At 47.9% G+C, this 121896-nt stretch overlaps 1 protein-coding gene across 7 annotated transcripts; it reads left to right on the top strand.

Moving 5' to 3' along the window:
* Nucleotides 1-678: 678 nt before the first annotated feature.
* Nucleotides 679-114290, top strand: MARCHF8 (membrane associated ring-CH-type finger 8). 7 transcript variants are annotated; one of them, XM_062214385.1, is made up of 8 exons: nucleotides 679-780; nucleotides 47685-47861; nucleotides 91666-91716; nucleotides 106443-106525; nucleotides 106751-107581; nucleotides 108943-109123; nucleotides 110713-110860; nucleotides 110962-114290. In XM_062214385.1, the coding sequence occupies exons 2-8, from the start codon at nucleotides 47763-47765 to the stop codon at nucleotides 111264-111266; spliced, it is 1698 nt and encodes a 565-aa protein (XP_062070369.1). In that variant the 5' UTR covers nucleotides 679-780; nucleotides 47685-47762; the 3' UTR covers nucleotides 111267-114290. The 7 variants fall into 7 exon arrangements, with proteins under 7 accessions (XP_062070369.1, XP_062070375.1, XP_062070373.1 ...); XM_062214391.1 differs by having other exon boundaries at nucleotides 110713-110880; nucleotides 110962-111198; XM_062214386.1 differs by lacking the exon at nucleotides 679-780 and adding an exon at nucleotides 949-1054.
* The last annotated feature ends 7606 nt before the right edge of the window (nucleotides 114291-121896 follow it).

The following is a 121896-nucleotide window of genomic DNA, read 5'->3' as shown; positions in this document are numbered from 1 at the left end:
GTGGCAGGGGTCCAAGCACCTGGGCCATGTTCTTCTGCTTTCCCAGGTACATTAGCAGGGAGATGGCACAGTCAGGACTCCACCCAGCGCCCCTATGGGATGTCTGCATCGCAGGCAGTGGCTTAATTCCTTAGGCCACGACACTGCCAGCACCCCCCACCTCTTTTTAATGATGCATATCATACAGAGAAAATTGGCCGTGGCTGAAACTTCGCAGAAAAGTTAAAACATAATTGAAAGCTGGAAGTCCCATCATCCTTCCTCAAGCCCTTCTCTGGCAGGCGCTGGGCAGCCCCCTTTCACTGTGGATTAAAAAAAAAAAGCGAAAGCAAAAAAACGGTTACGACTGACTTACTCTTCCCTTGACTAGCTTTGCCTAAGGAAGCATTCTCCATTTTCTCTCCTTTGAGCCGCATACCCTAATGCCGGGCCCAACACTCTTCCTGTTTCCAGACCACTGACAGGCGCGCACCCTGTCACCCAGGACGCCAGGCCTAGCACCCTCCTCGCCCCATGGGCTCTGCCCAGAGCACCCCCAAGCGGCGACCGCGCCGCCGCCGTCGCCGTCGCCAGGGCAACCCCTCCGCCCAACCCCGGGCGGGCACGTGACGCCGGCGTCACGTGACGGGCAGTCGGCGCTCCCCCACTCCTGCCCCCGCCCCCGCGGAGGGGCGTAAACAGGCGCCGCGCTGGCCGACGGGCGGCCTTGCTGCGTCCGCGTCTACGGCATGTCCGAGGCGGGCCGGGCCGGCCGTGTGGAGAGCTCGGCGCCTACCTGAGGTAGCTCCGGCCGCCGACGGGGCCTCGGCCTCCGCGCCGCGCGCAGCCGCCGTCGCTGGCCGCGGCCGGGGGCGGGGCGGGGCGGGCCGAGCCGGGGGCCGGCGCGGCCTGGGGCAGGGCCAGGGTGGGGGGTGTGGCTGCCGCTCGCGGGGTCCGCGGCAGGTGGGCCCCGGCCGTGCGCTGCCACCAGGCTGCCGGGACACCGGCCTGACCCTAACGTCCGGGTGTGTGCGGCCGCCGGCGGGGGCCCGCGGGATCGCTCGGGGGTCTGCAGGTGAGGTCCGGGCTCGGACGGGCTGGTCAGCCCCGGCTGTGACATGCGAGTCTGGGCTGGCTCCGTGGGAGCACCTCCCATGTCCGCCGTGCGGTGTCTGCAGACCGGCGCGCGGCGCAGCCGCCGTCTCCTCCCGGCTCGCTCTGCCTTGGGTTTGCGTTCTGTCCGCCGGAATTTCTTAGTCCGAAACTTCGGGAGCCGGCGTCATGGTGGACGTTGCCGTTGGCGTGCTGCTTGCTTCAGACCTTATTCGGAAGCCCGATTAGTAAAACGTGAAAATGAAACCTTTTATGAGGGGGAGGGGGCTCCCTGCCTCCCACCCCACCCTCGCCTGGCTTGGTGGTGATGGGGGGCGGGGGGCGGTTTGCCTCCTCGTGGAGCCGAGGCCGCGTGTGTGTGTGTGTGTGTGTGTTGTCGGTTTGCTGGGGTCCGGAGCAGCCTTCTGTCGTTGATCTCTGCCGCAGGGTGGAGAAAGACCCCGTGCTTTGTGATGGAGACCCCTCCCTGGCTTGCCGTCCCCGGGGACGGAGAAGCCGGCGTTAGGTCTGCAGCCCCGGGACCGCCTGCCCCGTTGCCGGGCCGGTTTAGGTGCTCAGGTGCCAGCCGGCCGTGGGAAGGCTTTAGGCGAGGCTGTGTGGGTGGCTTAGGACGCACCCTTTGAAAGCCGCGGACACTGAAAGCGCCCACGGACCCAGATCGTTAGAGGCACGGAGTCCTGTGAGCGTGCTCATTTGCGAAGTCCCGGAACCCTATCGCAAGAGAATTTTGGTTTTGGAGAGCTTTGGGTTTGTGGGAAAAGGATGTTCTGTTTGATTTACCCAGACTGTGAGGTGGTGCTTTGTAAGGAGGAAGAAAAAGCAAAACAACTTATATCAGGACTTTACTTTTAGAAGTTAAAAGCAATGCGGTTTCCTGTTGGTTTTGTTGGAGACTGGAGTTGTTAAGAGATTCACTGAGATGTGGAGTTTGATGTTGGGAAAACCATCCCACTTTCCAGCTAATCCACTCGTGCCTCTCTGAGAAGTCCAAGAACGGGAGGAGGAATGGACAGAGTGCACCTGGTGCAATGCGTTTACTCTGTTCAAAGCAAGCGCACTTCCTTCGTCTTTGGTTTTAGCTTCGGCAAGCCACTTCCTTTCTCTGGCTTTTTGTTTCTGCTACGAAGTAGGGAAATTGGGTTGATTACTGCTCTGTCGTTTGGCTGTAAATGGGGCTTCTAGGTAACGTCTGAATATGAATTTCAGATAAATAATGAGTCCATTTTCAATGTAAGTATTACACGGAGCATACGTACGCTGTAATCAGTCGTCTGAAGCTCACGTTCAGCTCAGCTCACTGTATTTTTATTCTGTAAACTCACTACCACGTGTTTTGTCTTTGTAGTATTAGAAATTCACCCAAGCGTAGATGATAATAAAGTAATTAAGCCAGTTAAGAAACCCTCTTGTTCCTAGCAGTAGTGTCTAGTTCCTGAGAGAGATTACTCTTTCTCTGTGGTCTCATTTCCTCACCGTATACGTTTGATTTCTTTGGCCAAGGTGTTTGGTGCAGGGGTTAAGATCTAAGATGCCACTTCTAGGGGTGCCTGGGTTCGGTTCCTGACTCCACTCCTGATTGCAGCTTCCTGCTGATGTGCACTCAGGAGACACCAGGTGATGGCCCAAATGCTTGGTCCCTGCCACCCACGTGGGAGCCCTGGATTAGGTTCCAGGCTCTGGGCTTCAGCCTGGTCCAGCTCCAACTGCTATGGGAGCGCACCAGCAGATGGAAGGTCAGTGTTCCTTCTCTCTGTCTTGCAAATAAAAAAAAAAAGAGAGAGAGAGAGAAGTTATATTTTTGCCATAATTACATAACATTTAGGTGGTAAATATTTTTACAGTATCTGAAAGCAAATAAAATATTTCCAAAATTTCTAAAAGGGCTCTGAATTTGAGTCTTGAAATGGCATATGCTTTTTTTTTTTTTTTTCCTGTTTACAGCCCTGTCTGTTCTCCAGGTATGTGATTGGCTCTCTAAAGCAGTGCACTACTCTGATGATACTGAACTTGTCAGGAAGCTGTCCTGCTGGTCCTGTCCCCCGTGAGCATGGGAAATGATCAGTGCATGCATATTAGCATTTATATCTTAGCCAGTTTGTTAGGCTTTGCTATGTTGAAGAGTTTCACTGTTGACGTTATATGTCAAGGAGTAAAATTTTTGAAGGAAATTCCTGGTTTTTATTTTAAAAGAAGTTTTATTTCATTTTATCTGAAAGGCAGAGAGAGAGATATATATCTTCAGTCTGCCAGTTTACTCCCCAAATGCCCACAGCAGCAGCCAGGGGCTGTGCCAAGCTGAAGCCAGGAGACTTCAACTGCATCTAGCTCTCCCACATGGGTGGCAGGGGCCCAGTACTTGAATCTTTCGTCTGCTGTCTCTGAGGGCGCATTAGCAGGAAGAGAGATTGAACACCATCCAGGCACTCTTCTATGGTATGTGGGCATCCCAAAGCTTAATCTTCACTCTGCCAGTACCCACCCTAGGAATATAATTTTTGATTTTTCTTTTTGAGAGGCAGAGACAGATGGATAGGAAAAAACTCCTTTCTGCTGGTTTACTCCCCGAATGCCTGTTAACTGGGAGCCGAAACTGAAGCCCAGTCTCCTGTGTTGGGGCCAGGGAACCCCACTGGCTCCTGAGGTGCGCATCAACAGGAAGCTGGAATCAGAAGCAGAGCCAGAACCTGACCCCAGGAGGTCATCTTTTTTTTTTTTTTTTGACAGTTAGACAGTGAGAGAGAGAGAGAAAGAGGTCTTCCTTCCGTAGTTTCATCCCCTAAATAGCTGCTATGGCCAGAGTGCTGCGCCGATCCAAAGCCAAGAGCCAGGTGCTTCTTTCTGGTCTCCCACACGGGTGCAGGAGCCCAAGCACTTGGGCCATCCTCCACTGCCTTCCCGGCCCACAGCAGAGAGCTGGACTGGAAGAGGAGCAACCGGGACTAAAACCCGGCACCAATATGGGATGCCAGTGCTGCAGGTGGAGGATTAGCCAAGTGAGCCACAGCACCGGCCCCGGGAGGTCATCTTAACCACCAGGCCAGGCACCCTGCTGCAGAGTTTTGTTTTGATCTTTATACCAGGCCAGGTCCATTTCTTGGCCCACCTCACTGTGAAATGCCTGATTTTTCAAATTCATTTGTTCATTCAGTAATCAACAGAACATTTCAGTGCTGTGAGCCAGGCTGCTGTGGAGACCCAGGTTCTGGTCCTGCAGGTGCTTATCTCTGATAGAAGAGGGCTATATGAGGAGGGCCATGGTGATACAGAAGCTGTAGGAATTGAGAGGAGGATGAGAGACTGAATGACAGCTCCATGGTGGAGGTGGTATTTACTCCTGGCCACGGAGGTGGGGTGAGTCAGGAAGATGGGCAGGCAGAAAGGTGAGAAGGGCAGGGAATCTGTCTTCTCCGGTCTACAAAGTATGCTCCATGTTGGCTTTGGTGGGCTAGGCAGGGAGCAGGGTAGTGAACAGAGGAGCTGGGAGACTGCTAGCAGCCTTTGTCCTGGAGCCCTTCACCACAAACCAAACAAAACCAATTAAGCTGCAGGCTTAGCACACCCACTTCCCACGATGCACCTGAGCCTCTCTTCTCATGCAGCAGATACCATAATGACTACGTGTATGTTGAGCTCCGCATGGAGATGCCGTAAAGCCTTCCTAGAGGTCACTGTGTGCCCTAAGGCCCACCCAAACTCTGGCCCATTTGTGTATTCTGTTAGGGCACCACCCCCTGCCCGTGAAGGGGCAGCCAGAACCTCACTGGGCACAGCAGCAGAGTCCCTGTGCTCATGGAGAAGAGAAGCCCTCCTGCTGCCCGAGTTCGCTTCTGAGTAATCTCTTAAATAAATCACGCTCACTCTCACCCTTCATCGGTGTCTCTGCTTTGAATTCTTCTCTCACACTGAGAAAAGAACTTGAACTACATCTAGCCAGGAAACCCCCATTTCCCACAGTGGCTTGAGAATAATTGGTGATAGGGTTTGCGTGTGGTTTTCAGGTTGCTGTGATGTTCTCACCATGTAAACGTATTTGGAGATCTACTTACCTGTCTTTGCATGTCACACGTAAATCTGTGCTTACAAAATGGAATATTACCCATCCCATCGAAATCTCCCGTGTACCCTTCCTTCCTCTCACACGTAACCACCATCTAGAACTCTGTGTCTCATTTCTTCATAATACTAATTTACATCGTATAGTCCCCCAACATGTTGCTTGCTTTTGCATGTTTTTGAACTGTATGTAAATAGCACCATGCTATGTGGATTTTTTCTTTTGGTGACTGTTTTTCGCTGATGGGTTGCTAAGGTGATGCTGTTTTCCCCAAGTGGCAGAATCTCACTGGGGTTTGCATCTGGGATTGGAGCTGTTGCATATAAGGTGTGCACATCAGTGACTTAAGTATTACCAGGTTGCTTCCTCGTGTGGCTGTACTGCAGTATTCTCTCCCAGCAGTGTATGAAACCCCCTGTTGTCATTCTGTCTATGTGCTTACCTGTGTTCAGTGTGAGAAAAATCATAGAGCTAATAAAAGTCCATTATTCAGAGTATTACAAAGAGCTCTTGCACCTCAACAGTAACCAGAGGAAGAACTTAATTAGAAAATGGACAAAGGATTTGGGTAGATACTTCTTCCGACAAGACCTATAAGTGGCCATAAGCACACAGAAGGATGCTAACCCAACCTGGGAGGTAGCTGGTGCAGTGGCTCAACTAGCTGAGTCTTTACCACCCATGGTGGAGACCTGGGTTGAGTTCCTAGCTCCTGGCCAAAGCCCAGCTCTGCCTGTTGCAGGCATTTGGAGAGAGACTCTTGCACATTAACCGTCAGGGAAATGGATATCAAAACCATACTGGCCGGCGCCACGGCTCACTAGGCTAATCCTCCGCCTTGCAGCACCGGCACACCGGGTTCTAGTCCCGGTCGGGGCACCGATCCTGTCCCGGTTGCCCCTCTTCCAGGCCAGCTCTCTGTTGTGGCCAGGAGTGCAGTGGAGGAAGGCCCCAAGTGCTTGGGCCCTGCACCCCATGGGATACCAGGATAAGCACCTGGCTCCTGCCATCGGATCAGCGTGGTGCGCCGGCCGCAGCGCGCCTACCGCGGCGGCCATTGGAGGGGGAACCAACGGCAAAAGGAAGACCTTTCTCTCTGTCTCTCTCTCACTGTCCACTCTGCCTGTCAAAAATAAAAAATAAAAAAAAAACCACCATACTAAAATGCCATATTACACCAGTGAAGATGGCCATAATATAATCAGAGAAAAACAGGGAATTACAGGTGTTGGTGAGAATTTGTAGAAATTGGAATCTTTGGGGCTGGTGTTGAGGTGTAGCAGGTAAAGCATTCACCCACAATGCTGCCATCTCATATGGGTGCTGGTTCATGTCCCAATGGCTTCACTTCCAGTCTAGCTCCTTGCTGAAGCTGAAAGCTTGGTAAAAGCAGTGGAAAATGTCCCAAGTGCTTGAGTCCCTGCCATCCATGTGGGAAACCCGGATGAAGCTCCTGGCTTCGGTCTGGCCCAGTGCTGGTCATGGTGGGCATTTGTGGAGTGAACCAGGTGATGGAGGATCTCTTCCTCTAACTTTCAAAATAAATAAATTAATCTTTTAAAAACATTGGAATCTTCATGTATTGTTGGTAGGAATATCAAGTGGGACCGCTGCTTTGAGAAAGAGTCTGACACTTCCTCAAATGGCTAAATATGATATTACCACATGAGACAGCTGCTCCATTCCCAGGTACCCAAGAGAAATGAAGCCATATGCTCATATCAGAACTTGTATGAATGTTCACAGTAGCACTCTGCACAGTAGCCACAAAGTAGACACAACATAAATGGATAGCAGCTAATGAAAGATGAAATAAATATAGTTCACCCACACAGTGGAACATTATTTAAGCATGAAAAGGGTGGCAGTACTGACACATGCCGTGACTTGGATGGGCCTTGACGTCATACCAAGTGGAAAAGACAGGCACTCAGCCACGTAGTATGTGATTAAAGCTATGATTGGATTGTTACACATTATTTGAATTATTGTTCACAAATGCTTATATCTCAGTAAAAAAAAATTCCTGGTTTTGGTCACATTTAAGTTTGTTGATCTTAGATGTATCCCTCTTTCAAATATTGAGTAGGCATTACAATATTTATAATACATGGATAGAATGTAAATAGTGTTACCCCTTAATCACCAGTAAGGAGCAACCTTACATTACCTTTGATGCCCTGGGTACCCCATTCTGATCCCAACCCCTTATCTCCCCACGGATGTAACTGCTACCCTAAATTTTGTGTTCATTGTTTTCTTTTTTTTAAAGACTTCTTTATTTATTTTGAAAGAGTTAGAGAGAGAGAGGGAGACAGGAAAAGATGTCTTCCATCCACGGGATCACTCCCCAGATGACTGCAACAGCCAGCACTGGGCCAGGCTGAAGCCAAGAGTTTCATCTGGGTCTCCCACATGGGTGGCAGGGCCCAAGCCCTTGGGCCATCTGCTGCTGCTTATCCCAGGCCATTAGCAGGGAGCTGGATTGGAAGCTGAGGAGCCAAGACATGAACAGGGGTGCCCATACGAGCTGCCGGCCTTAGAGGTGGCAGCAATGCTGGCCCCTGTGTTCCTTGTTTTCTTGGTGTTTATAGTTTTACTATATTTATATCTCTAAGCTGTGTTTTTTATTTTTGATAATGATTTGTTTATTTGAAAGGCAGAGTGGCAGAGAGAGATCTTCCATCTGCTGGTTCACTCCCCAAATGGCTACAACAGCAAGGCTGGGCCAGGCCAGGCCAAAGCCAGGAACACCATCTGGATCTCCCTTGTGGGTGGCAGGAGCTGAAGGATTTGGGAATCTTCTACTGCCTTCTGCGTGTTAGTAGGGAGCTGGGTTGGAACGGGTGTTCCAGTATGGGATCCTGGCGTCGTAAATGAAGGCTTAGCCTGCTGCTCCCAAATGCTGGCCCTGAGCTATGCTGTTTTGATTGATATGCTACTCAACTTTATAACTCCATGAGACTTAAGACTCAGCCGTGCAGTTCCTTGCTGTTTCGTTTTTGTGTTGTGTCACACTGTGTGACTATTCCAGTTTGTCCTTTGTATTCCTGATGAACGGCTGGGCTGGCAACTTTTTTTTTCTTTTTTTTTTCCTATTTCGAGCAGTGGTGATGTGAACATTCTTGTGCCTGCATTCTGGGTCAGGCAGGCAAGAGTTTCTTTGGGCGTGGTCGGGTGTGGAGCTGCTGTGTTGTAGGGTAATGCATTTCTTCATCTTTTTCTAGTAATGTTAGTTTTCTACTGCTGTGTTCAAGTGATCACGTAACATCACATGCATTTTATTATCTGTAGGTCAGAAGTGTGCTGTGCCTGGCCTGCTTACCTGCGCTGGGTCTCAGGCAGCTGAAATCAGGCTGTCGTTAGGACGGCATTCTTCTCTGGAGGTTCTGAAGATGAGACCCACGCCTTAGCTCATTTAGGTTCTTGGCAGATTCAGTTCTGTGTTGTAGGAACGAGGACTGTGTTTCCTTGCCGGATGTCAGTCAGTGCCCATTCTCAGTGTCTGGTGGCTGCTCAACATTGCTTGCCTTATGGCAATTAATAAAGAATAATTTTATTTATTTTCATTTTATTTGAAAGATAGAGAAAGATAAAGAGAATCTCGCATTTGTTGGTCCAGTGCTGGAGCAGGTGGAAGTCAGGAGCCGAGAACCCAGTTTGAGTTTACAGGTGGGTGACGGAACGCAAGTACGCGAGTTATCAGCTGCTGCACAGGAGGAGGAAGCTGATTGGAATGAGAGCAGAGGAGCCGGGACTTGAAGCAGGCGCTCTGATGTGGGATGTGGGTGTCCCAAGCGGAAACTACCACCGCACCAGACATCTACCTGTCTCATCTTTAAAGCCACCAGCAGGCATTGAGTCCCTCTCAAGCTTTGGGTGTCTCTGCTCTCTCTTTCTGCCTTATCTCTTCCCCCTCATCTTTAGCTGCAGACAGTTCTCTGCTTTTGGGGGCTCATCTGCTTAGATTAGGCCCGCCTGGGTAACCTAGGCTGCTCAGTATTTTTCATAGTCACTTTACACTTGGGCCCAGATGAATGTGTGATTCAATAAAGAGGGTCAGGAATCTTGGAGGAGTATCTTTAGAGTTCCGTCTGCCACACTCTGTAATGTAAATTGTTTTCCCTAGTGGTTGTGCCAGTGTGAATTTACCAGAGTAACATGTAAGAGTTCTTGTTCTATGTTACTTAATATGGTAACAGTTAAGTTTTCTGTTAGTTGGTAATTGGAAATCGGTATCTCATGGTGTTTTTAATCTGCATTTATGGGCTCATACTTATCCAAAAATAATAGGTAGCTTTATTTTGTTGCCTTTTTTAAAATAAAAGATTTATTTATTTATTTGAAAGTCAGAGTTAGAGGGAGAGACAGAGAGGGAGAATTTCATCTGCAGGTTCACTCCCCAGTGGCTGCAGTGGCCAGGGCTCAGCCAGGCTGGAGCCAGTAGCTTCTTTTGGGTCTTCCACATGGGTGCAGGGGCCCAAGCACTTGGGCCATCTTCCACTGCTTTCCCAGGCACATTAGCAGGGAGCTGGATGAGAACTGGAGCAGCTGGGACATGAACTGGCACCCATATGGGATGCTGGTGTCGCAGGTGACAGCTCCACCCACTATGCTACAACACTGACCCCTATTTGTTGCTTTTAAAAACATTTTTACATGAATAATTTTGTATGTATGTGTTCTCTAACAAGTGAGGTTTTCCCTCAGAATTGTGCTTTGGGGTTTATCTTTGGAGTTTTTGTAATGACTGGTATTTTGTTGTGGGAGTGTACAGATTGAGCATTCATAATCCAAAAATCTGAAGTCTAAAATGTTTTGAAATCTGAAATGGCTCAAAATCTGAAACTTTTCGAGCCCCACAGTATGCTCCAAAGTTTTAGATTTTGCAGCATTTTCAGATTTAAGATTCTTGGATTAAAGATGCCTCAGCCAGTAAAGTCTGTACAAATATAACTTAATTTAAAAAACTCGATTTTCTTTAATTGAAAGGTAGGGTGAGAAGGAGAGAGAGGGAGAGACAGAACTTCCATCTGTTGGCTGCATACCCCAAATGGCTGGCCCAGACTGAAGCTATGAACCAGGAGCTTATTCTGGGTCTCCCACATGCATGCAGGTGCCCAAGCACTTGGGCCATCTTCTGCTGCTTTCCCAGGTCACTAGCAGGGAGCTAGATCAGAAGTAGAGCAGCTGGTACATGAACTGGTGTGCATATGGGATGCCGGTGTCACCTTTGGCAGCTTTACCTGCCGGTCCTGAAATTTAGATTTTTAAAAAAGATCGATTAATTTATTTGAAAGGCAGACTGACAGCGAAGGGGACACAGGGAGAGCTCTTCCATCTGCTCGTTCATTCCCAGATGCCTGCAGCAGCTGGGGCTGGGCCAGGCCAAGCCAGGTGTCCCATGTGAGTGGCAGGAACCCAAGTCCTTAGGCCATCATGCGCTGCCTCCCTGGGGTATTAGCAGGAAGCTGGCTAGACCAGGCTGAAACTGGGAGTGAGGAATTCAATCAAGTCTCCCTTTATGGGTGGCAGAGACCCAGAGACTTGAGACCTACTTGCTGCCTCGCAGGGTGCACATTAGCAGGAACCTGGAATGGAGAACCAAGGTAGAACTTGAAGCCAGGCACTTTGCTATGGGATACAGGTGTCCCAGTTGGCGGCTTAAGCACTGCACTAAATGTCCACCTGTAACAGGACGCACAGCTAACAGGCCGCTGTCCGATACTAAACAATGGTGTCCCTGCCTTTGAAAGGACAAAGGTCCAGGCCAGACAGGCAAGTAAGTGATGCTTCAGAGATGGGTCCAAGTTATGTAAGCGTCAGCCAGGGATGGTGCCTGCTGACTTGTTGGACTTTTGCTCTCTCAGAGGAGGAAGTCACAGCTCAATGAAATTGTTAATATAGTCAGCGAAGACCCATCATGGTGTGTCTTAGTGGTGATGGCTTTAACCCAGTTGCACTAATGATGATCCACACCCTAAGTTCTTTTTAATCTGCATTTTTTGTTGTTGTTTAAGTGCATGCTAAGTATGGTTTGTTTTCAGCTTTGAAAATGCTGCTTTTGTATGTCCTGTGAAGTTTTCGATGATTTGTCTGGGAAAAGAGCGTTATTTTCTTTGGGTGATCTTTGAGTGCTTGCTCTTTTCTCTTTAAGTGGAGTTGTGAGCTGTAAGTTTGTGTTCCTGGCTTCTGCCGAGACTCAGAGCTGAGTTTGTCATTGACTGTGGGTGTGTGGCCAGCTTCCCTGGCGGTGTTTACGGGAATGGGCCATTTTGATAGGATTATCTTCTTGCAGTTTCTGCTGCAAAGCCGTCTTTGCAGACGTGGAAGATATGAAGGGTGGAGCGCGCCTTGGGGAGAAAGGCATTTTTACTGCTTTTATTGAGTTGGGATGCTCCTGTTCCCAATTGCTGAGGTCAAATTTTGGTCAGCAGAGGAGCGGTTCTCGCCCTGCCCCAGTATCTGATCGAGGAGGTGTGTTTAGCGTCCTTTCCTGGAGTCCCTCAGCCTCCTTTACCCACCTGGTTCTGGTCCTGCTAGCGGGGGGTTGGGGCTCTGTTGTCTTCAGGGATACATCGATTTGTGGTAGGGTTTCTTACCCTTAGTGGGGTTGCATAATTCCTTAGTTTTGATTTAAAGATTTATTTATTTACTTGAAAGGCAGAGTTGGGGAGCGAGGGAGGGAGGGAGAGAGGTCTTCCATCCGCTGGTTCACTCCCCAGATGTCTGCAATGACCCGGGCTGGGCTGGGCCGGGCCGGGCCGGGCCAAGCCAAGCCAAGCCAAGCCAAATCCAGGAGCCTGGAATTTCTTCCAGGACTCCCACGTGTGTGCAGAGGCCCAAGCAGTTGGTCCATCTTCCTCTGCTTTCCCAGGCGCATTAGCAGGGAGTTGGATGGGAAGAGGGGTCTTGAACTGGCGTCCATGTGGGATGCTGGCACTGCAGGCGGTGGCTTTACCCGCTACACCACAGTGCCAGCCCCTGGATAATTCTTTGCTGTGGGGAGCCGTTGTGTGCATTGCAGGATGCCTAGCAGTGCCCTTGGCTTCTTCCTACTCAATGCCAGCAAAACACACACACACACGCACACGCACACGCACGCACACGGCCAGAAATATCTCTAAGGCACTGCCACAAGTCCCCTGGGTGCAGATTCACAGCTGTTGAGAGCCGTTGTTCTCTTGACACCTCTCACCTGTTCCATTGCCTGATTAGAGTGAGCTCACTCCATCTGCTTTGTCTGTGCGCTCAGCCTCGCTCACAACCCCCTGCTCAGCCTTGTGCTCCTCTCAGCCAATGAGGCAGAGTTGCCAAGTGCAAGGTGGAATCAGCAGGGCCTAGGGCGGGGCTGGAGGCAGGTGTGGCCCAGGGTAGTGGCTGAGCTCGGCAGCACAGATGGTTGTGTTTTTCCCAGCAGCTCTTGATTAGGCTGCCAGCTGCTGCTCCTGGACGGGAAAGTCAGCTGACAGCACTAGCGGTGGTCTCAGCAGCACCATGCCAGTCAGGTATGTGGGGTCGTCGTACCGGCTCAGGGCTGCCAGGGAGACTGTTCTGGCCTTTATTTGAAAGAGGAAAAGAAAAGTGAGATTGCTTCTTGATGAACTTCCATATTTAACTTAAGGTTTCAATTTCGAAGTGACTTGAGTAGGGAGGGTGCATTTTTTACATGCATGAGAAGAAGTGGGAGAGAGCTTGTCAATTAGGAAGCAGCCAGTGTTTCCTGGACACAGCGGGGGTGTGCCATTCCCTCAAAGAGCTGGGCGTGCAGAGGGAGCAGACAGCTGTGGGAATGACACCAGCAGGAAGGACAGGTAGCTGTGTGTTAGGTGGGGACAGGTGGTGAGGGGTGGGCAGGTGGGTAGCTTGTGGCTAGCCTGGAGGCTGGGCCAGGCGTCACTTGTCACTTCCTTGTTTATATTGTCAGACACTCACTGTTCTTAGCACTTCTGTTCTGGGCTTTGTGAATTCTTTTTTTCCTTCTTTTACTTACTTAAGATCATCCTAAAGGCCCACTTTTGAAAATTTAATTTCCTTAATTTGTATTACATCACATTTCCCATTTAATAGCTTTTAATGACTGCGTATTGCATTTTGTGGTTTACTTAACCGTGTCTCTTTTGTTTGTGGTGGATTATTTAAAATAGTTTTGCTACTTTATTCCTTGCTGATTATCTTTGGGGATAGATTTTTTTTTTTTTTCTTTTTAAAGATTTATTTCTTTGAAAGAGTTACAGAGTCGGGGAGAGAGAGCGAGTGAGCCCACTCCCCAGGTGGCTGCAACTGCTAGCACTGGACCAGACCAAAGCCAGAGTCAGAATTCGTCCTGGCCTCCCACGCGGGTGCAGGGACCCAAACACTTGGGTCATCCTCCACTGCCTTTCCCAGGCCACTAGCAGGGAGCTGGATTGGAAGTGGAACAGCCGGGACACGAGCAGAGATAGTTTTAACCCATAGTTCAGGTTTCTTTCACATGGTGTCATAAACCAGAATGGTGTGAATTTATTTAAAGCTTCTGATTCGTGTCTAAACTGCTTTCCTGAAAGGTTACGGCCAACACTCCTACCAGTGAGGTGTTGAGTGGCCACTTTAGGACATCCTGGCCAATGCTGATGTGTTTTAAAAAACGAAATTAGAGGCCGGCGCCGCGGCTCACTGGGCTAATCCTCCGCCTAGCGGTGCCGGCACACCGGGTTCTAGTCCCGGTCGGGGCGCCGGATTCTGTCCCGGTTGCCCCTCTTCCAGGCCAGCGCTCTGCTGTGGTCTGGGAGTTCAGTGGGGGATGGCCCAAGTGCTTGGGTCCTGCACCCCATGGGAGACCAGGAGAAGCACCTGGCTCCTGCCATCGGATCAGCGCGGTGCGCTGGCCGCGGCGCGCCAGCCGCGGCGGCCATTGGAGGGTGAACCAACGGCAAAGGAAGACCTTTCTCTCTGTCTCTCTCTCACTGTCTACTCTGCCTGTCAAAAACAAAACAAACAAATAAAAAAAAAAAAACAAAAAAAACCAAAACGAAATTAGAGCTTTAACAGGTGGAAAACATCTCATTGTTTTTACCTGTTTTAGCTCGTCAATAAAGTTGTCTTGGTGTTCTTTAAATGTTCATAAGCTTCTGTGATTTGGCAGTATGTGTTCTTTTCCTGTTAATCTTTGGGCCTGTTAATTGCCTTTTTTTTTTTTTTTTTGACAGGCAGAGTGGACAGTGAGAGAGAGAGAGACAGAGAGAAAGGTCTTCCTTTTTGCCGTTTGTTCACCCTCCAATGGCCACTGCGGCCAGCGCGCTGTGGCCAGCGCACCACGCTGATCCGAAGCCAGGAGCCAGGTGCTTCTGGTCTCCCATGGGGTGCAGGGCCCAAGCACTTGGACCATCCTCCACTGCACTCCCGGGCCACAGCAGAGAGCTGGCCTAGAAGAGGGGCAACCTGGACAGAATCCGGTGTCCCGACCGGGACTAGAACCCGGTGTGCCGGCGCCGCAAGGTGGAGGATTAGCCTATTGAGCTGCGGCGCCGGCCAGTTTTTTTTTTTTTTTTAAGGTTTATTTATTTTATTTGAAAGGCAGAGTTACAGAGAGGCAGAGGGAGAGAGGTCTTCCATCCACTGGTTTACTCCCCAATTGGCCGTAATGGCTGTCATTCTTTTTCTTGTGCATATAAGAGATGGCCTTTTTTCCTTGATTGATTTGAATCCAAGTTGGATATGTCCTGGGAACACTTTAGTGTGTGTTTCCTGAGATCCAGAGCCTTTGCTGACAAAACCATGGGAGAATTACCGGCGGGGAAGTTGATGGTGGCACAGTGTTATCTTGTCCACAGTGCGTGCTGCAGCTGCGGTCGTGGCCTCTACTGCCCGTGCTGCCCTGTTCCCTCGATCACCCTAAGCTGAGCTGTGTTTCTGCAGTATCCATCCGTGTGGAATGGTTCCTTAACCTCTCTGTCACATTTACCGTTTTCAGGAGCCCACACCAGTTTTTCTCTAGAATGACCTTCACTGTGCTTGTCTGACATTTCCATGGGGTTTGGTTCGGGTTGGACACTTCAGGCAGGGATTTTAAAACAGATGATTTTCATTCTTCTGCTAATAACAAATTGGGAGCCACCTGATGTCAGTTGGGTCCAGTATTAAGGATGATATTGGCCCCTTGGTTCTGTTGGTACCTGCCAGATTTCTCTGTTGCCAAAATACAGTTTTCCTCTTGGAAGTGAGTACTTACTGACACCATGTAAATATCCTGTTCTCTTCTGACTGTCGCCCATTAATTTTAGCCCCTAGGGATGATTTCCTGACCCCTCTGTATGGGCATTCTATTATAAGGAAGAGCTTTCTCTCCTGGACCTGCTACGTATTTATTCAGTTATTAATTAGAATGGTTCATAATACATTCTTATTTAGTGGCCTTAGAATTTATCACTTTAATTGTTTTTACTCAGGCTGGCCCCAGTTGGGTCCTTACGGCTTCTGCCTCCTGTGTCCTTTCTATGTCCCTGGATTCCTTGAGTGCTCACTTAATGTGTGGTGTGAGCAGATGCCCAGTCTGGTTTTGTGTGCCCAGCCCTCAGATGAGCTCCCTCCTAGGAGACCTGCTGTCCTTGGTGAGGCACGGCGTTTGGAAAACACGATGTGGGTACGTGATGTACCTGATGCAGCCGGTGTGTGTCAGTCGTTACTTCTAGGCCTTCTCAGTGGACGGCGGAGCCAGGTTACGTCTGTTAGTGTATAGCTCCACAACCCCCTAGAGTTTGAATTTATGCATTGGTGCTGCTGTGGCAAAGTGTCTGAAACTGCGTAATTATAAAACAACAAAAATGTGGTTTTTACTGTTCTGGATGCTGGGAAATCCAAGCTCAAGGTGCCTGATGAGGGCCTTCCTGCTGCGTCCATCCTCACATGGGGGAAGCGTGCAAGGCAGAAGGGCCACAGGGCATAGCTTGTTCCCCCCAGCCCTTTTCTCTAGGGCCCCAAATCCCGTTCCTGCTGGTCTGTCCTCCTAAAGTCTCTGCTTCTAATACCATCATATTGGTGGTTAATTTCCAACATACAAATTTTTGAGGCCCTAATCAGACCATAGCAACATCTGTGTAAACATGCACATATATATTATAAACTAATTGCGTGTTGATACTGCCAGCATCAACCAGGCACCATGGAGGGGGTACTTCCAGTGTCCCCCTTTGTTGAGTGTTGTCAAATGCATTCCTTGCCTCTTGCTCACACTTGAGTGTGAAGATACTCTTTGTTTTCTCAAATTTCTATAGCCTTGACTTTGTAGGTTTCGATCTCAGATGATTTTTTATTTGTGGTGTGAGATAGACGTTGAAGTTCATAATTTTTTTTCTATACAGACGTCCAGTTGTCCCAACACCGTTTGTTGAGACGGCTTTCCATTCTCCATTTGATTGTTTTGGTGCCTCTTTTGAGAGGCAGAAGTATGAATCTGTTTTGGGTTTACCCTTAACTAATACAACATTTTCTTGATTATCGTAGCTTTGTAAGAAGTCTTGAAGTCAGATAAAGCCTGCCCTTCAGCTTTGCTCTGTTTTCAGCATTTAGTTGTTCTAGGCTTATTGTATATCCATAGAAACCATTGTCCAATTTCTTTTTTTTTAAAGATTTATTTATTTGAAAGTCAAAGTTACACAGAGGAGAGGCAGAGAGACAGAGAGAGACAGAGAGAGACAGAGACAGAGAGAGACAGAGACAGAGAGAGACAGAGACAGAGAGAGACAGAGAGAGACAGAGACACAGAGAGACAGAGACAGAGACAGAGAGAGACAGAGAGACAGAGAGAGCGAGAGACAGAGAGAGCGAGAGACAGAGAGAGTGAGAGAGTGAGAGACAGAGAGAGTGAGAGAGTGAGAGACAGAGAGAGTGAGAGAGCGAGAGACAGAGAGCGAGAGACAGAGAGAGCGAGAGACAGAGAGAGCGAGAGACAGAGAGAGCGAGAGACAGAGAGAGAGAGACAGACAGAGAGAGAGAAAGTCTTCCAACCGCTGGTTCACTCCCTAATTGGCCGCAATGGCTGGAGCTGCACTGATCTGAAGCCAGGAGCTTCTTCCAGGTCTCCCACGCAGGTGCAGGGGCCCAAGCACCTGGGCCATCTTCCGCTGCTTTCCCAGGCCATAGCAGAGAGCTGGATCGGAAGTGGAGCAGCTGGGTCTCGAACCAGCGCCCATATGGGATGCCAGTGCTTCAGGCCAGGGCGTTAATCCTCTGTGCTTCAGTGCCAGCCCCCCAGTTTCTATAAAAGCTCATTTTCTGTTGGTCTGTTGGTACCAGTCCACTGATTCTGTCATCTCCAGTATACTATTTTTTTTTAAAGATTTATTTATTTATTTGAAGGTCTGAGTTACACAGAGAGACAAGGAGAGGCGGGGGGTGGGGGGAGTCTTCCATCCACTGGTTCACTCCCCAACTGGCTGCAATGGCCAGAGCTGCGCGGATCCGAAGCCAGGAGCCAGGAGCTTCCTCCAGGTCTCCCATGCAGGTGTAGGGGCCCAAGGACTTGGGCCATCCTCTATTGCTTTCCCAGGCCACAGCAGAGAGCTGGATTGGAAGAGGAGCAGCTGGGACTAGAACCAGTGACTGTATGGATGCCAGCACTTCAGGCCAGGGCTTTAACCCACTGTGCCACAGCGCCAGCCCCTCATCTTCATTTTTAAAGGGCGGTTTTGCTAAATACACAATGGTCATTAACAGTTATATTTTCTTGATGCTTTGAATAAAGATGCTACTGCCTGATTTTAATTGTGGCTGGTGAGAATCTGTAGTCAAAACTAATTGCAATAATCTGTTCTTCCTCTCTGTTTTAAAGTGTTTGCTTAGGCTTTATGGTGCAGTCGAGTGTAGTGTGTCTGGGTGGAGAGGCCTTTACTTGTGCTGCTTGGTATAGGATTGTGCTTCTTAAATCTGGATTTGTCTTTTGTCTCCCTCTGAAAAGTCTCAGCTCCTGTATTTCAGTACTGCCTCTGTCCTAGTCTCTGTATTCACCTAGCAGGACTCAGATTAGTCACATGAGTCCTTGTCAGTCTGTTCTTCATGTCCTCCATGTCTCAAACTCTGAGTTTCATTTTCTTTAAGGGTTTTTTTTAAACAAATACTAATTTTTTAGGAATTTATCAGCACAGAGTTTTACAAAATTACGTTTCTTTCTTTTTTTTTTATTTTTTGTCTTTTTAAATTTTAGCTCCCACATATATGGGAGAACATGCAATATTTGTCTTTCTGTGTCCAGCTTATTTTGCTCACTATGATGTTCTCCAGTTGCATCCATTTTGATAAAAATGGTAGAATTTCATTCTTTTTTATAGCTGAATAACATTTCATGCTATATGTATATTTTCTTTATCCAGTCATCTGGTGATGGGGACCTTGGTTGATTCCTTATTTTGGCTATTGGTGAACAGTGTAATTTTCTTTTCTTAATGCTGAGTATTTTCTTTATTCAATTTTTCTTTATTTAAAAACAGTATTGGTTTTTAAAAATTTTAATTATTTTTTGAAATGCAGAGAGACAAACTGAGGAGTGGGGAAGAGGGAGAAAGAGACAGAAAAAAATTCCCTATCAGCTCGTTTACTCCTTAAATGCATACGACAGCTGGGACTGGGCCAGGCTGAAGCCAGGAGCTGGGTCTTCCACATGGGCGGCAGTGACCCAAGTGCTTAAACCATCCTCTCCCAGGGTGCACTTCAACAGGAAGCTGGGATTGCCAGTGCAGTTGAGACTTGAACCCGGGCACTGTGATGTGGGATGCAGGCATCTTAATCACTCTTTCAAATTCTCCACCCACCCCCACCATTTAAGTACTTTCTATGTAGTTTTTAACTATTCTTCATTTGATAATTACATTGTGAAGTAAGGGTCATCACAGAAGTGTTTGTTCTTACCATTGACTCGTTCATAGAGTTATCTCTCTGTATATGATAATTTCTTTATTGTGAGTTTATATATATATATATATATTTAAAGATTTACTTATTTGAAAGGCAGAGTTCGAGGGAGTAAGGAAGAGAGGGAGGAGGGAAGGAGGGGGAGAGAAAGAGAGAGAAGGAGATAGAAATATTCTATTTGCTGGTTCACTCCCCAAATACCTGCAACAGTCAGGGCAGGGCTGGGCTGAAGCCAGGAGCTTGGAACTCCATCTTTTTAAAAAAAATTTATTTTTGGAATATTTATTTATTTGAAGGGCAGAATTACAGAAAGAGAGGGAGGCACACAAAGATCTTCCATCCGCTGGTTCCCTTTCCAAATGACCATAATGGCCAGGACTGGGTCAGGCCAAAGCCAGGAGCCTGGAACTCCATTTGGGTTTCCCATGTGGGTGGCAGGGGTCCAAGCAGTTGGGCCATCACCTGCTGTTTTCTGGGGCACATTAGCCAGAGCTGGATCAGAAGTGGAGCAACTAGATGCTGAAGTTGCAGGTGGCTGGCCCCATGTTTTTTTATGTTTTCGTTTTCATATATAATCTGTAACACCCCAAAGGAACTCGGTTAGAGAGACTTTGCTCCAGAGACTGGATACGGGTTCTGCTGGGGAGTAGGAGCACGTGTGTCCCAGCCAACATCAACCGTGTCACAGACATTCAGGGCTGAGCACGGGCGTTTTGTATGTGACTAAGGAGATCCAGACACTTGTTGATGAACAGACAGTCATATTCCTGATTCCTGGTTGCTTTAACACCCCGCAGCTCTGAGACATCTGCAGGAGTTCTGCCATGTGAGTTCACTGCCTTCTGGCTTCCCCTCTGCCAGCGTACAAGTTATCACTGTGGGGTGTGATAAGCGAGTCGGCATTCACCACCCTGCTCCTCACTGCCCAGCTTTCTCACAGTGTGACTGCTTGTGTTTTCTCTCTCCTTTTCTGTGGGGTTTCATCTGTTTTAAAACATCCCTTACTGCGGCACCAAACTTTTCTGCCTCTTAAGTGGTGCTTTTTAAGAACAGTTCACTTTAGGATTATTGAAGAAAACTTTATTTTCAGGACACAGAGAAACTGTCACTGAATGGCTGTCAAGTGCTGACCCAATTCTAGGGAGCAGCTGTACGTGCTGCTGAAAGCTGTGTCTCTGCAGTTTCTCTTCGCATCTGTTCCAGTTTTCTCTGGAGGCCAGAGCCTTCCTCATCCTCATGTTGTCTCCTCTCTATTTCACACTGTCCGTTCCGGCTCTCCTCTCACCTCCCTCTGACCTTGTCCTTGCCTGTGTGTCTCTGAAGATCCTCCTTTGAGCTTCACGTCCCTTTGAATGCTTGATTCCCAGGGTGGATCCTGGCCCAGCATGTCTCCGTCCCACCCGACTGACGGCTACCTAACCTGTCTCTCCCTGGTCAGCGATTGGCTGTCCTCAGGCAGGTGCCTGTCTGTGTGTTGTGGGAAGGAGGGAGCCTGTGGTCAGACCTGACTGCAGAGGCCCCTCCCTTGGCTGGGTGCCAGGGCGACAGGCACGGCACATATGCATCTAAGCTGTTCAAAACTTCTTTCTGGAGACAGGAAGGATCTAGAAGTAAAGCTTTCTAACTTTGACAACTAAAGACCTTATTGCAGGAATAAGTTGGGTGAATTAAAAATTTCTACACTGCTTATTCTTGAAAGCCATATGAGTCTAATGTACACTAGATTTTTTTTTTTTTTTTTTTTTTTTTGCTGTTTCTGGGATTCTAGCCAAGAAGGAAATGCATGTGTACCATCATATTTATGGAGGCTTCAGTCTCAGAGAGTTAATGTTCAAGTTTATTGAAATGTCGATGTCCATAAGAAAACCGTAGGAGTCAGTAATAGAAGAAATGCCTTTCAGGACCATTTTGTTTCCTCCAAGTTCATTACATTGTGTTCCATAATGTACAGTAAATGCAAAAATCTTAGCATGTTTGTAAATGGTAGATGTCAATCATCTGTTTACCATCATAGAGTTTGCAAAGGCACTTTTCACCGTTTGTTTTGGCCTTTCTTCTTTTTGAAGATTTAATTGAAAGGAGAGTTACAGAGAGAAAGAGGGAGAGACAGAGAGAGGTCTTCCATCCGCAGGTTCACTACCCAAATGGAGCCAGGGGCTTTTTCCAGGTCTCTCATGTGGGTACAGGGCCCTAAGTACTGGGGCCATCTTCCACTGCTTCCTCAGGTCCATTACTGGGGCGCTGGATCACAACTGGAGCTGTCAGGACTCAAACTGGCGCCCATATGGGATGCCGGCGCTGGAGGTGGTGGCTTAACCTGCTATGCCTCAGTGCCGGCCCTCTCCCTTCTTTTTTAGAGCTCTTAGTTGAAAGAAACTAAGATCTGCATGAGGAAACTAAGGCCCAAGTGAGCCTATACAGTTTGTGGTTTGGAGCACAGGTTCTGGGGTGGGCTTCCGCTGGCCATCTGGTCTGACCCTCACCAGCTGCAGAACCCTGAGCGTGCCAGAGTTGCCCCAGGGATAAGCTGGCTGCGTCCTGTGGTGGTGAGGGCTGATTTAGTTACGTGTATGTATAAGGTGCATGGAGCTAGCCTGTGGCACGGCGAGAGCTCTGCCTGTTCCTGGGCATGCTCACTGGTGGTGGAGTGGTGGAGGTGAACCCAGCCCTCAGACCCCGTCCCCTGCCCTGCGCTGCCTCCCATGGCCTGTGGAGCTTATACTGTGTTCACCATCTGCTGGTTGCCAGATGGTTGGGACCAGGATAAAACTATTCATTCCTTTCTTAAAATCTCTATCTCTATTTTTTCTATTTTTAAATTATTAATTGTTTGTGAGGCAGACACACACACACACACACACACCTCATGCACCGATTCCCTCCCCAAATGCCTGCAGCGGCCGCCAGGACTGCGCTCTGGCCAGAGCCAGAAACTAGCAGCTCAGTCCAGGTCTTTCATGTGAGTGGGAGGGACCCTCTTACTGGGGCCATTGCTGCTGCTTCCCAGGACATGTGTCAGCAGGAAACTGCAGCTGAGAGTGAACCCTGGCACTCTGATGTGGAGTGTGGGCGAGTTAAGACTGCCGGGCTACATGCTGGCTCCCTAAAATTTATGTTCTTCTTGAGTAATTGAAATTGCCACAAAATGGTTATATTTGAAACCCCACCTTTTCTAAGATACATTTGCATATAATATTTAATTTAAAAAGGCAAGTATTACCAATGCACAAATAGGGATTTACTGTAAATTCAATATTACATTTCACTGATTTTATTACATATTTCTTCCCTTCACGCATTGCTGTGTTTTACTTTAAAACAGAAGTTTTGTTTGTGATACCATGTAATTGCAGAAAAAGAAAATCAGGGCTGGGTATTTACCACAGCGCTTAAGATGCCTTTTGGATGCCTATGTTCCATATTTGAGTCCCTTTGTTCCCATCCTTGCTGTGCTTACAAGTCTAGCTTCCTGCTGGTGTGCACCCTGTGAGGCAGCAGATGTGGCCCACATGGGAGACCAGACTGAGTTCCTGGCTCCTGGCTTTGGTCTGGTCCAGTCCTGGCTGTTGGAGGCATCTGAGGAGCAAATCACTGAATTGAAGATCACTGTGTGTCTCTTGCTTTGTCTGTCTGCCTTTCAAATAAATTTTTAAAAAGCATTAAAAAAGAAACTAGTAATAAAAAAGTCATTTACCATAGAAAAAGTGAAAGTTCTCTTGTGATGTACCTGCATGTTCTCTGAGTGTTCTCCAGCTGCACTGTTAATAGTCGAATGTGCTGTAAACATTGGGACCTGCGTGTGTTTGCACACAGCAGAGCCTAGAATGGCCATTGCTGTGCTCAGCTCCGGCAGTGGAGCCACTGTGGTCAGTGCAAACGTCTGTGTGTCCACAGGGTGCTGGCATGGCCTTGGCCCCCAGGAGGGTCACTGGCTGGCGTGCTGCTCTCCGTCCGGAGGCTGAAAGCCGCCGTTCTCTGTACTGCTGATTCCTTCAGAATTTTCCTTGTTTTACTGTGCCTTTCTGAGAAGTGTCTTTTTAACTCATTTTACAGCTCCCTTGCTTTAGGCAGAGTAGTGGGGCAGGTGAAGTTATGGACATGATGTCCTCCAGACCAGTACTTTGATCTCCTGCTCTGTGGCTTTTTTTGAATTAAACCTGGACTCTGGCTTCTCCAACCCTTCCCCTTCCCTTCCTGTGCCAATATCCTGAGTTCCACGCAAAACCTCCATCTCTGCTGGAGTGGTCCTAGTGCAGGCCCAGGCAGGGAGTTGTACTTTCCAACAGTGGAGCTGTATGAAAGTGGTTTTGAAAAAGGAATGATTGGCTCAGGGTTCCTTTGATACCAGAGTTAATTGGAGTTAGAGTAGTGAGCAGAAAAGTGGCAGTGAAGGGCTGGCATTGTGGTGCAGCATTAGGTTCAGCTGCCATGTGCAGCTCTTGCATCCCATATAAGTGGCAGTTTGAGTCCTGCTGCTGCACTTCTCATTCAGCTCCCTACCAGCCTGGGAAAGCAGTGGAAGATGGCCCAAGTGCTGGAGCTGTGGTGCAGTGGGTTAATGCCCTGGCCTAAAGCGTCGGCATCCCACATGGGTGGCGGTTCGAGACTGGCTGTTCCACTTCTGATCCAGTTCTCTGCTATGGCCTGGGAAAGCAGCAGAAGATGGCCCAAGTGCTTGGGCCCCTGCCACCTGTGTGGGAGACCTTGGTGGAGCTCCTAGCTTCAATCTGGCCCAGCCTGGGCTGTTGTAGCCATTTGGGGAGTGAACCAGTGGGTGGAAGACTTCTTTGTCTTTCCCTCTCCCTCTGTAACTCTTCAGGTAAATAAATAAATCTATCTTTTAAAAAAAAGACAGGTTTTTTTTTTAACATTATGCTAGGCTATGACAGCATAGGTTATAAACAATTTATAGCTAAGTCTTACTTTTTGCAGGACTGCATAGGCATATTTGCTACAAGTCTGTTGACTGAGGCCTGGCACAGTGCTCCCTTGGGTATGGTCTCAGGTTGTGGGGGCCCTGAGGAATGCAGCCAGGAAGGGACTGCTTCTGTAGGGTGCTGCAGGCTGCATTCCTGCCCCAGCCCCCCACACCCATTTAGAGTGACCCTGAAGCCACATTCCAGCCTTTGTTCAGTGAGGAAGTCCTTTGCCCACTGCAGGTGGTGGCTTTACCTGGTACACCACAGCACCAGCCCCATGTTAGGTGTTTTTTACCTCAAGAAAAAAATAAGAATCTTCTGTGGAATATCGATTTAAAAGTTAATGTGTAGAGTGTGTGTGTGTTTAAACTGTGTTTGTTCTTGGTTCCATTTACCTATGCTTCATTACCAACTGGATCAGCATGTTAGGTCTTTGGAGGGCTTTGCAAAGCAGAGAGGATGAAGTACCTCAAGTTTTGTCACTTAGGCTGAAAGAACCATCCAAACCCTTTTATCAGAACGCAGAAAATCCTGGAAAATCGTGTATACCGTGGATATGTTGTTACTAACTTTAAGCAGACGGATGGGCATTCATCACATTTTCAACATTCATCAAGGAGAATTTCAAACATCCATGAAAGTGAACTGCTGTGTGCTATGCTAGCTGCATCCACGCATAGCCTGCTGCTTCCCTGCGTCTCTCCCACGGCATTTTTGCAACACATTCTTGCTACATCGATTCCTCTAAGTTCTTCAGTATTTTCACCGAAAGACAAAGGCTGTTTTCTTAGAACTAACCATGGTACTGCTGCCACCCCGGAGTTACTTCATACTTTTTGGTGTGGTTGATTTGCTCCAATCAACATCTAAGGTTCACACATTCCATTCTGTAGAGAGGCTTTCTTTAGTATCTTCTAACCTGTGGACTCATCTTTTCGCTCATTTTCCCTGTTAATAAAATATACTCCTGGAGGAAATCGCATCACAGAGCTTGTGTGGTTGTGTGCTGTCACTGTTGGGGATCCTATCCAGTGGTGTCGTCTCAAAGGTGTTCCTTTGTCCCCGTATGTGGAATTTTAGACTTGGAGGTTGGAACTGCCTTAGGTTCATTTTTGTTAGCATATTTCATGGAGCATAGTCTGTGTATCTAACAGCACATAATGTGTGATTGTTTATTCTGTGTGGTGGTTGTTAACCACTTAGAATTAGCCTAGATCGGTTGGTGAATCCAGTTGTTTCTATAGTGCTATCATCCTAAATTTAATTATTCCTTCTTCACATACTAGCTGGAATCCTTCTGTAGAGAAGTTTCTTCTGACAAATTATCTGGTTACTCAGAAATTTATTGGTAACTCTTGGCGAGTCCTTCACATCTCCAAAGATGGTCAGTGATGGGGCTGGCGCCGTGGCACGGTAGGTTTGTCCTCCCATATGGGTGCCGGTTCTAGTCCCAGCTGTTCCTCTTCCAATCCAGCTCTCTGCTGTGGCCTGGGAAAGCAGTAGAAGATGGCCCAAGTCCTTGGGCCCCTGCACCCGTGTGGGAGACTAGGAGGAAGCTCCTGGCTCCTGGCTTCAGATTGGCGCAGCTCCGGCCATTGTGGCCATTTGGGGAATGAACCAGCAGATGGAAGACCTTTCTCTCTGTCTCTCCCTCTCACTGTAACTGTACTTCTCAAATAAATAGATAAAATCTTTAAAAAAAAAACAAACAGATGATAGGTTAAAAAAAAAAAAAAAAGATGGCCAGTGATTTTCTCTTTATTTAAAAAAATATATTGTGAACACATGACCTTGTAATGTATTTGGTGATTTCTTAAGTCCATGTTGCAGGTATTCTCACTGAAGATCAAATTATCCCTTTGGCCACTGGCAGCATCTTCAGTTTTTTTTTTTTTCTAAAGATTTATTTATTTGAAAGAGTTACACAGAGAGAGGAAAGGCAGAGAGAGAGAAAGAGGTCCTCCATCCAATGGTTCACTCCCCAACTGGCTGCAATGGCCAGAGCTGCGCGGATCTGAAGCCAGGAGCTTCCTCCAGGTCTCCCACACAGGTGCAGGGGCCCAAGGACTTGGGCCATCCTCCACTGCTTTCTCAGGCCACAAAAGAGAGCTGGATTGGAAGTGGAGCAGCTGGGACTAGAACCAGCGCCCATATGGGATGCCAGCGCTGCAGGTGGTAGCTTTATTTACCCTCTGCGCCACAGCGCCGGCCCCTTCCAATCTTTTTAAAATGAATGTCCCAGATAGTGTCTTATTCTCCGGTCCCTTGAGATTTCCAACCTTTGCTCTGTAAGCGCCGCTTTCTCCCAGCAGCCCTGGCTCCTGTTGGTGGGAAATTGTATTCAGAGAGCCCAGTCTCAGACCATGGTCTGGGAACTGTAGGATGGCTGTGCTAAAAGGCTGTTTCAGCAGGCAGAGCCAGGGAATGCGTTGTTGTTGGTATTTTTAAGAGAAAATCCTGGGGCAGGTGTTTGGCCCAATGAGTAAGAGATGCCATTTGGTATGCCCATGTCACATGCGAGAGTGCCTGGGTTTGAGTCCCTGGGAGGCAGCAGGTGATGGCTTGAGTACCTGGATCCCTGCCACCGCCGGGTTGAATTTTGGCCTCCTAGTTTGGCCTGGCCTAGCCCCACGGGGCATTTGGAGAGCAAACCAACAAATGGAAGATCTCTTTTTGCCTTTCAAGTATAATGAAAATAAATAAAAATTAAGAGAGAAAAAGAAAATGTCATGAGTTTCATACTGATTTTTCCAGTACACATTTAGGAATGAAGCATTATATTGAATTCTGTGAGTTTATGTTTGTATTGCATGCTGAAAATCTGATTCCTAATTTTTTTATTAAAAGCATTCTCCCAGTTCTTTTTAATGTTGGGATAGAGTCTTCCAGGGATATTTGGTAAAATTGTTTTAATCATTCCTTTGAAATAATTATCTTTTTGTGGTTACATCACCAATTCGATGCATATTTAGCATTTTAAGATTTATTTATTTATTTGAAAGGCAGAGTTGGGGGTGGGGGGAGAAGAGACAGAGTTCTTCCAGCTGCAGGTTCACTCCCCAGATGGCCGCAATGGCCAGGGTTGGGCTGAAGCCAGGAACCAGGAGCTTTCACCTGAGTCTTCCACGTGGGGTCATGGGCCCAAGCATTTAAGCCATCTTTGCTGCTTTCCCAGGCCATTAGCAGGGAGCTAGATCAGAAGTAAAGCAGCCAGGATACAACCAGTGCCCTTTGGGATGCCGCTGTTGAAGTTGGCTTAACCCACTACACGGCAGTGCCAGTCCTGAGATTTTATTCATTTTGCTTTTGAATTTTAGAAGTTAAAATTTTGTTTTTAAAAGGATTTTAAATTTTTGAAATGTTTATATTTATTTGAAAGGCAGAGACAGAGTGTGTGCATGATTCCGTCTGCTGGTTCTCTCCCCGCATGCCTGCAACAGCTGGGGATGGTCTAGGAAAATGTCAGAAGCCTGGAACTCCCTCTGGGTCTCACCCGTGGCTGACAGGGATGCCAGGTACTTGGGCCATCATCTGCTGCCTTCTATGATGCTCATTAGCAAGAAGCTGGATCCGAAGCAGAGCTAGGATTTGAACTCAGGCACTCCAGTATGGGATTTCCGCATCCTCATTAGTGTCTTAATCACTGCATCAAACACCTTCCCCTTGATTGAAAAAAGGAAAACATGTGCTTGGTTCTAGGGCCAACTGTTCAGCAAGACGGAATCAGAAAAGTCAAGCTTTGAGCCCTACCTCTTCTTCTCTGTTCCTCTCCCCTTGTTGCATTTAGAATACAAGTAAGTGTGCATGCATGGGCATGTACATGTCTAGTTTTGTTTGTGCCTCCCAACTCTATCTTAGGTGAATGGTAGCCGTCCAGGTACATTTTCTTTAAAAAAACAAACAAAAAAAAACTAATGTTTTTAAACATCGATTTATTTATTTGAGAGGGGAGACGGGGCAGAAGGAACAGAGAAAAAGGGAGAGATTTTTCATCTGCAGATTCAGTCTCCAAATGGCTACAGCAGCCTGGGCAGGGCCAGGTTGGAGCCAAGAACTCCCTCTGGGTATCTTACATGGGTGCCGGGGCTCAGTCACTTGGACCATCATCTGCTGCTTTCCCAAGCACGTTAGCAGGGAGCTGGATTAGATGGGGATCAGCTGGAACTTGTTAGACCAGTATGGGATACAGGTGGTCCCAAGTGGCTTCGTAACCCACTGAATCATAACCTTGTTTTGCTGTGCTCTCTGTCTTAAGATTTATTTTACATGCTGAGAGAGCAAGAGAGAGACTGGCTGCAGTAGCTTGGGCTGGGTGAGAACAAAACCAGGAACCAGAAACTCCATCCTGGTCTCTCACAGTTGGTCCCAGGGCTTTCCCAGGTGTATTAGCAGGCAGCTGGGTCAGAAACAGCACCCAGAGCTGGCGCTGCGGTGCACTTGGCTAATCCTCCACCTGCAGGGCCGGCATTTCATATGGGCGCTGGATTCTGTCCCGCTTGCTCCTCTTCCAGTCCATCTCTCTGCTGTGGCCTGGGAAGGCAGTGGAGGATGGCCCAAGTGCTTGGGCCTGCACCCACATGGGAGACCAGCAAGAAGTGGCTGGCTCCTGGCTTCAGATTGGTGCAGTGCACCAGCCTTAGCAGCCATTTTGGGGGTGAACCAACGGAAGGAATACCTTTCTCTCTGTCTCTTTCTCTCTCACTGTCTAACTGCCTGCCAAAAAAAAAAAAAAAAAAAAAAAGAAAAGAAAGAAACAGCACCCAGGCACCCAGGACTGCAGTTAGCATTCTTACGTGAGATGCTGGCGTCACAACCGTTGGCTTAACCTGCTATGCTGCAATGGCAGCTGTGGTACATGTATTTGCTTATTACTTTTTTGTCTTCCTATTGTTTCCTGATGATCACTCTTCTAAGTATGTAAAATCTTCGTGCCTTTTTTTTTTCCAGCTATATCCCTTGTGTGAGTAGTTTATTCAACCAGTCTTTAAAATTTATATTTGAATTGTCTTTTTAGTCTCTGGCCATTACAAATAATGCTGCAGTGACTGTGTTGCACACACACATTTAATTTTTGCTACTCTACAGGAGGATTTCAGTTTCAAATAGAACATCTTAAGGAAGCATTCAGGTGTGTGGTTATCTCCACTAATGGATTGTTTCATGAGTAGTGGCAGATGCAGGAGGACAGTCTTTTGACCCACGGTAGGAATCTCTTCTTTGAGCACGGATCCACCAGCTGGAATTCTGTGATTTTTTTTTTTTTATTCTTATACGGGAACTTGTATGTTTTCCAGTTTGTTTCTTTAAAGTGGGTTGGCTCATGTGATTGTACAGGCTCGCAAATCCCAGATTTGCAGAGCAGGCTGGCAGGCCTGAGGGCCAGGGAAGAGTTGATTCTGGAGTTCAAGACCAAAGGCAGACTCATCTCAGGATTCCCTCTTCTTCCGGTGAAATTCGGTTTTAAATTAAGGCCTTCAACTGGCCAGATGAGGCCACGCACATTATGTAAGGTAATCAGCTTTACTCTGTGTCTACCTCTTCCAGTGTTTCTCACAGCCTGGCCTTCACCTGCACCCCTGCTCTCTCCTGGCCAAGCACCTGCATCTGGATAGGAGTTGCAGCATTAGGCTCTATCCAGTGTCCTTAGGGACCAGTTATGTGACCTTCCCCTGGCCAGCTATGGTGAGCATGCCTGACATCCACTGTGCCCCTCTTCTTTGAGCTCGCCCCTCGCACAGTCTACTGGGGTAGTTTAAAAGGATGAAAGAATGTAGGCTATGAGCCCTTAAAGGCCCCCCCTTTAGAAGTTCATTTAATTATTTGAAAGGTGGGGGGAGCGCTCGCATCTGCTGGCCCACTCCTCAAATGCCTGCAACAGTTGGGATGGAGCCGGGCCGAAGCTGGGAGTCAGGAACTCAGGAACACGATTGCATGAGCCATCACTACTGCCTCCCAGGATCTGCATTAGCAAGAAGCCAGAGTCGGGAGCTGAAACCGGTTAGTGAACCCTGTTACTCTGATGAGGCATGCAGATGTCCCAACCAGGTGTAACCGGCTGAGCTAAAAAGCACCCCTGAATACCACCCCTGGGCTGTTGCTTTAAAATAAGATGATTCCTTTCTGTGGCTTGTGATACAGATTTGCATGTGAACTCAAAGCGTTAAATATATTTTCTGTATCCATGGTGATTATGATACCTGCCAACAAAGCCAGCACCCTCACACATTTTATCTTTGTCCTTTGTGTAGCAGTGCCACAGTGAGATAAAAACATAAGCCAAAGTCAAATGCTACATATTTTAGGTGTAAGCTGCCGGATGCTGCTATGTTTATGTATTGTATTATTACTTCTTACAGTATTCTGTTTGTACATTTGTTCACATTTTGGCATCTCTGGGATAGCAGCAACAGATTTCTTGAATAGAGGTATGAAACTGGGGGCAAGTTGAGTCAGTTCTCTAAGCCATGTGTGAAGTGGGGTAAAAGTTTAACTTCTTGCTCTGTGACTGCCAAATGAGATTTGCTATGAAGTAATTACGGTTGTGGTGCTTTTTTCTTGTTTTTCCCTTGAGCACTGTTATTCAGAGGTGGCATTTCTTAGGTTTTTTAGTTCTCTTTATCATCTGTCAGACCATTTATGCTTTGGATTTCATTTTGTACCCATCTTCATTGCCTGTTTTATTACCTTATTTGATATTGACGTTACCCCTTATTATCTTTTGTAATGCTCTTATTCTAGAAGATTTAAGAACTAATATACTCTAGTCTTTCTTCTGAGTAAGCTTTAGTCTTTGGGATATTCTTGTGTGTTTTATGATGTCTTTACTTTTGGTAATAGTGTCTATATTTTCTGGTAGTTACTGCATCATTTTTGCATTAAATTTTTAAATTCATTTTGCTATCTTTAAATAACTTACCACTTTTAAAGTTAAGACAGAGCAAGCCTAAATAAGAAAGCTTTGTTTCAGATTTTTTTGGTGGGTAGCGTTTGGAGACTTTTGAGTTAGCCTGTCATCTTCCCTTAGATTTCTCAGAACTTTTGGTCTTTGTTGCCATGGCGGGCAGGAACAGGGCAATCTTCACACCTTATGGTTTATGCTTCGTAAACCAGTGCTCTGGTGGCCCAGCTGGTAGGTTCTTGTGAAGTAGCCTGGCTGAGTGAGTAGAGGGCATAGGAATAAGGCTTTGAGATGATATGGACGTGCATAGAACGCTGTACACTTGTTTGACCTTGTGGATGTGATATTGGTGGCTTGCTGCCTATCTTGCAGTGAGTTGTTTTACTCAAAGGTTGAAATTTCTCATTTGTAACTTAGGAGATGTAGGTTTTTCTGTCTCAAATGAGCTTTTATTAGTAATTCTTAACAGCTTACAATTGTGGCCTTTCAGAATTATTTTTAGAGATACTTAAATCATATTTCACTGTATTTAAATTCCATTACAATTCTAAACTAGGTCTGATGTGGTCAGTCTGCCCCAGGTATTTAAAGATCAATGATTTCTTCATGAACTGATTTTTTCTGGATGTTTTTGAAAGGATAGTTGATCGGTGTTTGAGACAGTGAGCAGTGTTTATGAATAGTTTTGAGTTACAAATTAAATTCCTGGTCAGTTCTGACTGCTGACCCAAAGTGGTGGCTCTAGCTAGCCTTCATTGAATGGGTCTTTTGTGATAGGCATTGGGCTAGCTAGAGAACGCTCCAGAGGTGAGCAGAACGAGATATGATCTCTGCCTGTGGGTATCTTCCAGCCCACTGGGGAGAAAGTCATTAATTAAAGAATCCAGTAAATAAGATTCCAGTAGTTACTGAAGAAGAACAATTCTGGTAGTTAATGAAGTAGAAGTTCTTCCTTGATGCTGTAGAGCTCTGTAATGTGGAACTTCCTTCCAGGAGATGCTCAGGTGTTTGCACGAGTTAATCACATCATTGGGGGAGGGAAGAGCATTACAGGTATGGAACAGTGTCTATGAGTGCTCTTCAAAAAGTCTATGGAGCCTGCCCTTTATGAAAAAGTACACACAATTACAAAATATGTTTTGCACCCAAATGAATTATTACTAACCTGTAATACTAACACATCTGCGCACAATCTGGTTTGAGACACTAAGGATGAAACCTCAGTCTGACAAGAGCTTCTATCAGAGCAACGTGAATTCTGCTGAAATTGAAGCTAGAACAAAAACCAGTGTGAAGTATAGAAGAATGGTGAAATCATTGATGCATTAGGAAAAGTTCCTGGGGACAATGCTCCAAAGAAATCAGCAGTTTTGTGGGGCCAGCATTATGGTGCTGCAGGTTAAGATGCCACCTGTATGGCACAGTGGGTTAAGCCATCGTCTGCAGTGCTGGCATCCTGTGTGGGCACTAGTTTGAGTCCTTGGTGCTCCACTTCTAACCAAGCTACCTGCTGATGGCCTGGGAAAGCAGCAGAAGATGGCCTAAGTCCTGGGGCCCCTGCCCCCACGAGGAAGACCTGGAAGAAGCTCATGGCTCCTGGCTTTACCCTGGCCCAGCCCCAGCCATTGCAGTCATTTGGGGAGTGAACCAGCCAATGGAACATCTCTTTCTCTCTGTCTTTCCTTCTCTCCCTGTAACTAAATAAATAATATCTGCATCGCTGGCATCCCATATGGGTGCTAGTTTGTGCCCTGGCACAAACAGGGCTCCACTTCTGATCCAGCTCCCTGCTAATATGCCTGGGAAAGCAGCAAAAGATGGGCCAAGTGTTTGGGCCCTTGTACCCGGATGGGATACCCAGAAGGAGTTCCAGGCTTCTAGCTTTGGCCTGGCCCACCATGGCTGTTGAGTGAACCAATTTGGGGAGTGAACCAATGGATGGAAAATCTGTATCTGTCTCTGTCTCTCTGTAACTCTGTCTTTCAAGTAAATACATAAATGCTAAAAAAAAAAAATCCTGCCTATTATGAAAGCATTTTGAGAAATTTAGCCAAAGTTTGAGCAGAAAAACACCTGGGAAAGCTTACCAGCGAGTCCTTCTCCATTGTAAAAAAAATTCCTGTTCATTCTTGTCGTCAAACAAGGGCAAATCATTAGGTAGTCACCTTACAGTTCTGAGTTGGCTCCCTCTGACTTCTTTTTGTTAATCTACAAAATCTTTAACAGGCACTCATTTTCTTCAGTGAACAGTAATAATCCCATTATTGAATAACCCTGTTGACACTTGGGGTAGCGTGCCCCGATCCAACACATTACTGTTTCTGCATTGCAGTGTAATATTTACCCTGAAATAGCACAGGTGGAGTCTGTGATTAGCTTCCTGTCACTTCAGGTCACATTTTGGTCCCAAAAGTTCATGGATGAGCAGGCCTTTTTTTTTTTTTAAATATTTAATTGTTTACTTGAGAGGCAGAGCAACAGAGAGCTCTTCCATCTACTGGTTTGTTCCCTAAATTGCTACCACAGCCAGGGCTGGGCCTGGCTAAAGCCAGGAACCAGGAGCTTCATCCCGATCTTTCACATTGGTGGCAGGGGCCCAAGCAGTTGGACTCTCTTCCTCTGCCTTCCCAGGCACATTAGCAGGGAGCTGGATGGGAAGTAGAGCAGCTGGGACTCAAACCACACCTCCCATATGGGATGCTGGTGTCTCATGTGGTGGCTTAGCCCCCTGTGCCACAATGTGGACCTCAAGTTTAAGTCTTATTGTTAAATAAGTAAGGAGGGGTGGGGTGGTTGTTTTATGCTTTCTGAGTTTTGAAACTGTGGTCAGGAGATTGTAGCACTGGAGATCCTGAAGTACAAAACAGTCTTCTTTGCTCCTCCCTTGTCCCTGTCCTGTTGTTCAGCAGCAGCTGCCAGTAACCCCCAGCTGTTTGTTCTGATGGCTGCTTCCGTGTTCTCCAGTGATAAGCTTGTACCCGATCTTTTATGGTTACAGTGCTGCTTATATCATATGCTGTTCACAGTGCTATCAGGCTTGAAATGTGGATATTTCAGAGGCAAATGATGACTTTTCCCCCTCTTTTATAATTTGTTGTTAATAATTGCTTCGTATTTTTATTTTTCATACCCTTAGTTCTTCTTGGTATCCATGACATTATATGTCACTGTCTTCTCTGTTGGGACTTGTAACCTGGAGACCTGCTCCTGGAAGTATCCCATGTGCCTGTTCCGTTTGGGGCTGATACCCTCTGGGTCTTTCTGAAGTTGGGATGACTGGTCTTGGTTTTTTCTCTTTTTCTCTTTATTGACTTACATTCTATGCCAAAATAAGAAACTATCTACCAGGTGTTTCCTTTAAACAGGAATTAAGGAAAGTAAATAAGGAAAGGTTCAGTTGTTGTTGGTAATGTATTAAAGTATATTTGCTGACTCTCATGCCCCAATGTACTTTATTATTCTCTGTTCTCCTTTGATAGTTTAGCTGGGTGTAGAATTCCATGTTGAAATATTCTTTAAGAATTTTGAAAAACTTTGGATCCAGTGGGTGCTGTTAAGAGGCCTAATATCATTTGGGATTTATTTTTCTTTGCAATATAGCACCATCTGTCCTCCCTCAGCTGGGAAAAATGTTTTTAAAGGATTTTCTTAATTTTTAGTGTCTTAAGATTTTTGTAATAATGTGTATACAAGAGAACTTCAAAGAGTTAGCGGAAAGTGGAGTTAAAAGATAAGCTCAGAGAAATAAGTAAAATTGGCGCGGCAAGATGGCGGAATAGGAAGGGAGCGCACTGATAGTCTGGGGAGACTCAGTTTAATAAAAGTGGAGATACTGCAGGTTCAAGGAAGAATAGGGGAAGAAACAGCAGAGGAAACTCTTCCGGAACTAGTGATTCACAGTGGACCTGCATGGAGAGCGTGGGAGCCCAGGTTCGGGACACCAGCGGCAGAATCAACACACAAGTGCTGGCACGCGAGATGAGCCTAACCTCAATAGCCAGAGACACCAGTGGGCAAGCGGAAAGAGGAGACTAGAGGGAACGAAGCTTGAAACCCTGTGGGGAAAAGTTCACCAGGCTAACTAGAAGAGAGAGAGGAAAAAAAAAAAAAGTGACCGATACGACACCAGTTTCTCTCTCTCCACTCACCTCTCAAAGGTGAGCAAGACAAAGAGCAGGCGCCATTTTGGACATACGTCATAAGCAGGGAGACCTCAGGACTGCACCGGCCCTGAGCCTAGCAGAAAAACCTGGCTCTGGGGTGTGTGTGTGTGTGTGTGTGTGAAATAACAGGAGATTAGGATCTAATGAATGTGTGGTGCTGATGAACTAAGACTGAGAAAAAAGAGAGGGTGGGGGAGAGAACTCACGGAATTCATGTGAGTACTCTCCAGAGACGCTACAATTCGGTAACTTTGGCAACCCAGTGGGAGACTGCAGGAGAATTGGAGCCCACACTGAGGGCAGCAGAGATTCCCAGTGTAGTCCCTGGGAAAGAGCTTCCGATCTCTGGCTCCTGTGGGTATATTATTTGCCTGCTAACTACCTCCAATTCCATTCAGCTGCACGGAATTACTTCCCTTTTGAATAATAAAAAAAAAATTTACCATGGCTAACCTGGGAGTGTCACCTTTGGCACACCCTCAACCCTGAGGAACCAAACAGAGCTCTCAGGCCACACCTATCTCAAGCCTCTAAGGCTCCATTGAAAGCAGACAGTCCACTTAATCTAGACTCATAGTATAACAAGAAAAAACACCACAGTGAAGAAATCAAAGAATATCTCAAATATGCCAAACAACAAATGCAAAAACCGAGGTAACAAGAATAAGGAAGACACTATGATGCCCCCAAATGAAAAAGACACCCCAATCCAAGATTATGAAGGTGATGAGATAGAAGAAATGCAAGAAGTGGATCTCAAAAAATTGATAAGAACATTAAGAAGTTCTCAAAAACAAATTCTTGAACTACAGAAATCCTTAATGGACAAGATAGAAAATCTCTCTCGTGAAAATGAAATATTAAGGAGGAATCAAAATGAAATGAAACAACTAGTAGAACAAGAAACTGTGATAGTGACGAGAAATCATAATGAAATGAAGAATTCAATAGATCAAATGACAAACACATTAGAGAGCCTTAAAAACAGAATGGGTGAAGCAGAAGAGAGAATATCAGACTTATAAGAGAGCACAGGAAAAGAAACAGTGAAACCAAAGAAAAGAAGAGGAAATTAGAAATCTAAATATTGTTGAGAATCTACAGGATACTATTAAAAACCCAACATTCGGGTTCTAGGAGTTCCTGAAGGCATGGAGAGAGAGAAAGGATTAGAAGGCCTTTTTAGTGAGATGCTTGCAGAGAACTTCCCGGGTCTGGAGAAGGACAGAGACATCCTAGTAAACATGACCAAAAGAGATCTTCACCACGACATGTTGTAATCAAACTCACTACAGTGAAACATAAAGAAAAGATTCTAAAATGTGCAAGAGAGTAACGTCAGATTACTCTCAGAGGATCTCCAATTAGACTCACAGCAGACTTCTCATCAGAAACCCTACAAGCTAGAAGGGAATGGCGAGACATAGCTCAGGTACTAAGAGAGAAAAACTGCCAGCCCAGAATATTATATCCTGCAAAGCTCTCATTTGTGAATGAAGGTGAAATAAAGACTTTTCATAGCAAACAGAAACTGAAAGAATTTGTTGCCACTCATCCTGCCCTGCAAAAGATGCTTAAAGATGTGTTACACACAGAAACACAGAAACATGGTCATCAGTAAGAAAGAAGTTAAAGGAAGGTACCTCACAGCAAAAGATCACAGGAAGCTCCATTTCTCTTTGACATAGAATTAAAATCCGATTCTCTGTTAAAGCAATGTGTTAAAGTAATCTATTATGTTCTCTTGATGTCTGTTAAATTCTAATTGTTCAAAAACAGCTGAATTTTTATTAAGAGCTATGGGTTATTTAAATATGTGCTTATTTTCAAAGATTTGAATAATCACCTTGTAACAATGATCAGATTTGGTCTATATTATGTCATGATTTTAAGGAATCTTATTTCAACCAGATATTTTGGATTTTGAGCCTTCTTGGCATTCTTGACAGGCATTCAAAAAATCAAAGTTTCAAACAATCTGGACTCTAAAATTTCCAGTAAATCTTGGACTTTGGTTTTTCCAGTTTGGGACCAAATGAAAAAATCGAAGGACCTATGTCTCTCATCTTATGGAGACACCAGCTAATCGGGCTATTTGGATTATATTAGAAGTACTGTCAAGATGTGACGTGGTACTAAATTTTAAATTTCTATAATGGAAAATGCTATTAATACAAATGTTTGAGAATTAAAAAGTCTAATGATCTTGTGTTACTAGATATGATAGTTATCTTAATGAGAAAGCCCCAGAGGCCTAAAGGGTTAAATACTTGTACAATCCTACAGGTGCTTTCAAAAATACTGTGAAGTAAGCAAGTGCCTCTTGTTGGTTGATGAGTTTATAATTTTAAACATGGCGACTTAAAGTCTTTTGTCATCCACAGTTATATATGATTTGCTGCTCATAAAACTAAAGCGTTGTTGGTTCTGTGTTTAGCTGTCCTCCTAATAGGTTCCTATGGACTTTTTCCAGCCACTTCTATTGTATTCAGTACTTTGGGATGGCTCTTTAAACAGATGAAGCCAATAATGTATTAACAGTACCAACTGAGAGAAAGTATGGTTAACTGAGGTTACTAAAAACAAAAAGCAATTCAAATCAATTGGCAATCTACAAAAAGAGTTAAAGATTTTAAAAGCTATTATTCAAATTGCTATATTGGTCTATTATGTTATGTTATATATGTGTGTACATATTGAATATCCACATGGGAAAATTTTATTAAGTATTTTATTTTAATTGGCTTATAGATAAGATTGTCCATAAATTTAAGCTGCTAAAATCAATCAAAGATACATTTTAATTCGTGTGACCTGAATCTCTGTATCATATGTTTTATACTTGTTGGTAGAAAGAAACTAAAAACATTTTATATGGTTGTGCTTAAGTTTACTGGTTCAACAAACTACACCATGTTAGATGTTTAATAGGTGTTTCCAAATACATGATTCTTAAAATTTATAGAAGGCATTGGACCTTCTGGTAAATGTTTTCTTAAGTTGTTATCTAATGGTTGAAACTGTTTGCTAAGTATTCATGTGATATTGCTATTGTCAGCAAGCGATCTAGGACTTGCTCCCTCATTTCTCTATTCTAAGCCCAACTTGTTCTTTCATTTCTCTATTCTCCTCAAGGTAGGAAACTAATTCTATTATGAAGGAATCTGCAGGACGCACAATTTAATCTTTAGACCTTATAAAAGAGATGGCTAACGTTTTTCTATAATAACATAGCCAAAATAAGAACTTGAATAATAATCTCATAGCTAGATTTACTTCGCCATCAGCAAAGTAAACAGTAAGTAGAAAAAAACCTCCCTTTCAGACCAAAGGGAAAGAAAGTTTTAAAGTGAGAATACAATTTTCCTCATGGGCATTGTCTTGCTTAGAAAAGCTGCTACAGAACATGCCTGTGACTGTAGACTTGTAGTTCAGGCCACCGAAGATTAGAGATGGGACTTGGGCACTCCCTTGACTTGCATCCTCTGGTCTGCTTTAACACAAACCAGGAGGAAAAGAAAGCTTGGCATCAGAAGCAATGGGTGGCAGGCCTATTACTGGCTGATCTGTACAGTGATCTGCCCTCAAGGAGACCCAACAGGCCAGTCCACTGCAGTGGCTTTCAATGTGGTAAGCCTGGGCTTCAGCAGAAGTCAGCTTGTGAAGAGCCCTGGCAGCTCTGCCAAGAGTTGGATCACTGGAAATGGACCTGCCCTGGAGTCGAAGGATGCCCAGGTCAGAGCCACAGATCTTATTGGCTCTAAGCTGAAAAGCCCTTCACTCAGCCCAACTTCCAAAATGACCACTGCAGCTGAGGGATGGTCAAGCAGGGTCAGCAACATTGCAGGCAGAACTGCAAATTTCTTGTTAGAGATGCCACCTGCCTTTACCTGGCCAGCTCTCCTCCCAGGCCAGCCAAGTAATGAAAGTCAACAGAGTGCCTTCCCCTAGGAGGTTCACACCTCCCTTAGGATGTACCCCATGTGAAGAGATAGATAGGTCTGGGCCTCTTAACTTACAAGGCCTAAAGCCCAGCAGATTATTATCAAGCCCCTTCTGTCAGGTTCTATTTGCCTCTCAATCAGAAAACTTAATTGTAGCTTAGACAGCAGCTTTCTTAGCTCCTCTAATAATGACTCTGTCCTTTGTTCTAGACCTTGTCTAGCGCACTTGGGCCTCATTCCTTTGTAATCATGACCTCTACTCTACCACCAATGGCTCTACTCCCAACCTGTGTGTACTGATGGTCCTCTTCCCCACTTCATGCTGTATAATTGTTCAGACCTGGTTAATGCCACTCTTAGGATCATTGGTTACTATCCTCAGCCTGTCTTTTATGACCTTGTCTAAATATGATCAGAGTCGGCGAACTTGGAAGGCTTCCATAGCCTTGGCAACTCATGACCAGAGCCTAGGGTGGTTACTGGCGCCATAAACTAGAGTGTCAATTTGTTGGGTCAACAACAGGAGTCACTGTGCACTTGCTCCTCATGTGGGATCTCTGTCCTTAATGTGCTGTACATTGTGATTTAATGCTATAACTAGTACTCAAACAGTATGTTTCACTTTGTGTTTCTATGTGGGTGCAAACTGTTGAAATCTTAATATATACTAAATTGATCTTCTGTATATAGAGAGAATTGAAAATGAATCTTGATGTGAACGGAAGAGGAGAGGGAGCGGGAGAGGGGAGGATTGTGGGTGGGAGGGAAGTTATGGGAGCGGGAAGCCATTGTAATCCATAAGCTGTACATTGGAAACTTATATTCATTAAATTAAAAAAAAATAATTAAATCTTTAAAAAGCAAAAAAAAAAAAAGATAAGCTTATTTTGGTGTAAAACATTTTGAAATCCATGCATGTGAGGGGTTTTCCATTGGTTTTTGGAAAGTATGTATTATGAAGAATGATGCATAGATTTCAACGTATTTTTTGCACCAGAATGTGCTTACCATTTAATTCCATTTTTCTGTAAAGTTTTAAAAATATCCTGTATGTGGAGCTTAGTGGGCCATTCATCTGTGTGAGAATGTGTCCTCCTACTTTATTTCAGTGGAGAGATTAGGCTTGCCTCCTGCAAGGTGGTCAGAAATGGCTTCCTCACAGAACATGAGCCATTCCATGGGGGCTTCGATTCACTGATGACATAAAACTGACTGTGGCTGATCTTTGTGGCATGACTTCAGCGCTTTATACTGTGAAACTATAAAACTGATATAGCATTACTAAAGATTTGGAAAAAAGAGAAAGGAAAAAAATCATTTCTGTTGCCACATCATTAAAATGCTGTTAGCAGTATTGTGACTTCACTTCTGTATTTACTCACATGGCTGTCACTGCGTGAGTGTCATTTTATCATTGCTTTTATCTTGCCATGGTGTCTGTTGCTTGTAATGCTCACATAATACTGCCTTGATTCAATTAATACCACAGTTCACCCAGCCTAACATTGCCAGAAAGATCTAACTATACATTAAAAATAGTAGTGCTAGAGATTGGTGTTTGGCACAGCAGTTGAGACCCTGCTTTGGACACCCACAGCCCTTATAAGAGTACCTGGTTTTGAGTCCTGGCTATACTTCCAATTTTAGCTTGCTGCTAATGTGCCCCCTGGGAGATTGCAGGTGATGGCTCACATGGTTGGGTCTCTGCTACTTACATTGGAGACCTGGATTGAGTTCTTGGTTCATGGGCATTTGGGGAATGATCCAGTGATGGTATCTCTTTCTGTCTCTCAAGTAAAAATAAATGAATCGATAGATAGTGCTTATTTTGCTTCTTAGTTTGGTTAGAGTGCCCCTAAAGAGTTATGGCAATATTTTTTTTTTTTTTTAATTTTTGACAGGCACAGTGGACAGTAGAGGGAGACAGAAAGGTCTTCCTTTTGCCGTTGGTTCACCCTCCAATGGCCGCCGTGGTAGGCGCGCTGCGGCCGGCACACCACGCTGTTCCGATGGCAGGAGCCAGGGGCTTCTCCTGGTCTCCCATGGGGTGCAGGGCCCAAGCACTTGGGCCATCCTCCACTGCACTCCCTGGCTACAGCAGAGAGCTGGCCTGGAAGAGGGACAACCGGGACAGGATCGGTGCCCCAACCGGGAGTAGAACCCGGTGTGCTGGCGCCGCAAGGCAGAGGATTAGCCTACTGAGCCACAGCGCTGGCCGGCAATATTTCTATGTTAAATTTTGGTTTGAGATTTTTCTTTTCTCATTTTAGGGATTCTTCATTGCTACTTTCTAAAAGGTTTTAATTTTTTTTTAAACTTTTATTTAGTAAATATAAATTTCCAAAGTACAGTTTATGGATTACAATGGCTCCCCCCCCCCCCCATAATTTCCCTCCCACTTGCATCCCTCCCATCTCCCACTCCCTCTCCCATTCCATTCACATCAAGATTCATTTTCAATTATTTTTATATACGGAAGATCAATTTAGTATATATTAAGTAAGGATTTCATCAGTTTGCACCCACACAGAAACACAAAGTGTAAAATACTGTTTCAGTACTAGTTATAGCATTACTTCACATTGGACAATACATTAAGGACAGATCCCACATGAGGAGTAAGTACACAATGACTCCTGTTGTTGACTTAACAAATTGACACTCTTGGTTATGGCGTCAGTAATCTCCCTAGGCTCTAGTCATGAGTTGCCAAGGCTATGGAAGCCTTTTGAGTTTGCCGACTTTGATCTTATTCTGACAGGGTCATAGTCAAAGTGGAAGTTCTCTCCTCCCTTCAGAGAAAGGTACCTCCTTTTTTTTTTTAAATTTTTTTTTATTTTTATTTTTGATAGGCAGAGTGGACAGTGAGAGAGAGACAGAGAGAAAGGTCTTCCTTGGCCGTTGGTTCACCCTCCAATGGCCGCCGCAGTAGGCGCGCTGCGGCCGGCGCACCGCGCCGATCCGATGGTGGGAGCCAAGGGCTTCTCCTGGCCTCCCATGGGGTGCAGGGCCCAAAGACTTGGGCCATCCTCCACTGCACTCCCTGGCCACAGCAGAGAGCTGGCCTGGAAGAGGGGCAACTGGGACTAGAACCCGGTGTGCCAGCGCCGCAGGTGGAGGATTAGCCTAGTGAGCCGCGGCGCCGACTAGGTACCTCCTTCTTTGATGGTCCCATTCTTTCCACTGGGATCTCACTCGCAGAGATCTTTTATTTAGGTCCTTTTTTTCCCAGAGTGTCTTGACTTTCCATGCCTAAAATACTCTCATGGGCTCTTCAGCCAGATCCGAGTGCCTTAAGGGCTGATTCTGAGGCCAGAGTGCTATTTAGGACATCTGCCATTCTATGAGTCTGCTGTGTATCCCGCTTCCCATGTTGCATTGTTCTCTCCCTTTTTGATTCTATCAGTTAGTATTAGCAGACACTAGTCTTGTTTGTGTGATCCCTTTGACTCTTAGATCTATCAGTGTGATCAATTGTGAACTGAAATTGATCACTTGGACTAGTGAGATGGCATTGGTATATGCCACCTTGATGGGATTGTATTGGAATCCCCTGGCACGTTTCTAACTCCACCATTTGAGGCAAGTCCAATTGAGCATGTCCCAAATTGTACATCTCCTCCCCCTCTTATTCCCACTCTTATATTTAACAGGGATCACTTTTCAGTTAAAATTTAAACACCTAAGAAACTAAAGGTTTTAAAATTTTGTACTGATGTTGGATTTTTTCATTTGTTCATAGCACCTAGTGACATAAATGCCTGATTCTACAATTCTCCTTGGAGAACAAGTTCCATTCTCCTATGATCAGGTGTCATGATGTGCTGGTGACTCCCTAGGTGCCGTAGGAACTGGCCATGGCTTTTTACAGGGATGTGCAGCTCGTTGTGTCTTTCCCCTGCTGCTCTTCTCTATATCCCTGTCTTGTGAATATACAGCCAGAAACCAGGGGCCGGCTTAGACCCCTCACTAGGTTATGTAAGTCCCTCTCCCCAAGTGGTCTGTCTGCCCCCTCCACACGCACTGGGTCAAGTGTGGCCTTGATTGTTCACTGCTGGGATTCGCAGAGCTTGGTCCTCTTACTGCCTTTTCTGTTTCTGTTTTTGTTAGCTGCTGTGCACAGGCTTTGCACTTGTTCTGTGACTTCAAGTTGTTTTTTCTGACAGTGCCAGTCAGGACATTAAGATTCAACAATGCACAATGTGGAGGGCAGCAGGTGCAGCTGGAGCCTGCCACCCTGTAAACTGTGGTGCGGGGGGCAGTCGGACCCCTCCCGGGAGGCTGAGACTGGCATCTTTGTCCTCTCCTGCCTCCCACTTTGTTATATGTGCTTGTCCACACCATTGTTGCTGGGATGGGCAGAATCCTTGGTTTGTCTCAACCATCTGGAAAGCGCACAGAAGAGTTTAATTGCTAAATCAGGCAGTTGTCTTCAGGATTGGGCCTTCCCTCCACTCCTCATATAGGGACAGCGTTGTCTGTCTCGCCTCCCCCCACAGTCACACTGCCTGGAGGTCCTAAATAGACGCAGCGTTTGAGGTCTCCCTCCTGTGAATCTTGTGTTAGGCACAGAGGGTCAGAAAGACAAAGTAAAGAACGGGCTGTTGTGGTGCAGAGAGAAGAATTGCTTCGAAGGCCTGGAAAACCCCTTGGCAGATGTGCTGGCGGGGCGAGCCGGAGGCTCCAGGCTCGCCTGTGAACTAGGAAGAGATGCTTGCCCTTCTCCTTACACACAAGGGTTTAGGAAGCAAGAGCTTGGAAATTCACCAGTTTGCCCAACATCAGTTAAAAGGGCACTTGAACCTTAGCCTCTGATTGCTGGTTTTGTACTCTTTGGTTACCTTTCTCAAAACTGGAGGAGTGAGATGGGTGACGGCAGTCTTCTCCGTGCCATCTGGGTAAATCACATGAAGGACAGCACAGAGGAAAAACAAAATGTTTTTTTCTATTATAGTTCACTTCACTTTTATTTTTTTTAAAGATTTATTTTTTGAAAGAGTTACAGAAAGGCAGAGGCAGAGGCAGAGAGAGAGAGACTTCAGTCCACTGGTTTACTCCCAAGGCCGCAACAGTTGGAGCTAGACTGTTCTGAAGCCAGGAACCAGGAGCTCCTTCCAGGTCTCCCATGCTGGCACAGGGGCCCAAGCCCTTGGGCCATTTTCCACTGTTGTCCCAGGCAATAGCAGAGAGCTAGATGGGAAGTGTAGCAGCTGGGACTCAAACGGGTGCCCAAATGGGATGCCAGCACTGCAGGTGGCAGGTTTACCCACTATGCCACAGCACCAGCCCCTATTTTTGTATGTTTTTTAAAAATCGCTTTATTGAAAGACACTTGTAGTTTATGTCCATTATAAATCACTGGTTTAAAGTGTATAATACTATAACTTTTCATGTATTTAAGAGTTGCACAACCATTACCATTATCAATTTCAGAACATTTTTGTTACCCTAGAAACCCTCTCATCATCAGCTCCTCCCTTTACTCCTCCCCCCACCCATTCCTTGGCAACCACTGATCTACCTGCTGTCTCTGCATATTTACCTACTCTGTACATTCCATACAATTGCAATCCTGTATGATCTTTTGTGACTGACTTCTTTGTGTAACATAATGTTTTCCAAGGTTCATCTGTATAGTAGCTTCTATCAGTGCTTCATTTCTTTTTATTGCTGAATATTATTCCATTGAATGGATATACGAAGTTTCATTTTTCAGTTAATTGGCATTTGGGTTGTTTCCATTTTTTGGATATTATGAATAATGTGATATAAACACTCTTGTGCAAGATTTTGTGCGAGCAGATGTTTTCATTCCTGTTGTGTGTGTCTACCCTTAGGCATGAAATTGCTGAGTCATGTGGTTGGCATCTTTAACAGTTTGAGGAAAAGTCAAATTTGTTTTCCAAATTAACTGCATACCTCCCTACCAGTAGTGCGTGAGGGCAGTCAGTTTCACTGCATGCTTGCCAATACTTTATTAAAATTTAATTTATTTTTATTTATTTGAAAGGCAAAGTCTCATATACACCTGGACACACAGAGAGGGGGGACAGAGAGAGAGGGAGAGAAAGAGAGATCTTTCATCTATTGGTTCACTTCTTCCCCAAATGCCTGCAACACTGCAGTAGCCAGGGCTAGGCCAGGCCCAAATCCAGGAGCCCGGAATCCACCAAGTCTTTTGCATAGGTGGTAGGGAACCAAGTACTCGAGCTTCCCTCCCAGGGTGCACATTAGCAGGAAGCAGTATTGGAAGTGGAGGAAGACTTTGAACCCAGGCAGTCTGATATGGGATGCAGTCCTCCCAATTGACAGCTCAATACAACACTTGTCCCTTATTTGTGCTTAATTGTGGATATAATTAAAGTGATATCTCATGGTTTTGGTTTTAGCTCATGATATCGACTAACCCATTTTTCATTGGGTTATTTCTTTTTACTGATTTGTAAGAGTTTTGGCTCATGATATTGAATAACCCATTTTTCATTGGGTTATTTCTTTTTATTGATTTGTAAGAGTTCTTTACATATTCCTTTTTTTTTTTTTTGCATTAAGTGGGGAAGAGGACCATCAGTACACTCAGGTTGGGAGTAGAGCCATTAGTGGTAGAGTAGAGGTTATGATTACAAAGGAATGAGGCCCAAGTGCGCTAGACAGGGTCTAGAACAAAGGACAGAGTCATTATTAGAGGAGCTAAGAAAGGTGCTGTCTAAGCTACAATTAAGTTTTCTGATTGAGAGGCAAATAGAACCTGACAGAAGGGGCTTGATAATAATCTGCTGGGCTTTAGGCCTTGTAAGTTAAGAGGCCCAGACCTATCTATCTCTTCACATGGGGTACATCCTAAGGGAGGTGTGAACCTCCTAGGGGAAGGCACTCTGTTGACTTTCATTACTTAGCTGGGCTGGGAGGAGAGCTGGCCAGGTAAAGGCAGGTGGCATCTCTAACAAGAAATTTACAGTTCTGCCTGCAATGTTGCTGACCCTGCTTGGCCGCCCCTCAGCTGCTGTGGCCTGGGAGTGCAGTGGAGGATGGCCCAAGTGCTTGGGCCCTGCACCCCATGGGAGACCAGGATAAGCACCTGGCTCCTGCCTTCGGATCAGTGTGGTGCGCCGGCCGCGGTGGCCACTGGAGGGTGAACCAATGGCAAAGGAAGACCTTTGTGTGTATCTCTCTCTCTCTCACTGTCCACTCTGCCTATCAAAAAAAAAAAAAAAAAACTCAAAAAGAAAAACCCACTTACTACTATTGTGATCTCCCAAAGAGTGTAAGGTAGCCGAGCAGAGAGCACACACCTCTTGTCTCCTGTGATGTGCTGAACAGACGTTCAGAATGTTTGTAGGGCACAGCGCCCATGCTTGTGCCAGGCTCACCAAAGGCCGGAACTGGAGTAGGTGATGTGTAGTATCTAGATGCTAACATCACCGACTCTGTTTTAAAAACAACATTCTTCTAGCTCACTTTCTTACCCTGTGTGTGTTGATCTTCCAGCTTCTTGTTCCTTGCCCTTGCTTATTGATTCAAGAGCTGTGTGAATGAATCCATTCTGTGAATCCTGGTGCTTTTCTGCTTGGTTAGTGGCACTGTCAGAGGTGGGCCCAGCCTCGTACACACCGGCCTTTGGTCCAGAGAGGAGTTTTGCCTGTCACATGCGACCTTAGGGCGGCCAGACCCTGTTGTTGTTCTCTCCCTGTTGCTTCACCCCCAAGTTTGTGGTTAATAAATGGAAATCCCCACATTAGGGATTCATTCTTTAGAAATAAAAAGCTTCTAGCTACTGTGAAAATCTAAGCAGCATGAAACATTGCTGCATTAAACCATACAGATGATCTGTGTTTAATTGGATTTCTGTCCTGAGTTTGAGAGACTTCAGTGGGGGCAGCCAGGAGAGAGAAAGGGAATGCGCACACGTACACTCAGTTACTAGGTACTTTGGGGGAACATGGGAAAAAGCCAGAAAAAGGGCAGGGCTGGCAGAAATCACTGAAGGCAGCTTATACGAACATGGTTCTTTTCCTTTTTCATGGTTCTCAGGAGAGTCCACGATGACCCGCGTCTTTCCAGCAAAACCCTTTAGAGCGTGTGTGGCAAGCTGCTGGTCTGTGCGTCACATCTAGCCTGCCACCTGCTTTTGTAAATAAAAAGTGTTTTTGAAACGTAACCACTCTCATTCATTCATGTGTTATCATGGCTGCTTTTGTGCTATGACGGCAGAGCTGAATAGCTGGAACAGATTTGCCCATGGTATTTGAAATACGTCTCGCACTTCGCAGAAAAAGTTTACCAACAGACTTTTTGGAAGGTTAAGTATGGATCATAGAGACCTTGAATTTGTTTTAGACTACTTAACCTCTTATCTTACCATTATGTGCACTCAAGGACTGATGGTACTTGATGATGAAAAACTATTTAAGAAACATTCTTAGAATAAATGGTGACGCTGCTGTGTTGAACCCAAGCAACCAGTGGAAAATTGAGCTCTGATTATACATATAGCTGGTCACCAGCCTCTTTCAGGTGTTCCCATCTTGCTGTAAGAGAGAAACGTAGCAATTTTTTTCTCTAGGTGTTTGTTTTCTATCATTTTTTTTTTTTTTTTTGGAGATCGGGCATTAATGTCTTTGTAAATCATTGAAATATCAAATGAGTGTCATGTAAAATACTAGCCTTGCAATCTTGGAAGTTTCAAGGGTGTCTTAGCTTAGTTCTGTCTCCTTCCCATCACTCTTGCAGCTTGAAGTCCATGGCCCAAAATGACGCTGCCAGTGGAGACTCTCTTCTTTGAAGAAGACCACCAGCTCGGAGGCTGGGATGAGCATGCCACTGCGCCCGTTCTCGGCCGTCCCCCAAGATGTTGCCTCTGCTCGCATCTGCAGAAGTAAGGCCAAAGACAAGGAGAGGGATGAACCGGTAAGGGGGAATACCATCTTCAGTTTATTTGTTACTGTGTTTGCATTGGGTATGGTCTAGAATGACACCGGAGTTTCTGCTGATAATGTTCTTGTAAGTGCACAAACAGTTGTGCTCAGAAGGAATTGTGTTCTTGTAGGTTTCTGTGTTTATAGATACCATGTAAACTTAGACCACTTCTAAGTGGTTCCTTGTTGATTAGCCTGGCCTGATTACTTCTGGTAAATCACTGAGAAAATTCTTTGGATTCTCAGAACATGATACAAAAGATAAATTTATTTGAACAAAAATGTAGGAGTGCTTTGCTTGATGTGAGAGCTTCCATAATTAATACCACAAAGCCTGTCTCTGCCCCTGTGTGGCTCACAGTCTGCCTTGACAGTTTAATACACGTGAAAAGTCTAATACGACCAGTGATGGAGGAAGTTCAGGACCACCTGTTTCCACCCCGGTGGGTCAGGAGAGTCTTTCTGGAGAAAATGGCATTTGTGTGGAGGACTGGAATCGTGACCAGAAATAGTGTCTCAGGTGGGAGAAGTAGTACATGCTGAAGACCCAGAGGGTTGAGCAAGGTGTACTTGAAGAGATTAAGAGAGAAAAACTCCAACATAAGTTCCCACTGGGAAGTGGCATCAGAGGAAGTGGGACAGTTGGCAGGAAGGTATCTTAAGGAATTTAGATTGTTGTTTTTGCACAACAGTGAATGGTCAGATCTTTGTCTTTTTTTTTTTACATTTATCTTTTTTTTTTTTTTTTGACAGGCAGAGTGGACAGTGAGAGAGAGAGACAGAGAGAAAGGTCTTCCTTTTTTCTGTTGGTTTACCCCGCAATGGCTGCTACGGCCGGCACACCGTGCTGATCTGAAGGCAGGAGCCAGGTGCTTCTCCTGGTCTCCCATGCAGGTTCAGGGCCCAAGCACTTGGGCCATCCTCCACTGCACTCCCGGGCCACAGCAGAGAGCTGGCTTGGAAGAGGAGCAACCGGGATAGAATCTGGCGCCCTGACCGGGACTAGAACCGGGTGTGCTGGCGCCGCAGGTGGAGGATTAGCCTATTGAGCCGCGCACCGGCCGACATGTTATTTATCTTTTTGAAAGGCATATAGGGAAAAAGAGAGATCTTTCATCCTCTGATTCGCTCCCCAAGTTATAGCCTGGGTTTGGCCAGGCTGAAGCCAAGAGCCAGGGAGGTGCCATTGGGTCTCCCACATGGATGCAGAGACCCAAGCCACTTGGACCATCTTCTGCATTCCCAGGTGCATTAGCAGGAAGCTGGATTGGAAGTGGAACAGCCAGGATTTGAACCAGGGCCCACATGGGATGCCGGCGCTGCAGGTGGCTTCTTAACCTGTTGACCACAGTGCCAGCCCCATGTTTTTGTTCTCAAGACAGCCGCTGAGGCTGCCATCTGGTAACAGAATTAAATGAATGCTGGGGAAACTAGTTAGACTTGATAGATTACTCAGTCCAGGTTGGGCAAACTTTTTCTGTAGAGGGACAGATAATAAAAAAGATTTGGGACTTTTTGGGCCAGTCACTGCTCTTCAGCTGTGCTGTTGTTGTGTGATACCCCAAAAGACAATGTATCATCTCTAACATAACTGTGTTCCTTTAAAATTCCACTTACAAAAGCAGGTGACTGGCTAGATTTGGCCCAGAGGCCAACCCCTGTATGTCCTTGGTTGGGGAAAAGGTGATGGTGACCTTGTCTAGGATAGGACTAATGAGGACAGAGAGGTGCTTGGCTTATCAACCCACTGGCCGGGATGGCTGCAGGTGGAGAGCAACAAGGAGGAGTCAGGGGCTGCCTGCCGGCTGTCTGCTTTACCTGTCCAGAGTAAAACATTTGCTCAGAGCAAATATTTGCTCGTGAGCTGTTACAACATTTCTGCCTTATGTTTAAACTTAATATTTGCCCAAGACTGTAAGGAATCCTTGCTAAATCTAAAATTGAGTCTTGTTTGAAATTGAAACATCATTCCTTCCATTATTCCATATAAAATTTTTAAAAAAATATTTATTTGTTTTATTTGAAAGGCAGAGTTGCAGAGAGAAGGAGAGACAGAGAGAGGTCCTCCATCTGCTGGTTCACTCTCCAAATGGCTGCTAAGGCTGGAGCTGGGCTGGGCTGAAGCCAGGAGCTAGGAGCTCCTTCTGGGTCTACAAGCTTCTGGCAGGGCCCAAGCACCTGGGCCTTCTTATGCTGCTTTCCCAGGCCATTAGCTGGGAGCTAGTTTGGAAGTGGAGCAGCCAGGACTCAACCCTGCGCCCATATGGGATCCTGGTGCTGAAGTTGGCAACTTAACCCGCTATGCCACAGTGCTGGGCATTCCATAGAGAATTTTTAAAAACGAATTCTTTTATGTCATACCTTATAAAGTACATGGATTACCAAGAGTGAGGCATCTCATATAAATTAAAAGTGGTCTCTAAATCATTGCTTTTCTTTTTTTATTGTGAAACTAGTATGTTTTTTGTTTTGCTGAGTTTTGGGAGGGTTGTGGTCAGCATTAATAGAAATGCCAACTGAGAGTGGGGGTGGGGTGGATGGCTTATGGTTGTAGTATTTTCAGTATTTGAGTTTTCAACTTGAGAGAATAGGAGAATACTGTAAAACATGTATCTTTTCTGTATCCTATTGATGAAAGATTCACTTAAATTTGCTTATTTGAAAGTCAAAGTTACAGAGAGAGGAGAGAGAGAGATCTTCTCTCACTGATTCACTCTCCCAATGGCCATAATGGCCAGGGCTTGTAATAAGGCCAAAGGCAGGAGCCATGCGCTTTATCCGGGTCTCTCACATGGGTAGGCAGAGACTCAAGCACGTGGTCATCTGCTGCTGCTTTTCCCAGGCCATTAGCAGGGAGATGGATTGGAAGTAGAGCAGCTGGGACAGGAACCAGTGCCCATATGGGATGCCAGCGTCACAGGTGGTGTTACCCACTGCACCACAGTGCCGGCCCCAGAGGTCTTTTCTTGCAATCTTTCGTAGTCTCGATGGATTGTCAAATATAAGAAAGTAGCAGCTCAGTCTAAGGAGTTTTCTTGTAGCAAGTGGAGGCTGCCAGTCACCTGTTCATTGTGGTGTGGAATTTGGAAACTGGACGGTCAGAATTTCCTGGTATGTGCAGTAGTCCGCTTTGGCTGCTGTAATGGAATAGCACAGACCAGGTGGCTTAAGCAACACACGTTTGCTTTTCGCAATTCTGGAGGCTGGAAGTCCTGTTCGGGTGCCAGCGGGGTTGCATTCTGGTGAGCTCTGGTTTCCTGACTTGTAAACAGCTGCCTTCTTGTCATGTCCTCCCCTGATGAAGGCAAGAGAGGAAGCAGGCTTTTTGTCCTCACGTGAGAGCACTGACCCCATCAGGAGGGCCCCGCCTTCAGGACCCTGTTACCTGCCCAAGGCCTTGTCTTCAGATACCACCACACTGGGGATTAGAGCCAAGAGCTACAGGGTCTGGGGCGGGGTTAGGGGGATGGGGGAGCAGACATTCAGTCTGTAAACTGTGTATGAGGAAGCTATGCAGACTTGTTGGAGTAAAGAAAGGGACAATTTAGGTTAAGAAAGGGCATTGTTTTTGAGACAGCCTGCTGTAAATTCGTTGTGAGTAGGTATCAATGAATGCTTACTGAATTGATCTCTTTGATGGGGCATTAGAATCCCATAGAATTGGGATTCTGATTTGGTATATCGGGGAGAGAGGGGAGCAGTTGAGCCGGCAGAGGCGGCTGACTGTCCTGGGAATCCAGGTACCAAGAGGATGCAGCAGGCGGTACAGCGGCAGCCAGGCCAGGGAGTGCCCCGGTCCATGAGGGCAGCAGCAGCAGCTGGTGCTATGCTGAAAGTGGTGGTTGTACATTTCCAGGGTTTCAGGCCTGGTATCTGGATGGGTTTGGAAAGTCTGTTTTGTCCCCTGGAACTTATTTGTCCTCATCTACTTTCTCTGCCACAAGTTCAACTCAAAATCATTGGTATGATTTCTGATTCTCCTGTGCTCTGGAGCAGGGAGCAGGGAGGAGGAGAAGCCTTGCAGTGGCGGCCCTTCCTTCCATGCTGAGCGTTACTTCAGGAACAACACTGTTCAAGCCTGTGAGACAAGGGACCGTGGCCTTTTACCCACAACCAGACAGTGCACCTGTTAGCTCTGTCACTGTTTCACCTGCGCTTATCGAACGCACACCTGTCTTTAGCACCCATTGCAGGACCCCGCACCTACAGTTCTGGGAGAGCTGGTGACTGCTTGCACAGCACTTAGTGCGCTTGAGGAGTGAAGGAATGAATGCAGGTCAGTGGTGTGGGGACGTCTGTGGAGATGAGAGGAGTGTTCTGTGACCCGTGAATGGACTTCTGTTCCTGTTGCTTGTGAGCTGGGTGAAGGTTTGTTGAAGAATTTTTTCTTGTTGTTGTTGTTCTCTTAGAGTCTTATAAATATTGATCTATTGCCATCTGGCTCTAGTCTGTATTAAGAAACCTGATTTGGTGGTTATTTACATCATTTAAAAGGAAATACATTCTTTAATTCTAGTTTTCTTGGGGGAATTGCCCCCCTTCCTTACAGTTTAAGGAGTAATTGATATTTTTGCTGCTCTTGGTGGTTTTCTTTGGTTCTCATGGGGGGATTTTTGAGCCCTTCAGGTTTTCTTTCAGTTCTGAAGCCCTTTCTAATACCTTTAATGCTGAGCTCTGCTCTGGTTCTCTGGGCCATTGCTGTTAGAGGTTCAATTTCCATATTGTTTTGGCTGTTGTATTTCCTCAAATTCGTTTCCTTTGTTCTGAAACTGGGTCCTTTTCTAACTTGTCCTGTTTTGCTCGCTCTGCACTGCTGACTTTCACTTCTTCCTACGTGTTAAGGAGGTTCATAATTTATTGGTTGCCATCCTGATTGCTTTTAGATTAATGTCTCACCTGGACTTGCTCTTGGTCCTGTGGTTCTATAGCTCCCTTGACATTTTTTGAGATTGGTTTTTGTTTGGTATTTAAACAGCTTTCTTGAACGTACATTGAAAGTGTACAGTTGAATGACTTCAGATATGTATACATGCATGAAACCATCTCCACATCAAGATCACGAATGTATCCATCACTCCCCCAAATTCCCTCACACTCCTCTGTAATCCTTCTCTTCTGCCCTCGCCATTCCCTTTCTCAGACAACCACTGAGCTGCTTTCTTTCCCTGTAGACTGACTTGCATTTTCTAGAGTTACATGTATATGGACTGGTATATTGTGTACTCCTTTTTTGGTCTGCCTTCTTTCATACAACTTAATTCTGTCTAGATTCATCCAAGGCATTGTATCCGTAGTTGGCCTATTTGCTTGCTGAGCATTTTCGTTGTTCAGAAATACCACAGTTATCAGTTTTCCTACTGATGGAGACTAGAAAAGTGTCAGTTTTTGGCTTTTACAAATACAGCCGCTGTGAACATTCATGTAGTCTCATGTATTCCCGTTCTCTTTGGGAAATAAGTGGGAGTATGATTTTATGAAAGATACATAGGTATATATAAAGTAACATTGTATATACACATGTATAAATATTTTTAAATGTTGATTTTCACCTATTTGGGAGGCAGAGTGTACTAGAGAGAGAGAGGGAGATATCATCCACTTGCTGGTTCACTCCCCAGATATTCATAACAGCCAGGACTGGACCAGGCTGAAACAAGGAGCCTGGAGCTCAGTTTGCATCTCCCAAGTGGGTGATGGGGACCCAAGTACGTGAGTCATTAGCTGCTACCTCCCAGGGTGCACACTAGGATGAAACTAGATGAGAAGTGAAGAAGCTGGCACTCTCACCAGACACTCCAACATGGCGTGTGTGTGTGCGCATGCGTGTGTGTTTCAGGTGACGTCCTTTTTTTTTTTTTTTAAAGATTTTATTTATTTGAGAGGTAGAGTTACAAGCAGTGACAGGGAGAGACAGAGAGAAAGGTCTTCTGTCCTTTGGCTCACTCCCTAGATGGCCGCGACGGCTGGAGCTGCGCTGATCCAAAGCCAGGAGCTTCTTCTGGTCTCCCACAGGGGTATAGGGGCCCAAGGACTTGGGCCATCTTCTGCTGCTTTCCCAGGCCATGGCAGAGAGCTGGATCGGAGGAGGAGCAGCTGGGACTAGAATTAGCGCCTGTATGGGATGCCGGCGCCGCAGGTGGCAGATTAACTGTGCCACTGTGCCGGCCCCTCAGGTGGCGTCTTAACTGCTATGCCAACTCTCAACTCCTGTCCTCTTATTTATTAAAATTTTATTTATTTTCATTTTATTTGAAAGGCAAAGAGAGACAAAGAATGTGATATTCCTGTATATGAATATCCACTTGTCCCTGCAACAGTTGAATAAACTGTCTTTTCTCCAGTGTCTTACTTGAAATCAGTTGTACATGTTATTGTGTGTTTCTGGGCTCTCTTTGTTCTTGGTTCATCTGTTTGCCTCCGGACACCAGTACCACTCTGTTGTGACTATTCGAGCTTTATAATACATATTTGAAAATCAGATAATGTTTTTCTTCAAACTGACTTTGCCCATTTTTTCCCCATTTCCATATTTAAGAATCAGATTGTCAGTTTCTGCAAAGAAGAAAAAAACACTACTGGGTTTTATATTGGTGTTATTGAATGTCTGTCTCCATTTGGAAGAGAGTTGGCATTTAGCACTGTTGAGTCTTGACCCATGAGCAAGGTGTGGTCTCCTCTTTATGTTGTCATTTTTCTCAGCAATGTTTGTAGATGTCACGTTTTGTCAGTTATTCCTAAGAGAGCACACACAGAGGTCTCCCATCCACTGATTGGCTTGCCAAATGCCTACAGTGGCCCGGACTGGGCTGAGCGGAAGCTGGGGGCCAGGAACTCAATTAAGGTCTCCCACGTGGATGACAGGAACCCAGTTACTTGGGTGGTCCTCTCTGCCTCCTGGGCTCTGCATTAGTAGGAAGGTGGAATCAACACCTAAGCTGGAGGTGAGATTTAAACCCAGGCACTCTTGTAGAATCTGCACTGCTAGGCAAAATGCCCATTCCCTTGTTTTTAAATTTTAATTTTTTGTCATTTGTTGCTAATACATAAAGATAACATTGATTTTTGTGTACTGATATTGTGCCTTGAAGTTTTGGCAGACTCACTTATGAATTGTGGTGGTCCTCTGGTAGACTACGAGATGACTACATCGGTGAACCTGGCATATGCAAATGAAGCTAAGTGTGCACTTCTCCTAGCTGGACGCCCCCGCCCCCCTCCTCTTCCCTCCCTCCTTGCTGCTTCTGTTGTTACATTGAAGGGGAGTGGTGAGAACAGACATCCTTGATGCTCCTGATTTGGGTGGGAGGCATTCGCCCTTCCAGCTTTCAGTGTGAGGCTAGCTGGGTGCTGTTTGTAAATGCCCTTCATCCGTTTTAGGGCATTTCCATTCTATTACTTGTCTGCAGAGAGTTTTGATCAGGAATGGATGGTTTTTCCTTGCTTTTCTGTGTCTTGTCAAAGATAAACTGTACACTAGTTAAAGTGGACACACACTGTTCAGGAGTAATGGCAGTCAAGTGTGTGTAGAGGTGACTGGAGATTTGAAAGGCAGAATGAAGAAGGAGGAAGGAATAAGGGACCTGTAGGTAGCAGGCAGAGGGTTGGGTGGTGTGGTCAGGCCATTGGGTTTGCTTACTGGAGCAGTATTCTCAGTAGCCAGGGTATGGAAACGGGTTTAAAAGCAGAATACTCTTCAGCCTTCGGAAGAATCTGGAAGTTCTGTTACTTGTGACAGTGGGATGAACCTAGAGGACATTAGTATGTTAAGTGAAACAAGGTAGGCACAGAGAAAATTTACATAAAATCTGATGTCTGCATGGAATCTTAAAAAGCTGAACTCATAAACATGCGTTAGTGGGGTGGTCATTAGCAGAGTGGTCCATAGAAGCAACGTTTCAGTTAGACAGGAGGAGTAAGTTTGATTGCATAGCACATGATTTTAGTTAAGAACTAACAGTGTCTATTTTCAAAGAGCCAATAGATAGAAGTCTCTCTTCTCTGTGCCCCTCTGCCTTTCAAATAAATAGGAAAAAAGGAAGATATTAAACAGTATAAAAGGAAAATGACTAAAAAATAAAGAGAACTTTAAATGTCCCCGTGGGGAAATAATAACTGGTTGAGAGCGATGGTGTGTCATTAGTCTGCTTTGTCATTCCTGGTGTATGCATGGGTCCGTGGAGAGTGCACACACCAATCGGACTGGCCTCTGAGTGTTGGTTCAGTGAGAATTTTCTAGATGAGAGGCCACAGAACCGAGGTGCAACCAAGACTCTAGTAAATGGAGCATCTGCATTGGTTGTATGTGTTGTGTATAAAATGAGTGAAGGCAGTGTTGCTGCAGGACTTGAGGACTGGATCTGGTGTTTGGTGCACTGGTTAATGACCAACGAGGATGTGCATCCTCTATCGGAGTGTTTCCATTGGACACTGGAGTCCTTGCTTCACTTTGGATTCTGACTTCCTGCTAATGTGTGCCTGGGAGGCAGCAGGTTGTGGCCCAAGTACTTGGGTCTCTGCCACCCATGTGGGAGATCCACAGTGAGGTCCAGGGTCCTGGTTTTGGCTTGGCCCATCCTTGACTATTGCAGTAACAACAGGGAATGAACCAGCAGATGGACGAGCTCTCTTTCTGCCTTTTAAATATATGAAAATAAAAAATAGACTGGATGATTATAATTTGCTAGCTGTCACTACTCTTTTATAACTGTCATATGTGAGCTAAACAACTGGGTGGCTATCAGTAACTGTTGAAAATAAGAAAATAAGGGCCGGCACCGTGGCTCAACAGGCTAATCCTCCGCCTTGCGGCGCTGGCACACCGGGTTCTAGTCCCGGTCGGGGCACTGGATTCTGTCCCGGTTGCCCCTGTTCCAGGCCAGTTCTCTGCTATGGCCCAGGAGTGCAGTGGAGGATGGCCCAAGTGCTTGGGCCCTGCACCCCATGGGAGACCAGGAGAAGCACCTGGCTCCTGCCTTCGGATCAGCGCGGTGCACCGGCCGCAGAGCACCGGCCGCGGTGGCCATTGGAGGGTGAACCAACGGCAAAGGAAGACCTTTCTCTCTGTCTCTCTCTCTCTCACTGTCCACTCTGCCTGTCAAAAATAAAAAAAAAAAATTAAAAAAAAGTTTCTCTCTGCCTCTCCGCTCTTTGTGTGACTCTGACTTTAAAATAAATAAATAAATCTTTAAAAAAAAAAAAGAAAAAGAAAATAACAAGACAAATTTGCTTTTTAATGTAGAATGTTCAATAAATAATGTTAAAGATAATTATAGCATCCTATAATAGGTGTTAGTGCCTTTTAGGATCTTATTATCAAGGTGGTACTTTAATTTTCCACAAGAATAAGTCAGTGGAGGGAGAAGTGCCTCCTCCGTGGTCACCTGACTTCCCGTGATGTTTTCCCATATTGCCGCGTTCAGATCAATGTGCCACGCACGCTTGTCTTCACTCATCGAAGCACTAAGCAGACACTAACAGCGGGGTAGGCCTTGAGGAGCCTGTAGTCCAACACAGAGACCAGACCTTGAGGCAAGAGCCACCGTGCACGCTATGACAGCAGCCTCCCGCACTGCTGGGAAGTCTCGGCCACTGTTTCCCCAGACATGGCCTCTCCCTCATTCCCCTTTCTCCCGTTCTGTGTGCTGTGCCCTGAGTGATTTCGCCTTCATTTTCTTTAGGGTCTCGTTCTGCGGCTGAGATTTTTATTTTAGTGTCTACATAATTTTCTATTTTTTGGTTTTTTTTAAAGATTTATTCATTTATTTGAGAGGCCGAGTTACAGAGAGAGAGACAGAGAAAAAGGTCTTCCACCTGTTGGTTCACTCCCCAAATGGCCACAATAGCTGGATCCAGGCTGATCTGAAGCCAAGAGCCCGGGGCTTCTTCCGTCTTCCACTGCTTTCCCAGGCCATAAGCAGGGGGCTGGATCACAAGAGGAGCAGCTGGGACAGGAACCTGTGCTCATATGGAATGCCAGTGCCGCAGGCAGAGGCTTAAGCTATGCCACAGCGCTGGTCCTGTTTTTATTTCTCAACTTTTTTTTTTTTCATTTCCTGTCCTTAAATTATATTTTCTGTTTTATTTTCTCTGTAAACATATAGTTAAAATCTCTATTTAGTGATAACCTCTTGTTTAATTCTTTAGCTTAAAATTTTTTTCTAGCTCTTAGCACCTAGGAGTTCTCTTGCTTGCTTTTGAGCTTGGGTGTATATTAAAAATGATTCTATTATGTTTCATCCAGGATCTCTGTGTTGTTTGGAGATGGGCTTGGGGTATTGTATCTCCTGGATCAACTCTGAAGTTCCGGTTTCCCTGATGCACTATGAATTGTGTGTGTATTTTGTAAAACCCTAGGCATGGATGTTGTTGACATTTGCAACACACACACTTGGCCTCTCTCTGCAGTCAGTGGAGATGTGCATTCTGTCCGATAGTTGAGTGCCTGTTTGTGTAGCATCTCAGGGGAAGCCTGCTGCTGAGGACTTCTCTCCTTCGCACACCTCTGTGAGCCCTGTGCGGGCCCCTGTTCTTCTGTGGGGCTTCACAGCCTGAGCCCACGTAGGTCATTCACGTCTCACGAGGGCTGTGCGGTGCATACCGTCTGTCTTCTTAGGGTGAGGCAGAGAGAGAGGGAGTTGCTGGGCCTCTGGTTTGCTGATAGCTGGCTCAGCATGCAGACTGAACCTCCAGACCCATGCTCCTCACTGACTTGCTGGGTGTAGGGGAGCCAAGGCCACCACTGGGCTGTATCTTTGTCAGCCAGCTGTGCCTCCTTGGTGGCCTCACCCATCCCCACTCCCTCTGCCTGTGTCTGCACTCCAGCAGGACTGAAGTCTGTCCTGAGCTCCAGTGTCCTGTTTGTCTCCCTGAGTATTAATGCATTAATTCATCCTTTCTTTGAACCAGTATTTATGAAGCACCTATTCCATAGCACACGCTGTGCTGGGGGAGGAGCATAAATGTGGTGTAATGCAGAGACACACTCCATGCAGCCTGATTCTCTTCCCGGGCCATGTGCTCTGTGTCAGTCCCATTGCTGCCACTCTAGCCCAGACATTGTCTCCTGTACTATAGCAGCTGTTTTTTTTTTTTTTTAAGATTTATTTATTTATCTGAAAGGCAGAGTTACAGAGAGAGAGGGAGAGAGAGAGAGAGAGATCTTCCATGTGCTGGTTCACTCCCCCAGATGGCCACAATGGCCAGAGCTGAGCTGATGCAAAGGCAGGAGCCAGGGGCATTTTTTCTCTGTCTCCCACATGGGTGCAGGGGCCCAAGCACTTTGGTCATCTTCCACTCCTTTTCCAGCCCATTAGCAGGGAGCTGGATAGGAAATGGAGCAGATAGGACTTGAACCAGCACCCATATGGGATGCTGGGGCCATAGGTGGTGGCTATACCTGCTACGCCATAGAACTGGGCCCAGTATAGCAGCCTTTGTGTTGATCTGCTCGGCTCAGCCTCCTTTCTCCTGCTTTCCAGCTGACAGGGGAGGTTGACCAAGAGCTGTGTGTGGCAGATGCGATGGTCCAGGGAAGAGCCCTTGCCCCAGTCTGGTGACCACAGGGAAAGTTTTCTGGAGGAAGAGATCGCAAAGCTGAGTCTTTGAGAAGCAGGAGTGAAGGGAAGCTAGAGGGGCTAGTGTTCAGGACAGGGGGACGAGCATAGTGCAGAAACTCTTAGGAAGGACAGGTGCACGTGCTGGTGTCTTTGAGGGATTAACAAAAGCTCATCATGTCTGGCATCTAAGCGTGCAGGTAGGGTGCAGTGGGAAGAAGTCCACGGTGGTGGAATGGGGAGTCACTCAGTTGGAACTCTCTTTCTGTGAGGTCACCATGTGATTAGAAAATCAGTTTGGAGAGAGCAGTTTGGAACGAGACCACTTAAAAAGCGATTGTGCCAGTTGGGTGACAATGACCTGAACCAAGGAAGTGGTGTTGGGGATGAGGGAAGGCAGCAGATGGCAAGGAGAAAGCCAGGAAGCAGGGTGGACGCTGCCAGTGGCTGATGTTTCGTGGGGGTCTGGGTAGGTAAGCTCTGCAGAGCCTGTGCAGCTTGGTCACATTCACAGGGATAAAGGGGGCACGATGGGTGCGTGGGACAGATGGGAAGTCTGGTGGGGTACAGGCATGTCTGAGGTCCTTGTGGCCAAGTGGTTGTATTTGTTGGCAAGGTACTTGTGGAGCAAAGAAAGTTCTAACTCTCATGGCTCTGGAGGTTCCAAGTGAAGACGGAGTGTGGCACAGGTTTCTGGGAGGTGGCCCTGGCAGACGGTGGCATATATACAGACAAAGGATCACGTGGCCCACTAGGAAGCAGAGAGAGACTGGGGGGGACCAAGTTAACGCTTTCATAACAGCTGTCTCGGGGGAAGCACCTGCCCCAGGGGACCTAAGGACGGTCCACGCAGCCTACCTGCTAAAAGTTCCTACTTCCCAGCAGTGTCTTCCTGGGGCCCAGGCCTCTGGGGGCATTCAGCAGCCAGACCATAGTGGTGGGCCAGCTAGAGGTATCCAGGATTCAGTTGTATCTGAAGATCTAGACAGAGACTAAGCTGGAGATGGACAGACAGGCACTGAACCCCTTAGGAGTGGGTGAAGGTGTCATTCAGAGGGAGTGATCTGAGAAGAAAGCCACAAACCCAGCATTCGTGTGATTGGATGACAGGGGTGATATTTCGTTCCCTAGGCAAAAACGATGTGGAAAAAAGAAGACTTTTCAAAACGCAGCAAACACCGGCAGTGCTCAGCGGCAGAGCTCCCTGTCGTAAGAAGGGTGTCTGTGAGACGGTGACTCGGGATGGGACAACAGTCCTTGGTTTCCTGCCACACATGTGGCTTTCTTCTCAGATCACTCCCTCTGAATGACACCACACTCCATGAGCCTCCCCGCCCCATCCATCCTCACAGCTGGGCAGGGAAGTACTTCCCTGGACTCGCAGACGCATTCCCAGAGACGGGGCGGATGCCCAGCGAAGCACGGTGGGAAGCCATGGTGAGGTCTCCACACACAGCAGAACACACAGAAAGGCCTAGAGCGTGTGGGAGAAGGGAGCAGGCTCTTCTGCAAGAAATAAATTCTCTCTAATCAGGCTGGAGAATTACTGAGTATTGCGGAATTACTTAAGAAGAACTTGTGTTTTATAAAGCATGTGCTCAGAAGCAGTGCAATAAAGTGATAGAGTGAGGTGAAAAGGGAATATACAGGGTCGGGGGACACATGGTAAACCGGTTTGCAGAACTGGCCGGGAAATGCAAAACAGCTGGGAACAGAATACTCGTGGCTGAAAAATGAAGTCACAGACAGTGTTCCAGACCCCCTGCCCAAGCCTGCATCTGCTCACTGGACACACAGCATCTCCATAGCTGACACTGGGGTGCTAGAAGAAGGGAAGTGCAGAGCAAGGAGCTGGGCAGCTGTCGCCTAATTCCCAGCTGCCTCCAGGGGTGTGGATAGAGGTTGGATGTAATACCCACCCTAGGGTTTTTGACTCCCTTGCAGTGGAACTTGAGAACAGGCTGACTTGCAACCCAGATGAGGTTTACTGGGGACTTAACGCCAGAACACACGGGAGATAGCACAGTGGGAAGAGGTTCTACTGCCCAGCTCCATGAAGGGAACCAGGCAGGGGTTATCTGGTGGGGAGGCATGGTGGTGCCACTTGTCACATGGTGTTCTGTGTAGGTGCTGTTGCTTTTCTTGCACACTACACACTCAGAATGGTGGCGCTCTCACTGCTGCCACCCTCACGATGGTCACATACCTGCTGCATTGGACTACTCTGGGCATCAGCTTATGTGCAGCCCCAGAAGGACACTGGTCAGGTTGGAAAAAGGTTGATTTTGTGAGTCTTGTCTCTGTCTTGTCTCACAGATTGGGGTTGAGAGGCACGTATTCCGTTTGTGTGCAGGTCCCTGGTTGGGCTGCAGTACTCGTGGTCCTCCACTGATTTGTCAGTGACACTGTGCTCTTTTGGGAATTTTGGTGATGGCAAAGTGGGCTTCAGTCAGTGACTTCTTGTTGCGAGCCTGGGATTCCTGGAAAAACCTTCAAGACAAGGCCAAAAACCAAGATGGTATCTACAGCGGAGATCAATGACCTCAGAAGTCTTGTGATCGAGGACCCTGTGGGGCTGGCTGCACCCCTTCCTCAGTTGCATGAGTTACTTTTAATAGAGGCAGGGCCAGGAAACAGCTTGGGGAGCGAGGCTGGAGACCAGAATCTGATAGGATCGAGCATCAGCATCAGAGCGCTGCACAGCACCTTGGTTTCAACAGTAGGAAACAGTGGCGATGCCAGCCATGGATGCAGCCGCATGAGGAAGGAACGCAGCGCCTAGGTCACACAGCCTGCTGAACCTCTCAGAGGTGTAGCTGGCACGGGGTGGGGGGGGGCGGGGGGACCTGTGCCCCCTCTTGGGGGTCCAGTTCCTCGGGGAGTTTATGGTTTGACTTGCACAAAGTAGACTGCTTCAGAATTCACTCCTTTGGAAATGTGTAAGCCTTGAAAAATTTGGGGAAATGAATGTTCATGTGCCTCCTAGAAGAATACCAATGAGATGAAAGATTTATTTATAGCCGGAGACCAAGAAAATTCCCCCTTTGAAGCACTCTATTTCCTGGCACTGATACTCAGCTCCCCTCCCCCAGCCTGTGGTGATTTTCTTTGGTTTGCAAGCGCTCATCTTCTGCTGAGTGTAAACACTGCCTCGCTTATTGCAGAGCGAGCACTTTGCCGCTGTTCCTGCAGTCAGAGCCCACTACGGAAGGGAGGCTTTATAGAGAAATTTACCTTCTCCGCATTAAAAAATAAAAGCTCTGAAGTGTGGGTGATCGGGTCTCATGCAGGAGGAGCGTACAGAGCCAGCAGCATTTACTGTTGTTCCCTGGCTGCCAGTAGGCGGGGCTTAGAATCTGTGCTTGCGTTTGGCTTCGGGGTGACCAGAGGGCAGAAGGGAGATTGCTTGCTGGAATGGACTTGTCATGAATTATTCATTTAGGGCTGCATGCCTTGGAGATCAGCTGGAGGAAGGAGTCTGTCCAGTGCGAGCACAGCAGGGTTACTCTGAGGACTGCAGCAAGTCCTGGCAAGTCCAGCGGCCACCATGTGGTGCTGCTGCCGGCTGCAGGGCGGCAGCTGCTGGGCAGACCCAGCACGAGCTGTGTGGCCTGGGCCGGTGGCACTGAGGATTCGCTGATGTGTCCCTGTGGGAAAATGAAGCTTCAGGTAGGAGGAGGGCTCTGTCAGCTGGGCATGGGGTTCTCACATGGTGTAGGTGTAGGAGTACGTTCTGGCTGGGGGAACCCAGGGGAGCTCAAGGGGGCCACACAGTTGGGGTTCCTGACCAGAGAAGCTTTGCCATTTCATCCCGTTTTCAAGAATGTACTTTGTTTCTGACAGAACTATTCCTTGACATTTCGAAGGTACTTTTAAGCTTTTGCATATATAAATCCTAGAGTTTTAAAATGTCATTTTACTCTTGATATAGAAAATGTCTTTTTTATGGATCCACATTGCCCATTGCATTTTAATTGATGGAGTTCCCTGGCTTTGCCTGCGGAGATGACTCAGGTCATGATCTGAGCACAGCTGTGCTTGGTCCTCTTGCTCTTTTTCTGATGGAAGTATTGTTTTCAGAAGCCACCTCAGTTCTTCCTGCTGGAGCACTCATTCTGGAATGGTCTTTTGCTTCTCCAAGGACTGAAAAATGCATAGAAGGTGGAACAATGGGTCTTTGTTCTGTTTGTCAGTCTTGTTTGCTGTGTGTGTGTGTAAGCGTGTACGCCAGCCGTGCAGTTTCTTTTGGCAGGGCAATTCTGATGTTGCCACGTCTTTGTCTGATTTTTGTATGGATGCTGTCTCTGTTTACTTAGGTGCTCGTGAGCTGTGGAGACACACACAGACAGAGCACCCAGGGATCTGGGCAAGATGGGATGTACAGTTCCACCAGTAACCATCAGGTGCAGTTTTGAGACTCTGAGACTGATCCCTGAACACACAGACCCTGAGCTCTGAGATAGCCAGAGAAGAGCAGCTGTCCCTGAATCTGTTTCCTTAAGCGCCACGGGAGCAGGGATGTTTTTCATGTTCACTCATTGTTCCCGAGGGTATAAAACAACATCTGACGCATAGTAGGTGGTCAGCAGTGTGTTCCTGAATGAGTACATGTTGCAGTGAAGAACTCTGGTAGCCCTTGGAGAAAGGTCACTTGCTCAGGTAGCACTGTGGGAAGTCAATAGTGTTGTAATCCTGTAACCTGAATTGCTAACAGATTCTGAGTTATATTGATATAGATTATCTCAACTCTAAGGCATACTTACTGGATACATGTTTTTTAAATGGTAGAAATGCATATGTTCATTTTACTATTTGTATAATTAAGATAAAAAAAATCAATACAAAAAAATTTTTTCAGGGAAAACTTATTTCATATTAAGAGCCTGAAAAGAGCAGAAATACATTTGAAAAATATTGTATTCTTCCATGCATTACTAGGAAGATGAAGGTTCTTACGACACCACGTTGTGGATGTTTTAAGAAGGACCGTCTGTGTGAGAAGGGTGCTGGGGACGGTAGGCGTGTCCATTCCTAACTCGGGGGTAAAGTGTCAGCTGCAGCCTGCGTAGCACTGCGTGGCACTAGGCATGGCTGCCACTGCCAGTGTTCTTACCACATCGGCAAGTCGGGGATCTCGGTGTCCTCTCTGCTCGCCTCCCCTCCCCGCTTCCACACACACCCATTTGATGGAGAAGCTGAAGTCCAGAGACAGTGGAGGAATGGCCTCCCAGACAGTGGTTAGCAGTTAGGGTCCTGGGCCGCATTGTTGCTGGTATTATGTAGCTGCTTGTTGCTTCCTTATTGCCACGATAAAGCTAATAAGAAGCAGTAGGTAATAATATTACTGTACACTTGAAGTTTTGATCCGCTTTTGCATTACTTTAAATAAATTCCCTTAGGCTGTTTTGTCACATTAACAGTTTTATAAATTGTAGACCCGGCCTTAACTTTTGTGATATAATTGTTTGTCCCTGAGTTAAAATTAGAATGATTAAATTCACCCTGAATTTTATTTCACATTTTAGCTTTTTTTATAAAATAGCATTTTGTGCCATTTTGTTACTCCTTTACACCAGCTGGGTTTTTCCTTTTATTTTTGAGATAGATGCAGATGAGGTCATAATTCTTCTGAATCCTTTTCACTGACTGTGTTAGTCTGCATGAGCAGATATACCATGGACTGTGTGGCCTAAACAAGTTAGGCTTGTTTTCCCACAGTCCTGGAGACTGGACAGGCCAAAGCCAAGGTCCGGCAGAGTCCAGCTTCCAGCAGAGGCCTCTTCCGGCTGGCTGTATCCGCCTTCCCTCTGTGTGCATATCCTCGGTCATTTATCTTCTGCGAGGATGCCAGTCCTGTTGGGTTAAGGTACCCCCACCCTCGTGACCTCATTCTACCGTTCACTGATTCCTGTATCTAAATACAGTCACTTGAAACTTGGGACTTCATGTCCACTGTTTCTTCTTTTTCAACACGATAACGTTTTAAATAATATGACAGTGAAGATCCAGGCTACACAGAGCATTTGTAAGCTGAGTAAATCTAGTTTCCAGCCTCCCCAGATCAGGTCACAGGAGGTGTGCATCTGTGGCTGTAGGTTGGGTTCGATTAGAACAGTGCCAAACTCCATCATTTGGTGTCTGGGCATTGCAGGATATTCCTAAATTTCTGAGTCTAGTTTTATCCACTTTATAAATGAAGGTTGGAGTTTTCTGTGGGAGATCAGCTGGTCTGTTCTCTGATGTCCATATGTTGGAAGAGACTTTTCCTGGCCAAACAGCAAGTGAAAAGATGGTCAGCACCAGCAGCCTTTAGGGCAGGGCAGGGAGCCTTTTTTCTGCCAGGGGCCATTGGATATTTATAACATCATCCGAAGGCCATACAAAGATATCCGCTGAAAAATTAGCCTGCTGTAGATGTATGGAATTCACGTCTGGCCTGTGGTTGCCTGGGCAGGGCCAGACTATATGATTGTGCTGGGCTCATACAGCCCACAGCTAGACGTTCCCCACTCCTCCTTCTGGGAATGAAAACCACAGAGTGTGGTTCATAACCACGAAGGTGGCTATTTTGGAGAGGATGTGGAGAAATCGGGACCCTCATGCTTGCTGGTGGGGACGTAAAACTGTGTAGCTGCTGTGGTGGTACCTCAGAAGTTAAGCAGAGTTACCCACCAGAATGACCCAGCACTCCCACTCCCAGGTGTATATCTCAAGATTTCATAGCAGCATTATTCGAAATGACTGCGAAGTGGAAGCCATCCACATGTCCATTAACTGGTGAGTGGATGAACAGGATATGATAAATCTATGCACTAGAGTATCGTGTAGGCATACAGAGGAATGGAGTATTGAATGCTAGAACACAGTGATGGACCTGGAAAACACTGTGTCAGTCACAAAAGATCACGTACTGGGTGATTCCATTTACATGAACTATCCAGAGTAGGCAGATATGGGGCAGGCTGGGGAGAAGGGAGTGGAAGTGACTGCTAATGGCTGTTGGGTTTCGCTTTAGGCTGATGGAAATGTTCTGGAACTACGTTGTAATTAATAATGGTTGCTCAGCATTATATGTGTGCTAAATGCCACTGACCTTTAGGATGGTAGATATGTCACATGTGTCCACCACGTGCATATATACAAAAAGATGAGTTTACAACAATGTTTAATTCAGGAAATGTTAAAATCGTGATTCTCATGAGCATATATTGAAGAATTATTTTTACTCATGATATGAGAAAACCAGGAACATGTTTTGCCAATTCAGAGGAAAAGTAAGAATAGCACCAGTTTCTGTGGAGTAAAGGAATACTTAGATGAATGACAATGGAGACAAAACTCATTCTTCCATATGGGAGAGAAGTTGGTCAAAATCATTCTCAGACATCATTTATATCAGGTAGCTACAGTATACAGAGTTGCAAATAGTTTTCCATTGAAACACATTTTTTTTATTAAGGTCTCCTTTTTTGAATAAAAATAAATTTACAGGAAAGTCATTTTTTTAAGATTTATTTTCTTTGAAAGGTAGAGTTACAGAGAGAGAGAAACGGGAGACTGAGAGGTCTTCCATTCACTGGTTCCCTCCCTAGATGGCTGCAGCAGCTGGGGCTGGGCCAGGCCGAAGCCAGAAACCAAGAGCTTCTTCCTGGTCTCCCATGTCAGTAGCAAGGGCCCAAGGACTTGGGCCATCCTATGCTGCCTTCCCAGGACATTCTAACAATATCAACAATATTCCAGACAAAAGTTGGAGTCATGCCTCATAAATTCATTCCACCTTATCCAATTACTATTTATTCCACTCAATCTGGGGGTAGCAGTTTCATGAACCCATCTGCTTGCTTGCTTGATTCATTTATTTATTTTTGAAAGGCAGAGTTACAGAGAGAGGGAGAGACAGAGATTTTCAGATCATCTGCTGATTCATTTCCAGAAGGCTGCAACAGCCAGGATTTTGCTAGCCTGAAACCAGGAGCTTCATCCTGGTCTCCCCCATGGGTGGCAGGGGTGCAAACATTTGGGCCACCTTTCACTGCTTTTCCCAGGCTATTAGCTGGGAGCTGGACCCGAAGTAGAGCAGCTGGGACAGGACGCTGGCATTGCAGGCAGCAGCCTAACCTGTGCCACAGTGCCACTTCCCCTCTCCCCCCACCTCCAATCTGCGTTCTTTAGAAGAGCCCTAGAAATCCTCTCACCCAATGGTGGTGTCAGAGTTGTTTCAGCCACTTGGTCAGAGCACCTAGCACCCTTTTCCATAGGGCTCTGACATGCTCCCTGACCTGATTGCAAGGACTGTGAGAGAAGCAGTAGACTAAAACAAACGAAATATACAGAGGTGACAAAAGACTTGAAATGGCTGCAGTTGATTTACTACTGATAATTTTCAAAAATGAAACATCTGATGAGAATGTGTTTTAAGGAAAATATAACTGGGAAATCTTTTTGCTTCTGTGACATGCAAAACAGGATCAGAAAGTCCAGCTATAGACAAAGAATTACAAGCAATAGACGTGACATCTGATTTACAGAAGCAGACGAGTATAAACTTTAGAGAAAACATTGATAGAATAATTACAGATTTATTGTATCATGAACATACCAAGAACATATCAAGATTATCAAGTAAAGAAGTGGAGTGGGCCTCAAACCTCTGTTTGTGAGTGAAGCCCGGGCATCTCTTGCCGAAACCCTTGGCCCAGAAGGTGCTGGGTTCAGATGGAAGCAATGAAGCTGTGAACAAGCATTTAGAAAAATAGCAGATTGTGACTCGTAGCAGCAACCATACTTATACTTGCCTGCATACTTCAAAGTGACATCCAAACAAATGAAAATACGTATAAGCTAATATGATGGCAAACCATTTAGCTCTTTCACAGGGGTGTGTGTGTGTGTGTGTGTGGCCTTTGTTTTCCACTTAATCAAGGGCTTACTTAGTTAAGTCAACAAAAAACACAGGAAGTTACTCTGGTAAAACACAGAATCTTTTTATCTAGAGAACAGATAATCGTATTAACTTGTTATTAAGAGCAGACCAGTAATCCAAGAAAAATCTTATAATTTCAGTACAAAAAAAAACAAGTTCTACTTTTACATTAGTTTTTGACTCTGTGAATGTCAGGGTCTTTTATAAAATCTTATGAGTTAATCCATTACAACTGAGCTAGCTTTGGCCAAGGCAAAAAAAAAAAGAAACAGAAACAAAAACAAACAAAACCAAACCACTCTCTTCAAATCTTCTACAACATTTTATAAATTAAACTTTGGTCCTTAACAATCCTCTTTTTCATATGGTAAAACCAGGCCTTTTATTTTAAGACAAAACTGTGTATTTTCTTAATGACTAAAACTCAACTACCTTACACTTAAAGTTGTATCTGCCTATCACCACTGCTGTGGTAGTCTTATTCATATATGTTAATTACAGCTTTTAACAGAAGTACCTGGTGTTACAACAGAGAGAACTGGGGAGCAGATAACACTGAGCCTTCTCACAGCTCTGTTGAAGCTGATGAACAGAGCTCATGAAACTTTTCTCCAATGCTTATGCCCTTACACATGCAGCAAAGACACAGAGCAGCAAAGACAAACCATTTACTGAAAAGATCCAATGCCTAGCCCCTTTTTCAGCACATAAAAATAAACAATGATATCTAAACTTATACTCAATAATAAATGCTTCAGTGTTCTAACTTAGAGGTGATCTAGGTATTCACTGGATATCCTTTAATTAATTCAGGTTAATACTGGTTCAAGTTTTTAAGTTGCCTAAAGGTCTTGGAAATTTATCTTCAAGCTGCCATATTGTGAGGTGTAGTTACTGTTGAAATAGTTGTTCATCTGAATAATGATTCAATTTGGTTGAACATAGGTTTGCTTATTATTTAAGCATTAAATACAGTAAACCCTAGCTTATTTACTCAGAAAACCTGTATAAGTTAGGAAAGGCACATTTCCAAACAGAATAAAAATCTATGCTGTATTTCACTTAACATTGATAAACCAGAGAAGACATGGCTGCTTTATTAAACCATAAATATTAAACGAAGTCAAAGATTTGCCTTAATTCTATGATGTCTTAAAACATCTTCATATTGATTCTACTGTAAGGATACCTTTGAAGTCTAGCACACTTGAAAGTATTAGATGTTCAACTTCCTCATTTCCTGGGATTTTCAGGAATTTTCTATTTATCTAGATACTTATTTATCTCTAAGTTAATCAGAGTGCATTCCTTTAATTTTAAAAAAAACATAATCTTAACAGATTTTGCAATCTAATTTGTTAGCACCACTCTGAGTTAGAAAAATATTATCCCTTCGATTGATTGGAGATAAAGGCCTTTCTACATTGCACATGGACGTGTAGGTATGAATTGAGTTTCTAGTTTTAATCCTGAAATTTCAGGTATGGGTCCAGGGCCAACACAGTTTAAAAACTCGTCAGCCCAACTCAATTCTTCTCTTTCCAGTGGGCATATATTTTTTGATTTGTGGTTAGAAGAGATAAACAGAAAACATGAGCAGATTGATTGTGGTATCTCACGTGTTAACTCATTCTCAAGAATTTCAGAGATTATAAAATGATCAGACCATAAAACCATATTTCCAGTGGAAAAATAATTTATTGGTGATAAACTGGGAACAAATAGTAGTGGAGAGTAAGTCTTCTCTGTTAGAATCCAGTCCACATTTTCCACCCACGTGGTTTGAATGCCAAAGAATCACCTCTAGCTCCAGGAGGAGGCTCTGATTGGCCTAAGACAGTTATGTTTTCCCATTCCCCAGCCAGTCACTGTGGCACAGGGGAGGGGTAGAATGTTTGCTTGGAAATGGAAGTTTCCCATCCCACATGTCCTTGATTACTGACTAGCCAGTGGCCTTGATTAGAAACAAGTAGATGGATGACAACCACGACCAAATTGGGCAACAGCAACTGGCGAACTGCAAGTAGCAGACTGTAATGTATGGCACTGACTTTGGAATTAAGTGGGAGCAGATAGGCAGTCCTTGTCATAGGGATTGACTTAGGTCCCTCGGCATCCCCCCTTAGCACTGAGAGGGGGTGGCTCAGCCCCACTGGAAGGCAAGACCGAGGGCCTGGAGAGGTAAGGGAGAGAACAGTGCTGGGGAAGTCTTGTCTGTGAAATGGTGAACCTGAGCTGTGGGTGGAGCTGGAGTCAGCAGACCTCAGCATGCCTCTGTGAGTCTCCCCCATCACCTGATATTGGCTCATATGCCACCCTGACTGCAGCTCTGGAGGGCTTGTTAACAAAGATTTCAGGAAGGTGGGCCTTGTAATAGCACAGTGGGGGGAGGCGGCAAGATGGCGGAATAGGAAGGGAGCACATTGATAGTTCAGCAAGACACACAGGTTAATAAAAGTGGAGATATTGCAGGGTCATGGAAGAGTAGGGGAAGAAACAGCAGCGGAAACTCTTCCGGAACTAGTGATTCACAGTGTACCTGCGTGGAGAGCGTGGGAGCCCAAGTTCGGGACACCAGCGGCAGACTCAACACACAAGCTCTGGAACGCGAGGTGAGCCGAACCTCCATAGCCCGAGACACCAGCGGGCAAGCAGAAAGAGGAGACTAGAGGGAACGAGGCTTGGAACTCTGTGGGGAAAAGTTCACCAGGCTAACTAGAAGAGAGAGAGGAAAAAAAAAAAAAAGTGACCGATATGGACACGAGTTTCTCTCTTTCCGCTCACCCCTCAAAGGCGAGCAAGACAAAGAGCAGGCGCCATTTTGGACATATGTCATAAGCAGGGCAACCTCAGGTCTGCACCGGCCCTGAGCCTAGCAGAAAAACCTGACTCTGGGGGGAGGGGTGAAATAACAGGAGATTAGCATCTAACTTGGCAACCCAGTGGGAGACTGCAGGAGAATTGGAGCTCACACCTAGGGCAGCAGAGATTCCCTGTGTGGTCCTTGGGAAAGAGCTTCCAATCTCTGGCTCCTGTGGGTAGATCATTTGCCTGCTAACTACCTCCAATTACGTTCAGCTGTGCGGAATTACTTCCCTTTTGAATCAAAAAAAAAAAAAAAAAAAAAGAAAGAAAGAGAGATTTACCACACCTAACCTGGGAGTGTCATCTTTGACATACCATCAACCCTGAGGAACCAAACACAGCTCTCAGTCCACACTCATCTCAAGCCTCTAAGGCTCCACCGAAAGCAGACAGTCCACTTAATATAGAGCCATAGTGTAACAAGAAAAAACACCACAGTGAAGAAACCAAATATCTCCAACATGCCATACAACAAAGGCAAAAACCAAGGTAACAAGAACAAGGAAGACACTATGACGCCCCCAAATGAAAAAGACACCCCAATTCAAGATTATGAAGATGATGAGATTGAAGAAATGCAAGAAGTAGATCTCAAAAAATTGATAAGAACATTAAGAAGTTCTCAAAAACAAATTCTTGAACTACAGAAATCCTTCATGGACAAGATAGAAAATCTCTCTCGTGAAAATGAAATATTAAGGAGGAATCAAAATGAAATGAAACAACTAGTAGAACATGAAACTGTGATAGTGACGAGAAATCATAATGAAATGAAGAATTCAATAGATCAAATGACAAACACATTAGAGAGCCTTAAAAACAGAATGGGCGAAACAGAAGAGAGAATATCGGACTTAGAAGACAGAGAACAGGAAAGGAAACAGGCAAACCAAAGAAAAGAAGAAGAAATTAGAAATCTAAAAAATATTGTCGGGAATCTACAGGATACTATTAAAAACCCAACATTCTGGTTCTAGGAGTTCCTGAAGGCATGGAGAGGGAGAAAGGATTAGAAGGCATTTTCAGTGAGATACTAGCAGAAAATTTCCCAGGTTTGGAGAAGGACAGAGGCATCTTAGTACAGGAAGCTTATAGAACCCCTAATAAACATGACCAAAAGAGATCCTCACCACGACACATTGTAATCAGACTCACCACAGTGAAACATAAAGAAAAGATTCTAAAATGTGCAAGAGAGAAACGTCAGATTACTCTCAGAGGATCTCCAATTAGACTCACAGCAGACTTCTCATCAGAAACCCTACAAGCTAGAAGGGAATGGCGAGACATAGCCCATGTACTAAGAGAGAAAAACTGCCAGCCCAGAATATTATATCCTGCAAAGCTCACATTTGTGAATGAAGGTGAAATAAAGACTTTTCATAGCAAACAGAAATTGAAAGAATTTGTTGCCACTCGTCCTGCCCTGCAAAAGATGCTTAAAGATGTGTTACACACAGAACACAGAAACATGGTCACCAGTATGAAGGAAGGCAAAGGAAGGAAACCTCACAGCAAAAGATCACAGGAAGCTCAATTTCTCTTTGACATAGAATTAAACTCTGATGCTCTGTTAAAGCAATGTGTTAAAGTAATCTAAAAACAAAAAGCAATTCAAATCAATTGGCAATCTACAAAAAGAGTTAAAGATTTTAAAAGCTATTATTAAAATTGCTATATTGGTCTATTATGCTATGTTATATGTGTGTACATATTGTATGTCCACATAGGAAATTTTATTAAGAGTTTTATTTTAAATGGCTTATAGATAAGATTGTCCATAAATTTAAGCTGCTAAAATCAATCAAAGATACATTTTAATTTGTGTGACCTGAATCTGTGTATCATATGTTTTAAACGTGTTGGTAGAAAGAAACTAAAAACACTTTAGATGGTTGTGCTTAAGTTTACTGGTTAAACAAACTACACCATGTTAGATATTTAAGAGGTGTTTTCAAATATATGATTCTTAAAATTTATAGAAGGCATTGGACCTTCTGGTAAATGTTTTCTTAAGTTGTTATCTAATGGTTGAAATGGTTTGCTAAGTATTCATGTAATATTGCTATTGTCAGCAAGCCATCTAGGACTTGCTCCCTCATTTCTCTATTCTAAGCCCAACTTGTTCTTTCATTTCTCTATTCTCTTCAAGGTAGGAAACTAATTCTATTATAAAGGAATCTGTAGGACGCACAATTTAATCTTTAGACCTTATAAAAGAGATGGCTAACATTTTTCTGTAATAGCATAGCCAAAATAAGAACTTAAATAATAATCTCATAGCTAGATTCACTTCGCCATCAGCCAAGTGTACAGTAAGTAGAAAAAACCTCCCTTTCAGACCAAAGGGAAAGAAAGTTTTAAAGTGAGAATATAATGTTCCTCATGGGCATTGTCTACCTTAGAAAAACTACTACAGAACATGCCTGTGACTATAGACTTGTAGTTCAGGCCACCGAAGATTAGAGATGGGACACGGGCACTCCCTTGACTTGCATCCTCTGGTCTACTTTAACACAAACCAGGAGGAAAAGAAAGCTAGGCATCAGAAGCAATGGATGGCAGGCCTATTACTGGCTGATCTGTACAGTGATCTGCCCTCAAGGAGACCCAACAGGCCAGTCCACTGCAGTGCTTTCAATGTGGTAAGCCTGGGCTTCAGCAGAAGTCAGCTTGTGAAGAGCCCTGGCAGCTCTGCCAAGAGTTGGATCACTGGAAATGGACCTGCCCTGGAGTCGAAGGATGCCCAGGTCAGAGCCACAGATCTTATTGGCTCTAAGCTGAAAAGCCCTTCACTCAGCCCGACTTCCAAAGTGGCCACTGCAGCTGAGGGGATGGTCAAGTAGGGTCAGCAGCATTGCAGGCAGAACTGTAAATTTCTTGTTAGAGATGCCACCTGCCTTTACCTGGCCAGCTCTCCTCCCAGCCCAGCCAAGTAATGAAAGTCAACAGAGTGCCTTCCCCTAGGAGGTTCACACCTCCCTTAGGATGTACCCCATGTGAAGAGATAGATAGGTCTGGGCCTCTTAACTTACAAGGCCTAAAGCCCACCAGATTGTTATCAAGCCCCTTCTATCAGGTTCTATTTGCCTCTTAATCAGAAAACTTAATTGTAGCTTAGACAGCACCTTTCTTAGCACATCTAATAATGACTCTGTCCTTTGTTCTAGACCCTGTCTAGTGCACTTGGGCCTCATTCCTTTGTAATCATAACCTCTACTCTACCACCAATGGCTCTACTCCCAACCCGTGTGTACTGATGGTCCTCTTCCCCACTTAATGCTGTATAATTGTTCAAACCTGGTAAATGCCACTCTTAGGATCATTGGTTACTATCCTCACTCTGTCTTTTATGACCTTGTCTAAATATGATCAGAGTCGGCAAACTTGGAAGGCTTCCATAGCCTTGGCAACTCATGACGACAGCCTAGGGTGGTTACTGGCGCCATAAACTAGAGTGTCAATTTGTTGGGTCAACAACAGGAGTCACTGTGCACTTGCTCTTCATGTGGGATCTCTGTCCTTAATGTGCTGTACATTGTGATTTAATGCTATAACTAGTACTCCAACAGTATGTTTCACTTTGTGTTTCTATGTGGGTGCAAACTGTTGAAATCTTTATACTAAATTGATCTTCTGTATATAAAGAGAATTGAAAATGAATCTTGATGTGAATGGAAGGGGAGAGGGGGCGGGAGAGGGGAGGGTTGCGGGTGGGAGGGAAGTTATGGGAGGGGGAAGCCATTGTAATCCATAAGCTGTACACTGGAAATTTATATTCATTAAATAAAAGTTAAAAAATAAAAAAATAAAAAAATAAATAAAAATTAAAAAAAACTAAAATTATTTTAAATATCAAAAAAAAAATAGCACAGTGGGTTAAGCTGCTGTGTGGGAGCCCCCACGTCCCTTATTGAGGGATTGCTTCCGATCCAGTTTCTTGCTAATGTGCAGATAATGGCTCAAGTAGTTGGGTTCCTCCACATGGGAGACCTGTTGGAGTTCCTAGCTCTGACTTTGGCCTGGAGCTCTTGCAGGAATTTGGGTAGTGAGCCAGTAGATGGAAGAGCTCTCTGTAACTCTGCCTTTCAGATTAATAAATTAATTTAAAAATATTCTAGGATATTGGAGTATAAAAAGGAGATAAACTAATCCTGAAAGTTTCCAGACTGAACAGAAGAAAGAGAAAATACAGCTTTGCTGAGTTAAAAAAAAAAAAAAAATTTCTGTAATACAGGGTTCCAGAGCTTTGCTGAGCTGGAATAACCAAGCTATCTGCTCCAAGTTAAGGTTAGTTTGATCAAAGATGAGGATGCTAGATAATACAGCAGGAGGTGTCGTTGAGACTGCATGGTAAGCCTAGTCCCCTTCTGCATGTGGCCCCAAATTTCCCAAGGACCTTGGCCTGATAGGACACAGCCATTGTCACTGTGGACTTTATTGACACCCAGGATGAAATCCCACAAGGAAGTTGTCCGTGCTAACCCTCTTGCCTGGGACAGGAAGTAGTTAAAGAAGGGCGAGGAGTATGTGTAGCTCTTGGCAGCTTGATGTCAAGAGGAAGAAATGCCCAGACTGAAAGATTAAACATGACCTTAGGCTGTTTACTGGCCCCAGAGTTAACTGGAAGCAGATACACAGGCTGTGAAGTGGAGACCCAAAGCTAAAGTAGTTGAAAACAAATATTAGGAGTTCCAGATATTTCCATTTGCAGAAAATTAACAAATAAAATAGAAAGTTTCCAAAGGAAACTTGAGATTTTCTTGTACTCTTTTTGCCACATTCAACTCTGTGAGCTAAATGGATTAAATCCTGTTGCCATGCTTAGAAATCTTTGTATCATTTGTGTAGTTCCTACAGAAACTAGTTGTGTTTCTAAATAACAGCGATGAACAATCCAGAACAAAATTTAAGAAAACAGTTCTATTGTCAATAATATCAAAAAGCATGAAATATTTAAGGATAAGTTTAACCAAAGAAGTGAAAGTCTTGTATACAGAGGACTATAAAACCTTGCTGGAAGAAATTAAAGAAGACATAAATAAATGAGAAAATGTTTGTTCACTGATTGGAAGACTAAATATTAAAATGAGAACTCTATCCAAATCTACAGATTCAGTTTAATAACTGTATCAAATTCTCAGTGATTTTTTTGTTTGTTTGTTTGTTTTGCAGAAAGAGAAAGGTATATTCTTAAAACTCACGGAATCAAAAGGGACATCAAATAGACAAAGTACTCTTGAAAATGAACAAAGTTGATGTAGTTTTTTTATTGCTTTAGCATACCCAAGGGAAGCTCCTTAGGAAGGAATAAGGTTTGTTTTAACGTATGCTTTGGAGGTCTGCAGTCTAAGGTCTGTTGGCCCCTTTTGTTCAGGCTTCTGAGGCTAGAGGGGAGTGAAGAGAGGATCTCAGGGCAAGCCAGGAAGCAGGAGGGAGCACACTGGTCATCCACGTCATCTGCTCTCTTTGTGGTCTCTTGCTAGAAAACCATGGTGATTCAATCACAGCGGTCTGCCCTAGCAGCCTAATCCAATTCAGTCATTTCCCAGAGGCCACCCTAATCCATCAGCCATTAGCATGAATCCATTAACCATTCGTATAAGACTTCGGGACTTAAATGCCTGCATGAGTTTGGGGAGCCAAATCCTACTAACAAAATGATTATAATTGGAGATTTCATGCTACTTGATTTCAAAACTTAGCACAAAGCTGTAGCAATAAAGACAGAAGTGTGTACCAATGGATTATGCTAGATAGCTCAGAAATAAAACCACGCATATGTGGTCAAATTATTTTTGTCAAGGGTACCAAGATCATTTATTGGGGAAAAGATAGTTTTTTTCTACAAATGCTCCTGGTCAGTCTGGATATGGGTGTGTAAAACAATGAAGTTAGATCCTTATGTTACACCACATACAAACAGTAACTCGGACCCAAGACTATACCATGCTTAGAGGAAAACACAGGGAAAAGCTTCGTGACACTGGATCTTGCAAAAATGTTTTGGATATGACACCTAAAGCACAGGCAACAGAAGTAAAAGATAAACTGAATTACGTGAAATTTGAAAACATCTGTGCATCAACAGATACAGTGAACAGAGTGAAAAGTCTACCCATATGATGGGAGAAAATGTTTGTGACCCTGACCGAGATAAGGGTTTAATATCCAGAATAAAGAACTGTGGTTACTCAACAACAACCAAAACAAGTAATCCAGTTTAAAAATGGGCACAAGAGGGGCCGGCGCTGTGGCGAAGTAGGCTAAACCTCTGCCTGAGACCTCAGCATCCTGGACGGGCTCCAGGTAAGTCCCGGCTGCTCCTCTTCTGAACCAGCTCTCTGCTGTGGCCTGGGAAAGCAGTAGAGATGGCCCAAGTGCTTGGGCCCCTGCACCCATCTGGGAGACCTGGAGGAAGCTCCTGGCTGCTGGCTTTGGATTAGCCAGGCTCTGGCCTTTGCGGCCATCTGAGGAGTGAACCAGTGGATGGAAGACCTCTCTCTCTCTCTCTCTCTCTCTCTCTCTCTCTCTCTCTCTCTCTCTCTCTGTCTCTCTCTCTCTCTGCCTCTGTCCTCTTTGTAACTCTGCCTCTCAAATAAATAAATAAAATCTTATTAAAAAATGGGCAAAAAGTTTGAATAGACCTTCTTCCAAAGAAGATACACAAATGACTAAGAAGCATTGCAAAGACACTGCATATCATTAAGAGATTGAAAATCCTAAGGAATATCAGGTTACAACCCTCAGGATGGCCATTATACTAAAAACAAGACAAAGGGAGGTGTCGGCGAGGAGATGAAGGAACTAGAAGCCCCTATACGTGTGTACTACAGCAGTGATGTAAAATGGTACAGCTGCAATGGAAAACAGTGTGACAGTTTTTTCGAAAAATTAAAGGTAGAATTAATTTCACTTCTGGGTATCAAAAGAGTTGAAAGCCGGTCTCAAAAAGATACTGAAATACTGGCTGGCGCCGCAGCTCACTTAGCTAATCCTCCGCCTGCGGTGCCGGCACCCCGGGTTCTAGTCTTGGTTGGGGCACCGGATTCTGTCCTGGTTGCTCCTCTTCCAGTCCTGCTCTCTGCTGTGGCCCAGGAAGGCAGTGGAGGATGGCCCAAGTGCCTGGGCCCTGCACACGCATGGGAGACCAGGAGGAAGCACCTGGCTCCTGGCTTTGGAGACCTAGAGGGTTGGGGTTTTGGGCATCTGGCTTTGGCCTGACCCAGCCGTGGCTATTACAGGCATTTGGGGGAGTGAATCAGTGTATAGAAGATTGTTCTCTTTCTCTGCCTTGCAAATAGATGAAAACATTTCTGAAAAAAATCCCAAAACCCATGCATAGTTTTTGTTGTAATATGCATTTCCATGAACTTTTTGAAGACTGTTGATAGGATTTCAAAAATGGCTTGCCCCAAATAAGCATATTTTTTTATTGTTTTTTAAATATTTTATTTGGCCGGCGCCGCGGCTCACTAAGCTAATCCTCCGCCTTGCGGCGCCGGCACACCGGGTTCTAGTCCCGGTCGGGGCACCGATCCTGTCCCGGTTGCCCCTCTTCCAGGCCAGCTCTCTGCTGTGGCCAGGGAGTGCAGTGGAGGATGGCCCAAGTGCTTGGGCCCTGCACCCCATGGGAGACCAGGAGAAGCACCTGGCTCCTGCCATCGGATCAGCGCGGTGCGCCGGCCGCAGCGCGCCTACCGCGACGGCCATTGGAGGGTGAACCAACGGCAAAAGGAAGACCTTTCTCTCTGTCTCTCTCTCTCACTGTCCACTCTGCCTGTCTATATATATATATATATATATATATATATATATATATATATATATTTATTTGAAAGAGTTAGGTAGAAACAGAGAGAGAGGTTTTTCCATCTGCTGATTCACTCCCCAGATGGCCGCAATGGCCAGAGCTGCACCGATCCAAAGCCAGGAGCCAGGAGTCTCTTCCGGGTCTCCACGCAGGGGCCCAAGGATTTGGGCCATCTTCTGCTGCTTTCCCAGGGCATAGCAGAGAGCTGGATCGGAAGAGGAGCAGCCAGGACTAGAACCGGCGGCCATATGGGATGCCAGGACTTTAACACACTGCGCCACAGCGCTGGCCCCAGCATCTTTCATTTTTTGAGAGCGAGAAAGAGGTAGAGATACATATAGAGATGGTACCCTCTTGCATTTGCTGGCTCACTTCCCCAAAACCTGTAACATCTGGGGACGCTGAAGCCATGAGCTAGGCAACTCCACCCATGTAGGTGGCAGGAATCTAATTATCACTGCTGCTTCCCAGGGTGCTTGTTAGCAGGAAGCTGGAATTAGGAGCTGGAGCCGTTCCAGGAGTTTCCAGTCAGTGCTTTGTCTCATGGCAATTAATAATGCAGTGCAGACAGTGGGGAGTGGGGAGAGCTGTGAGCAAAGTGAAAATTTACTGAGAGACAAGAACTCCTGCTTGCCAGGAGGGCACCCAAGGGAGCATTCCATCCAGGTCTGGGTATCAGGAGATCACATAGGGGATGGGTATCAGTAGATCAGTTCTTCTACACGGTTTCGGAGCACCAGGGTTCTGCTTTGTTTTTTCTGTCTCTTTACTAGGGAAGCAGTCATGGATACGGATGAGTTAACAGAAATTACCTTGCTGAACGGGTGAGAGATATGACAGTTGAGAAATATCTTTGACCTGACTCATTAAGGCAGGTTGTGCCTACCCAATCATTTTCTAAGACTTGAGACATGCTGCTCTGTGGTGTGTTCTGGGGTGGTGCCAGAGCCTCTTATAGGTACCTGTGGGTAGGGGACTCATCGTGTTCCCTGTCAGTCTTTTTCATTTTCTTGGGGCAGTGTCCTTTGTCTAACCAGCAGGTTATAAACACTTGGCTCCTCATTCACACAGGAGCCTTTCCTGACTGCCTAATAGCCCTCCTAAGTGCTCACAGAACCGGAAATTGAACCCAGGTACTCTGAAATGGGATGCGCATATCCTAACAAGCAAACTAACCTTCAGTCCAAATGCCAACTCCTAAACTTACCTTGTAATTTCATTTTCCACGAACTTTGAGGTGTACCCTTGTGTTAGTCTCAAAAAGGAATTCAGACGTGTGCTATAACATGGATGAACCCTGAGGGACATTCTGCTGAGTGAAACAAGACAGCCACAAAAGCCAAGTACGTACAATCCCATGTATGTGAGGTATCTACAGTAGTCACATTCACGGAAATAGAAAGCAAAATCATAGTAAGTGCAAACTGCAGGTAGAGAGAAACGGAGAGTTGTGTAATGGTTGTGGATTCCGGTTTTGTGTGATGAGACGGCTGTGGGGATTGGTTGCACAGCCGTTGAGTATGCCTAATGATGCTAAACTGAATGCCTAGAAGTGGTTAGGATAGAGTTTTTTTTTATGCTATGTGTATTTTACCCCAAGTAAACATTTATTTTTATTTTTTGAAAGATTTATTTATTTATTTGAAAGAGTTACACAGAGAGGAGGAGAGGCAGAGAGAAAGAGGTTCTCCATCTGCTGGCTCACTCCTCTATTGGCCACAACAGCCGGAACTACACTGATCCGGAGCCAGGAGCTTCCTCCAGGTCCCCCACGTGGGTGTAGGTGCCCAAGGACCTGGGCCATCCTCCACTGCTCTCCCAGGCCACAGCAGAGAGCCGGATCAGAAGTGGAGCAGCCGGGACTCAAACTGGCGCCCACATGGGATGCTGGCACTGCAGGTGGCAGCCCCCCCTGCTAAGCCACAGCACCAGCCCCCCCAAGTAAAGATTTAGAAAGTGACAATGAGCAGTCCCCATGGGTGTCTCACCACTAAGTGGGGCTGATGTCAGTGTCAGTCTGCCTACTTGTGCGGCTCCCCTCACCCAGAGTTCTGGAGGTGGGACATCCAAAGTCAGTGTGCCTCAGACTTCATGTTCTGCTGCATGCTTGCTTCCTGGCTCCCATACAGCTGTCTTGTCTCAGTCCTTCATTGATTAGCGTTGACATTGCCAGCTGTAAACGTCCTTCTAAGCGTTGTTGTGGTTGCATTGTGTAAATTTGATGTTTTGTGTCTTCATCTCTATGAATCTTGAGATTCTTTGAGTTTTTCTATTGCGTTCTTTGACCCAGATTTTATTTCCACGTGTCTGCTAATTTGATAATTAGTTTCCGTTATCGATATAATGATATTTAACTTAAATTTTAACTCTGTTTGAGCCAGAAATCTTTCTCTTTCTGCTATCGTTCTTTCCAGTTTACTAAGATTTTCCCCGGGGATTGTTCATGAGCAGTTGAGCAGAGCGTTTGTTCTGTCGGGTTGGGTAAGTCAAGTTGTCTTATAGTACTATTCAACTCCGCTTTTGGTTACTGATCTGCTTATTGGTCTGTCCATTGTTCAAAGTGGGTTTTTTTAAAGTCTGTAAATACTTACTTTTCACTCACTTCTCTTGTGTTTTATTTCATGTTTTTTGGGGTCCTTATACTAGGTGCATTTTGTAACTGTTATATGTTCCCAACGTACTTGACCTTATTATAGCAAAAGTCCCTCCTGGATAGTAAAATTTTCCTGAGTCTATTTTGCCTGATATCAGTGTAACTACTACTTTTTTGTGGTTCTTTTTTGTGTTTTCATATATTTTTCCTTTAATCCTGTTCTCTCTTTTGTTTTTTAAAGATTTATTTCTTTGAAAAGCTGAGTTAGAGACAGAGAGAGAGAGAGAGAGATCTTCCATCTGCTGGTTCTTCCCCCATATGGCCACAACAGCCAGATCTGGTCCAGGCTGAAGCCAAGAGCCACATGCTTCATCCAGGTCTCCCACTCGGGTGCAGGGACACAAGTATTTGGGACATCTTCTGTTGCTTTCGCAGGCCCATTAGCAGGGAGCTGGATTGAAAATGGAGCAGCTGGACTGGTGCTCATATAGCATTCTGCCCTTGCAGGAAACAGCTTAACCTGCTACTCCAACTGCAAATCCTGTTTATAATTTGGTATCAAATTGTGTCTCCTGTTATTAGATAATAATTGAATTTTTTGTGTGTATTTATCTACCCTGACAACTCTTCTTTTTGTTTTGTAATAATATAGGAATAGCTTTTCAGATTTTAAAATGATTATGTATATTCCTTTTTATTTGAAGGGAGGGAGAAGAGGGATACCTTCCATCCATCAGTTAACTTCCCAGATGCCTGCAACAGACAGGGCTGGGCTACACAGAAGCCAGAAGCCTGGAACCCCACCTGGATCTCTCACATGGGTGCCAGGGCCCAAGCACTTGGGCTGTCATATCTGCTCCCAGGATGCACATTAGCAGGAAGCAGGATCTGAAGCAGTGTGACTGGGCCTCAAACCAGGCCCTCTTTCTTAGGATGCAGGTGTCCCAACTGGTGACGGAAGCCAGTGCTCCACATGTCCACCCCTGTCTTTATAACTTACGGAATGCTTTAATTGATGCGACATACTTTTAATGTCACAACTTGGAGATGATCACAATGCATTTTACTGCTGTTCACAGATGATCCCTTTTATAGATAATTCCAGGGGCTCTGTGAAGTTGAGTAAACTTTCTAAAATTACGCTGCTGTGATATAACAGACAGGTGGAGGAACCCAGGTATGTATGACAGTGGTCTATCCTTCTTTTCTCTGTATTGGAGAAAAGACTGCTAACATGAACAAAAAGTGATTGGTCTTAAGGAATCTTGTTTAAAGCTGCAACAGTGTTAGTGACTTTCTGTCCCTCCCTGTCCTGTTCCCAGGATTAAAGTGATACCTCTGAGATTATACAAACTCTTCCATGAAATTTTAATTCGAGGGGCAGGGAGAGCTCTTCCATCCAAAGGTTCACTTCCCAAATGTACGGAACAGCTGAGGTTGGGGCAGTCTAAGGCCAGAAGCCAGGAACTCAGCCTGAGTGTTCTGTGTGCGTGGCAGGGATGCAGCTACTTGAGCCACCACCTGCTGACTCACAGGGTCTGCATTATCAGAAGCAGAGAGGGGACTTGCACCCAGGCAGCCAAGTGAACCCAGGTAACCACTTGCCAAATGTCTGCCCCTGGCCTTCCTGGTTTCTGATAAGAAGTTAGCTCTCAATCTTTTCTGGAATTCCTCGGTACACACTGAGTCATTTATCAACTGCCACTTTTAATATTTTCTCTTTAAATTTTTTTAATTGACTTACAAAAATAATTTAATTTTTATGTTTATTCATTCATTCATTTATTAAAAAGGCAGAGCTAGAGGTACAGAGAAAGATCTTCCATCTGCTGGTTCACTCCCCAAATGCCCCCAACAGTTGAGGCTGAGCCACATAGAAGCCAGGAGGTGGGAACTTGGTCTGTGTATCCCATGTGGGTGGCAGGGTCTCAAGTACTTGAGCCAACACTGCTGCCTCCCAGGGTGCACATTAGCAGGGAGCTGGAACCAGAAGTGGAGCTGGAACTTGAACCCAAGCAGTCTGATATAGGATGGAGGCATAACAGGTAGTATCTTAACCTCTGCACCAATGCCTGCCCCACTCTTTCTCTTCCAACAGGTTGATGTGATACACCTGGGTGTGGTTCCTTTGGTTTTACCTATGGTTTTATTAGCTTCTTAGGCATATGGATTAATGTTTCCATCTACTTTTTAAAGTTTTCAGCCATTATTTGAGCATTGCTTTCCTTTTTCTCCCCTTATCCTCTGATACTGCCATCATGGATGTGTTGGGGCACTTAGAGAACATTTCTCTAAGACTTGGTATTTTTCTTCATTCTTTTTGCTGTATCTCTAAAGATGCATCTTTGGGTTTACTGATTCTTTATTGCGGTAGCTCAAGTCTTCTGTAAGTGCCTCTATTGAGTTTCTTGTGTCAGTTACTGTGTCTCAGTTTCACATATTCCATATTTCCTCCACATTTTTACTATCCCTTTATCGCTGTTGTCTATTTGATGAGACATTGCTATCGTATTTTCCTTTGTTTTCATACAGTTCCTTTGTTTTCCTATAGTTCTATGGATATGTTTGTAACAGCTCCTTTGAAGCCCCTTTGTGCCAAGTCTGTTATCTGAGCCCTCTCAAGGGCAATTTTTGTTACTTGTTGTTTTTCCTGTACATGGGTCAAAATAAATAAATGAAAAAGACAGTCTCTGAAACCGATACATGTTAAAAATGGGCAGAAAAAGACACTACAATGTTGTTATAACTGCCTTCCAAATGTAAACTTTGGTAATAAATTCTAGCAATTCTGAATTATTCTTCCCCCATCCTAGCACTCATTACTCATTTGATGTCATGACTGGATTGTACAGAGGTCTGTTCACGATGAGTAGCCTCAGACACTGCTTCTCAGGGGTGTGGCCCATCAAGCTGGGACCATGGTTTTAGTGGTGTTCTCTCTGTCAGCTGTCTGGGATCTCTCTGTTAAGATTTCTGTCTCCAGTTCTTAGTGTCTCCTAATTGCTGGTAGGTTCCCCTGCTCTTCTGGATCATTCCCTGGGGCATGACATGTTCCTGAGAGTGATCCTGATAACTTTGGGTCCTGATGTTTGAGATTTCCTCTAACCTCAATAGGGGTTCCCAGTCTCTCTGTGTTTGCAGCTTCACTGTTGCTCCGTGGAGCTGCTCTCGTGGTCTTACTTGCTTACCTCTGAAACGTGTTGTTTCTCAGAGCCCTTTTGTGCTTGAACTCCCATGTGCTCATTATTTCAAGTAATGCTGGTTTCCTTTGGAAAGACCTCAGGGAACTCTGTTCTTCATGGTGCTCGTCTAACTTTGTGACATTTGAGCCTGTGTTTCAAAACTGGGGAGGGGACCGTGGCCTCCTGTTTCACTTGCACACAGGGCAGTAACCCATGGGGCTCTTGGCTCCTCTGCGGGTATGGGGTCTGCCTCCTGGGGCACTGTGGGTCCAGCACATTGGGGGCCCAATTTGTCCTCCACCTGCCATATACCTGTGTAGTGGTCTGCTTTGCCAGTAGGTGCTGTGCAGACAGCAGACCTCTCTGTCACTTCCGTCTGGAACAGGGCTTCTGTAACTTGGGCTGGGGGAGTGAGCCAAGAGATCCTGGAGGCGTACCCTTCCCTGGGAAACTCGGTACTGTTCACTTGCAAGCTAAGCTGGAGGAGATGCGTGTTCTCCCACTGTCAGCTTCTGCAGAGCTCCGCTTGGGGTGGCGGAGAGGCACTCAGCTGTAACCCGGCCATCACAGACTCCATGTTCTTTCATTGGCTCAGTAGCTTTTCTCCTGAGGACTTTCTTTGATATCGTAGGAATTAAGTGTGCCAGGTTCCTTTTTTTCCTGTTTCTGAATTTGGTCTCTCTTCCCTGCCTTTCTGTGGGATACTCAAATTCTTTTTAGAGTTCTTGTGTGTGTGCATGTGTGTGTGTGCATATGCATGTGTGCACGTGCTCGCTGTAGTATTGATGAGTGTATCTTGTTGGGTAGCTCTTTCAGTGCTTGTTTTCTTTAGATGTTTGAGTTAAAATTTTTTAATATTTTATATCTTGAGCTAGTGAACATTTGGAAGGCAGTTCTAATAACATTGTAGTGTCTTTTTCTGCCCATTTTTAACATGTATCAGTTTCAGGGACTGTCTTTTTCATTGTGGGTGATGTGTTTCCTACTTCTGGCATAGCTAGTATAAAACATTTCTACTACATACTAATGTAAATTGGACCCTTCAAGGCAAAACCCTTGTATGATGGAGTTACTGGCTGAACTACTTGCTTTTTATTTATTTATTTATTTATTTTATTTTACAGGCAGAGTTAGACAGTGAGAGAGAGAGAGACAGAGAGAAAGGTCTTCCTTACATTGGTTCACTCCCTAAATGGCCACTATGGCTGGTGCTTCGCCAACCAGGAGCCAGGTGCTTCTTCCTGGTCTCCCAAGCCGGTGCAGGGGCCCAAGCACTTGGGCCATCCTCCTCCACTGCCCTCCCGGGCCACTCAGAGAGCTGGACTGGAAGAAGAACAACTGGGACTAGAAGCCAGTGCCCATATGGGATGCTGGCACTGCAGGCGGAGGATTAACCAAGTGAGCTACGGTGCCAACCCACTACTTGCTTTTAAAAAAATGGAATACAATCTTTGCTTGCAAGAATGGCCAAAAACTGTATTATTTTGACATGGACAGACTTTTTTCTTAAAAATTTGTCACTTCAAGGAAAGCTAGTAACAAATTTTGTTGCCAATGATAAAATTTGAGGTTTCTTAGCAATAATTAGAATTTTGAAAACCTGTCCATGACTGTGAGCTTAACTATTTTTGTTAATTAAAAACATTTCTAGGGCTGGCACCGTGGCTCACTTGGTTAATCCTCTGCCAGTGGCACCGGCATCCCTTATGGGTACCGGGTTCTAGTCCCAGTTGCTTCTCTTCCAGTTCAGCTCTCCGCTGTGGCCCAGGCAGGCAGTGGAGGATGGCGCAAGTGCTTGGGCCCCTGTACCTGCATGGGAGACCAGGAAGAAGCACCTGGCTCCTGGCTTTGGATCAGCATAGCTTTGGCTGTGGCGTCCTTTTAGGTGGTGAACCAACAGAAGGAAGACCTTTCTCTCTCTGTCTCTATCTCTCACTGTCTAACTCTGTCAACTAATTAAAAAAAAAAATTTCTAGGGGCTAGTGCTGTGGCATAGCCAGTAAAGCTGCTGCCTGTAGTGCTGGCATCCCATATGGGAGCTGGTTTGAGTCCCAGCTACTCCACTTCCAATCCAGCTCTCTGCTATGGCCTGGGAAAGTAGGAGAAGATGGCCCAAGTCCTTGGGCCTCTGCACCCGCATGGGAGACCTGGAAGAAGCTCTTGGCTCCTGGCTTTGGATCGGGTGGGCCTTGGCTAGACCAAAATCAAGAGACAGAACTCCATCTCCTACATGGATAAACAGCAAGCTGAATATTTGAGCCATCACCTGGGTGCACATTAGCAGGAAGCCAGATTGGAAGTGGAGGAGCCAGGACATGAATCAGGCACTCCAGTATGGGATGTGAGTGTCCCCAAGGGTTGTATTAACTGTTACACCAAACACACCTGCTGTTGGTTCTGTGTTTAAGGACGATTCCTGGTCAGAGTTTCAGGAAAACACCTACATGAAGTTCTGTTGTTCAGTTCCTTAAGAGAATCCTGAAAATTGCTTAGGCATCATTGTCTTCTTACCGTGCTTGGCCTCTACTTCCAGGGTTTGTTTGGCAGGTGTGGGTTCCAAGTCTTGGTTCTGCTCCCATGATGCATTCTATTGGAACTGCCTGGGGCTTTCCAAACATTGTCAGCACTGCTTAGATCAATTGTGAAATGTCCTTTGTTCTTCAACAGGGCTTCTCTATCTTTAGGACTTGGTAAGAAAGCTGCTTTCTCACACCCTCTTGCTGACTTAATCTTCCCCAATCTATTTCCTCATTGATTTATTAGTATTAACTCAGCTGTGAGCTCACTGCCATCTTTTAATCAGTAATACACTTTTACAGTAGTCACGATTTTTTTTTTTTAATTCTTAAAGGGAGAGTTACAGAGAAGCAGAAGCAGAGAGAGAGAGAATCTTCCATCCACTGGTTCACTCCCCAAATGGCCACAACAGCCGGAGCTGGGTCTATTCAAAGCCAGAAGCCAGGAGCTTCTTCCTGGTCTCCCACATGGGTGAGGGGCCCAAGGACTTGGGCCATCCTCTACTGTTTTTCCAGGCCATAGCAGAGAGGCTGGATCAGAAGTGGAGCAGCTGGGACTTGAACTGGCGCCCACAGGGGATGCTTGACACTGAAGGCAGTGGCTTTACCCACTATGGCACAGTGCCAGCCCTATGATTTACTTTTTAAAATTTGAGCTATAGGGGTCAGCACTGTAGCCTAGTGGGTAAAGCCACCACCTGCGGCGCCAGCATCCCCTTTGGGTGCCAGTTTGATTCCTGGCTGTTCCACTTACAATCCAGCGTCCTGCTAATGCTCCTGAGAAAGTAGCAGAGGATGGCCCAAGTGCTTGGGCCCCTGTGCCCACAGGGGAGACCCAGAAGAAACTCCTGGACCTTGGCTTTGGATCAGCCCACTCTAGCCATTACACTATTTTGGGAGTGAACCAGTGAATGGAAGACCTTTCTCTCCATCTCTCCCTCTCCCTGACTGTAACTCTACCTCTCAAATTAATAAATAAAATCTTAAAAAAAAAATGTGGAGTGACTGAGTTGATTGATTTGAATGAATCCTTGGATTTACTTTTTGAAAAATAGTTCTGGCCGGTGCTGCCGTAGCTCAACAGGCTAATCCTCCACCTGCGGCGCTGGCACACCAGGTTCTAGTCCCGGTCGGGGCGCCAGATTCTGTCCTGGTTGCTCCTCTTCCAGTCCAGCTCTCTGCTATGGCTCGGGAGTGCAGTGGAGGATGGCCCAAGTGCTTGGGCCCTGCACCCACATGGGAGACCAGGAGAGGCTCCTGGCTTCGGATCAGTGTGGTGCGCTGTCTGCAGCGGCCTTTGGGGGGTGAACCAACGGAAAAGGAAGACCTTTCTCTCTGTCTCTCTCTCTCACTGTCCACTCTGCCTGTCAAAAAAAAAAATAGTTCTGTGGTGGTCTTGAAATTCTTAGATTTTTCTGAAATGTCCAAATAAACAGACACAAACTAACAGTGTTTTGGTGTCATGGAGGTGACCTGTTGAAACCGAACTGTTAAGATACTACCATGTAGTGTAGGAGCAGCTCTGAATGTTGGCAGTTTCAGTCTGAAACTGGTCATTATAAAAATTTCTTGGGCTGGCGTTGTGGTGTCGTGAGTAAAAGCCGCCACCTGTGATTCTGGCATCCCACATGTGCACCAGTTAGAGTCCCGGCTACTGCACTTCCCATCCAGCTCCCTGCTAATGGCTAATGAAAAAGCAGTGGAATACGGCCCAAGTAACTTCGGCTCATTCCACCCAAGTGTAAGACCCAGATAAAGCTCTTGGCTTTGGCCTGGCTCAGCTCAGGCCATTGCAGCCATCTTCCAACCAACAGATGGAAGATCTGTGTGTGTGTGTGTGTGTGTCTGTCTTTCTCTCTCTCAACTCTTTCAAATAAATAAATCTTTACCAAAAAGAAAAAGATAAAAAAAGTTTCCCCTATTATAAACTATTGATTGTAGTAACTAGGGAAAATGGAGTAAAAGTTTGCATTGTTAAATTTATTTCTTAAAAGTCCACAAGGGGAAGAGCAACTGTTAGTGGTTAGTCCTGTTTTATCGTCATAAAGCTTCCCAACCAGGCCTCTCCCCAGCCCAGCAACTGGCCTTGGTGGGACAGTGGATGTCCTGGGATCCCATGTGTTGCTTCTCTGTAGGTTTCCATGTGGTACCCAGCTGGCCATTCCTCCTGAGGTGGCAGGTGATGTGACAGTGCTTATTACCAAAGGCTTATGGTCTCATTGTTCTATGTAGTAGACTAAACTAAAATCTAGTAGTAAGTCACCAGAAGATGATCCGTTAAGCTCATCATTACAGCATTGCCTCTGGTTGTCCATAAAACATCTGTGAATCATGAATGAAACTCCGATGGTTATACTACCCATGGGTTGAACTGTTTCACCAGCGAGTGAGTGTACGGACAGCATGGCTGAAAGAAGTTCCGAATCAGACCTGGACTTTGGGAAGCAGTCTTTGATGATGGACTCCCAACACTTTGTCCTTTCCCAAACACTTCATTGAGGCTAAACATGTAAGAGACCCGTATTTAAGTTTCCATTCAGGTCAATAAAATAAAGAATATAGTAAAATAATCAAAGAATTGTACAAACACATTGCTGTAAAGGCAAGAGGACATCACTGCAGGGGTAGAAGCACTGGCTGGCAGGCTGCTGAGAGCTCTGGAAATGCTTCCTCATTGGCATTTGGGAGTGCTGCGTGTTCAGGAGCAGCCAAGTGTACAGAATGAAGGCGGCCTGCAGGCTGGTGGTGGGGAAGGGGTACGATCAGACCCTCCAGTGGCTCGCTCCCTTTGAGGAGAAGCTTGAGCGAATGGAGTCGGCACTTCAACAGAGGGGTTCAGAAGCAATCCACTCTCTGTCCTGTACTTCTAATCAACCAGAGGAGTTTCCCCACCAGCTACAGCTCAGCCTTCCTCCACGGCTAGTATGTGAGTGGCATGTGAACCGAAGTGAGAACAGATCAGCTTAAAGGTACAGATAAGAGGCCGGCATTTGTCACTCCCATCCTGGAGCACCTAGGCTCGTGTCCTGGTCGGCTTCTGACTCTAGCTTCCTGCTCATCCAGTCCTCCGGGAGGCTCCAGGTGATGTCTCAAGTTGTTGGCTCCCTCCCACCCCCATGGAACACCCAGATTGAGTTCTAGGCTCCTGGCTTCAGCCTGGCCCAGCCCTGGCTGTTGTGAGCATTTAGACAGTGAGCCAGCTGATGAGAGATCTGTGTCAGTCTCTGTTTCTTGGCCTTTCAGATAAATAAAATAAAATGATACTAATACAGTCTTCTTTTTGGTAATAGTTTTTTACTTGGTTGGGTTTAGAGCAAGAATTAGTGGATTCAGAAGGCATTACTTTCTTGTTTTGAAGAGCCAGATTTATCCTTGGAATATTCACTTTCTGAGGTCTTAGTGTGGAAGATTATTGTACGGGTTTGCCCCGGACGGCTTATACAGCAGAAATCTTTTTGCTGGTTTGCTCCGAGGCCCTCCTCCACAGCTTGTAGATGCCGGCTTCGCCCTGTGTCTTCTGTGTACCAATCTCTTCTTACAAAGACACCAGTGACACCTGGTTAATGTCCTCCCTCATGACCTCACTGAGGCTTAATTACCTCTCTGAAGGCTCTCGGTTCAAATCCAGCCATGTCTGAGATAGTGGCAGTCAGCACTTCACGTGAGCCTGGAGAGAGTGGGGACGTACGTAGTTCAGCCTATAACAGAGATGTCCCAGGGAAGTCAGTGTAGGAGCTGAAACCAGGCAGGCGTTCCTCAGAGCTGTGGTGAGAAGTCAGTAGAAACGGAAATGAGATTTGAGATTGAGGAACTCTAAGGGGGGAGGGGTCCGGGTTGGGGGTGGAGTTGGATCTAAGACTTTGTAACTGAGTGTGGAGGGGTGTGAGAGGGAGGAACCAGGCGTGACTCCCTATTCCTCTGCTCCAGGAGGAGGTGCTGTGAGGGAGAAGATGCGGGCTACGTGGGGCCGGCTAACCCGCACCTGCCTTGCCCACCCTATGGACTCTGTGTGTCACATGCCAGTGGGCAGGCAGCTTCTGCTTGAGACCTCCACTTGAGTGTATCTTAAGACGCTTAACGCCATCTCACCTCTAGTTAACTCCAGACTCCTGTTCTTTACCTGGAGACTTGCTAACAAAGTTCTTTTAGGCAGAAACTTTTGTTTTAATTCACTTTTGCCCAATTGTCTGGTGTGGACCACCTGGTTACATATATCCAGTACATAATAACGTGCTTTAGCAAGTTCTGGTTGTGGGAATTAACTTGTCAGTAGGATTCTTATGATCTGTTACTTGTTTTTTGCCCATTTTATTCAGAGCTTCAAACTTCACACCTGTTTGTTTTGCTTGCAGCATGAGAAGACTTTGGGACATTCCATGAGTCACTCAAGCAACATTTCTAAGGTAGAGAACCACGGAAATGCTGTATCTTAGTGCCTTGGGGTTTTTCTGTTCTTACACAGCTTGCTGTGTTTATACCATTTTCCCTTAAGGATCCAGAGTTTTTCCCCCGCTGGGAAGGAAGTCTTTTGTTTCTTCCCTTGGAAGAGTTTTCTTTTTTGTTTTTTTTTTTTTGTTTTTTAACTGTATGTATTTGTGGGGTATAGTGTGATCCTTTGACAACTATATGTGTTAAGTAGGTGATAATCAAAGTTAGCATTTCCATGTTCTTAAACATTTAAAGAAATGTTTTATTAAGTGTGTAATAGTCGTACATACTTATGGAAATTGGCATGATATTTTAATAAATTTTTACAGTGTGTACCTGTCAAGTCAGGGTAATTGATGTTTCCTTCTCCTTGTTTATATTTGGAGCTTATAGCTTATTAGCTTATTAAGATATATTTATAAGCTTATTAGTTTATATTTATAAGCTTATTTATGTTTCCAGGGTCTCTCCTATTAGTTCATAAGCTGTATGACAGATGATTATGAGCTGTAGTCACCCCCCTGTAGTGTGGCACACTAGAGCTTACTTCTTCTGTTGTGTTGGTTCCTAGTATCCAACCTCCCTGTATCTCCTAACTGATCCCCAACCTCCAGGCATCACTATTCTGCCTTCAGGTCAATTTTTACCATCCTCCACACAGGAGGGAACACATAGCAAATACCTGTCTGAGTCTCACTTCCCTTAGCGTGGTATCCTCCCATTCCATCCATTTAAAAAAACTGCAAGTGGTAGGGTTGTTTGGAAGGCTGAGTAATATTCCGCTGTGTATATATGCTGCAGCGTCTTTGTCTTCATCTGTTCATCTGTTGGACGATTCCTTATCTCAGCTGCGAGCACAGTGCAGTGATAAACATGGCAGCATGGTCTCTTTCATATGCTGATTCATTTCCTTTGGACAGATACCCAGCAGCGGACAACTGGGTCATGTAGTAGTTCTGCTGGTGGTTGTGTGAGGAACCTGCATGCTGTTCTTGATAATGGATGCCCTCATTTGCATTACTCCCTACAGTGTGGTAGGGCTCCCTTCTCTCCACATCCTTGCTAGCATTTATTTTTTGTTTTTTCAATAATAGCTTTTCTGGTTGGAGTAAGATAATACCTTACTGTAGTTCTGGTTAGCATTTCTCTGGTGGCTCGTGGTGTTGGGCCTGTTTTCATCAACAACTTGGCCATTTGGATTTCTTCTTTTGAGAAGTGTCTGTTCGTATCATTTGTCCATTTTAAACTGAATTTTTTGGTTATTGTGTGTTGAGTTCCTTCTGTACTCTGAATATTAATCCTTAGGCAGATGAATAGTTGGCCAGAGGTTTCTCCTTTCCTTTGGGTTGTCTTTTTATTCTGCTGGTTGTTTCTTTTGGTGCAGAAGCTTCTTAGTTTGCTGTAGTCTCATTTGTCTGTTTTTTTTTTTTTTACTTTCCTTGTCTGTGCTTGGGGTCTTACCTGAAAAATCACTGCCTATGCCAATATCCTGAAGTGATTCCCCTAAATTTTCTAATAGCTTCATAGCTTCAGGTCTTCAATTGGGTTGATGTCTGGGTAGGATGAGAAGTAGGGGATGAAGTTTCAGTCTTGTGCACAGGGACGCCCTACTTCCCCAGCACCTTTCAGTAAGAGGCTGCCTTCTCTGTACTGCATGTTTTTGGCCCCTTTGGTTCCTCACAGATTTCACCTGCTCTGGGTCCCTACAAGATGTGTAGCAGATAATGTTTTTCTAGTGAGGCCATTTTGAGTGTGTGATGAGTGTGACTTATGGAGAAACTGCATTTCTTTTGAGCATCTACTCAATTAGGAAGGCAATTGAGAGCAAGTAACAAACACTGGCTGTGGTAAGGTAAAGACCTGTGGATTATAGGGTTCTAACAAGGTTGTGGAGGGGTGGAGGGGACTAAGTTGCTTGCTCTCTCCTCTCTTTGCCACCTTATTATGTTGCCATCCTCCTGCTTGGCACGAGTCTCAATGGGAGCTGGGCCCCCTGGCACCTGGGCTGCGACCTTAGTAGGAATCAGGGGAATGTTCCAAGATGGAGGAGTTTGTTAGCAGGAAGGCAGAGGCTTTCCTTGATGCTCCAACCAGCTGCCTGAATTCTGCTTACACCCCCTTGCTGGAAGTGGCTCATAGGCCACCCCTGGCTGGAAGGCAGGCTAGGAAAGGGAGGGACCGAGAGGCAAATCCATCCGCCATCCAGCAGCGGCTGCCATACCTGCACGTGGTCCCTCAGTGGCCAACCAGGAGCAGGCCAGCTGCTTGGGCGTGACCACAGTTCACTCCCACACAGCGTCCAGACTTGGTCTCTGGTAGACTTCTCGGCCAGTGTGAACCTTCTCCCCACGTCTTTGTCACGCGGCCAGTGTGGCATACATCCTGACAGGAAGATTTAAACAATGGGACAAAACCTGCCCTGCTGTCTCAGGCCTCCTCCATATGCCAAAATGAATAGTATAATATATACCATTTTAATGCGCTAACTACACAGGTGTTTTCATTAAGAGCTCTATATCTTTTAATCTAGTAAATCCTCTATGATATATCTGTGATCTAATCCTATGCGTCCACTTAATTTTGCATAAAAGGAAAACTCAGGAACACAAAGCTGGGCATTGCAGGCCAGGGATGATGTGGTCCTCAGCTCCTGATTGTCCCTTTGACTCTCGAATAAATACAAATTATACACATTATAATTAATGCTTTTTTTTAAAGGACAGAGTCAGTCCCCTTAGAGAGTTAATGAATGAAGCATACTGGAGCATTTCTATATATTCTTTAAGAACAACAGAGATTTATTTTCTCATGGTTCTGGAGGCCAGAAGTGTGAAATCAGGGGTCAGCCAGGCCATGCTTCCTCTAGAGCGTCCAGAGGAAGACCCTTTCTTGCTTCTGTCAGCACCCAGCACAGCCAGCTGTGGCAGCGGCAGTGCAGGCTCTGCCCCCATCCACATGAGGCAGGTTTCCTGTCGCCTTCCCTGGTGCCTGGCTGGGCCTAGGTTTCTTTCTTGTTTCAAGGCCGCTTCAGGTATGACCTTATCTGAACTGATTCCATTGCAATGACTGTATTTCCAAATAAGATTGTTCTGTTGTTCTGGGGGCTAGGGCTTCAACACATATTTTGGGAAGCAACAGTTTAACCTATCACAGCCCCCTCTCTGTCTCTGCAACTCTCCTCATAGGCTTTGCTTTTAAAAGATATTTTTTTTTAAATCTTATCTCTATAAAATATATTTATTTATTTGAAAGGGAGAGACAGAGGGAGAGAGAGAGATCTTCTATCTGATGGTTCACTTCTCAGATAGCCTCAATGGCCTGTGCTGGGCTGGGCCAGGCCAGGGTGAAGATCCAGGAGCCAGGATCCTCATCTAGGTCTCCCACATAGGTGGCCAGGGTCCAGATCCTTGGGCCATCACCTGTTGCTTTTCCCAGCTCATTAGCAGGGAGCTAGATCAGAAGTAGAACATCCAGGATACCAAACAGTACCTCCTGGGATGCTGGTGTTGCAGGTGGTAGCTTTACCTGCTACATCACAGCACTGGTCCTTAAAAAAAAAAAAAAAACTTAAAAAAATTTTATTAGCATGTAACACCTGTACATTTATGGGGTATAGTACAGTATTTCAACACAGTTGTACAATGTAAGTGAATCTCCTTGCCACCCCCTTTCCTGCCGGCCCCTCCCTCCTCATCGGGAACTGCAGCCCTGCGCTCTGCTGCAGGGCACTGGAACATGTGTAGGCTTCTGTCTGCCTGTGCTTTGGTGCCACGTTGGGACATGTGAGCAAGTCCTGTGGCGAAGTCTGCATGCAGCACACACTTTGTAGTAATGGTAGCGGGCGGCCCTGTTGAGCCTCAGTGACAGGTGCAGGCTGGCAACAGGCTCTAACCACCAAAGGGCTCCTCAGCCACCTCCTCCTGTCTTGTTCTCAGCGTGGCATGCTTCACTGCACGTGTTGATGAGCGCAGAGCTATGCCTGGCTTACCCCCATCCTTCAGAGCCAGGGACGGAAGGTGGCCCTGGGGGTTCTTGGTAGGAGCGAGCCTTTGTGAGGTGTGCCCATCCCCTTCACACCCATCCCTTGTCTTCATCTGCACAGTCCCCACCTCCTCAGCCCCCACCGTGGCTTCCTAATCATCTGCCTATGCTCTGTCCCCCGCCCCCCAACCCACATCACTGTCCCCGGCAACCACTATGTGGAGTCCCAGTGCTTCTCCATTCGAGACTTGAGTGCTTATCGTTGCATTTAGAATGAAGCCCAATTCCAGACCCTGGCAGCATGGAGCCTGTCCAGTGCAGTGTCTCTTGGTCATCACCATCAGCCTCCTTCCGGCCTGCTCGCTGTGCATAGCCATTGCCTCTCGGGCGGAGGCCAACCATCCCCGTTGGCATGGGTGACTCATTCCTCACTCTGCTTTCTTCCAAGGTCTTTGCTTCCTTAGAGATACACTCCCTCGGCACCTCCTGGGATGTGAGTCACACCACTCCCACTCGTGGGGGCAGCATCCCTTGGTTCATGCTAGTATTGCAGCACTGTTTAGAACCTCTTGTGTTTGGAAGGAGCAGAGTTGTCCTGAGAGAAGCCCTGTTTTGTTGACCAAGTACCTGGAGAGGCCATGTGAGCTTGGGAATGGTGGGCGTGGAATGCAGCCATTGTGGCGTTGCTTGGCTGAGTCCCTAATCAGAGGCCAGCAGGGCGTCCTGGAGCCACAGTCCCCAGGCTGCCCACCACTCCCACCCTCACCCCATGCATTTCCTGTGCCTCTGTGTGTGTAATTGTTCTCTGAGGCACCAACACAAAATGTGATCATTGCATAGTATCTGAAATCATGTGTTTGGTCAGTTTTAGAACATGAAATTAGAACGTACCCACTTAAAACTATATATACTCTTTGGTATAGTACTTAAGCTCCTTGTGTCACACCCTGGTCCTGCTGCCGCTTTTATGAGACAGCTAGGTCAATTAGGGTGCACTTAGGAGGCTGTGCGGTGGTGAGAAGGGAGGGGTGAAGGCTGGGCAAGCCCACTTCCCAGCTCTGCTGGGAGTTCTTCCTACCAAGGGACCATCACTGCAGGTGCTGGGGAGCCATGGAGTATGGGCTGGGGAGGGGGGTGCAGCAAGGCACCCAGCAGAGCCTCAGGGTGGACCCAGGAGAGGTGAGGTGACCTCCTGTCTGCCAGCACTGTGCCCTGGCACCACTGCCCCTGCCTGTGGGTGAGACGAGTCGTCGTCTGTAACCCCAAGACAGGGAGACATTTGCGAGGATGACACAGGTTCAGTTCCTGTCCAGCACCTGACTGCGTGCCAGACGTTGGGCTTTGAATGCTGAACCAAACAAAACAGAAGGAAGCAAGCAGCTCTCCATATGGGGTCTCGCATGGAGAGAATGCCTGGGAGGGGATCAGCAGGGGCTGAGATGGGGAGTGAGGAGGGGTCCCAGGTAGAAGGCTGCTCAGGGGAGGGAAGGCGGAGGAGGGAGCGCTTAGAGCAGGCTGTTCCAGGTGGGAAGGAGCCAGCCAGGGTGGAGCTGCGCGGCAGTGGAGAAATGGTTGTCACCGGCTTTAGGCTGTCAGAGAAAAGCAGCCTCCGTCACTGTAGTGATGTCTGCAGGTACCCGTAGCCCTTGAGGCTGTGTTGCCTCTGATTGTTTAGTGAGGACTTTGGCCTAAAACCTAGAGACAAACTGGAATTGGAGCCCACCCTGTCAACAGGAACTAGCTTTATTCATTCATTTATTCTTTATTTGCGAGACAGAGAGAAAGCACTGCCATCCAATGATTCAGTCCCCAAAGGGCCTCAACGACCCCTGGCTGGGGCTGGAGTCAAAAAACCACATCCAGATCTTTGGCATGGGTGACAGGAACCCAAGTACTTGTGCCATCACCACTGCCCCCCAGCGTCCACGTAGCAGGAAGCTGGAGTCAGGAGCTACAGTGCTGGGTACGGAACCCGGCACCAGTGAGGGACGCGGTGTCTACTGCGGGGCTGCTCGCCTGCTCCTGGCTGGAGCTTCCCCAGACACCAGGAAGTGCCCTAGGGCAGGCTGATGGCAGAGGCTGGTCTTTCTGGAGTCTCTGGTTCGTCTTGAGGGCACAGAGGGCAACACCCAGACGTGATGTTATTGTACCCCGGGGAAGCGTTCCCATTCAGCCGTGGGAATTGGACCTGGTCCAGGTGACACAGTTTCTTGAGCCAGCTCATGACAGGGAGCAGTTGTCTGAGGGCGAATGCCCTGGGAGCCAGGAGTAGGGGCGCCCTGCACCGGGTTCAGGTTCCAGCTGGCACTGAAAGCTGCCCCCCTGCAGTCAGTATTCAGAACTCTGCCCAGGTTTGTACGGGTGCGGTGAGCATGGTGCACGTCTGGCTAGTGAAGTGTTCTCGGGGGGGCAGTCAGACGGGCATGCTACTGAGCACTGAGTCATTGCTGCACACTTGGCTGGCGGGACCGAGCATCGGCTCCTCTAGGCTTCCCAGATCTTGTCCTGGCTGTTGCAGCCCTGCGACAGGAGCGAGGTACAGCTGGCCGTCCCAGGTCAGCCTGCGGACGGAGACTCGCTGACCGGCGTCTGCCCAAAGAGGACAGACCACATGAGGTTGTCCAGAGCAGCGTCTGCTTCTTCCTTTCAGGAGCCAGAGGTGATGGTGACAGCTCAGGTTTCATCCTGAGCACCGAGCCCACTCTCCCCCCACCCCACCCCCCCGCCCAGTTGGGACAGAGTGGTGCAGAGGGCAAGGTTTGCTGTGTGGCTGTCCTCTGGCAAAGCTGGGCAGCTGGGCATTTGTGTATTTTCTTTTGCTGAGTGGTGACAGTGGGATTTGGGTCTGTAACTTTCAGAATTCGGTGCAGGGCCCCTGGAGATGGGGCAGGGGAGCAAGTCTGGTGCGTTTCCTAGTTTCCTGCTGCTTCCCTTGCCGTTGTTTGCCCCACAGCCTCTCACTAAGGCAGGGTGGAGTTCCCAGAGGCTGAGGCAGCTCTGTTGCTGTGTATGTAAATGTGCCAGTGTTGTAAAGCTCCAGAGGTGGCAGCTCGAGGGCCCCTCAGTAATCTCATATGTGTGAGGACCCCTGCGTAGGGACACTGCTCTCACCAGAGCGTAGTTATTCAACAGGTGCTCCTCGAATGCCTGCATGTGTATACCTGCCACACAGAGCAGCTTCCTTGTGAATGTCCTGTTCCAGAAGCATCGTCTCACGTGCCTTGATCGATGCTGCCAGAGAAACAGGATGCTGGAGAGAGGGAGCAGAGCTTGTGAACATCAGTTGGGCTGGGTGGGCGGGGAGCCTGGGTCCCAGCAAGGCCACAGGGCCCTGGACAAACACTAGAGAGGCCAGGGTTGTGGTGGGAGTGGGCAGGCTGAAGGGGTTTCAGGCAGGTCTCTGAAACTGCTCCCTGGTTACCTTCCAACTCATTTGGTGAAGGTGAAGGTCACCTTCCCCACCTCCAGGTTCCCCTCAGGCACATGCTCCTGGGCCCTGGGTTTGCCCTGTGCAGCTCTGTGCACCTCAGAGTCTCCGGGGCAGGAGCTGTCTTCCTCCCAGGCAAGTGGGTGGTAGGCAAGTGGGTGGTAGGCAAGTGGGCGGTGGAGATGTCCGTGGGACCCCAGGTTGCTCTGTAGGGGGTCATCCAGGTCATCTCCACACAGTGGCGAGATCTTGTCCCACAGCCCTGTGGATTGCCAACCTGATTCTTAAATCATTAAACTCCTGCTCGGTGGTGTGCACGGGGGAGGGGCCCAGGACACAGAGGACTTTGGAGTCCAAAGCCGGTGCTTTGCCACCACCCTAAGATTCTCTTAAAGGAGCATTCTCAGCAGTGAAGGTGTATTTTGATTATTTTTGAAAAACTGACCATCTGAAGGAAGTTACCATAGTGAAACCGTAGTGATTGGTCAATGACCGACAGACAACCCTTCCACCCTGTTGCTCCTAGTGGCTTTGAACCTTTCTGTGCCTGTACTTCCTGGGACTGTGAAGCCAGCTCTGCTCAGCAATGGTTGCTTGCAGCGTAGTTAGTTGTAGTCAAGTGCTGTTTGCCGGCTCCCAACTGCAGCATGGAGACTGCTTTGTTGGAGAAGCCCTGAGAAGGGGCCCGCAGCAGTGCTGTGATGGACAGGTGCCCCATTGTGCTGGCATGCAGTAGCTGTTGTCCTTCGTCCTCTCCCGTGAAGCCTGGATTGTGTGTGTTTGCTTTACACGAGTCAGTTTTAATTAATCGCCTTTGGGAAAGCTGGCTCTCGGCACAGCCCTTCATCCATGGCACCGTGTATTTACCCGGGCAGCCACCGGAGGCCTCTCCTCTGTAATTGTAGTTCATTTTTGAAGTGGAGTTACAGCAGGGTGTTTATTTATAGAAGTCAGCGTCTCGTAATGAAGCGTTGGCTTTGACAGCATGACTTCTGTGCTAGGAAGGGTTTGCAGGAGTGCAGTCTGGGTCTGCACGGTCAGGATCCAGGCCCTGAGTGAGATGCCTCAGTTCCTGTGTGAGGTGGGGCCTGCTGAGCTGGCAGGTAGGAGCAGAACCCCCCATCTCTCAGCTCCAGTACCTTTGAGTAGCAGGAAGTGCAGGTGAAGGGCGGCCTGGTTAGTAGGATTTCTAGAGTGGCCTCCTACTGATGCCCTGTGAGGGCAATGCTCTCGTGACCATGTTTTCTTATCTGGCACAGTTGACATTGAAACAGATAATCTTGGGTTATACACACAAATCCTATGGAATCCCACGAGTACTAAAAGCAGAGAATTTTCCCTGGCTGGAGGCAGAAGGAGCAGTTGGAAGATTGATCTCACAAGTGGGCTTCGGGGTAGCCGGGGCCCCTGTGGGGCAGCCAGCAAGCAGTCAGCCCGAGGTGGTGTGCAAGGGCTCTCACAACCTGAGTGACTGGGCAGGCGCATTCTTCCCCAGGGCCCCCAGGGAGGAGAGGGACCCTGGGCCGAGAATCTTGTCAGGCCACAACTGGACCTGCCTCCCTCAGCAAGGGTGCTTCTTGCTCATGATCACATTTTGTGTGTCTGTTACTGGACATCGCGAGCCTGTCCCTGCTTCCTGATGAACACCGGGATTCCTCTCTGCAGAAGTGGCCGTGTGACCTCCATCTGCTCCAAGCTCGTGGGCATTTAGGCTGATGCCAGCCCTTCGCAGTCAGACAGGGCTGCACAGGTCTCTTCACGGAAGTGTGCGTGGACAGAATTCCTGAAAGGACTGACTGGGGAGAGGCTGTCTCCCTGTGCCCGTGAGAAGGCCGACACTGAGGCCAATGCCACGGTCCATGGTCTCAGGCCAGGAGAAGGTTTGCCAGCAGGTGGCCAAGGAAGGCGTCAGGAGGAGCACGGCAATGGACAGCTCCCAGGAGTCGGAGTCTGGGGGACGTGGGCAGCTCGTGTGCAGACATGGCGGCGAGCTGTGTGGATCACAGGGGCCTGGAGGCAGGCCAGCATAGTGCTGTCATGGCTTAGGCAGCTCTCCCGAGGAAGCAGGAGCTTAAACAGAGAAACAGAAAACCACGATTAGCTCCATTCTTACAGGTAAGGCAGGTGAACATGCAGGAGAACGGGGGTCAGGGACGCTCCGTAGCTGATGGCATCTCATTAGTATGAGAGAGGTTGAGCACCTTCCCCTTGTAAGAGCTGCCTGAACACCCTTTCCCGTCCGTTGTGAGCTCACTGATCTGATAGACTAGATATTGAGGTCAGTTGTAAACCCGAGCCCTGCCTGCCTCTCACCCTGTAAAACCAGTCCCTCCCGGCTTAAAGACAAGGTCAGCTGCGCTGTTCCTTGTCCGTGCGTTTGCTAGGGGCCCGAGACCCAGGTGCTCACAAGTAGCTGTGCTGCTGGTGCATGCAGGGAAGGCCCACTGGGGATTTGCCGTGGAGAGGGGAGTGGGGCTGGGGAAGGAGTGACGTGGAAGGTGTCCTGCGCCGAGCAAGCCTGCCAGCCCTGCCCCTGCAGTCCCAGACAGAGAGGAGGGAGCCGGTTTCTGTCAGGGGCGTGGGGCTTTTCTTCACTCCGTGTGTTCTTGGCAGGCTTGTTAAAATGGTTTACAGCAGGGGCAGCCACCAACCAACAGGCTTGCGTCCAGGAAAACCACTTGTGTGAAAGTGCCTGTCATTCCTGGGCAGTAGAGATGACCGGGGCTCAGGCTCGGACAGGATCCAGGGGTTGGTCCTGGCACAGCTGGTTCCGACACTGTCAGAGAGGGGATTTCTAGCAGCATTGTTGTGTAGTGAGGTTGCTTTTGCATTCCTTCCCATGATGGGAAAGGCTCTTAGAACCACAGAGCACTTGGGAGGCACAGTACAGGCCACGTTTCCTGGACGTGTCAGGCTGTAGCCACCATTGGGACCTGCTGGCTCTCCTGTGGCCTGGCCCTATAGAGAGGAGCGTGTAGGTGGGCTGGGCAGTCGGTACGGTGGGGCATGGACTCCAGGGCTCAGGCTGCCCCCCTGGGCCCTGCACCCAGCCCGCCTACCCCAGCTGCTGGCCCTCACTTGTCCCGACTTCCTTCACGCTCAAGGCTGTAGGTTCCCTTCACTCGTCGATCAGGTCAGCCCCTCAGATCCTTGTCGTTAGCTAACAGACTTCACTCCATTTGAAACCTGCAGCAGGTTACGCTTTGGTGCCTGGTGGGTCCTGGACTTGAGGGCTTGGGCTGTGGAGCAGGTGACAGGAGCCTCTTGTGGGAGCTGTCGGATGTCACTGGTGTTCGTGCCGTTCCTGGAGGAGGAGTCAGCGCTTGTTGAAGCTTTAGTAACAAGAGCATTTCTGTCTGGGAGGCTGGCTGAGCTCTGACGTCCTCAGGCGAGAGCTCAAGCAGAGTGACGAGACCAGGGAGCATGCAGCGAGGGCATGGGCAGAGGTGGGGGATGCGCAGACTGTTCCTGTCCCGAGTAAAGGGCGCAGTGCAGACCCTCACGCTGTGCGGTGCCGCTGCCCCTGCTGCTGTCTCACCAGCGTTGGCGTTCCTGCCAGTGCAGCCACGTCCGAGTTCTCTGAGGTGCAGCTGACACGACAAATACATGGGGACGTGGACACAGATTACCGCACGCAGGCATGGTCATTTACTCCCTCCATGCAGGCTCTGTCGGCTATGAGGTCTTCCTGCCTCCCTCTAGGGGCTGCCCCTCGTCCCATCACAGGTGTGCAGGGTGTGAGCAGTGCCCCAGGGTCAGAAGGGGGACAAGAGGTCCTTTCTCTTCAGCTTGCAGCCCGAGACCTAGCTTCTCCCAAGACGTTGACCCTGGCTGGGTGTCACTCCCCAGATGGGACTCCTCACCCTGTCACAGAGGAAGCATGCCTGGCTACAGGAAGGTCCTGGGCTTTCTAGGCCCGCATGGGAGGAGGTCCCTGGAAAGTGCCCTGTCTTCTGTCCCGCAGGGAGGGGCGCCCTTCCATCTGTCAGCCCCGGTGACTGCAGTGGCAAGGGTGGGATTGCAGCTGCCTGTCCCTTCCTCCAAGTCCAGCAGAGGTGGGGAGGGGACGACCGTCACCTCCCCGCAGGACACCGTGGCCAGCCTGTGACTTCACAGTGTTTTTGGCCTTGCCCGTAGAAGCTGAAGAGTGTGGGTCACCCTCGGGAGTGAGAGGAAAACAGGAGCTTGCCGAAGGCTGCCAGCTTCAGAACGGCTTTAGTAGCAAATGTTGGCAGTTAGAAAGCTTGTAGGAGTGGGGGGACTCAGGTCTGTTTCCCCGGTGCTTCACGGGGAGGCCCCTGGGACCAGAAGGCTCCCTGTGCTCACCTCGGGGGCGGAGGAGCTCCCAGGAGGAGGAGCCTTGACAGCTTCCCTGGGCGGAGGATGCTGGAGGAGAGGGTGGCTGGAGCGGTGGGGCCTGGAGGCCACTAGGGCTGTCACAGCACGTGGCCCCTCCTGGTCCTCGGACGCCCTTCCTGTATTTCAGGAAGCATCCTGACCAGGGGTAATGGTGTGACGGCGGCTTTTGAGGGATGTCATTTTTTTATGTCTTCAAATAAATTAAACTTCAGGTTCTTAAGGAAAACCTACCCAATTCTATATGTGCCTTCCACTGGAAAATAACTGGGTGTTCAGTGACTCAGAAGCAGGCTGCTGCTAGTGGGGTGGCCCTGCGTGGTTTCAGCGTATCCCACGGTGACTTCCTGGACGAGGTTCACTGAGGCTGAGTGGCCTGTAAGATGGTATCTGGCCTCCACACTGCTGAGCGAGGAAGACTGTGGCCCTCCTGGCTCTCCGGGCCTGTGTGTCTGCTGTGGGGGGCAGCAGTTCCAGGCTCTGGCCATGTCCATCTGGTGGTGGCTGACCAGCGTCACAGGCCCTGTGAATCAAGTGCCAGGGTGAGAGTGCGCCCAGCAGTAGCACTGAGAGAGAATGGGGGCAGGGCCGGTGCTGCGGCGCAGTGGGTTACAGCCACCACTGTGTCACCAGTGTCCTGTATCTCAGCACCCAGTCTAGTTCTTGCTCCTTTGTTTCCTGTCTGGCTTCTGGTTAATGTGCTTGGGAAGGCAGCAGAAGATAGCCTAAGTGCTTGGGCCCCTGCCGCCCTCATGGGAGACCCAGATTCCTGGATCTTGGCTTTGGCTTGGACCAGCTCAACTGCTCTGGCTATATGGGGGGTGAACCAGTAGATGGACACTCTGTTCCCACTCCACCACCTTCACCCCACTTTTCAAGCAAATAAATATATCATAAAAATGAGTAGGCTTTAGATCTCAGCAGGGAATTGTGGGCCAGTGTGGAGCTCCCTGACATCAAGGAGCAAGGCCAGGGGCCACTTGAGCTGGACCTGGGGGAGGTGGGCGGTGGCGTGGGCCTGCTTGTGGCAACAGAGGAGGGTGCGGTTTGCCCGAGGTTGTTGGGAGTGCACACAGAGCAGTAGCTTACTCTGGCTATTCATCCTGAGGAGGAAGGAGTAGGGGTGTGTGTGTGTGTGTGTGTATGGCCATGCAGGCCCCACAGGGGCTGGCGGGGAGGTGTGTGTGTGTATGGCCATGCAGGCCCCACAGGGGCTGGCGGGGAGGTGTGTGTGTGTATGGCCATGCAGGCCCCACAGGGGCTGGCGGGGAGGTGTGTGTGTGTATGGCCATGCAGGCCCCACAGGGGCTGGCGGGGAGGTGTGTGTGTGTGCATAGTCCATGCAGGCCCCACAGGCGCTGGCGGGGAGGTGTGTGTGTGTATATGGCCATGCAGGCCCCACAGGGGCTGGCGGGGAGGTGTGTGTGTGTGTGTGGCCATGCAGGCCCCACAGGGGCTGGCGGGGAGGTGTGTGTGTGTGTGTGGCCATGCAGGCCCCACAGGGGCTGGCGGGGAGGTGTGTGTGTGTGCATGATCATGCAGGCCCCACAGGGGCTGGCGGGGAGGTGTGTGTGTGTGTGTGTATGGCCATGCAGGCCCCACAGGGGCTGGCGGGGAGGTGTGTGTGTGTGTATGGCCATGCAGGCCCCACAGGGGCTGGCGGGGAGGTGTGTGTGTGTGCATGATCATGCAGGCCCCACAGGGGCTGGCGGGGAGGTGTGTGTGTGTGTATGGCCATGCAGGCCCCATAGGGGCCGGCGGGGAGGTGTGTGTGTGTGTATGGTCCATGCAGGCCCCACAGAGGCTGGCGGGGAGGTGTGTGTGTGTGTATGGCCATGCAGGCCCCACAGGGGCCGGCGGGGAGGTGTGTGTGTGTGTATGGTCCATGCAGGCCCCACAGGGGCTGGCGGGGAGGTGTGTGTGTGTGTATGGCCATGCAGGCCCCACAGGGGCCGGCGGGGAGGTGTGTGTGTGTGTATGGCCATGCAGGCCCCACAGGGGCTGGCGGGGAGGTGTGTGTGTGTGCATGGCCATGCAGGCCCCACAGGGGCTGGCGGGGAGGTGTGTGTGTGTGTATGGCCATGCAGGCCCCACAGGGGCTGGCGGGGAGGTGTGTGTGTGTGCATGATCATGCAGGCCCAGTGTGGGCCAGCGTGGAGCCTGCTGGCTGTGAGTAGTGCAGTTGTGTCCTGAGCTGCACTGCTGTCTCCCTGCCCCAGTTTCTCCCTGTCTACTGCTCTACCCACTGCGATGCCTCCTCTCACCTTAGGTCTTCTCACCAAGTTTGGCCACTGTTCAGAGATTCTGTTCTGCCCTGTAACCTCCCTGCACGGCCTTCCGAATTGCAATGCTCTGGATTATTTTTTCTAGTTCACAGTTCCACGTTTAGACCTCCTAGGAGCATTGTGCGCTCAGCCCTCTGCTCGGCCTTGGGTTGAGCTGTAGGTAGGGGGGCCTTGGGGTCAGGGAGTTTCCCTTTTGTACCGAGAGCTGTGACAGTACAGTGAGGTTTTGTAGACCAGAATGGGGGCATCGTGGGTGTGGTTGTGTGGGAGGAGAGGGCGTTCCAGTCTGCCGCCGGGAGAGGGCGCCATGGGGGAAGCTGTGGGCCTCTGCCTCCTGCATTTGCACACCATCTGATAATACCTGGTTTCCTGACTCAGGCATGAACTAAGTGAATCTTAGATGCCCGCGAAATCATGGGCTATTGGCCATGCCGGACACTGGTAATGGTATCCCGTAGTTTCAGGTGTTTCTTGGCCAGTTTTAGCCACAGATTAAAAAAAAAAAAAGTGGTGTTGGGTTTGTCTCGGCCAGGCTTGCACATGTTTAACGCCTGTGGGAAGGCAGCTCTTGGCAGGTTCGGCACCCACTGCTGTGTGTGTGTGTCCGCCTCCCCTCTGTCTCCTGGAACTGACAGGAAGTGTGTCGTTGCAGGCTGTGAGTCCTCCCTCGGCCTCGGCTCCAGTCTCCACCTTCTCTCGCACCTCTGTCACGCCATCCACCCAGGACATCTGCAGGTAACACTCCACTTCAGGTGCCGCTGCGTCCCACGGACAGCACCCGTGTCGCTAGGGCCTCGAGCCCTCCCTCCACCCCCTTGTTTGGTCTAACCAGTTGGCCCAGTTTCACGTGCTGCTTGCTTGCCAAGTCGCCACACCAGTCTCATTCCTTCACTTTGATGCCTGTTCTCTTTTAAAATTGTTTTTCCTTTCTGTGCTTTTGTCCCACTGTTCTGCATGCAGTTCCAGTGCAGTGTTTTCTGAGTGTTGTCACCACAGTCCCGTGCAGTCTGCTGTTGTCTTGAAAGCTCCTCCATGCCAGAGTGCTCTCACCCAAGGGCTCACTGTGACAGTTATCTGTAAAGACGCAGGACAGGCGCCGAAGCGAAACCCCTTTGGTTCGGAATGGGTCCAGGCCTTGAAGCCTGCTAAGAACAGCAGAGCCAGACGAGCCCTGAAGTTCTCCAAGTCCCTGAACGATGTCGGGGAGAAGGCCCAGGACGCGCTGGGGAGCTTTGGCTACGTGGAGAGGACATGCTCCGAAGGCAAGCTGCCGCTCCCTCAAGACCCCTGTCTCCGGGTGAGCAGGTTCCACCTCAAGGACAAGCGATCGCCCAGCCGCAGGCCTCGTGGCACCTCCAGGCGCTCTTGCCTTTCGTCCCTTTCGGCCTCTGAGGGGGACACCGGCAAGGGGGGCATGCGCGCCCCGCTCCTGGAGCTACAGGCCGATGGCCAGGCCGCGCCCCGCAGCCGCCGGCTGCTCCACTACCTGCTGTCACTGTCCCGTGGCTCCAGCGCCAGCAGCCTGCACAGGTTCCAGGAGCTGGAGAGTGGCGTGGCTCAGCCCCGCGCCACCAAGTCCTCCAGCGGGCTGGCCGGGAGCGCGGGCTTCTGCTCCGACGAAATGGGGGACGATGACGTCTTTGAGGACAGCGCATCCGCCAAGCTGAGGGGCGGTGCCCCGCGGGCGCCCCTGTGCTCCGTGGAAAAGGACAGTGACCTGGACTGTCCTTCTCCCCTCTCTGAGAAGCGCCCCCCCACGTCTCCCGTGTCCACGTCTGGGGATGCCTGCAGGTTGGTTTGCCAGGAGCCACCGTTCTGGCCGTGCCCGTGCCTGCGTCCCGGCTCCGTAGCCTCCTCTTGCTTTAATATGTGCAGTTTCAGGAAAGTGCAGCGATGGCCGAGAACGGAGTATCGCTGTCGTTTGGAAGCTCATTTTCCTGCTAGTCTCGCAGGTGATGAAAGACAAAGCTCCACATATTAAGGGCCAAGCTGACACTTCTCAAGTAGAGATCCATAGACTCTGCGTAAAGACGTTGGAAGAAAGAAATAGTCTCTGCAGCCTTCCTGCTGGCGGTGCAGAACACCCCTCCCCGCCCCCACCACCCCCATGGACGCAGGGGCAGCTCGCTCCTCCCCACCCGCCCAGAGGCAGCCACCTTGTCTAGGCCTTAACTCCACTTCCCACTTTATAAACACATTTTTATATACGCAGTTGAGAGGCAGAGAGAGAAAGAGCGAGAGGTCCTGCCCATTAGGTCACTCCCCAAACGTCCAGAGCGGCTGGGGTAGAGCCAGCGCCAGAGCCAGCAGCCAGCGGCACCAACCCAGGTCTCCCGTGTGGGCGGCAGGAACCCAGTTGCTTGAGCCATCACTGCTGCCTCCCAGGTGTGCACTGTCGGGAGCCGGTGCCCAGTTTCTGAAACAAACGGCCTGCGGGCCTCTCTGGCCAGGGGCTGGCTCCTTTAAGAACAGGTGTCTGGCAGGTGGAAAAGACCCCTCTCTCTTTCTCAAAGGCTGTTCAGTTCCTTGGGGATTAGTGGCCACATCCTGCTGCCTTGGAAATAATGAATGTTTTGAATTAATTCCCACTGACTGCTCTGAGTGGTCCTAGGGAAAAAAAAAAAAAAACAAAACGAAATTGCAGCCTCTTCGCATGGTGAGATTTAAGGTCCAGACGCGATTCTGTGGTCTCCGCTCATCCGCTGAGAGGGAAGGAAGTGTGTGATTTGTGGTGTGTGATGGTCAGGTCAGTGAGGAGCCCTGAAAAGCAAGCTCACCTTTGTTGTAAGTCACTGTGGTGCATCTGCAAGGCCGCGTGTTGGTTTCATTTGGCATAGAAGTTTCTCCTGGCTGTTTTCCCATCTTGTGTTTTTGGGAGATGGCTGCTCGTTGCTTCCGAGTGCAGTTCCTGTTAGCCGAGATGTGACCACACTGTCGCTTCTTGCGGTCGCTGGCCCTCTGTGGCACGCTGCTGCGGGAGGCGGGCACGCAGCGGCTATAGCAGCCGTAGCGGCTGTCTGCACCTGTGTGTGTGTGTGTATGTGTGTGGTCACCTCTGCGAGGTCTGTGTCGGACAGCGTTCTGTGGGCCGTGTGTCGCCATCCCCAGTGCGCAGACTGTCCTCGCAGTGACCGGCCTTCCATCCGCTGCAGGATCTGCCACTGTGAAGGCGACGGCGAGAGCCCGCTGATCACCCCCTGCCGCTGCACGGGGAGCCTCCACTTCGTGCACCAGGCCTGCCTGCAGCAGTGGATCAAGAGCTCGGACACGCGCTGCTGCGAGCTCTGCAAGTACGAGTTCATCATGGAGACGAAGCTGAAGCCTCTGCGGAAGGTGCGGAGTAGCCCGGGAAGGCAGGGGGCTTGGGGGCGTGGACCCCGGGTGGGGCTTGGCCGGGGCTCCTGCTGGCCTGTGTGGTTTTTTGGGATTGCAGGCCCCGCCCCTCTTGACCATGGGGTCCTAACGTTTCTTTCTCCTTCAACCCCAGACCCTTTGCTGGTCTGTCAGTCTTCCGCCCCCTGACTGGCTTCTGACCTCTGGGTTGGTGTTCATCCGCAGTGATGGGCCGCGTCTTGCCTCCTAGAGGGGCCCGCACGTTAGTGTGAGAGGCTGTGCCTGGCACAGGCTGTTGACTTGTCTGCACCCGTGCTGGGCACTGGCTGGGGACGTGGGTGGGGAAAGGCCGCTGCTCCCTGCTGTGAGGAGCACCTTGCACTCCCCTGCAGCTGCCCTGCACGGAAAGGCTTTGTTCAGAAAGATAAAAACTGTTCCTGCCTCAAACCACGGCGTATACATCGCAAGGACCATCGCAGCCGAATCATAGTGCACTTAAACGCCAGGGCCTGAGTGAAAGAAATGCCCCTTGCAGGCCTCCCACAGGCTGGCCCGATGTGGGATGCAGGGGCGGGGGCCCCGTGGGAAGTGTGGGTTTCAGAGCCCTTCTGGAAGGAGCAGTGAGATTGGCAGGCAAAGGGGAAGGGGTTAGAGAGCCACCTGGTGTGTAGAGAGCATGCAACAAGGAGAAGGTGAGAGCTTGGAGCATACCGGGGGCGGGGGAGCAGCAGGTGCCCTGGGAAATGACAGGGGTCTGGGAGCCCAGACCTCATTGCAGTCGGGAAGCCCCAGAGCTGGCCCGTGACCAAACCCCAGCAGAAGGCAGTTGCTTGTGAGAAAAGGCAGGTGCAGGCTTCTTAAAAGATGCTTTGCCTCACTAGATGCCTCATGCTTCCTGGGGCACCTGCCGGGGGGGGGGGGGCCTCAGGGAGCCCGGGGGCCCCTGGGTCATTTGGATGACCCTTGAGGCTCCGGTCCTGGCTGTGACTGGCATGGGAAAGCAGCTGCCGGCCCTCACGCCCTGTTCTTTCTCTCCACCTCTGACTGAGAAACCAGTACATGAGAAAAGTCGGCCTGCTTGGAGCAAACTACGGAGCTCCTTGAGGGGTCGGGACTGGCGGGGTCTGCTTGTACCAGGAGCTCTTAGCACTGATTTCAAGCAGCCTGCACAGTAGCAGAGGACCAAAGAGTGAGCGCCTTCTCCCAGTCCCCTTCACGCCGCAGTGCGGCAATCTGCTGGCATGTTGTGGTGTCATCACCCCTCTTCCTCCGGCCAGCAAGACAGCGTGGCCCGCAAGGCTCCACGCGGGTCTCGGGCCAACACGCCCTCAGGACTCCTGTGGCAGGCCATTGAACATGTGCCTGTGTGAGTAAGCCGACAGAGGGTGCCCATGATACTTCAGCCCATCTCAGTCCCAGCCTCCTTCCATTGCATAGCAAGTGGGCTGCACCTGGTACCTGGTTGGGAAGGGCCTTGCGTTTCCGGGGGAGTCATTCAGGCTTGGAGCGGTGGGGGGCGGGGGCGCAGGTCTTCCCTGCCTGCCCGCCCGCAGCTCTCAGCCCCTGTTTGCTGCGCCCTGGCTTTGCAGTGGGAGAAGCTGCAGATGACGCCCAGCGAGCGCAGGAAGATCATGTGCTCGGTGACGTTCCACGTCATCGCCATCACCTGTGTGGTCTGGTCCTTGTACGTCCTCATTGACCGCACCACCGAGGAGATCAAGCAGGGCCAGGTCACAGGTGAGTGCGCCAGCCGGCAGGTGAGCCCAGCGCAGAGCCCCTCCCCTGGGGGGTTGGGAGCCGCGGGTGTCAGACCCACTGCCTGTGTTTTTCCCTTGCAGGAATCCTCGAGTGGCCCTTTTGGACTAAATTGGTGGTCGTGGCCATCGGCTTCACCGGGGGACTTCTTTTTATGTACGTTCAGTGCAAGGTGTACGTGCAATTGTGGAAGAGACTCAAGGCTTACAACAGGGTGATTTATGTTCAGAACTGCCCAGAAACAAGCAAAAAGAGTATTTTTGAAAAACCTGCACTAACAGAGCCTAGTTTTGACCAGAAAGATGGACAAGGAACCTGTCACTCCGACACAAACTCTTCTTGTTGCACAGAGCCCGAAGACACTGGAGCAGAAGTCATTCACGTCTGACTGTGGCCGAGGGGGGCGTCTCTGGGCATCCCCGAAGAGCAGAAGGAGATTGTTTACTGCCAATGTGTACCTTTCCTACGTCCTTTAATAGCATAGACTGCTGGGCAGGTGGCCCTTTTCAGTGGCTTCTCTTTTTCGGAACCCTCCTCGATGACCATCCTGGGAGAGCCCTCCTGTGGGCCCGGCTGGGTCCCCTCTGCTGGGCTGCTCTGTGGGAAGGGAAGCTCAAGACCCCACGTAGCCATCCTGGGTACCTGGCTGAGTTCAGTGGGGTCCGGAGCAGAGTGAGGGGGGCACGTGGCAACCCCGACGGCAGAGCCGGGGCACTGTGCCAGTCCCCAGGCATAGCCGGCCCCTCTGGCATTGGGTGTGCTGAACCTTGGAAGGAGGGCCCTGCTCCCACAGGAGAGCCAGGGGTGGGGGGAGGCACAGCCCCGCCAGACGCAAGCTCCCACTGGGTGCTCTGTGCCTGGTGGGGGGTGGTGTGCTAAGCAGACAGCACTTTACAAAAGAGAATCTTTATTTTGTGATACACGTGTCCAGCGGGATCAACACGTAAAAGATAACATTTAGAAACCTTCCCTGTGCTCCCCTTGTGTTCACTTCATGTCCTCGGGGACCCACAACCCTTTTTGCCTTACACACGCTAAGACGTGGGGCACCTGCTCCAAGTCCCCGAGAGAGAGAGAGACGTGTTGCTTCACGGCAGGACACACGGGTCAGGCTTTCCCCGGGGGCCCTGCGTGCTAAGCATTAAGCCCTGTGGCTCTGAGCCTGCTCTCTGATGAGGGGTCCTCCTCTCCGAAGCCTGCCCCTGTACGTTTCATTTGTTTCAGTCAACACCGAGATCTAAGTGGAAGGGCAGAAAGTTAATTGGAAGAGAAGTGAGTGTTGAGAAAGCGCTCCCTCACGGACACATCCCCAGGAGGTGCTGGCCACACTGCATGCGTCCAGCCTGGGCTGTGCGTGGTAGCTGCCCCTAGCACCCGCCTGCCTCCCAGTGTCTATGTGAGGCGAGTCTGTGGCGTCATGGCCGAGGGCCCAGGCAGCCTCTGGGATGAGGGCAGGTGTCACCGCCCCCCAGCCCTAGGCCCACCCGTCCACACCCATCGCCTTAACTGGACTGAACGTTAGGGGCCTGGGCCCTACCCTCGGTCCGTTCCCTCAGCAGGGATTACCTCGCGTACTGTTTTTCATGAAGCAACAAAACCAAAAGCATTCCATCAAATGGCCTTCGTCCCTTGGAAAACTGGGCTTAAAATTCTGTTTTAAAACCAGTCTCATGGTGCCAGGCCAAGCAGTCAGCCCTAGGAGAGACCGGGACACTGTGGGGCTGGGGGCAGCCGCCGGCATCTGCAGCACCTCCCAGGGTGCGGGGTGAGGGCCTGGGGGTCCCCCCATCCCCTGCCCCATGTGCTATTAGAGGAAACCCAAAAAGCTTCCGAAGGCCAGGAGGAGGCGGAAGAGTGTCCGCGCTCTGGGCCAGGGCTTGTGGACCAGGCCTTGTCCTGCTGTCCCCTCCCCCAGCGTCTGGTCTGCCATCCAGCAGCAGCTGACTGCCCCTCCCTGTCTCCCAGGTGACATGGAGCCCACGCCCGTGTCCACTGTGCCCCCCAAAGTGCGACTTCCCAACGTCCCTTCTCACACTGGGGACCCCAGGCAGCTACAGACATCGGGTCCATCGGGAGCCATTGGGCAGGCTCCCGGCTCAGCCCAGCCCACAGCCCTTAGGAACCAGTTTTGTCCCTTCTCCCCACCACCAAGTGAGGATCGCAATGGATTTATAAATATGTGAATCCCCATCCCTACCCCACCCCAACCCCCCAAAAAAAACCGTGGAACAGCTTGCGTTTAACTTGGAAAGCCCTGAGACAACTCTCCAGCAGGGGCACGTGCGCTTGGGTGGGGAGAGCGCCCAGGCAGCAGCCCCCAGCGACGGTGGGCACCCCCTCCAGCCGAGATGCCTCCAGAGCCACGTTTCACTGCCAGGCCCAGCCAGAGGCTCTCGTGAAAGCCTCTCCCTATAGCTCAGGAAGACCCAACCCACTTCTTCTCTGCCGTCCGAGTCCAGCGTCCCCTGCTGGCCACCTCCTTGTCTCACCCCTCACCTGACCGCTCCATGGCGAGGGCCGCTGTGCTGCCCCCTGGTGGCGGCAGCAGGTCTGCCCGTGCTCCTTTGGATCGCAAACCTCACCCTTGACGTGCCTTTTGAGGGGCTACGCGTCCCCCCCCCCCATTTTTGCGTGTGGCTTTCATGGGAGAATGGCATTTGGCTGCACCACGTAGAAACCTGGGATGAGGGCTCAGGGCCAGGAGGACTGGTGCTTGAGGGCTGGGGGTGGCAGGGCAGAGGGGAGCCGTGTCGGCTGTCACCATCCAACCCTGTCTGACCGAGGCTTCCGACACTGGCTTCTGTGCTCTGGTTCATTGCCAGACTTCCTTGGAAACCTGTGAGCATTTGCGCAGATCTCTGATGCCCCACCCCGCCCCCCCTTGCTCTTGCTCTACTGTCTCCAGCCATAGAGGCGTGGTTTCCAGACGCATGGGTGTGCCCCACCACCACAAGGCAGCTGAGCAGTTCCGGAGCCTGGGTACTGCTGGCAGGTGGGCTGCGGTGCTGGGGGACCCCCCTTGGGATGGGCGGGCCTGGCTGGCTGCAAACACATTTTGGAAGCTTTCCCTACCTTGAGCTGGCCTTGACAATTCCAACTGCAGCCCAGGGAGATGAGAGCGTTCATCCGGGTTCGGATCGTGCGCCTGACCAGTTCCACACGGCCGCACAATGTTTCTAGAGTGCTGACACAGACCAAATGTACACTGGGCATGTGTGGTGTAGTTTCTAAAATAGGCACTTCACATTTGAGGTTTTTCTGAACTTTAAACTTCCTAGTAATCTGAATGTCTAGTTTTCTATTCTGTGTGTGTCTGCTGTTTCTCCGCATCACCTCTTGACTAATTCTCTGTGCAGGGGCAGGGCTGTGTGTGCAACACACGGAGATGTACAGCAATAAAGCTCATCTTTAACAAAGCAGTGTTGGCCTGGGAGTGCTTGCCTGCAGGGAGCCGGGACGGGGCAGGCGCTCCTGGCCGTGCCCCAGCCTCGGGCGGCTCACTCACACCCCAGGAGCCTGGCCCTTTAGCCACTGTGGTGGGTGTGGATGGGACACGTGGGGAGAAGGATGGAGGCACTTTAGGCCAGCCTGCTTGCTTCAGACCTCCAGGGGAGCCAGGTTCAAGTTCAAGTGCAAGGTGTGTGGCTGTGGAAACCCTCTTACCCACAGGGCAACAGCAGCGGGCTTGCTGTCCCAGCCACTGCTCTTGCAGGCTGTGTCTCCGGGGCTCTTCTGGGCTCCCCCAAGGAAAGGCAAGGCCCCCAATCCTGAGACCCACACGCTGGGTGTGTGCATGCGTCAATGGGGTCAGTGGTGTGTGAGTTGAAGGGGATGCCCACCCAATGGCCATCATGCTGCAGCCTCCCATGTAAGCCTCGAAGATTCTCCCACACTGAGCATCCACAGACCGCTAGCTAAGCCCAAGGATGCCATGTGGAGGCTGTTGTCCCAGCTCAGCCCTGGGGAGCAGAGCTGAGTGCAGGATGAGCCGACACAGCCACTGAACCTGCTCAGGCCGGTCGGTGTTGCTGGCAGGGAGGAGGCTGGGAGGCCCCTGGGCTCGGCATGGTGAGCAGGGACGTGAGGGAGCCGCCGGGCTTTGCAGACCTGGTACGTGTTGAGGACTTTGGAAAAGGGACTTCAGGTGGGATCCCAGTGCAGGTGGACTGGAGGTACCGGGCACCAGTCTCCGCCTCAGCATGGGGGCAGGACTGGGGCAGTGGAGCTCACCTCCAGGGCCCTGTCCCTCATCTGTGCAAGGATTGGTAACTCGTGCTCAAAAGCCACCTCCGGCTTCCACATGTGAGCTTCCGTTGGCAGCCACGCCACTTGCCGATCTGCCACACTGGCGAAGTTGGACGGGTGGGACCCACTGTGGCCCACGAGCCTGAAACGTGTGGGCCCTTCCTGGAAAAAGTGGGCTACCGGCCAAAGTGGGCCGCTGGTGCACAGCCTCGTGTAGTCTCGGCAACAGAGCTGTGGCTCCATCCCACGTCAGGGCCAAGGGAGGTGCTGGACCTGGAAGGAACTCGACAGGGTGGGGAACGGGGCTTGGGTGGGAGGGGGGGAGGGAGAGCATGTTTGAGGGGTCAGGCTGGGGGGAGGCTGATGTCCTAGGGGCTCACATCTAGCTGACCAGATGAGCAAGGAATACAGCTGACCCCGGACTCGAAAAGGAAGGATATCTGGCTAAGCATTAAGAAGAGGTTGTGGGTCGGCGCTGTGGCATAGTAGGTTGGGCCTCTGCCTGTGGTGGCAGCACCCCATATGGGCACTGGTTCGAGTTGCAGCTGCTCCACTTCTGATCCAGCTCTCTGCTATGGCCTAGGGAAGCAGTGGAATATGGCCCAAGTCCTTGGGCTCATGCACCCTCATGGGAGACCTGGAAGAGGCTTCTGGCACCTGGCTTCAGATCAGCTGAACTCTGGCCGTTGCAGCCATTTGGGGAGTGAACCAGCGGATAAAAGACCTTTCTCTCTCCCTCTGTCTATAACTCTGCCTCTCAAAGACATAAATAAATAAAATCCTTTATTTATCTTTTCTATGTAAAAAAGGAAGAGGTTGAATAAAGGCATAAACAATGAATGAGGAGAAGGAGTAGAGTAATCAAATAATAAAAGGAAGAAAATCAAACACAGCCCCTTTCCCTAGGAGCAACAGGGACACAGGCTCCCAGACCGAGTGCTGGGGCAGGGGTTGCAGTGACAGATCCGGGAGTGGAGCCACCGCCGTGCCCTCCATAGCCTCACGCTCATACATTCAGACTCACGGACGAAGTTCTAGATACACACAGAATTTTCTGCAACGTAGAATATAGCGTCTACCTGATTTCTAACTAATGCAGGATTTATTGAGATCCTCATTGATACTACACACAAGGCTGAAATCCACATCCGGGACATTTATGTGTGGGTGGGAGGGGCCGGCCCTTGGGAAGAGAAATTCCTAGTCACACAGAGGCGGTGGGCGTGTTGGTAAGTTGCAGAACTGACCTCTGAAATGATTGACTTCCTTCCCATTGTGAGCCCGAGCCTTCCTGCTGACAGCTGCCTGCCCAGGGCAACCAGTGTTTAAATCAGTACAAAATGGTGCTTGCCTGTCCAGGAAGTTCTGCTGTATCTAAGTGAGAGTGCCTGTGCTTGTTTTACTGCCCCCGGCTGCTGCTAGGAATCTCCATGCTTTCCGCCATTCTCAAAGGTTGGCTATTTGTTATTTTTGTATTTTTGCATTGCTCTATAGGTGCTTTTTATAATGTAATGACATTAGCTTACTCGTCTTATGTAAGTGACAAGTGCAATTCCTATATTTAGGGGTTTTTAAGATTTCATCTTTTTAATGTATTTTTTAAAAGATTATTTATTTTAAAGTCAGAGTTACACAGAGAAGGAGAGGCAGAGAGAGAGAGAGAGAGAGAAAATCTTCCATCCGCTGGTTCACTCCCCAAATGGCTGCAACGGCTGGAGCTGGGCCAGGCCGAAGTCAGGAATTGGGAATTTCTTCTGGGTCTCCCACACGGGTGCAGGGGTCCCAGGACTTGGGTCATCTTCCACTGCTTTCCCAGGCCATAGCAGAGAGTTGGATTGGAAGTGGAGCAGCCGGGACTTGAACTGGCACCCATGTGGGAGGTCACTGCTGCAGGTCACGGCTTAACCCACTGTGCCACAGTGCCAACCCTGAGATTTAATTTAAGATTTATTTTATTTATTTGAAAGGTAGAATGACAGAGGGAGAAAGAGAGAGAGAGAGAATCTTCTATCCATGGGTCCAGCCCCCAAATGGCCGCTGTAGCCCAGGGTGGCCAGGCTGAAACCAGGAGCCTGGAACTCCATCCGGGTCTCCCACGTGGGCAGCAGGGACCCAAGCTCTTGAGTCATCTTCCGCTGCTTTCCCAGGTGCATTAAAAGAAGTTGAGTCAGAAGCGGAGCAGCTGAAGCTCAAACCAGCGCCGTGATGCTGGCACTGCTTGGTCCGCTATACAACCCCCGCCCCCCCCAACCACCACCAAGATCTAATTTTGTTAGAGTAGAATTAGGTTAGGTTGATAGGTTGGCGGGAAGGTATGGAGATTCCCCATGGCTTCCCTGTCAAGCTCCCGCCCCACACATGGTCTCCCCCACACCACCAGAGTGGCACATGGTTACCATGGAGACCTGCATACACACCCCTTCATCTATTCATCCACAGTTTGCACTGGGGATCACTCTGGGTGCAGTGGACTCAGAGCTTTTCTGAGTGTCTAAGGACCATTTCCACCAGCCTAGCATCCAACAGAACAGCTTAACAGCTCCGGGCATCCTCTGTGCTCTGCCTGTTCAGGTCTTCCCTTGCTGCAACCCCTAGCAACCCCTGATCCTTCTAGTGTCTTCCCAGCATGTCACAGAGTTGGCACCGGACGGACAGAGTGTAGCCTTTTCAGATCAGCTCCTTAGCAATGCGCACGCAAGATGCACCCTCAGTCGGGTCCTGGATTGATAGCCCAGTGCCTTCTGGCCCTGCCTCCTTGCATTGTTTTGGAATGTAGCACAGTATGTTTATTTGCCCACCAAAGATGTCTTGCTTTGCTTCCAAGTTTTGGCAAATAGGTTGAACGCCCCTAGGTATATTGGTGTACAAGTCAGTTTACGAACAAGGCTTTCATTTCTCTGGGTAAACTGCCTTGGAATGGAATACTGGTTCAGCGATGGAAGGGATGTGTTTTGTTTTATAGGAAACTGCCAGGTGTTTTTCCAAAGCATGTGTACCATCTTTTTTTTTTTTTTTTTTTAAGGTTTATTTATTTGAGAGAGAGAGGGAGAGGGAAAGAGAGAGAGATTGGTGTTCAATCCACTGGTTCACTCCCCAAATGACCGCGATGGCCAGAGCTAAGCTGATCTGAAGCCAGGAACCAGGAGCTTCTTCCAGGTCTCCAATGTGAGTGCAGGGGCCCAAGGACTTGGGCTATCCTCCACTGCTTTCCCGGGCCATAGCAGAGAGCTGAATTGGAAGAGGAGCATCCGGGACTCAAACTGGCGCCCATATGGGATACCGGTGCTACAGGCTGGGACTTTAACCTGCTGTGCCACAGCTCCGGCCCCAGCACGTGTGCCATCTTCACACTCCTGCCTGCAATGTGTGAGGTTTCCAGTTGCCTTATAGGTCTGCCAGCATTCCGTGCTGTCCATCATTTCAGTGCTAAGCGTCCTGGCAGGTATGTAGTCGTGGTTTTAATCTGCACTTTTCTAATGACTAATGATGCTGAGTGCCTTCTTCCTTGCTGGCTTGCCTTTCCCAAGTCTTACCTGGCTCTTCTCATCAGGAGCTAGAAAACCACGGATCACTGGCCAGATCCAACCCATGGCCTGTTTCCCAAGGGCTCTAAAGCTAGGAATGTGATTTGCATTTTTAAAGGGTTGTTGATAGGCAGAACAGATCGTGTGTGCCCTAGAAAACCTAAAATATCTGGGGCGCTGTGGTGTAGCCAGTTAAAGCCCCACCTGCAGTGCCAACATCCCATATAGGCACCGGTTTGAGTCCCGGCTGCTCCACTTCCTATCCAGCTCTCTGCTATGGCCTGAGAAAGCAGTAGAAGATGGCCCAAGTGCTTGGGCCCCTACACCTGCATGGGAGACCTGGAGGAAGCTCCTGGTTCCTGGCTTCAGATCGGTACAGCTCCACCACTGTGGCTATCTGGGGAGTGAACCAGCAGATGGAAGACTCTCTCTCTCTCTCTCTCTCCCTCTCCCTCTCCCTCTCCCTCTCCCTCCCCCTCTCCCTCTCCTGTCTCTGTGTAACTCTGACTTTCAAATAAATAAATAAATCTTAAAAAAATAAACTTAAAATATCTAATTGAAACAAATTTCTGGGCCTGCTATGTATTTAAAGTGTATAGCTTATATTTAGCCTATTGTGGACTCTTATTTTTTAATCCATTCTGCTAATCTCCTTTTAATTAGAGTGGCTCATTAACATTTTAAAGTCCATTAATAATTATATTATCAATAGGGTTGGACCTATATTTATCTTTTTATTATTTAATTCCTACCTTAAGTCTGTTTTTTTGTTTCTCACTTCTTCTTTTTATGCCTTCTCATTAGTTATATATATATATATATATATATATTTATATATATTAAAGATTTATTTATTTGGAAGTCAGAGTTACATAGAGAGAGGAGAGGCAGCGAGAGAGAGAGAGAGAGAGAGAGAGAGAGAGAGAGAGAGAGAGAGAGGTCTTCCATCTGCTGGTTCACTCCCCAGATGGCCACAATGGTCGGAGCTGTGCCAATTCGAAGCACGGGTCTCCCCCATGGGTGCAGGGGCCCAAGGACTTGGGCCATCTTCTACTGCTTTCCCAGGCCATAGCAGAGAGCTGGATCACAATTGGAGCAGCCAGGACTCAAACTGGCACCCATATGGGATGCTGGCAATGCAGGCAGCGGCTTTACCCACTATGCCACAGCACCGGCCCCAGTTATTTATTTTTCAAATTCCATCTTAAGTCAGCTGTTGCTTTTTAGCCATGTTTCACATCACTTTCAGCATTAGCTCTGAATCTGCCTACCTAAATGTTCACAAACTGCGTAGAATTGATTAAGAGTCTGCCACTTGATATCAAATATAGGAACTGTGCTGGGGGTGGGGGTGGGCATTCTCCTCCCTGGACCAAGAGAGTCCATTTCCTGCCCTGTCTTTTATAGGTACTAACAGGTATGGTGAATGCAAAATGCCCTGTGGTGTGCCATTTGCTTTGAATGGACTCCTGGGGCGGGAAATGGCCCTGCAGCCCAAAGGGTTTCCCCTCACCTTGCTTTGTGGCCAGGAGCTGCTGGCAATGGGTTCTCCCAGCATTATTTTGCCTGAGCTTTTGAATTTGCATTCCTTCTTGAAGGCTGGCTTTGCTGGTTACAGAATTCTCTGTGGGTGGTGGTTGCTGGGTGTTTGTAAGGCTTTCTTTTGGAACGGCATGGGTCTGCGATCAAGGCAGCTGTCCACAGTTCGTTCCCTTGTGTGTCACACGTCATCACTGGGTTTGAGCTTTTCTATTTAACTCTGGTTGGGAGCACCGTGACTCACAGGAGTGCTGGTTCTGCTTGGGTCTGGCTGTGTTCTGGATGTTAAGTTGGTGCCTTTTGCCATACTTGGGGAGGACTCAACCTTTCCATTCTCATCTTTCCTCTCCTGAGATTCCAATGACCTGATACTGAAATGTTTAACATTGTCTCCGAGGCCTGTGAGACCCAGTTCATGAAAACGTTTTGTTTTTTCCAATGCTGGCATCCCATATTGGCGTGCCAGTTCAAGACCTGGATGCTCTGCTTCCCTGCTGATGTGCCTGGGAAGGCAGAGCAAGACGGCCCAGGTGCTCGCACCCCTGCCACTCACCTGAGAGACCCAAATGGAGCTCCTGGCTTCTGGCTTTGGCTTGGCTCAACTCAAAAGCCATGTTAAAATAATAACCTGCTGCTAACAACATTGGGGCCATCTTGTGGCCGCTCTCTGCTGTTTCTCTGGAGAATGGGTCACTTCCCCCTCCCCCTAAGTGTTAGTATATTGAATCACTTGGGGCTGTGTCCCAGCTATGGGGGATTTTTTTTTTTTTTTCAGATTCTGGATTCGGTTGTATGTGTTAATTTTTCCCCTCAAAGCAACAAGTTAACTTGGTTGAGCTTCAGCTGAAAACCGTTGTTTGAAAACAAGAGCCTGGTTGTGCTATTGCTTGAACACAAGCACTCCTCCCAAAACCCTGCAGGGGAGCCTAAGCCACATGGGTGTGGGGAAATTAGGCACACAAGGCAATTCAAAGATGGCACCCAAAGGAAGTAAGCTGGGCGGTATCCAAAGTCGTTTACCACCAAAGCTGATTGGGTGCGCAGCATCAGGGGAAGTGACGACAACTGATGATGAGTGTACAGACATATGGCTGGTCCTGTAAAAAGTCGTCCCGTAAAATGACCTTTTAAGTAATTGGTTGGTCCTTATGCCCTGCCCCAGTAATCCTGCTATCTTATGCTTTAAAAGGCATTGCTACACGTGCAATAAACCGAGTTCTTGCTTGCTTGACTTGACTCCCCGCTGCGTCTGACTGTCTCCGGGATCAGGAGGCTGGGGAACAGGCGAGCGGCGCACTTACCTTTCTTCGGACCCAGTCCATCCTCGTTCGGGTGGACTAAGACCCTGCACAGGGGGACGGTGATGGGAGTTGAGGTCTTTGGGAGGGGGAACTCCTCAGTGCTCTGTCCTGAAGAATGGGTTAATAGCCTTGCAGAAAGGGCTGCAGACCGTGTCCACCCGTTCCTGCCCCTCCACTCTGTGTAGACAGCAGACCAGGCTCTGGCTCCGAGGCAGAGACAGAGCCCTCGGCTGACAGGACCTGGATGGACCTCCAGCCCGCAGAACTCCGACAAGTCGATTTCTTCTCTGTACATCACCCGGTCTGGGGCGTTTTGTTACAGCAGTGCAAACGGCCTCAGCTGTCACACATGGGCTCCAGCCAGCTGCGTGTTCCTGCCAGCAGCTGTCGTCACTCCTGCCCGACAGAG

This window comes from Lepus europaeus, chromosome 17, assembly GCF_033115175.1.
Source record: "Lepus europaeus isolate LE1 chromosome 17, mLepTim1.pri, whole genome shotgun sequence".
Classification (NCBI taxonomy): Eukaryota; Metazoa; Chordata; class Mammalia; order Lagomorpha; family Leporidae; genus Lepus; species Lepus europaeus.
This window is presented reverse-complemented; position numbering and strand designations above follow the sequence as displayed.

Bases quoted from the DNA above. Each gene is read 5' to 3' on its own strand.
- MARCHF8 (XM_062214385.1), top strand. From the start codon at position 47,763: ATGAGCATGCCACTGCGCCCGTTCTCGGCCGTCCCCCAAGATGTTGCC. The intron at 107,582-108,942 runs GTTGGTTTGCCA...CATCCGCTGCAG, and splicing joins ACGTCTGGGGATGCCTGCAG to GATCTGCCACTGTGAAGGCG. The intron at 110,861-110,961 runs GTGAGTGCGCCA...TTTCCCTTGCAG, and splicing joins CAAGCAGGGCCAGGTCACAG to GAATCCTCGAGTGGCCCTTT.